The sequence below is a fragment of the Delphinapterus leucas genome, chromosome 20, assembly GCF_059928025.1.
Source record: "Delphinapterus leucas isolate spDelLeu-1000000601 "Yukka" chromosome 20, BTC_Dleu_Yukka2, whole genome shotgun sequence".
NCBI lineage: Eukaryota > Metazoa > Chordata > Mammalia > Artiodactyla > Monodontidae > Delphinapterus > Delphinapterus leucas.
This window is the reverse complement of record NC_143148.1, coordinates 24,164,391-24,283,906: the sequence shown is the minus strand read 5'-3', so window position 1 is coordinate 24,283,906 and position 119,516 is coordinate 24,164,391. Positions and strand designations below refer to the sequence as shown.

At 41.5% G+C, this 119,516-nt stretch overlaps 3 protein-coding genes across 4 annotated transcripts; 2 read left to right on the top strand and 1 right to left on the bottom strand.

Annotated features, from left to right (window-relative positions):
• Positions 1-13,588: 13,588 nt before the first annotated feature.
• MYLK3 (myosin light chain kinase 3) lies at positions 13,589-56,605 on the top strand. The gene is made up of 13 exons (XM_022555172.2): positions 13,589-14,059; positions 19,988-20,078; positions 20,875-21,259; positions 29,447-29,904; positions 31,314-31,419; positions 32,084-32,177; positions 32,598-32,707; positions 33,645-33,786; positions 40,196-40,266; positions 52,891-53,019; positions 54,201-54,353; positions 55,323-55,455; positions 56,491-56,605. Exons 1-13 carry the CDS (start codon positions 13,589-13,591, stop codon positions 56,548-56,550), a joined length of 2,403 nt encoding a protein of 800 aa, XP_022410880.1. The 3' UTR covers positions 56,551-56,605.
• Positions 56,606-63,897: 7,292 nt separating this feature from the next.
• On the bottom strand, positions 63,898-72,288 carry ORC6 (origin recognition complex subunit 6). The gene is made up of 7 exons (XM_022555158.2): positions 70,919-72,288; positions 68,952-69,081; positions 67,544-67,707; positions 67,240-67,329; positions 65,936-66,048; positions 65,470-65,538; positions 63,898-64,441 (listed from the first exon to the last, which is right to left on the bottom strand). The coding sequence occupies exons 1-7, from the start codon at positions 70,981-70,983 to the stop codon at positions 64,251-64,253; spliced, it is 822 nt and encodes a 273-aa protein (XP_022410866.1). The 5' UTR covers positions 70,984-72,288; the 3' UTR covers positions 63,898-64,250.
• Positions 71,438-113,161, top strand: VPS35 (VPS35 retromer complex component). Of its 2 annotated transcripts, XM_022555169.3 has the most exons (17): positions 71,438-71,537; positions 87,629-87,727; positions 89,052-89,148; positions 90,287-90,410; positions 90,899-91,081; positions 92,671-92,884; positions 93,752-93,835; positions 100,650-100,759; positions 103,170-103,266; positions 103,373-103,521; positions 104,966-105,173; positions 105,586-105,741; positions 107,613-107,735; positions 109,769-109,948; positions 110,456-110,695; positions 111,410-111,553; positions 112,193-113,161. In XM_022555169.3, exons 1-17 carry the CDS (start codon positions 71,535-71,537, stop codon positions 112,370-112,372), a joined length of 2,391 nt encoding a protein of 796 aa, XP_022410877.2. In that variant the 5' UTR covers positions 71,438-71,534; the 3' UTR covers positions 112,373-113,161. The 2 variants fall into 2 exon arrangements, with proteins under 2 accessions (XP_022410877.2, XP_022410878.2); XM_022555170.3 differs by lacking the exons at positions 71,438-71,537; positions 89,052-89,148; positions 90,287-90,410.
• The last annotated feature ends 6,355 nt before the right edge of the window (positions 113,162-119,516 follow it).

Here is a 119,516-nt window from a genome sequence, read left to right as displayed (position 1 = left end):
TGTAGAGCTATCATTCTTTCCCCTACCAGTTGACATCTAAGTAGTTTGTAGTTTTTCTTTTTCAGAAAGGCAAAATCTATTACTTTCCTGTTTCATTGTCCCTTAGCATTCTTTCCACTCAAATTGAGAAATCCTTGTCATACCTGTAAAGAATCCCAGTGGATTAAACGGAAAAAACCTGACGAATGAAATATAGCAAGTTGAACAGATCATAATATATGATAATATTTAGAGGTACAGTACTAAAACTTCTTTATTAAAATTCATATTATCCTACCCCAGTTAATGAATGGAACAGAATCAGATCACATTTATTTTGATCAGAGTTAAGGAGGCAAACCAGCTTGCGTGTCATCTCTCAAACGTACTAATAACAAATGCCCAGGTTTAAAACGTTCTTTTTTTATTCCTACTGTTCTTTTCCTACCATTTCCTGCCTTTTTTCTTTGTTTATTCACCATGCTCTAAGCTCTTGATTTATTGCTCATTCTTTTTGTTACAGGTCTTGAAACTGGAATCAGTTTAACCTCAAGAGAATCATCAGAGTGTTAATTTTCAAATGAATCCTCTTTCTAACAATGATAAGAATATCTATGACGAAAATACACATTTTGGGGACCCAGATCCACACCTCCCCTGGAGAAAGTTCACATTCTCCACTTTTGAAGAGCAGAAATCCTTCTGCATGGCCAGTTCTGGCAGGTCCTTATGTTGTTCCACACCAAAAGGTTTTGAGAGTTCTATGCTTGGTTAGCACTGACTTTCTTGGCTCGGTGGCAGAATGACCCCTCCCGCCCCCCCCACCCAGGTTTTCACATTTCTTCATCTATAGAAACCTGGTGCTCCCTGGCCTCCCCTCTGTAAGGCTGGATCAGAACTCCAGCTTACACTCTGCTTTTAACAAATTCACCAAGCACTGAACTATGTTTAGGCACTGTTGTATTAGGCATTTCACATTCATTATCTCATTTAATCCTCAAAACAATCCCACATATTAGCTTTAGATATGGTTAAGGTACTTGCTTAAAGTCACACAGTAAGTGGTAGAGCTGGGCTTCAAACCTGGGCTTGCCTAGCACCAAAGCTTGAGCTCTGACCTCTGTGCTACACATTCACCACTCAGCCAATGAACCCTCATGAGTGCATGAGAAGAGAAACTTGAAGGCCCTTGAGTGGCTGAGAGGCTAGATGATGGCCCCCCAAAAGGTATTCACCTCCTCATCCCTGGAACCTGTGAATGTTACTTTATATGGTGAAAAAGGACTTTGCAAATGTGATTAAGTTAAGAACCTTGAGATAGGAAGATTATCCTGTACTATCCAGGTGGGATCTAAATGCAGTCACATATATCATCATAAAAGGGAGGCAGGGGATCTGACACACACACAGAAGACTTGGTAAGGCAGTGTGATCGTGGAGGAGGAGACTGCAGTGATCGGCCAAAAACCAAGAAATGCCACCTGCTACCAGAAGCTGGAAAAGCAAGGAATGATTTTCCCCTGGAGCCTCCGGAGAAAGCACAGCCCTGCTGACACCTGGTTTGGCCCAGTGATACTGGTTTCAGACTTCTGGCCATCAGAACTGCGAGAGAATATGTTTCTGTTGTTTTAAGCCACTAAGTTTGTGGTAATTTGTTATGGCGATCACAGGTGACTTTGTGATCTCTCTAGGCCAGTTTCCTTATCTGTAAAATGAGGATATTAGTGGTAATACCTAGAATTAAAAAAAAAAGAAAAGCGCTAGCATTTACCTAGCACAAGGTAGATGCTCCACAGGGCTATTATCACTCGCAGGGTCCGAGAGGAAGATGTATGGGGTGCTTTGGGAGCACATGGGAAGGAAGGGCAATTAACCCAGCCTCTAGTTGATAAATGCACATGACCATCCAGTAAGGTTAACAAAGAAGTTGAAATTAATTAAAAATGACAGTATATGGCATTTATTGACCAAATGACAGAGAGTTCACAAAACAATCTCCACCCTTAATTTCTAAGAGTGACTGCAACCATCAGAGAAACTTTTCAGGTGGTAACTCGTTACCTCGTGGATGCCCCAGCAACTTTATTTTTCTGGAGGTGATTCTGAATGGTCATTCCAGGACACGTTAATTAATGAACCATAAAAACAAACACTGCAACTGGAAACTGGAAGTGTAAATTCAGTTGCCTATTAGGAATGTAATCTGTGACCATCACACTTTGTCCATAGAAATGAGCAGAGGGAAGGCTGGATTTATCTAGGGGCCTGGTTCCCAGGTATGTAAGGATTATTTCTCCCTGAGGGCTGGACTGAAGCCGGGCCAGAGAGTTTGCCTTTGAGCTGTTCCCGTTTGTTCATCCAGCTCCTGGAGAGTCGTCATTGCCTTCATTATGGATTGCTCTGGGCTAGTGATGGAAGAGTTAGCAGGGTGGCCTGGAGTGGCTCTTAGCAGGCTGGTGCCAGCTGACACATGCCACTTAGGTTTCCAAGGAGCCAAGCTGTCCCCACTCACGTATGGCTGATGCACTTGTGGCTAAATGTGGTGCCACCAGGGCCCCGGGCCAGATTCAGGGCAGGAAATAGAATGCCATCTCCATCACCAGGGAAACCATGGCCTGCGTGCATGATTTAAACCAGGGCCAACAATAAAGCTCAAAGGCAGGGTCAGAAGAGGAAGGGAGACCACAGGGTGGCTTGCATGGATTTTGTCTTGGGTTATAACTGTTGACAAGCCACTTAGCTGCCCACATGTTTAAGTTTATCTGCATATAAGATGGAGGTAACAATATTTACACATCTCACTGGGGACTTATGAAAACAACATTTCTGACAGACCACTCAGGATCCATGGATGGAAGGTGGTATGTAAGTGCAGATGGTAAACTTACTGTGTGTGTGTGTTTTCAGCAGGTGCATTAGGGGCATGTAGACCCTCAGGAAAACACATTTAGAGTCTGACCAAAAGCAAACAATAATAAAAACTAACAATTTTAAGTGCATGGATTTGTCTTTGGTTTTGTGCAGGTTTGGGGGAATTGCATGTGTAATTCAGACTTCAAGACTGTTTTCAAACATTGCTGTGATTAGTAATACTTATGGCTCAAATCACTTGAGAATGCTGTGGTTGTTGATTGTTTCCAAATGTTTGCCAACTTTGCTCTAAAAAATTCCCAAGTTAATTCTCCCGTATAGTTTATGAGTTGCACGTGGAGTCTGGAACTTTTGTTCCCAAGTTGGAAGGAGGCAAAAATCTATTTAAAAAACAAAGTGCAAAGAGGAATCTGTTGCTCTATCCCCTGGAGGTCTGCTATTTCTGAGGAGTCCTGAGTCTGTTACATATACATTTGTTCTGTTCATTTAAGGTTAAGCAATTGACCTCTGACCTCCCTATAAGGTTACTAAACGCTGCTTTCTGTTAGCTGGGTTCCTGAGGGAGTCTGTCACTCTGTTCTTGGTTAATTAAACCTTTCTCTGGTGCATATTGTCTGTCTAGAATAATTCCTGTGGGTCCAGGTGGATGGTGACTATTATAGAAAAACAAACTTGTTTAATAACACAAATAATACACTTAAAAATTAGAATAATTATATAAGTGAAATATAGAAAAGAAAGATCATCTGCAGTTCTCTCATGCAGAATTAACCGTGCTGGCATATATATATATTTTAAACAAGTATGGGATTCTAATGTATGTACTTGCTGTTTTGTGACCTGCTGTTGGGCTGAAGCCTTCACCTATTGTATCTGGGTGGAACACCACAGATCCTTAGAGTGTCTGGCCTACAGTGGGGAGGGGTCCTGCTTCGGTTGTGGGCATGGGGGTGGTAGAAGGAGGGCCTCAGAGCTTCAGTCAGGACTTGCGAAAGGAGTTTCAAAGACTTGTTCTCTTGGGCTTCCCTGGTGGCACAGTGGTTGAGAGTCCGCCTGCCGATGCAGGGGACACGGGTTCGTGCCCCGGTCCGGGAAGATCCCACATACCGCGGAGCAGCTGGGCCCGTGAGCCATGGTCGCTGAGCCTGCGTGTCAGGAGCCTGTGCTCCGCAACGGGAGAGGCCTCAACAGTGAGAGGCCCGCGTACAGCAAAAAAAAAAAAAAAAGACTTGTTCTATCAGATGTCACTCCACTTCCTTAGCGCCCCCGTGTTTTGGCAACAGCGTACATCCCAGAACTGGTAAACACTTGCTGATTTTAGCGTCTGTGCAGACGATGATCCCGTGCCCTCCTGATCCATTTGCAGTCTGCTGTCAGATCCATCGGTTCCGCCTTCCTCCCTTTTCTTCATACTAACAGAACTTGATTAAGGCATGGTTTATATGCAGCACAATGCACAAATCTTACAGCCTTTTGAATTGAATACTGCAAACCTGTATGCACATAGGCATGACCCAATGTAACCACCACCCGTGATATAAAACATCTCCAACATCCCAGAAGTGGCTTTGTGTCCCCTCTGAGTCAATCCCTCCTACCCCTAGGTAATCATTCTGTCCATTCTTAGACACTAATTTTATCATATTATTTCTCACCTAAAAACATTCCACAGGATTGTTGCCCCTTTATCTTGCTCCTTTGGGTCTAAATGTCCCTGCTTGACTTTCCAGGTCCACTTTCTTAAGGGTCCTGCCTGCTGAATCATTTGGGCCTCCACTGACATCTGGCCTGAGGCCAGTCTCTGCACTGTCACTTCCATCTGCCAGGCTCCACCTGGAGCTTTGTTCACTCTGTGCCCTCACATTTCCCTGGCCTCCCCGAACCTCACCCATCCTTCAAGGCTCAGCCCAAGTCCTGTTTCTGGCAAGAAGTCCTTCCACTTTGCCAAAATTTTTTCCTATTTCTTTACCTGTCTCTTACACCCTGTATCGGTTGACGTCAAGTGACTGAGTTTCTGCAAAGACTTGGGGCCATGGAAGGTAGACCACTCTGCCATTCCTACTTGTGATTCCCCATGACCATCCACATGTTGCAGCACACAGTTTTCCAAACCCTCCGTTCTTTTCTCACCCATTCTCTCGCATCATGGGGCTGCCCCAGGTCTGCAGCTCCCCAACCCCAGGCCCCGCTCCCTGTCTATCTGTCCCCATCTTTTCTTCCCCTTCTTGGTACTTTGCTACCCAGCTCACTAAATTGTGTCCTCCAGACCTCAGATTCCACCCCTTCTTCAGATCTGACACCAAACGTCCTGAGACCAGGCTCTCGTCAGAGGGGGATAAGATGCGGGGAGAGAATTCGAGCAGACGATGTTGGAATTCTTTTTCTCAGACACAAGAGGGCTGGAGACACTGGTGCATCATATAGTTCTGCCCCATCCCACCCACATCCTTTGCACCCAGCAGTTAGTGGCTGTCCCGCCTTCTCTGTTGTTCCAGTGCGTTAACTCTGCTCCCACCCAGACTTCCTGAGTTTGCCATGGCACAAGCAGAGTTCTGAGCTCACAAGAGTCAGCACAATCAAGGGGTTTAAGTGAGATATTGCAGCCAAAGGGCTTAGCACAGGTCTGCTGTGGTCAGGCTCAGAGCTAATATCAAAAGCCTGCAACCCCTTCTCTGATTCCTATCAAGTCAGATGTGTTGGGGATCCCAAAGTGACTGTGATTGTGTGTGAGTGAGTGTGTGTGTGTGGTCAGAAACCCTACCTTCTACAGTGAACACAGGCCCTGGGGCCAAGACCAGCTCTGCACTGCCTCTCCCTGGGACCCTCAGTCTCTTCATGAGTAAAATAAGATTCGTAATCCATGCACCTCCGATGAGTGTAAGTGAAGCACACAACAAAGCACTTTGCAGGTGGGTCCACCCTGCCAGTGTGAGCCGGTAGAAGGACAGGCAATACAATGTGTTGGCAAGAAACTGGTTGGCCTAGTTCCAACTTGCAAATATAATTGTGTTTCTGAACTGGCAGTTGGCAAATGCAGCCCCCCAGAGACAAAATCCGGTTCTAGACAAAATGTTTCAGTTAGACTCCTTCAGTGGAAAGCAGACTCAGGAGTCTGGCTGCCTGCATTGATATACAGGTTCTTACACTGACTTTGGAAAATGGCTTCGTCATTCCAAGCCTCAGTTGACTTGTCTGTGAAATGGGGATAATAGTCTCTTCCTCTTAGAATTGTCGTGAGGGGCAAAAGTAATTTATGTGAAGATATAGCACAGTGCCTGACACATAGAAACGCTCGATGAATATTAGTGCTTTTATTATTTCCTAATAAGTGTTGCTCTGTACATGTTTAATGAATGAATGGCTGCTGGTGTGGATTTGGCTTATGAGGGTGCTTTTTGTTCTTCTCTGGTATTTTCAGGCTGATTCCATCTGACCGTGCTTGGCTGGGAACAATTTTGACTAGGTAGGTGGGAAAGGAAATGATGAAATGAAAAGGCTTCAACCAGGGGTAGGAATGCTGACTACAGAAGACCGTGAGATACTGGGAGCAAACCCACTAGCCACCTGAGAGCTACCAGAGGACTTCCCTGAGGCCCAGGCCAGCCATGCAGCTGTCATTTCCCTCTCTGCTTCTTCAGAGAGGCCAACTTGACTTTGGTTTTATTCCCAAGCACATTTCCTGGATTCATCCTGGCAGGACTGTGGCTATTTTTCTGGATAGCCAGATGAGATAAGCTGTAGACGTTTTTCTACAAAAGAATAAGCAACCAATACAGTATCTGGGGGTCCCTGCCCTGTGGCCCCCTCCTCATCTCCTCAGACAACTGTCAGAGCTGAGCCTGTGGACAGAGGCCTATTTCATGACACACACACCCTTCTGAAACCCAGAGAGCAGGGTGGAGAGTTCCATGGCCACTCTGAGGGCAACAGTTTTGTTATTTGGTCCTGCCTTTGCCTTTGACTTACTATGTGACCTTCAGAAAGTCCCTTCCCCTCTCCAGGTCTCAGACTCTCCATCTACAAAATGAGGGAGTTGACCCTTACCATCTCTGAAGTCCTCACTGTCTCTGAAAGTGGCAGAGTGCTGTGAGTTATCAACCTGGGTTGGAATTCTGGCTCCACTGTTTTCTGACTTCGTGGCCTTGGGTAGGCCACTTAAGTTCTTTAGATTGATCCCCCTCTGTAAAATGGGAATGATAAATAGTAATCTACCCTATAGGGTTGTAGCAAGGTTTAAATAAGACATGTGCGGCTAAAGTGCTTAGCGCAGGATCTGCCCATGGTCAGGCTCAGCAAAGCAAGCCAATATCAAAAGCCTGCAGCCCCTTCTCTGATTCCTGTCAGCCAGGCCAGGTGAGTTGGGGCCCTGGAGTGATATGCGCGTGTTTCTGTCTGTCTGTCTGTGGACATGTGCCAGTGTATGTGGAGGGCTTGGCCTCCCCCAGGGCACTCTGGGAAGATCTGTCCAGGGAGCCTCCCTGAGGGCACCAGCTGAGTTGGAGCAGGTGTCTCATTTAGCAGAAGAGGCAGGTCATAGCCTTCCCCTCACTGCAGCATGCCTCAGTCTTTGGGGCTCTAGATATCTTCATTGTTTCCTGAGCAGTTTTCCTTGAAGAGGCAATAGCTGGTCCCTCCCAGTGTGGAGATAACTAACCAGGTTCCCAGCCAGGGTGCAAGCATCCCCTGAAGCAACCTGTTCTATTGCTACTCAGGACTTTGCTCTGTCTTGGAGGGCTGCCTGAAGGCAAGGAGCCCCAGCTCTTCTCCTGGGCCCCTGGGTTTTGAACTCAGGTCAGCTCTGTCCTAGGACTCCCTACCTTCTTTCTTCTCTCCTTGGACCATGTGGTGTTTGTTTCACACTGGACACTCCGCTAAGTGATGCAGGAAGTAGGCCCCCAGGGAGGCAGATACCGCCCAGCAAAGCAGATAACCAAGTGAAACCTCTGGATGCCTCTGGGGCCTGGGGCAGGCTCAGTGATAAGTGGAAATGCCAGGCTTATCGCTGCAGGCCGAGTTCTAGAGAAGCTATCCTGGCCGGCCCACCTCGCTCCCAGGCCTCCGGGCAGTCGGGCATCTCCAGGCAGAGTAAACGCTGGGTTGGCACAGCCGCAGCAGCAGGACGGGGATACTGTGCCCCACGCTGGCACTTCGCAGTCCCAGCGCCAGAGGCCAGTAGCGGGCGTCGGATTACACCCAGATATTTGCGGTAAGCAGGCCGGTCTGCTTTGAAGTAGGAGCCCGAGGAAGCATTGTTAGGTTCATGGGACTAAGGGAGTCTCGGTGACAATAGTTCCCCCGACCTGGGTCGTCTTGGACCAAGAAGCTCCATCAGCAGGAAGCTTTGGTTGATGGGTACAGCCCGGGGACGGTCAGCGCAGGCCTTTCCCGACTAACATGCCGTGTAGCGGGCAGAGGAGGCTGAGGGGCAGCTAACCCCGAAGTTGTCCACGTTGAAGCCTGCGAGACTTCCTGAGGTTCTGTTTCAGCTCTGGTTTCCTTCCAGGAGTAAGCGCAGCTTCATGGAGGACGCGTTTGCCCTTTCTGAGCGCACATCAGCTAATGGTGCATGCGGGGAGGTGGCTTGGGCCAGGCCAGGTGGCTGGGGGAGCTGACTTAGGACTGGGAAGACACCCCCTCATCCTCCTGTCCCCCCCCCGCCCCCGCACAAGGAGGGGACTGAGTACACTGCCATCCTTGTTGGCTGAGCTTCTGGGGTGGGATGGGTGTGGTGAGGGGTGGTGAGTTCCAATCTCCACATTTTCATGTACTTTACCATGTGCCAGGTGCTGTGCTAAGTGTTTTACTTATCCTAATACTCAAGTAGCCCTGAAGTTACTGCACTGTTATGAGCCCCTTTTACAAATGAGGAAAGCTGTGTTCGGGGAGATTAAGTTCCAGGTACGCAGCTGGTCCCTACGGGCACTTAGGTATGAAAGTAGGTAAGCACCCCTTTCCTCAAGATACGTGGCCTCTGTCTCTCAGAAAACTGTCATGATGTTTGATTTTCTTAGAACAAGACCTTTCACTGCCTTGTGCTGCCACACTTGTTATAAATCCACAAACCTACACAGTCTACCGCATGTCAGTCTCCCCCTCAGATGTTGTGCCCTTGAGCTTTGCAAAGCCTGCTTCCTCTCCTCTGCTCCCCAGCTGCAAACACACTGAAGCCTTTGAGCTGTTTCTCCTGGTGTTCGACTCCAATTCTCTCCTCATCAATTTTGTTCATTATCTATGGACTTCCTCTTAAGAGAAACGAAGATTTAGCTCTCCCCATTTTCCCTTCACAACTCTTGTAATACATATATCACTGTTTTAACTTAGTAAAGTATTTACTTTATTATGGCATAAAGTTATATAATATATATAATGTAATATTATATTATATAAATATAATTCACTGAAAATTCAATCATGTACTTTAATTTCATTCTTTCCTGAACTCTGATTTTCTCGCAGTCTCTGATTCCTTTTGTTCCCTTTTTGTCCTGTTGCCAGCATCATACTGATGGCTAACATTTGAGCACTCACTGGGTGCCAAGCTCTGTTCCAGGTGCCTTGCAAGAATTCTCCGGTGACCCTCCTGAAAACTCTATGAAGTGTGTGCATTGTTATTATGTTACAGCCCAGGAAGTACAGACTCAGAGAGGTTAAATAAACTGGCTCGTGATTTTGCCCGAAAACTGGCAGAGGCAGGAGTTAAATCCAGATGGTCTGACCCTAGGCCCCATGCTCTTAATATTTTACTACATGTCCTTAATTATATTATACTGTATACTGTTTTTTTCCCCCCTGAAGTCCTCCCTTTTGGGGACCCTCCATCTTCCTGCTTCAACTTTGGGCCTAGGTTGAAGCTGTTGTTTCCTGGAGCTCTGTTTTTTTGTTTGCTTGTTTAGTCCCTGGTTTTGCTGGTGTTTATCCTCCAAGCAGCTTCCTTGGAAAGGGGGCATACATTTTTTTACATCTTGGAAAGTCTTAAAAGTCTTTATTCTGTCTTCTGACAATGGTGCAATGTCTTCGAAATTCTAATTCTCTCTCATCTAGGATTTTACATACAACCTAACTGTCTTGCCGCATCTGGTTGTTTTTAGGATGAGAAGTCTGACGTCACTCTGATTCCAGTTCTCTGATATATGATTTTTTTTTTCTTTTAAATTTCAGGGAGCTTTTACAATCTTCTCTTTACTTCTCTGTTCTAAAATTGCATAATGTCTGCAGTATTTCTTTGATAAATTCCTTCCCTCTTTCTTTCATTTCTCCTCCTGAACTCCAGTTAATTAGATGTAGGACCAGCTGGATCCACTGTCTCTCTTTCTTATCTTTTCTCTCTATCTTCATCTTTCAGTTCTGTTTTCTGGAATATTATCTTAACCTTGTTTTCTAATCCCTATATTGGATTTTTAAATGTTAACATTCATATTTGTAAAAGACCTCCCTTTTATTCTACGTTTGTTCTTTTTCCATAACACCCTCTTCTTTTTTAATGGATGGAACAGTCTTTCACACTTTTCTGTGGTTACTAATGAGAGGCTTTTTTTAAAACTTTCCTCTGTTTCTGCCACAATTATATTTCAGTTTATTTGTTCTGAGCTCCCCTTTTCATCTTGGGGGCTTTCTTTGAATACCTGGTGATCCTTTTTTTCTGTGCATATTTCAGAATAAGTCACAAAAACCTGGGTGGGTGGTTGAGGCTTGTTGACTGCTTGACTTTGTTGAGGATCAGATGGGGAGCTCCCAAGGGACCCCAAAGCCAGTGCATAGAACGGTTGTATTGTGGACTGCTCCGTCTCTGCAGAAACAGATCTCTGATCTGCAGGGAGGGTGGGGAAGGAGGAGAGCCACAGCTTTGGATGGACTCCTCAGCCTTGCACTTCTGCTCCCCTCTTCCTCCACCTAGGGTCTCAGGGTCCACAGGCCTCTCTGGGGTTTTTCAGGGAAAGCTGGCTGTCACCAGAAAGACAAGGGAAGAGCCTTGGGATTCAGCACACACTGACTGCAGCCTACGGCAGAGGTCAGCCTGTGTTTTTCCGGGAGTGGATCAGCTGCCAGTCCTCAGCCAGGAAGGATGAGGTGTCATTGCACTTGCTACTCTGTGTCCATCCAGCTAGGCTGCCTTTTCTCTGTCTGCGTTCTCTTGGCTTGCTGGGTGGAATGCCTCCCCCATCCTCTGGGCAGGCGGCATTGCCCAAAAGGAATTGCCCATGGCTCTTGCTGTGCCCTCTAAATCAGGGAGTTGGAGAGAAGCCATGCACCAGCCCTCAGAGAGCCCATGTGCTCATAAACTCATGTCTTCTGGAGGCTGAGAAATGAAAGGGGTTCAAAGCTGGTTTTCCTGGCTGCTCCTTTTCATCAAAGAGACCTAAGGACGTGTCCTGTCGGCATATTCTGAGCTTTCTCCCAGAGGGTCCCAGAGCTTACTTCTGGGAATTGTCAGAGCTTCCTGCCTTCTGCTCATTTGATTGTTCTGGAAAATCTGGGCTGTAGCCTCCTCCTTCCACAATTCTCCCGGTGGTCAGCCCAGCCTCCGGCTCCTGCTGGAGCCTCCTTTATTCATTCCTTCCATACAGTTGCTTTGAATACCTATGTGCCAGGCACGTTGGTGCGCTGGGGAAAAAGGCAAGCCAAAAGGGCACTGTTCTGGCCTCAGGGGCTTCAAGGTGGTTCTGTAACAGTGTATGACGCAGCAGACATGTTTGCAGTAAACCAGCTGCCTTGCAATTACTTGTCGCTTAAGGGAGACCTGGGGCAAGTACTTTTGTAATTTAAATAATTTGCTTTTGATATAAATAGGTGGTCTGGGACATTTATTTGTGTCCTTTGTGTTCATCTAGACTTTCTTTCCAGGCTTTATTAACCCGGGACCTGCCTGGATGCAAGCTACTCTGAAACTCTCTAGAGCAGCGGTCATAGTGAAGCCAAGGATTGGTGGGAACTGTCTCCCAGAGACAGCATCTGTCCCTTTAGACTGTGGGGACTTCCTTTCACAAAGATTATCGGCACCTATTGTAGGACAGACGTTGTGCTGGGTGTTAGACTTCCAGAGATTTCTCTAGGCGGACACTTCCCAAAGTTTGACCCAGGGAACAGTAGTTCCACAGGGAAGTATTAAGCAGGAATTACGGAGGAAGAAGTAAGTCCCTACCCAGGTGCTGGTTTCTTTCTGTGGCAGGTGAGGTCCTGCTGAGGGTGAATCCTCAGGAGGGACTGGAGCCTGGTGTGTCCCAAATTTCTTTTTCAAGGAGAGTTTATCTGTGTGTTTTAAATCACAGTGAATGTAACAGACCAGTGCCCTTTTGAGCATGCTCTGGGCCGTTCCATCAATGACACCCAGTCCGTGCTCCCAGAAATGGGTCTGGATTTCTACATGGGCTGCTAAGGGCAGCTGTCCTGACAGAGGGCGAGTGGCAAGGGGTTTGTGGTCAAGCTGCACACTGTGTTTACTACTCAGCTACAGCTTAAAACAGCAAAACGATCCCAAGGTGTTTTTAGATGTCAGAGTTCCAGGTCAAATTTATTCTCATAACTGCTTTTATTCAGAAGGAGGGAGTTTAGGGGGATGCTAACACTCACCTCCCTGGTGCCAGCCTTCACCAGAGCTGCGCTATCCTCAGGAGGTCCTGTGCCGGGGCCACGTTGGACAGAGTCCCTCTCTGGCCTTGTTTTCTCTCTCTGAGGGCCTGGATGCAAGTGGTGTCAGTGGGCTGTTCTGCGGCAGCCTTGGGCTCCGTGGTGCCCCTCACACCCCACCTTAGTGCCAGCCTGAGCATGCCCTTTTGTCTGGTATATTTATTGTGGCTTCCGTAAAAGTTTCATTTGAACCAAGTGTTTCTGAGGCTAAAATATTTGGAAACCACAGGAAACACAGGCCCCCTTGCTCTCTAGGGCCTTACTGTGCCTGTTTCAGTTTAGAGACTGGGTGCCTGATGCCCGTGTAGACATCCTTGGGGGAGAAGGGTGTCACTGGCAAATGGTCCCCAGAGGGCTCTGCAAGGAACATGACCTGAGGGATGATACTTGGCCACTGTTCCTCACTTCTATTTTTAGGTACAAGTGACTAGTGACTGGGGGCCCCACGTGGGGAAAGACCTGCTGATTCACACCAGAGCAGACTAAACACCTTTGGGGCATCAGCAAAGTAGGGGAACCAAAATTTTGTTTTTAATTTGCAGAAGCATCAAATTTTTTCACAATGGCAAAATCAGAACTTTGTTGAATGGCCTCACATTTCCTTCTGTTTTGGTCTAGCTTCTTATTGTGAATTGGATGTGTATGTGATGGGTGGCACCCATCTGCTTCTCAGTGCTTTGGACCTCTAAAGCCCTTACTCTGCCCTGGTATCCCTGAGGCCCCCTCGTATAGTCCAGTTATCAGGTCGTTACCTAAAAGATCCCTTTTCTTCTAACCTTTAGTTTCAGCTACAAGAACTCTGCCTGCCCTGGGCAGATTCTTAACATATTTGCCCATCAACAGCCTCTCAGAGAGGAATGTTAAATGCTGCAGTGATGTCAAAGGGGCCCCCAAGGGGAAGGGCCTGGGCCAAGCCCAGCCTGTCACTCATGGCCACGGCAGAGTGGGAGATAAGCAAAGGCAACGGCTGGGAGAGAGTCTGGTCTTCTGGGCGCCCTGAACAACCCAGGTGAGCCTGAGCTAGAGAACAATGAACTTCCAGACACCGCTGCCCAAGTGAAAGCAAGAGGTCTGCAGCTCTTCTGATTCCTCACCCTTGGCAATCTTCATCAGGATGTCAGGAGCCCCCAAGGAGAGTTTGCCGGGGTTGCCAGGGCTGGGCAAGGCCTGCTTAACCACCATGGACCAAAAGCTTAACGTGCTGGATGAGAAGGTTGACAAACTCTTAAATTTCCAAGAAGACGTCATGGAGAAACTGCAATGTGTGTACCGAGGCATGGGCCACCTGGAGCAAGGCCTGCACCGGCTGGAGGCCTCCCGTATTCTGGGCCCAGCTGGGGCCGACTGCACTCCCCCCACTGACACGCAGGCTGGGTGGCCGGAGGTCCTGGAACTGGTGAGGGCCGGGCGGCAGGATGTCGCCCAGCAGGGCGCCAGGCTAGAAGCCCTCTTCCGGATGGTGGTGGCTGTGGACAAGGCCATAGCTTTGTTGGGGGCTGTGCTCCAGAACTCGAAGGTGGTGGATTTTATCATGCAAGGGAGTGTCCCCTGGAGGAAGGGAAGTCTGGCCGACGGCCCTGCGGAGGTTGGTTCCTGCTGCCCTGCCCCGGTGCCCTTCTGGCTGGAAGGGAGGCTCAGGTCCCTGGTGGGGAGACCAGACAGGAAGCTAGTCCTAGGAGAGGTGGAGGGCTGTTGTTCCCTCTTGTGCCTCCTGTGTGACCTGTTGATGGGAACATGGAGAGATGGAAACTTAAAGACCATAGGTGGGTTTCCAGACAGGGCAGGACAGGTGGATTTCCCCCAGGGAAAGGGAGAGGCAGTGCCTCTGTGGGGCCCTGGGCTGTGCAGGGAACCTAGAAGTGGGGGACAAATGAGCCATTAGGGAGAGGAGGGCAGTTACACTTCTTTGACATCCCAGGAACTTCTTTTCTCCTTACACCTGGGGTAGGAGAGAAGTGGGGAGTGCTCAGTTTACCCTGACAGAGCCCCCTTCAGAAACCCAAACCTCCCTCCCTTCCTGTCCCCAGCCTTGTGCTCTGTCCCCGAGTGGGCGGAGTGTGCAGCTGCCTGTGGGGAGATGAGTGTTGACAGTGACCCACGGGGGACACAGGCGGGGGACACAGGCGGGAGCCGGAGCCTGGGGGTGGAGTGTGGCATTTCTGGGAGCGGCTGTTCCCAAGGGTTGCATAATCAGACCCGCTGGCTAATGAAAGCTTGGCTGGTGTGTGTGTGTGTGTGTGTGTGTGTGTGTGTGTGTGTGTGTGTGTGGTGTGTGTAGAGGCAACACTGGGAACAGCAGGGTAAGCCACCTAGCAACACTCACATGGCCTGGAGCCACCCTTTCAGATCTCTGCAGCTTCCCCCCAGCATGAAGTCTGTGCTTAAACTCTGTCAGCGACTGAGGCTTTCAGAGGCAAGGCTGCAGGAGTTTGCCTTCCCTTCCCCTCCCCAGCCAGGCCAGAACTCGCTCTGCAGATCCCTTCGCTCCCTGCCCAGCTGCTTCTCCAGAGCTGGCCCCTCCCACCCCAGCTCCCTGCTTTCTGCACCTCCCCTGAAAGTCAGGCCTGCAGGGGAGATGTGACCTTCTGCTCTTGACAATGATAACCAACCTCAGCTTTAAAACAGAAAATAAATCTAATTTATGCTCATGGTAAGAAAACATTCTCCCTCCTACTGCATCCCCCCAGTCCCCGGGACAGCCCTCCTCCCCAGACAATCATAGGAACCAGTCTCCTGTGAAACCTTCCAGATAGAGTCTGTTTATCTACAAGCACATTGGTATACACACCACCCTCTTTGTTTTGCTTTGTTTTAACTCAAATATTACTCACATTGTACTGGCCTGGATTTTTTCTAACTTAACATATTTGGGGCATTGTTTCATATTTATAGCTAGAAAGCTTCCTCGTTCTTGTTAAGTTGCAGAGAGCTCTCTTTTTGAGGATGTGTCTTAATTTGCTAATCAGTCCCATATCATTGTTTGTTTATATTGTTTCTCATTTTTAGCTATTATAGATAATGATGCAGTGACTAACCATGGAAGTGTGAGTTTATCTATATGACACACTCCTAGAAGTGGCAGTGCTAAGCCAAAGGGTAAATTTATACAATAAATGAAGCCAAACCAACCTTCAAAGGAGTTATTCTAATTCAATAACATATGGGAATGCTTGTTGCCCCATTTTTGCTAACAAAGCATATTATCCAGTTTTTGACTCTTTGCCTGTCTGGCGGATGAAAACATCTTATTATGCATGTGTTTTTTAAAAAACATTTTAGTATAAAAAATGTCAAACATTTATAAAAATAGAGATTAGTACAATGAACCCTGTGAGCCCATAACTGGAGGCTGATGTTTCCTACCCACTTCCCTCTTTCCAGATTATTTTGAGGAAAATCTGAGATAATGGATTATTTCTTCCATAAGCATTTCAGCAAATATATCTAAACCATAAGGGCTCTTTTAAAAAACATTATCATGATCTAAAATGTGAATGGTAACTTGATATTACCAGTCAGCGTTCAAATGTCCCTGATCGGCTTATGCCTTATTTATTTATTTTTATCATTTGTTTATTTGAGTTAAAATCCAAATAAGGCAATTGGTTATATGCCTCTTAAAGCTAACTTTTTTTAAAAAATTCTTAAAATTAAAAAAAACTTTTTATTATGAAAAATTTCAAACATAACCAAAAGTAGACAGAATGATATATCTCATTGTAGTTTTAATATGCTCATGCCCTTTTCCCTCTATTTCCTTTTTTTGCCTTTTGCTTGATTTGTAAGAGTTCTTCATATATTAGTGAAACCAGCTGTCATACGTGTTGTAGATATTTAGGCATTTCTGGATAGGGTGAAGTCATGGAACTTTCTGTTTTCTGAGTTCTTGCCATAGTTCTTGCCTGTGATTGATCTGGCACGTGATTGATCTCTCTTCCGGTCTTTGTGTTTAATACACATCCCAGTAACTATGTTACTAGATCTAGTACTAGATCTAGAACTAAGGGCTAGATCTAGTCTCCCAGGCAGGCTGTCAGCTCCTTGCTGACTGTGAGGCCTCTGCTTCCCTCTGTGTGCTGGCAGGGCTGGCCATTAGACAGCTGTGCCCGAGCCCCAGCTGTTTAACACACTGTCCATGCTGAAAGCAGCGCACTGTGGAGACTTTCTGGAGATCCTCTTTGTATTTCCTGGGAGAGTAGGGGCATAGCAATTTGTGGAATTGAATTCAGCCTTAGCAGTGGCTGCCAGGACTTCGGGAAGCTCCTCCTCAGGTCTGGAGTGCCCAGTGGCACTTCGTTTGGTTGTAACAATGAATCAGATTATTACTGGAAGCCGCGTGCTCTCTCATGGACAGGGTCAGGTTCAGCCAGGATGGGCAGAATCACAGTCAGCCTGCTCAGAAGGCATCGGTCCTCCAGATGCCTAGGCATTTGGGGTCTATCCTTTTTCTTCTGGATGCATCGGACAAGGCAGGAACCAAAAGTTTGAGCCTTGAAGTCAAAACCCAGCTCTGCCTGTGTGTGTGTTTGTGTGTGTGTGTGTGTGTGTGTGTGTGTGTGTGTGTTTGTGTGTGTGTGCGCGCGCACACACACGCCTCTCTCTACCAAAGACAAAGGGAGGGAGAAGACAGTCTGAGCCCCACAAGGTCTACCAAAGGACAGTCTGTTCAAGTCTTTCTCTACTGATGGGTGAAACAGGAGGCAGCGTGATAATGCTTTCAGTTCCCCCAACTACGGGGGTGGCAGGGCAGAGTCTGTAGAAAGAGACCAAAGGAGAGGTCTCTGCAGAGCAGGGCATCCGGGTCACATTGATGATGCTGGTGATAATCATGATGACAGCAGCTAGCACTTATTTATTAAGTGTTTCCATGTGTTATGTTGTTACCATTAAGAGGGCAAAGCTTACTGTCCTGGAATCCCAAAGACATGAGCAGAAAACAGGACTGAGAGAAGGGGGCACAGCATAGGAAAAACAGTGGAACCAACCTGGAACCAAGCAGAACCCTATGTGCCACCCCCCACCCCCACTCCAGTACAAAGGCCCCTCCACGTCCCCTGCCTCTTGTTTGTGGAAAAGCTGAAGTCTCCCAGGCCTCCCCAAGCCACAAAAGAGCAGGCCAAAGCAGCTAACGATTAGGACAACAGAGTCACAGACTCAGTGTCTGATGCACGTTCCTGAGTTGTTTTACGGATACTGTAACTGCCACCAGAGGGAAAAAGCTAACTACATGTTGACCAGACTGCAGCCATGACTTAAGCTCCATCTTGAGCAGCACTGAATCTATGGCTAGCAAAATTTCAAGAACTGGCCTCAAGAGAATGGGATGCTATTGCTCATAATAATCTATATCTTTGTGGGCATCAACATAATTGTAGCTTCTTCTGCCCGTATATGTAAATGGGCAACTACACTTGACAGCAAAGAGATGCTACAGACCCATGCCAACATCTTCCACTCTAAGAATACAGCGCCCTACGTCAGCACGAAGTAGTTACAGAAGACGGACTTTTGCCCATAATCCCATAGAAATGGAATGACGTTCTGACAAGTGGGGATTTGTAAGCAGCTTTTGGCAGGAAAGAGCTCTTTGCAGGAGGCCCCTTTTGTCTTGTCACTAACCTTAAACCAGGCACCCCCATGCTCTACTCATCTCTGGCCCAAGCGCAACTTTCAAATATTTTGATCACACAATACCTTGCCTAACATGTCAGTTCTTTCTGTAGATCAAAGAAGTAGAAATGAAGAATAAGTAACTAACAGAAGACCAGATCTCTTCCCTAGCTTCCCCTTCAGTACTCTCACAAACTGTGTGAACAAACTGTGAACAAGATAGCATCAACAAGCCTGCACGACAAGCCTGCATACACTGGGGGATGGCGACAACTCTGATTAACTGAGATTACTTCACTCTTTCCCTTTAAAAACTTTCACGGCTGAGCAGATTCTTTGGAGGCGGTTTTTGGGGGACGCTGAGTCCACCCTCTCCCCAGATTGCCAGCATTCTGATTAAAAGCAACTTTCCTTTCTACCAACATTTGCCTCTCTCAAGTATTGCATTTTGAGGAAAAAGCAGCTGGACCTGATTTGGTAGCAAATGTAACCTCCATCCTTAGTGTCAGGGAGACATGCAAGAGAGGTGAGCACTATGGTGGGAATTGCTCCAGCTGATTTTTGCCACATGGGCCTGGAATTCCCAGATCTTCCAATTTTCTTTTTCAAGAGAAGCTGGGAACCTAGAATTTTTTCTAATCAGTTTTATTAAGGTATAATTGACATACAATAAACTGCACATACACACACTAAGTATGCACAATTTAAGTATACAGTTCAACAAATGTATACACCCTAATAACCATCACCACAATCAAAATGTAGAACAATTCTAAATGGATCTTAGAATTTTGATGTAAAAATCTCCTAGATTTAAAATGGTGGTAACAAATTTAAAATTTTTAAATTCTATGCAAGCCAAAAAAAATGCGAGCTCTTTTTGGACTCTGGCCTCCTAGTTGGGGCCTCTGTGGACAAGGCAGGAGAAAGGGCCTTCAGTCTCTGGCCTGAGACCAGACCCACTTCTGTGACAAGTGCCAGGAGGAACCTTAGGGGCCATATCAGTCAAAGGCTCAGAAATACCAGGGGGGCCCAGCAAGGGTCAGGCCACCTAGAAATATTTGCATTTGGAAATACTGAGTGCTCTGGACGATTTCAGGGGCACGAGCATATGCACTGGACTGGTGTGGACCATTCAGTTCAGGAAGACCTGCTGAGAGCCTCACTGGGTGGGCTCCGAGTGTCCTTACATGATCTGCTCTGTCTCAGACAACACAAAATCATCCGAGCTATTGAGCACTTATCATGTGCTGGGAGCACTTCTCAGGAAATTCCATAAATTAACTCCCCCAATCCTCCCGCTAGCTCTACGAGTAGGTAATATTATTCTTCCCATTTTACAGATGAGGAAAGTGAGACGCAGAGAAGTTAAGGATCTTGGCCAAGTGGTGAAGGTGGGGTTTAAACTCAGCAAGTCTGGTTCAAGGGTCCTGTACTGCAAAGAGGCAACCTTGGGATCCACCCACCTAGCTCCCAAGCAGACATTATTAATTGATAGTGGCACTCTCCCCCTGCAAGCATAGGTTTATCTGACCTTAGTATCCAACTCAAGCCAACACTGTAAAAGACATGACCGATTGATCTAAATTGACACCTTAAATTAATTTTCCATGCCTTGTCTAGTATTTTCAGGTCTGGTCTGTTTAGATCACCCTGTCGGGGGCTAGGTCTGCCCCTTACCTGCACTATGGTGACCCGTTAGAAAGGACTTGGTGATCTTGGGAAAGCCTCAGCATTCTTATCTCTAAAATGACAATAGTAATATGTACCCTCTAGTATTACTCTGAGACTAAGAAATAACCTAAGTTCTTCTATTTCAAGCACAAGGTAGGTGCTCAACAAATGTCTGTGGCCTGAACGATGATGTTGATGCTGCTGCTAGTTTTTATGGTTATTCTTTTAGAACAAAGAGCGAGTGGAAGAGAAAGGAGCAAAACCAAAGCACGCGCTGAGCACCAGAGGCGTGCAAGCCGAGCTCAAGGGGCCTTGGGAAGGTGAGTGGGGCCCTGTTGGCTTTATCCCACCTGCACACCTAATTTCAGAATAAAAATACCACCACCACCACCACCAATATGATTACTGAAAAACTGCTGAAACGTATTCTTCCTCTTTTTTTTTTTTGCAGTTCTTTTTGTCCTTTATGCTTATTCCATTCTGTATTGCTCTTTATTTCACTTTGCTTTAAATTTTTATGAATCGCTTTTTTTAAGCACTTGGTCAACTTTAAATTTTTTGAGCTAATTTTCTTTTATAATCTTGCATAATAGTTACATGGTTCCAAAGTCGAATTGACAAAACAAGGTATATTAAGAGAAGTCTAGCTTCTATGCATGTTCCCTGCATCCTATTTTCTCCCCTGCATATGTAACTATGTAAAAAAGTTTTTGTCTTATCTTTCCTTTGAGGTCCAGTCTCTTTAGACCACATTGTAAGTGGTTATACACACACATATGCATGCTCACATACACACACATGTGCATGCTCACATACACACAACCTTCCTTCTTAGACAAACAGAAGCATACCACACACTTCTCCTCCTTGCTTTTCTCCACCGTATATCCTGAGATCACTCCATAGCCGCATATGGAGATATTCGTTTCTCCTTTTTTATGCCTGGGTGGCCCTGGTTTAGTCAATCAACTCTCTCCTGACGGTCACTTGCATTATTTCCAGTCTGTCTATTATAAACATGGTGCACTGAATGGCCTTCTACATATTTTTCAGGATACCTTTGGGATAGGTTCTTCTAAATAGGAGAGCATTTTTATCCTGCTTATTTTCCTATAGAGAGCCAGAAGGTGGACCTGCCAGAGGGGACAGTGGAGAGGTTGCCCCCCATCAGTGCTTCGGGGATAGGAGCTGACCTCCTTACCCAGGCAGAGGCCTCACCAGGGCAGGGAGACGGAGTTCCTGGCCCAGCCCAGGTACGCCCAGAGGTGGAAGCCAAAGCTCCTGTAACATCCAGCGAGAACCCCAGGACGGGCCTGGAATTGTCTGTGGTGTCTGAAAGGGTCAGTGAGGCTCCCACCGGCCAGGAGGCTGCATCGGGTGCAGGACGAGGAACATCATCCAGTAGACCTGACCCTCGGCTCTCGGAGGAGGGCATGAGGCTGACTCCAGCACTGCCAGCCCAGGCCAAGTCAGCTCACGGTGGTGGAGAAACACCTCCAAGGTAAGGGATGTGCCTCCAAGCTGGGCAAGGGAAGGCATTAACTGCAGCTCCTGGGCTGGAGCCTGCTAAGGGGCCAGCTGCTCCTGTTTGAGTGTCCACTGTGTGTGCAGCTCTGGCTAGCCTCGAGACAAGAAGACAGGAGAAGGCCGAGGCCCTGCTTTCAGAAGCTTAGAGCACTGGTTCTTACCTGGCACCCATTAGAATTACTGGAAGGAATTTTTTAGATACGAATGCCCAGAGGTTCTGATTTATTCAGTCTGGAGTGATGCTCAAGCATTGTTTTTTTGTTTATTTGTTTGTTTTTAAAGCTCCCCAGGTGAGTCCCATGTGGAACAAGACTGAGAGCAATAGTAGTAGCTATAATAATACTTAAAAGTGTTCACCAGGTGCCAGTCGTTGGCTGAGCATTTCACAGACATCATTTCGTTTTATTCTCACAACCTCCCCAGGAGGCAAGTGTGGTTGGTGTCCCCAGTTTACTCATGATGAAACAGGGTCAGGTTGCCCAGGACCACACAGCTAGGGATTCATAGAGCTGGAATCTGAATCCAGGTGTTTGTTTGTTTATTACGGAAGTATAGTTGATCTACAATATCATATTAATTTCAGATATACAGCATAGGGATCAGAAGTTTTATAGTTTATACTCCATTAAAAGTTATTATAAGATAATGACTATAATTCCCTGGGTTATACAATATATCCTTGTTGTTGATCTAGTTTATACATGGTAGGTGTACCCTAATGAGCAACTCCCCGCTTCACTCTCCCCACTGGTAACCAGTAGTTTGTTCTCTGTATCTATGAGTCTGTTTCTGTTTTGCTATATACCTTCATTTGTATTATTTTTTAGATTTCACATATAAGTGATATCATACAGTAATTCTTTCTCTGTCTGACTTATTTCACTAAGCATAATATGCTCTAGTTGTATGTATGTATGTATGTATGTATGTATCTAGCTGCTGCAAATGGCAGAATTTCATTCTTTTTTATGGCTGAATAATATTCCATTATCTGTATATACCATGTCTTCTTTATCCATTCATCTGTTGATGGACACTTGGGTTGCTTCCATATCTTGGCTATTGTAAATAGTGCTGCTATGAACATTGGGGCACATGTATCTTTTTAAATAAATGATTTTGTTTTTTTCCTGGATATATACCCAAGATTGGAATTACTGAGTCATATGGTAGTTCTGTTTTTAGTTTTTTGAGGCACCTCAATACTGTTTTTCATAGTCACTGCACCAATTTACATTCCCACCAACAGTGTACAAAGGTTCATTTTTCTCCACATCCTTGCCAACATTTGTTATTTGTAGTCTTTTTTTTTTTTTTTTTGGCTGTGTTGGGTCTTCGTTGCTGCATGCAGGCTTTCTCTAGTTGTGGCAAGTGAGGGCTACTCTTTGTTGCAGTGTGCGGGCTTCTCATTGTGGTGGCTTCTCTTGTTGTGGAGCATGGGCGCTAGGCTTGCAGGCTTCAGTAGTTGCAGCATGGGGGCTCAATAGTTGTGGCATGCGGGCCCTAGAGCGTGTGGGCGTCAGTAGTTGCGGCTCATGGGCTCAGTAGTTGTGGCTCACGGGCTCTAGAGTGCAGGCTTAGTAGCTGTGGTGCACAGGCTTAGTTGCTCCACAGCATGTGGGATCTTCCTGGACCAGGGATCGAACCCGTGTCCCTGGCATTGGCAGGTGGATTCTTAACCACTGTGCCACTGGGGAAGTCCCTATTTGTAGTCTTTTTGATGATAGCTGTTCTGACAGGTGTGAGGTGATATCTCATTGTTGTTTTGATTTGCATTTCTCTAATAATTAGCAATGTTGAGCATCTTTTCATGTGCTTTTTGGCTGCCTGTATGTCTTCTTTGGAGAAATGTCTATGCAGGTCTTCTGCCCATTTTTTCATTGGCTTTTTTGTTTTTTTCATATGGAACTATATGGGCTGTTTATATATTTTGGATATTAACCCCTTGTTGGTCATGTCATCTGCAAATATTTTCTCCCGTTCAGTAGGTTGTCTTTTTATTTTTTCAATGTCTTTTCATTTTTTCATTTTTCTTTGCTGTGAAAAAGCTTTTAAGTTTAATTAGGCCCTGTTTGTTTGTTTGCTTTTATTTCTTTCGACTTAGGAGACAGATACAAAAAAAACAGTTGATATGATTTACATCATAGGCTGTTCTGACTGAACATTCTTTTCCAGGAGTTTTATGGTTTGGGGTCTTATATTTAGGTCTTTAATCCATTTGGGATTTTTTTTTATTATATGGTGTGAGAAAGTAGTCCAGTTTGATTCTTTTGCATGTAGCTGTTCAGTTTTCCCAACAGTGTTTATCAAAGAGGCTGTCTTTTCCCCGTTGTATATTCTTGCCTCCTTTGTCATAGATTAATTGACCATAGGTGTATGCGTTTAGTTCTGGACTCTCTGTTCTGTTCCATTGATCTATGTGTCTGTTTTCTGTGCCAGTACCATGATGTTTTGATTACTGTAGCTTTGTAATATAACCTGAAGTCTGGGAGGGTGATACCTCCAGCTTTGTTCCTTTTTACCAAGATTGCTTTGGCACTTTGAGGTCTTTTGTGGTTCCATATGAACTTTAGGATTATTTGTTCTCATTCTGAAAAAATGTCATGGGTATTTTTATAAAGATTGCATTAAATCTGTAGATTGCTTTGGGTTGTATGGCCATTGTAACAATATTAATTCTTCCAATCCAAGAGCATGGGATATCTTTCCATTTCTTTGTATCATCTTCAATTTCCTTCATCAATGTTTTATAGTTTTCAGTATATAGGTCTTTCACCTCCTTTGTTAAGTTCCTTCTTAGGCATTTTTAAAATGTGATTTTAAAAGGGATTGTTTTTTACTTTCTCTTTCTGATAGTTTAACATTAGTGTATAGAAAAGCAACAGATTTCTGTATACTAATCTAGTGTCTTGCAATTTCATTTAATTTGTTTATTAGTTTTTATAGTTTATTTGCTTTATAGTTTTATCTGTTTTATTGTTTGTTTATTTGTTTTATAGTTTTCAGGTGGAGACTTTAGGGTTTTCTATTTAAAGTATCATGTCATCTGCAAATAGTGACAGTTTTACATCTTTCCTTCCAATCTGGATGCCTTTTATTTCTTTTTCTTGTCTGATTGCTGTGGCTAGGTCTTCCAATATTATGTTAAATACAAGTGGAAAGAGTGGGATCCTTGTCTTGTTCCTGAATTTAGAGGAAAGGCTTTTAGCTTTTCACCATTGAGTGTGATGTTAGCTGTGAGTTTGTCATAAGTGACCTTTATTATGTTGAGATGTGTTCTCTCTATACCTACTTTGATGATAGCTTTTTATAATGAGTGGATGTTGAAGTTTGTCAAATGTTTTTTAGGCATCTATTGAGATGATCATGTGATTTTTATCCTTCCCTTTGTTAGTATGATGTATCACATTGATTGATTTACAAATATTGAAACATCCTTGGGTCCCTGGAATAAATCCCACTTGATCATGGTGTACGATCCTTTTTATATATTGTTGGATTTAGTTTGCTAATATTTTGTTGAGGATTTTTGCATCTATTTTCATCAAAGATACTGGCCTATAGTTTGCTTTTGTTGTTGTGTCTTTTTCTGATTTTGGTATCAGGGTCATGGTGGCCTCATAGAATGCATTTGGGAGTGTTCCATCCTCTTCAAGTTTTTGGACTAGTTTGAAAAGGATAAGCACTAGTTCTTTTTTATAGAACACAAAAAAGAATTAGCCTGTGAAGCTGTCTAACCCTGGACTTTTGTTTGCTGGGAGTTTTTTTTAAAATTACAAATTCAGTTTCACTACTAGTGATCAGTCTGTTCAAATTGTCTGTTTGTTCTTGATTCAGTCTTGGCAGGTTGTATGTTTCTAGAAATTTGTTCTAGGTTGTCCAATTTGTTCACGTATAGCTGTTCATAGTATTCTTTTATGATTTTTTTGTAGTTCTGTGGTATTGTTTGTTATTTACCCTCTTTCATTTCTTTTCTTGTTTGTTTTTAATTGAAGTATAGTTGATTTACAATGTTGTGTTACTTTCTGCTGTACAGCAAAGTGAGTCAGTTATACATATATATACATTCTTTTTTAAAATATTCTTTTCCACTATGGTTTATCATAGGATAGTGAATATAGTTCTCTGTGCTCTACAGTAGGACCTTGTCCTCTTTCATTTCTTATTTTGTTTATTTGGGTCCTCTCTCCTTTCTTCTTGATTAGTGTGGTTAAATTTTGTTTGTCTTTTCAAAAAACCACCTCTTGGTTTCCTTGATATTTTCTATTGTGTTTTGATCTCTATTGTATTTATTTCCTCTTTAATATTTATTTTTTCTTTCCTTCTGCTGACTTTGGGCCTTCTTTGTTCTTCTTTAGGTGGTAATTCCTTTAGGTAGTAGTTTAGGTTGCTTGATGTTTTTCTTGTTTCTTGAGGAAAGCCGGTACTGCTATCAGCTTCCCTCTTAGAACTGCTTTTACTGCATCCCATAGGTTTTGGAGTGTTGTGTTTCCATTTTCATTTGTCTCAAGGTATTTTCTGATTTCCTCTTTGATTTCATCATTGACACATTGGTTTTTTAGTAGCATGTTGTTTAGTCTCCACGTGTCTGTTATTGTTCCATTTTTCTTTCTATAATTGATTTCTGATTTCATACCACTGTAGTTGGAAAAAATGCTTGATATAAGAATACACATTCAGGATTTCTCTGGTGCAGTGGTTAAGAATCTGCCTGCCAATGCAGGGGACACGGGTTCGAGCCCTGGTCTGGGAAGAACCCACATGCCACTAAGCCCGTGTGCCACAACTACTGAGCTTGTGCTCTAGAGCCCATGAGCCACAAGTATTGAAACCCACGTGCCTAGAACCTGTGCTCCGTAACAAGTGAAGCCACTGCAATAAGAGAAGCCACCGCAATGAGAAGCTTGCGTGCTGCAATGAAGAGTAGCCCCCACTTGCTGCAACTAGAGAAAGCCTGCACACAGCAACGAAGACCCAACACAGCCATAAATAAATAAATAAATAAATACACATTCTTTTCAAGTACACATGGAATGTTCTCCGGGATAGATCACATGCTAGGCCACAAAACAATTCTCAAAAAATTTAAGAGGCTGGATCTAGGTTTTTGGACTCCAGAATCTGTGCCCCTAACCACTGCACCATCCTGTTTTTTCAGGTCAGCATTTAGTTAAGTCTTAAATAGTATGATGGGGAGAGAATGATGGGTGTTCAGAGGTGGGAGGTTGGTATGGGCTGAATCAATCCAGGGGCTTTCAGAAAGATTATGCTTGGAGCTCTGGAAGTGGACTTGGAGCTCTAAGGACTCAGTCTCAGGACCTGCCCTCAGCAGACATGGTGCAGGAAAAGGAAGAGCCAGAACTGCTGACTGTCAGGTCCTACCTAGCCCTGTGTTTTCCAGCAGTGTTCTCCAGGGGCAGGGCATCCTGGCCACAGGCAGCCCACTGAAGGGCACTCTGCTTCCTGGGCCTTTCTCTAAAGGGACTTGTGCCCTTCTGCACCTGCCCTTGGCTGTCCTGATCTATAACTGAGTCCCCCAAGGCCTGGCTCAGGGAGAGGAGCTGGTGTCTGTGTATGCTGTGGTGGCTGGCAGGGAAGCCCAGTCCTTTTTCTGCCTTCATTCTGGAAGGAAATATGAGTCCCCAGGAGACCTAAACAGCTGGAGGGAGGGACTCCTGGCAGGCATCCTTGGATCCTGGCCAAGGCTCTAAATGTGGAATCTAGGGTGGGGATGAACTTTCCATGAACTTGTTAGGGGCCCTAAAAGAATTCTGGGTGAGGGGGAAAGGTCTGTGTGTCAGTTTCAACCCTGAGTTGAATTTCAGACACAGACTGGGCTCAGGAAGTGGGGCGATCACTGCCTACCCTCCCTCCATCACCTAGCACATGGGTATATCTTGAGAAAAATGGATTTGAACTCGGTGGCTGCCTGTGTAGAGGATCCTTGGGCCCTTGCTGGACTTGGTGGAACAGAGTGCTGCAATCAATTAGCAATGCCTGCCCTGGGTGTGCTGCGCAGGAAGTGGGGAAGCCTTAGACACTCAGAGTGGCATGGGAAGGCATGGCAGTACCTTGGGGTCATCCCATGCCCCCAGGTATGAAGACCAAGAGGAACTCAATGGCTGTTGGCCTTCTTAGCTGGCTACCTGGCTACCTGGATATTCTTCCAGAAACTGGCTTCCTGTAGTTTCTCATGTCCCTTGGTTAAGGCAAGGGCTGAGCTGGGCTTGGATGCCACCCTTCCCAACCTACCCTGTCATCACCAGCCCGTACTTGCTCCTGAGGAAGTGTCGGGGGACTTTTGCTGCCTCCCACCCAAGGCTTAGCTGTGAACAGGCTGCCGAACCAGGTGCATTCAGAAGTAGGCACTGCTCTCAGAGGACCTGCAGCAGCTCAGAGGAGGGGCCTGGGCCTCCAGCTGCTAGGGAAAGCCTTAATTTAAAAAAAAATGTGGTTAAAAACTCATAACATAAAATTTACCATCTTAACCATTTTCAAGTGTATAGTGTAGTTGTGTTAAGTATATTCATATTGCTGTGACACAGATCTCCAGAACTTTTTTGTCTTGTAAATCTGAAACTCTGTTACCATCAAACACCTCCCCCCCAGATCATGGTAACCACCTTTCTACTTTCTGTCTCTATGAATTTGACTATTGTAAGTCCTTCATATAATTCATTCTTCATATATGTGGAATCAGTCTTTCTGTCACTGGCTTATTTCACTTAGCATAAAGTTCTCAAGGTTCATCCAGGTCAGAACTTCCTTCCTTTTTAAGGATGAATAATATTCCATTGTATGTATATGCTACATTTTTTTATCCATTCATCTATCACTGGACACTTGGGTTGCTTCCACATTTGGCTGTTGTGAATAATGCTGCTGTGAACATGGCTGTGCAAATCTCTTTGAGATTCTGCTTTCAATTCTTTTGGATATATTTCCAGAAGTGAGATTGCTGGATCATATGGTAGTTCTATTTTTACATTTTTTAGGAACCGCCATACTGATTTCCACAGTAGCTGCACCATTTTAGGCTTCACTGTTTGAACCTCCTGCATTTGTACTTTCATTTCTTAGTCGACTCTCAGTACATCTGTGAGGTGTTACTGTCCCCGTTTGACAGAAGAGGTTGTTGAGGCTAGAACTGCCCAAACCCAGCCCTGTTCAGCAACCTGTGGCAGAACTACGGCCAGGATGGAGGTCGCCTGGCTCCCTCCTGAGACTCAGTCCACCCCAGGCACTCACCCCTTCACCCCTGCCCCAACACTCATAGACCTCGGCAGTGGGGTAGTGAAGGGCAGTCAGAGGGCAACTCTGAGAGGGAGGGTCTGAAGCTCCCAGGATCAGGGTCCTTCCCTCTGAATGTCAGGGCGTAGAAGGCCTTCCTGACCTCCAGCTGGCTTCCAAAACCACAATGCTGCTTGGTCTGGGTAACAAAGGTGGATGCAGTGGGCCCAGTGGCATGGCCCAGTGGCATGGCCCATTGGCATGGCCCAGTGGCGCAGGGGGCCCTGTAGGGAGGCAGAGAGTTTCCTCAGCTGTGTAAGCATGCAGGCCCAGCACAGCCAGGACTGTTTTATTCAGGAGAAACAGAAAGTCCAGACTCTTATGAGCAATTCCCTGATTTTGCTAAAATGTGTCTGACCTGAAGCTTCAGTGTGATGTTTTACTTGATTCACCCTTCTCTTCATTTAATGGAAGGGAAACTGAGGCCCAAAGAAGGGAGGGAAGAGCCCAGGTCTCCTGCCTCCCGGCCACATTCCTCCTGGAGCAGAAGCACATTCCCAAGGGGCCACAGAGACAGCTGGTGCCCACCTCCCCACTCCTCCCAAGCCCCATCCACCACAGGTTGCTTCAAGTCTTTCCTGGATGCTGATCCAGTGGAATCCTGAGAGCTGGTGGCACCGTATGTCACTGAAGCCAGTCTCTCCCCTGGTGTCCTGTCTGGGTAGAGAGGGACAGGGGATAGAATCTGCTGGTTTCAACCTCAAGCTAACCCTTATTATTATAACAACCCAAAGGGCCCGTTTTAACAGATGAGAAAACTGAGGCTAAGAGGCCATGGTCAGTGAATGGCAGCAGCAGGCATTTGAACCCAGGTCTGTTCTGACTCAGGTTCTTGCTTTTAACCTCAGGGCCACATTTCTCTCTGCCCCAGGATCTCCATCCACGTGCAGGAGACAGACATCCCTGGAGAGCTACTTGTGACACGAGGCGGCAGCCTCAGAACCACGCCCCCTGCAGAGGCTCTAGCAGCTGCCCATCCAGGTGAGCAGGACTCACCTGGGCCCAGGTGCTACCCCCAGGCCCCTGGGACTGAGTCAGGAAAACATATCCCAAAAGGAGCTGGGGTGTTTTCCCCACTGTGGAAGCGGAGCAGCGACTGTGGAGCAAAGGCCAAAGAGAAACAGGGATCTGGGCCTGAGCCCGCCATGACACCAAGCAGGGCCTGGAGGGACAAGGGAGCCGATGCCAGGATCCCAGGCCTGCAGCAGGACACAGGCCCAGGAGCAGGGGACCCTGAGCCTGGAAAAGACTGCACAGCCAGGGGCACGAGCAGAGCCGAAGCAGGAAGGAGAACACCCCCAGGAGCTGAGGCGGGCAGCCTGTTTCTGGGTAAGTGAGGGCATTGCTATGTGCCTTGAGGTGAGTGAGTTTGAAAGGCCTACTCTGGGAGGCCTCCCTGAAGCTTCCAGGGAGAGAGAATGTGGGTGTTGGGGAGTCGAAGACTGGGAACAGCCTGCCAGCACATCCCAGGGCTGGAGACCAAGGCACGGAGATGCAGCAGGCTGAGCTCATGTTGGCTCTAGCCATTGGAGAGGAGGGAACCCATGGGGCTCAACTCGGATTTCTCAAAGCCAGCTGCCTGCCCGATACTATTGGTATCATTCTGGATTGAGACAGGGAAGGCTCCTGCTAAAAGGCAAATCCATTAACTGGTATATATAACCCACTATCAGCCATTTGCGCTCAGTGGGCTGACTCTCATCCAGGATCGGGAAGGGGCTGCTGACTGCTTTCTGTCCCAGTGGTGGTGGGAGGCGTCCTTGTGTTCCTGTGACCCAAAGGGCCTCAACTCCTCCAGCCCTTAGGGCCACACCCTCGTTGGTCTGAGCCCTCATCCCATATGGCTGCTGGAAGGCCACCATTTGCTGACTCCCTGTCCCAGAATTTCTGGAGGTCCCTGAGGAAGGGCTGAGCGTTCTGCAGGTCATCCTGGTGCCCCTTGCCAGTTCCGGGCTCCACGGTTGCCCTGTGCTGTGCTCTGACTTCTCTGGCTGCCTCCTCTCCCCTTGTATGACCTGGTCCAGATGTGGACATAAGGCCTACCTTAATTCCTGAAACACGGCTGAGAGCAGGCTGTGACTTTAGAGTCTTTTCCGAGACTTGAGATGGTGATAGAGCCAATGTTAGCTGAGGACTCCCTGTGAGCCGAGCCTCGGGCATTTGTGGTGGCGTTTACCCTCACAGGCCTGTGGAGTGGAGACACGTGAAACACAGGAGGGGCTGAGAAGCACGTTTAAGGTCACAAGGTCAGTGCTGACAGAGCCAGGATCTGACGGTTGGGCTCCAGAACAGAAGGCAGTTACTTTGCAGTGAAGGAGACTTCAGACTGGAATTCTAGATGTGGATTCTCTGCGACACACCCAGGCTTTCCAGGGGCCCAGGAAACAACACAATCATGCAAATGTTACCCCCTTGTAGTCTAGGGCTTGGGCTCCCCTTTGCAGACACAAAAAAGGTATACAATATGCTCTCAAAGCAAATTCAGTCTTCTACTTTGGGGAGCAGAAAGTGGCTTGTGAGACAAACTAAGAGAAAATAGAAGTATTTCCCCTGCTCTGGGTCCAGGGTTGTGGAGGTCATGGAGCTGTTCCTGGAACATTCTGAGTACTCCCTCGATAAGCCCCCAACAAACTGGCAGAAGCCGTTTTTGAACCAAGTGGGTCTGGGACTGGGGGTGGGGGGAGCTGAGAGGTGGGGACGGCATGAAGGAGGCTCACAGGCTGCTGTCTCCCGAACAGACGACAGTCCAGCCCCGCCAGCCCCCTTCGAGCATCGGGTGGTGAGTGTCAGGGAGACCTCGACCTCAGCGGGCTACACAGTGTGCCAGCATGAAGTCCTGGGAGGGTAAGCTGGCCTTCTGCCTTGATGAGGGGCGGGGCAACTGGACAGCTGGGTGCCGCTGGTGGTTCTCAGGAACTGATTGCTGGAGCCACCGCCAGGAGTGGGATGTCCTGCACAGCATGAGAGTGGGCGGAGGGCTCACAAAGAGTGGGTGAGGAGATATCCGCAGAGTGCAGGAGGGCCCGCGTGGTGTGAGTGAGATGAAGTGTAGGGTGCAGGAGGGCCCACAGTGCGGGCCTGGGACCCATGTACTGGAGGTGGCACGGGAGCTGACATGGGGTGGGGCAAGAGGGATGTCCTCTAGGGTGCAGGACTGCCTGGGTGGTGTGGGTGGAGAGAACACCCCCTGGGGTGCAGGGTGGCCTAGGTGGTGTGGGTGACGGGGACACCGCCTGGGGTGCAGGATGGGCTGGGTTCTGTGGGTTGGGGGGACACCCTCTGGGGTGCAGGATGGCCCACACATATGGGGTGAAGAAGCTCTTTTCCAGGTTCAGAGCCCGTGGGTGTGCGGGTGGTGACTGATAACTCTGGGGTGCAGGATAATCCCTGTGGTGTGTGCGGAGCAGAGGTAGGACCAGAAAGCCCAGGGTCCAGGATGAGTCTGGCCCACCACATGCTGGGTGTGCTTCTGGGGCTCTGAGACTGCTCTGTCATCATATCTCTGTAGGGGCCGGTTTGGCCAGGTCCACAGATGCACGGAGAAGGCCACGGGCCTCTCGCTGGCGGCCAAGATCATCAAAGTGAAGAGTGCCAAGGACCGGGTGAGGTTTTTGCCCCAGGCCAGTGGGTGTCCCGGACCAAGCTCAGGATTCCTTCACTTCCCCCTGGGCCACCGTGGGCCCCACACTGCACCAGGCCCCTCCACTCTGAGCAGGAAACCTAGGCACCTTTCCTGCCTCTTTTCCATGACTCCCACACTCCAGTCAGCAGGTCACCTTGCACCCTGGGCAACAGGTCCTCCTAGACCTCCAGGGTTCCTTTTTGGGCTTCAGGTTTCCTATCTGTGAAATGGGTGGGCCCTTGCTGCTGTAAGAAGCTGGTGTGGGTGGTGAGTTGAGGAAAGCTGGTGTGAGAACAGGAAATGAGGATGCAGGGTGGGGGTGTGTGTGTCTTGGGAAGGGCAGCTGACTTCTCTTCCTGACCCATTTCTTGGAAACTCTTCTCCCCTTTGGCTCCACAAGGAGGATGTGAAGAACGAGATCAACATCATGAACCAGCTCAGCCATGTGAACCTGATCCAGCTCTACGATGCCTTTGAGAGCAAGAACAGCTTTACCCTTGTCATGGAGTAGTGAGCATGGGAGGCGGGGCCAGGGCTCGGGGTGGGGCTGGGAGCTGAGATTCCAGCAAAACTCTCCCTTTCCTTCCCCTCTCAGTGACATCCAGGGAAAGGCAGCACCTCCTCTGCCTGACCTCCAACATAGAGCACAGAGGACAAAGCCATTTGTCACAAACCAGAAGCCAGTGAACCTGATTTGACCTACAGATATTGTTTTGGCCTACACAATTTTTAGTAATTTTGATTTAGTTGTTAACTAAATTTAGTTGTTAGTTGGAAATTGGGAAATTTCACATTAAAACCTAGATGTCTAGCTTTCCTTGCAAACATAAAAGATCTAGTAATGCTGGATCTACATTTCCAGTTGGAAGTGGTGTGATGGAGCTCATAGTAACTGACCTTTGTAGACGGGGCAATCAAACTCCCATTTGCTACAGTCCCTATCACTTCCAGCTACCCATGACGTTGAGGCCAGGGGCTCAGGGGACATTTATTATTGTGCTTGTGTTGCTATTTTCCTTCTGGTAGGACTGAGGATAGTGAAATATTTGTCATGTCAGTTCTCTATAAAAAGTGGAAAAAGAAGTTAGACTAAGGGCTATGTGTTCTAAGAAAAGTTTTGTCTTACATCTGGTCTGATTTAGGCTTCTTGCCATGTAGGTACTAATTGGCCCCTGTAGGCCAATGAGTTTAAAACCTTGGCCTAGAGTATCAAGAGTGAATATCCAGAGTGAGCCTGGATGATCAACACTGCAGATAAGCCCCAGTCTCCCATTTGGCCCATCACTTCCTTTTTACCACCCATACTCTGAGCTGGGAATGGACAAGAGCAAAGGTCCCCGTAAAACCCCAGATGGCAGTGGCACCCTTGGGCTCACCTGGTGATGAGTGGACCAGTCTTCTGAGAGCCTTGCTCAGTCAGTGCTTGCCTCTTCCTTTGCCTTGGCAGTGTGGATGGGGGTGAGCTCTTTGACCGGATCACAGAAGAGAAGTACCACCTGACTGAACTGGATGTGGTGTTGTTCACCAAGCAGGTCTGCGAGGGTGTGCAATACCTCCATCAGCAGTACGTCCTGCACTTGGACCTCAAGGTCAGGCTCCGCCCTGGGCATGTGGCGGTTGGGTGCCCCGGTTCCTGAGCCTCTGCTGCTCTCTCATCTTTGAGAGCTCTGTCAGCACCCAATCCTGGCTTCCATTCCTTGCTCTGCCACTGCCTACTTCTGGAGTCTAGGGCAGGCCAAGTCTCTGAGCCTCAGTTCCTCCATCTGTGACATGTGGAAAATAGGTACCTCATTAAGTGTTCTTTGACGATCAAATGATACAGTGACTTTTTTCTATAAAAAAATCTCTAAGATTAGTTTTTAAAAACTAAAATAGAAACATGCATGTGGTAACAAATATAGACAATATAGAAATGTATGAAATGCACAGTGAAAGTTCTTCCCACTCAGTCTCTGTGCTGAGAGGTCTTCTGTATTAGCAATTTGGCATGACAAACACACACACACACAAGGGATCATACTATATATCTCATTTTTAAACTTGCCCTTTTTAGTTAACAGTACACTGTAGACATCTTTTCTCATTCTCTTTAAGGGCCATGGTATAGTCCATTGAATGAATGCATTACAGCTTCTTTTGTCTACTTGACAAAAAGTAAGCACATGGTAGCCATTCTTTTCTTTCTTTTTTGTACATGGGTTTATTTCTGGGGTGTCTGTTCTGTTCCATTGATCTACATGTCTGCCTTTTTATGCCTATATTATACTATTTTGATTAGTGTAGCTTAGTTACAGTTTGAGATCAGGAAGTGTGATGCCTCCAATTTTTTAGATTCTACTTATAACTGAGATCATACAGTAAGTGTCTTTCTCTGTCTGATTTATTTCACTTTGCATAATGCCGTCAAGTTCCATCTTGTCACAAATGGCAGAATTTCCTTTCCTTTTCTTTTTTTTTTTTTGACTGTGCCATGTGGCATCTTCGTTCCCCAACCAGGGATCAAACCTGTGCCCCCTGAAGTGGAAGTGTGGAGTCTTGATCACTGGACTGCCAGGGAAGCCCCACATTTGACTATTAAGCACTTGAAATATAACTAGTGTGAGTGAGGAACTGAATTTTAAATTTTATTAATTTAAATCTAAAAATTGACATGATTAAATATTGAAAAACATTAAGTATATTTGGAACAATTTCAATATGTTAATTTGTTTTTCAAACACTATCAATTTCATGAAATCTAAATACAAATAATTCATGAGATCTAAATACATCTAAAGTATTTCTGATGAAAATTTAGTGTCTGATTTGAGACGTGCTATAAATGTAAAATGCACACTGGACTTCAAAGGCAATATGATAAAATAATTGAAAATGTTTCATCGATATTTTTTATTTTGATAACCTACTGAAATGGTAGTGTTTTTGATATATCAGGCCAGAGAAAATTATTATTAAAATTAAGTTTTAGAAAATACTTTGAGATGAATGAAAATGAGAACACAACATGCCAAGACTTATGGGGGTGCATCTAAACTAGGAATGAAATTTGTAGCTGCAAACACTTATGTATTAAAAAGAACATCTCAAACCAATAATCTAACATTCCATCTTAAGAAACTAGAAAAAGAAGAGCAAGCTAAACTCAAAGCAAGCAGAGGATACAAATAAGAAAGGTTAGAGCAGAAATAATTGAAACAGAGAACAGAGAAACAGTAGAGAAAATCAATGAAACCAAAAGTTGGTTCTTTGAAAAGATCAATAAATTGACAAATCTTTAGCTATATTGAACTAGAGAGAAGACTCAAATTACTAAAATGAATGGAATGAAAGAGGGGGCATCACTACCAGCCTTACAGAAATAAAAAAAGATTATAAAGGAATGTTATGAAAAATTGTATGCCAGTAAATTAGATAATGTAGATAAAATGGAAGAATTCCCCCAAGAGACACAAACTTCTGAAAACTCACTCAAAAGGAATAGAAAATCTGAATAGACTTATAACAAGTAAAACAATCAAATTGGTGTAAAAAACTACCCACAAAGAAAAGCCTAGGCCCATGTGGCTTCACTGGTGAATTCTACCAAATGTTTAAAGAATTAATACCAATCCTTCACAAACTGTTCCAAAAATTAGAAGAGAATAAAGCACTTCCTCACTCATTTTATGAGACCAGACTTATCCTGATTCCAAAACCAGGCAGACATCACTTCTTGTGATGAAACTACAGACGAATATCCCTTGTGAATCTAGACGTAAAAATTCTCAATAAAAAATTAGTAAACTGAATACAGCAACATTTAAAAAGGGTTATACAGGGCTTCCCTGGTGGCGCAGTGGTTGAGAGTCCGCCTGCCGATGCAGGGGACAGGGGTTTGTGCCCCGGTCCAGGAAGAGCCCACATGCTGTGGAGCGGCTGGGAGCCATGGCCACTGGGCCTTCGCGTCCGGAGCCTGTGCTCCGCAACGGGAGAGGCCACAACAGTGAGAGGCCCGTGTACGGCAAAAAAAAAAAAAAAAAAAAAAAAAAGGATTATACACATCACAAAGTGGGATTTGTCCCAAGAGTGCAAGGTTGGTTTAACATATGAAAAATCAATCAATGTAATATGCCATATTAAAAGAATAAAGGACAACATGACATGATCATTTTACTAGCTAGAAAAATCACTTGACAAAATCAAACAACTTTTCATGGTGAAAACACTAAACAAATTAGGCATAGAAGAGAACTCCTTAACCTGATAAAGGTCATCTATGAAAAACACACAGCTAATTTTAAACTTAATGATAAAATGTTGAATGTTTACCTTTTAACATCAGAAACAAGACACGGGTGTATATTCTTGCCATTTCTATTAAACGTTGTACTTGCGGTTCTAACCAGGGCAATTAGGCAAGAGAATAAATAAAAGACATCCAGATTGGAGAGGAAGAAGTAAAATTCTATTCACAGATGACATGATTTTGATATAGAAAATCCTAAGGAGGGTGGAGGGAAACTATTAGAACTAATAAATTAGTTCAGCAATGTTGTAGGATGTAAGATGTAAAAATCAATTGTATTTCCATACATTAGCAGTTGACATTCTGTAAATAAAATTAAGAAAACTATTTCCTTTACAGTAGCATCAGAAAGAATAAAATACTTAGAAATGAATTTGACCAAAGTTGTATAAGCCTTATATTCTGAAAACTATGAAACATTGTTGAAAGAAATTAAAGATGGCATAAGTAAATGGAAAGACATCCCATATTCATAGATCAGAAAACTTAATATTGTTAAGATGGCAATACTCTCCAAAATGATCTGTATGTTCAGTGCAATCCTATCAAAATCACAGCTGGCTTCTTTGCAGAAATTAATGATCTAATCCTAAAATTCAGATGGAAATTTATGGGACCCAGAATAGCAAAAACAATCTTGAAAAAGAAGGACAAATTTGGAGGACTCACATTTCCCAACTTCAAAACTTACTACTAAGCTACAGAAATCAAAACTGTGTTATGATGTAAGGACAGACAGACAGATCAATGGAATACAATTGAGAGTCCAGAATTAAACCCTTATATTTGTGGTCAATAGATTTTTGAAAAAAGTGCCATGACAATTCAATGGGCAAAGAATAGTCTTTTCAACAAATGGTGCTGGGACACCATGCTTGATATCCACATGAAAGTTGAACCCCTACCTCATAATATATACAAATATTAACTCAAAATGGATATAGACCTAAATGTAAGAGCTAAAACTATAAAGTTCTTAGAAGAAAGCATAGGAGTATATTATATATGAATCAAAAGCTCAAGCTAGAAGAGCAAAGTTGATAAATTACACTTCATCAAAATTAGAAACCGTTATGTTTCGAAGGACACCATAATGAAAATGAAATAACAGCCCACAGAGTGGGAGAAAATATTTTCAAATCATATATCTGATAAAGGACTTGTATCTAGGATATATAAAGAACTCTTACAACTCATTGAGAAAGACAAATTTGAAAATGGGCAAAGGATTTGAATAGACATTTATCCAATGAGGATATAAAAATGGCCAATAAGCACATGAAAAGATTTTTAACATCATTAGTCAAAAGACAAATGTAAATCAAAAGTACAATGAGATACTATTTCACACCCATTGGATTAGCTAAGATAAAAATGGCAGACAAGAAGTGTTACTAGGATTTGGAGAAATTGGAACTCTCGTACATTGCTGGCGGGACTGTAAAGTTGTGCATCCACTTTAGAAAACAATTTGGCAGTTCCTATAATGTTAAACAAAGAGTTATCATATGACCCAGCAATTTCACTTCTAGGCATATACTCAAGAATTGAAAACACAAGTCAACACAAAAACTTGTACACAAATGTCCTTAGCAGCATTATGCATAATAGCCAAAAAGTAGAAACAACCCCAATGTTTACTAACTGATGAATAGATAAACAAAATGTGGTAGGTACTGTCCTTACAATGAATATTATTCAGCCATGAAAAGGAACCAAGTATTGGTACATGGATGAACCTTGAAAATATTATGCTGACTGAAAGAAATCAGATGCAAAAGGTCACATATTTATGATTCATATGATTCCATTTATATGAAATGACCAGAACAGGCAAATCTACAGAGACAGAAAATACATTAGTGATTGCCAGGAGTTGTGGGTGAGGAGGATGGAGAGTGACTGCTTTTGAATATGGGTTTTTTTTTTTTGAAGTGCTGAAAATGTTCTAAAATTAGATAGTGGTGAACTATCTACTGAAAACCACTGAATTGTACACTTTAAAATGGTAATTTTTTTATGTTTTATTATTTATTTATTATTTATGTTTATTATTTATATTTCAAAATTTTAGGAAAATTAAGTTCACCTATTTCTTTTTACTTATTTAATGTGGCTATTAGAAAATTTTGAATTATATATGTAGCTTACATTATATTTCTATTGGACAGTGTTGTTCTAGACCTTACAAAGAAGACATGAAGATTTTTTTTTATTAGTTTTATTTATTTATTAGAATTTTTAAATTAATTAATTTATTTTTGGCTGCGTTGGGTCTTCGTTGCTGCAAGCGGGCTTTCTCTGGTTGTGGCAAGTGGGGGCTACACTTCCTTGTGGTGCGCGGGATTCTCATTGCAGTGGCTTCTCTTGCTGCGGAGCATGGGCTCTAGGTGCATGGTCTTCAGTAGTTGTGGCAGGTGGTCTCAGTAGTTGTGGCTCACGGGCTCTAGAGCACAGGCTCAGTAGTTGTGGCGCACAGGCCCAGTTGCTCTGCGGCACGTGGGATCGTCCCTGACCAGGGCCCGAACCCGTGTCCCCTGCATTGGCAGGCGGATTCTTAACCACTGCACCACCAGCGAAGTCCCAAGACATGAAGATTTTTAATCATCAATTTCCTGAACCTATCTGAGGAATTTCACAACCGCTTTGTAACGTAAATAGCAATAAAAACTTCTGTTAGGAGAAATAGTACCTGACATTTGCTTCATAAGCTGGAAAGTTTTTAATGCATACTATGTCATTTGATCTTCCCACCCTCCCAGGAGGAAGGCAGGAGGAGGTTATTATTCCCATTTTAAAGATGGAGACACTGAGTTTCCGGAATGGGAAAGTACTCATCTAGGGCTAGGGACCCTGGTAACGGACCCCTGGACCTCCGGCACTGGTCTTAGGTCTCTAGATCCTTTATACCATAAGCCCTCCATCTGCCCTCCACCCCTACCCCTATCCAAATCTGTCTGGCACAAGCAACGAGAATCGTTCCAGTCTCCCTCAGGGCCTCCAAGCTGATCTGAAACAGTTAAGAGAAGCATGTCAAGTCCAGCACCTCCATCCCTTGGGTCACAGCTGTCACCACAAAATGGCAGGTTGACATTTTGCAGCTCTGATCTCCTTGACCAAGCTACTGCAGATTTGGTCCCACCCCTGAGATTCTGATGTAATCAGGTCAGGGTTGGGGCCTGGGTGTTGGGACTTTTGAGGACTTCCCTGATGATTCTAGCGTGCAGCCAGGGTTTGGAGCCGCCACCCCAAGCCAATGGTCACAAACAATCAGCTTGTGGGCCAAATCCGCATCCCAGACATGTCGTGTTTGATTCCTATACGTGATGAATGCATGCTTAAATTGGATTAAGTTGTCAACATTTAAAAGCACGGAATTTTTACTTAAACCTGGATTTCTGGCTTCCCTTGAGGACTGAGGAACTCTGGAGACTGGGCCTGCATTCCTGTGTGGTGGCCAGTGGCTGGAGCTGAGCGGTGACTGCCCCTTTACACAGGGCAGGAGTTCTCCAGTTCCCCACCGTCCATACCACTCCTTATTGTCTCACACTAGCCCACATCATTTATTTTCAATATCTATCCATCCCTATAGGGCTGCCCTGTAGGGCTTTCCCTTGCAGGCTGGGAAACTGAGGCCTATTGACAAATAAGTGTGGGAACTCAGACCTTCTTAGCTGTTGATTAAGCTATGCTAATTTCTCTTTCTTTCCCAGCCTGAGAACATACTGTGTGTCAATCAGACGGGACACCAAATTAAGATCATTGACTTCGGGCTGGCCAGAAGGTAAGGGAGTTTTATTTCGGTGGTTTGACAGAGCTCCTTGGAAACTCTTGGTGGCTCTCTTGGACATGGTTACCTACAACTCAGCCAATTTTTGAGTTTTGGGACTGATATGAGAAAGCTCTCTCACTGAGGCTGGCAGCCTTCACAAAGACTGCGTAGAGAGGCCTCGTTACTACTGCAGGGGGCGGCTTTGTGCGGCGGGCTCTGCTTCTTCTTAAAAGGCTGTGGGATTAACAGTATTTCAAACCACCTGTGTGAACAGAGAGGAGAGTGATAAAGGGGGTCACTGAATGGGGGTGCTGGGAAGCTCCTTCTATTCATCCCGCAGGCCTCCTGGGGCCAAGATGTACTGGGCTGTGTGATGCATTCATCACCAACCCTGCCCTCCAGAAAATGACTAGGTTAAATAGGATGGTGCCATGGGTAAGTGGTTCTGGGCACTCAGGACTGGGTTAGATCTTGGTAAAAGGGTGGTACAATGCAGTGCCCGCTGATATGGGCAATAATGAAGTTTAAATGAGATAATACATCAACAGTGGAGACCCATTCTATGAGGGTGATTAGGTTCTCAAGTTTCAGTGCATAAAGTGAATATCATATATAATTTTAAAAACATCTTAAAGTCCCTTAAAACGCCTAAAGCCTAGTGACGTATAGTTTTACTGTTGGATCCTCATGCTTGATGAACACCGTGTCTCTGCAGGGCTCTTGCCCATGGCGTGCACAACCAGTGGTGTGGCTGTAGCAGACCCTTGGCGTTGGGGAGGGCATCCACAGTCTGTGAAGATGGCAATAAATGTATGTTCATCCTCCAGGCTTCCTCCAGAATTCTATTTCCGCCAAGAATGACATTTCCCTGAGAATCACATACTTTCTAGATATGTCTTCACACCACGGCTTCAAATCTTGAAATGTTCTTACTCTAATGGTCATTTTCCACACAGAAGTTGTTTTTGTCGCTTTCGGAGCCTTGCAGCATCTACCACTCCATCCACAAGGGGGGAAAGGAGCACTTCATCCCCATGGTGGCAGAGCCGTGCCTGAGCTCAGCCTCTGGCGTCCAGCACTGGCCTCCCAGAGGGGGCGTTCAAACCCACAATGGTGGTCTTCCTAGGTCACTTCCCCACTGGTTGGAGAGGTAAATGTCACCTCTTTGCAGGTGTGAAAGGTACATTTTCAGGGCCCCACATGATGGATGGGAGGCTAAGTGTGGTACTGGAGCAACGGCAGAGGGAAGTTCTTACCACCGCGCTGTACCTTCAGGGTCCACACTACACAGCGTACTGCATTTCATGAACAGTCCCAAATCCCCCAACCCAGATGCCTAAAAATCACACCCAATCCATAATGTAAAAAAATTGCTTAATATTTTCCCAAATAATGTTGTATAAAATTGGGATGCATCCTGTACACTTGCACACCTTATGCACCAGGGCGTGTTTCTCAACCTATTTTTCATGTCTCCACCTGCCCCACAAAGCGCCTTTTTAACCATTTCTTTCCTAATCCCTCGGTCCCTTCCTCATGAAATGTAATGCCACAGGTGTATTGTGTATCTGTTTATGTACTGTGGCCCTTTGGAGAGCCGCAGACCGTTGTAATAGCTAAGATTTTTTTGCCCTTCCCCCAAGAACCACTGTTCCCTCACTGTGGGGCAATATATTCTTCATCCAGACCTCACACACTAGTGTATGCAGGACCCTACCAAATGCTGGGTGACCAACTGCCAAATGAGGATTTACAGTGACACACTGTGAATTCAGAGCAAGAAGTAACCACCTGAGGTTCCTGGAGTCTGGGACGTCTCTGAGCAGCCAGAAGAGACGAATGGACAGGGTTTTGTTACCTGCAGGCAGTAGTGTGCTGGTAAATGTTTAACAACCCGCTGCGGCTGGGGCATGAGAGGAGGTGGGGTTGATTTGTAACCCTTGCTAACTTTGGCTGATTTCAAGCTACCAACATGACGTCACTGAGTGCAGAGTTGGGAGGAGACGTGCACCATTGGCTCTCATGCACCAGTGAGAACCGGCTCCAGCACGACTCTGCGTGGAGGGGGACAGGAGGGATAGTGTCAGTTAGGGACCAAGAATAGGATGCACACTGCGCATGAGCAGGCTGGCCTGGGGAAGGCAGGAGCTGTGGATGGGACTGGGGAAGGAAGACACAGTAGAAGGTGAGGGCACTAATGGGGCATCCTGAGTAGGGAGGCTCAGATGTTGGAATGGTATCCAATAGGCCATTGAGTCTCAGATGGTGGGAGGTGAAAAGGGTTGTAGGCCAATTTACCGAAAATCGATTAGTCAAAATCTATTCCCAATACACACTACTATATACAAAATAGATAACCAACAAGGGCCAACTGTATAGCACAGGGAACTATAGTCAATATTTTGTAATAACCTATAATGGAAAAGAATCTAAAAAGGAATATATATATATATATATATATATAAAACTGAACCACTTTGCTTTACACCTGAAACAAGCACAACATTGTAAATCTATATTTCAATAAAAATTTTAAAAAATCGATTCCAAACTGTCAGTCAAATTTGTTAATCTGGTTAAGGGCATTAATGGCAGTAATTTTGCCCGTGGGAACAGAGGTAGAGGGCGAGTTCAAGAAAATATACACAGGGAGCCATATTTTTAATTTTAAATTTTTAATGTTTTGGCCGCACGGCATGTGGGATCTTAGTTCCCTGACCAGGTATCGAACCTGCACCCTCTGCATTGGGAGCACGGAGTCTTACCTACAGGACCACCAGGGAACTCCCAGGGAGCCGTATTTAAGAGAAAGCCACCCATGAAAAACTGCTGGGCACTGGAGAAGTGCAGGTGTCAGAAAACGTGGTACTCAGGAAATTGCACTTAGTGGAACTGGGCTGACAGGTTCACAGGTTCTGGCTGTGAGATGAAAGGAAAACATCAAAAGCATCCTCAATAGGCTGGCAAACTGGTCATTCAGCAAAAAGATTCTTTGGCAAATTGGTTTTTGACAAATTGGCCTGCTTCCTGGGAAGTGTGTCCTTCTAAAAGGAGGGATCTGTGGGGGGAATGTGCAGTTTGAGAGAGCATGCTTTATGCTCCGGAATAGTTAAATGTTTGTAAAGAGGGGGGAAATGACAAATTTTCCACATAACACGAACTATAGAAAGTACAGTTGTATTTCTGGGTGGGACTATGAGAAGGCGCTGAGATTCTGAGTGCAGGTATGACCCCCAGTAGAGTAGGGCCATACAAATCTTCAGAGACTCTGACATCTAGCAAGAGGGACCAGTTTTGTTTTTTGTTTTTTTTTTTTGCGGTACACGGGCCTCTCACTGCTGCGGCGTCTCCCATCGTGGAGCACAGGCTCCAGACGCGCAGGCTCAGCGGCCATGGCTCACGGGCCGAGCCGCTCCGCGGCACGTGGGATCTTCCCAGACCGGGGCACGAACCCGCGACCCCTGCATCAGCAGGCGGACTCCCAACCACTGCACCACCAGGGTAGCCCAAGAGGGGCCAGTTTTACACCAGGCTGGGTGGTGAGAGTCATCAGTGGGTCTAAGTAGGGACATGTCAAGGGGTCGAGAATGGAGACAGAATGGGAAGTATCTTGTTTAAATATCTTGGTCTCCAGAATGTTGGGTGCAGGGATGAGCCTCCTGACTCCCAGTCCAGTGCTCAGATTGGAATCTAAGCCCATTTCATCAGATCCTTTGGCAGGGCAAGGAGTTGCCGATCTCAAACCTTATGAGGCCGCAACCTCATATGTGACCTTATGATCACAGAGGGCCTCGCGCTGGGAATCTGGAGAGGGGCGTCTTAGTGGATATTTTGACACAGCTTTGGGGTGGATGGGTCAGTTAACTATTGGTACAGCGCTGTTGAATAACAAATCACCCCCAAATGCAGTGACTTAAAACACCAGTTGTTTATCTTCCTCCACACATTTTCGAGTCAGCTGGGGAATTAGTATGCTGGACCCAACTTATACTAGCTCATGATAAGGAATCTTGCAAGCCAGTTGTCAAACATGGCCATTATTAAAAATTAAATTGTATAAGCTTACAATTAAAGAAATTATTTTAAAACAAAGATGTTACATTTTAAAAAGTTAACACTTCCTAATTATTTCACTACATTTCACAGTTATTTATGTTCATGAGTTTATTTACGCCGATTGTTATCTATATGGTGGAAAGACTATAGAATAGTGTGCTATTGCCGATCTCTTCCCAACTCTTCATTCAGTGACATGGTGATGGTACTTTTAAATCAGACACGGTGAAATCAGTATTTACACGATTGGCAAATGCTACAAATCAAAACTTAAAAGAAAATCAGATAGCTGGTTATTAAACTTTTACCTACAGACCACTGGTTGGGAGTCACTGATCTAGGCTGAATTGAACTGGGCTTGGATGCAGGTCAGTGAGGACAGGTCTGTTCCAGGCGTGTCTCATTCTCTTCTCATGGTGATGGCCGAGGAGCAAGAGGGCACGCTCCTACAGCCTAGCTTGGAATTGGCCCACCGTCATGTCCACCCACATTCCACTGGCCAAAGCGGCTCATGTGACCAAGCTCACCATCAATGGGATGGGGCAATATATGCCATCTCTAGTGGAAGGAACTACAAAGTCACATGATACAGGATGTGGCTGTGGGGCAGATGAAGCAGTGGAAACAGGAGTGCATCCTGGGAAAGGGACATCCAGGGGCTGAGAGCCTGGACCTTCCCTCCTCAAGGGGAAGCCTGTTCCTCTCAGTTTGGCTCCTTGGCCCTGAGGCTCCAGTCAGGTGCCAGTGCAGGGGAGGAACAGACTGCCAGAGGAAGGCTCTAACTCTCCTCCCCTCCCTGGCTTCCAGCCACAACTCAGCCACCAAGGTGATCTTTGTTGCTCTTTCACTGGATTAGTATGGTCTGTGTTGGCTCAGGGTCTGCATTTGCCTGACTCTCAGCAAATGTGGAAAAGAAGAGACTGTATTTTGAAAACGCACATCCCTGATTTAAGGGAATCAGGCACATTGGCAGGATATTTATTTTATTCTTCTCTATTTCTCAATTGCCTCATCTGTAAAATGGGGACAATAAACTTACCTACTTCATAGGGTTGTTGTGAGGATGAAAAGTTTATATAAGTAAAACTTTTAGCATGGTATCTGGCGAATAGGAAGTGCCCATTAATTTTTTTAAATTAACACTTCATTTTTTAGAGGAGTTTTAGGTGCCCATCAAAATTGGGGGGAAGGAACAGGGATTTCCTATTTATCCCCTGTCCCCACAATGCAAAGCCTCCCCTCATCACCATTGATAAGCCTACATTGACACATCATAATCACCCAAAGTCCACAGTTTAAATTTAGGTTCACTCTTGGTGTTGTACATTCTATGGGTTTGGATAAATGTATGATGACATGTATTCATCATTATAGTATCATACGAAGTATTTTCACTGCCCTAAAAAGCCTCTGTGCTTCACCTGTTTATCTCTCCCTCCTCCCTAATCCCTGGCAACCACGGATCTTTTTACTCTCTCCACAGTTTTGCCTTCTCCAGAATGTCATATATTTGGAATCATACAGTATGTAGCCTTTTCAGACTGGCTTCTTTCACTTAGCAATATGCTTTTCTTTTAACTTTTTATTTTATATTGGAGTATAGTTGATTAACAATGTTGTGTTAGCTTTAGGTGTTTTAGGTGTACAGTTTTGCTGTACACCTAAAGATATCTATACACCTATATAGGTGTATAGATACACCTATATGATTCAGTTATACATATAGGTGTATCTATTCTTTTTCAAATTCTTTTCCCATTTAGGTTGTTACATAATATTGAGCAGAGTTCCCTGTGCTGTACAGCAGGCCCCTGTTGGTTATCCATTTTATTTACTTATTTTTATTGGAGTATAATTTCTTTACAATGCTGTGTTAGTTTCTGCTGTACAGTGCTGTGAATCAGTTAATGTATACATATATCCCCTCCCTCTTGGACCTCCCTCCCCCCAGCCACCCCACCCATCTAGAACATCACAGAGCACCAAGTTGATCTCCCTGTGCTATACAGCAGGTTCCCACCAGCTATCTATTTTACACGTGGTAGTGTATTTATGTCAAACCTAATCTCCCAATTCATCCCACCCTCCCCTTCCCCACCGTGGCCACACATCCGTTCTCTACGTCTGCCTTTCTATTCCTGCCCTGCATATAGGCTCATCTGTACCATTTTTCTACATTCCACATATATGCATTAATATGCGATATTTGTTTTTCTCCTTCTGACTTACTTCACTCTGTATGACAGTCTCTAGGTCCATTCACATCTCTACAAATGACCCAATTTCATTTCTTTTTGTGGCTGAGTAATATTCCATTATATATATGTTCCACATCTTCTTTATCCACTCCTCTGTTGATGGACATTTAGGTTGTTTCCAGGTCCTGGCTACTGTAAATAGTGCTGCAGTGAACATTGGGATACATGTGTCTTTTTGGATTGTGGTTTTCTCAGGGTATATGCCCAGTAGTGGGATTGCTGCATCGAATGGTAGTTCTAGTTTTAGTTTTTTAAGGAACCTCCATACTGTTCTCCACAGTGGCTGTATCAATTCACATTCCCACCAACAGTGCAAGAGGGTTCCCTTTTCTCCACACCCTCTCCAGCATTTGTTGTTTGTAGATTTTCTGATGATGCCCATTCTAACTGGTGTGAGGTGATACCTCATTGTAGTTTTGACTTGCATTTCTCTAATGATTAGTGATGTTGAGCAGCTTTTCACGTGCTTCTTGGCCATCTGTATGTCTTCTTTGGAGAAATGTCTATTTTGGTCTTCTCATTTTTTGATTGGGTTATTTTTGTTTGTTTGTTTGTTTGTTTTTGTGGTACGCGGGCCTCTCACTGTCGTGGCCTCTCCCGTTGCGGAGCACAGGCTCCGGACGCGCCGGCTCAGCGGCCATGGCTCACAGGCCTAGCCGCTCCGCGGCATGTGGGATCTTCCCGGACCGGGGCACGAACCCATGTCCCCTGCATCCACAGGTGGACTCTCAACCACTATGCCACCAGGGAAGCCCTGTTTGTTTTTTTAATATTGAGCTGCATGAGCTGTTTATATATTTTGGGGATTAATCCTTTGTCCGATGATTCATTTGCAAATATTTTCTCCCATTCTGAGGGCTGTCTTTTTGTCTTATTTATGGTTTCCTTTGCTGTGCGAATGCTTTTAAGTTTCATTAGGTCCCATTTGTTTATTTTTGTTTTTATTTCTGTTATTGTAGGAGGTGGATCAAAAAAGATCTTGCTGTGATTTACGTCAGAGTGTTTTTCCTATGTTTTCCTCTAAGAGTTTTATAGTGCCCGGTCTTACATTTAGGTCTCTAATCCATTTTGAGTTTATTTTTGTGTATGGTGTTAGGGAGTGTTCTAATTTCATTCTTCTACATGCAGCTGTCCAGTTTTCCCAGCACCACTTATTGAAGAGACTGTCTTTTCTCCATTGTATATCCTTGCCTCCTTTGTCATAGACCATAGGTGCATGGGTTTATCTCTGGGCTTTCTATCTTGTTCTATTGATCTATATTTCTGTTTTTCTGCCAGTACCATATTGTCTTGATTACTGTAGCTTTGTAGTATAGTCTGAAGTCAGGGAGTCTGATTCCTCCAGCTCCGTTTTTTTCCCTCAAGACTGCTTTGGCTATTTGGGGTCTTTTCTGTCTCCATACAAATTTTAAGAATTTTTGCTCTAGTTCTGTATAAAAATGCCATTGGTAAGTTGATAGGGATTGCATTGAATCTGTTGATTGATTTGGGTAGTATAGTCATTTTATAATATTGATTCGTCTAATCCAAGAACATGGTATATCTCTTCATCTGTCGGTATCATCTTTAATTTCTTTCAACAGTGTCTTATAGTTTTCTGCATACAGGTCTTTTGTCTCCCTCGGTAGGTTTATTCCTAGGTATTCTATTCTTTTTGTTGCAGTGGTAAAAGGGAGTGTTTCCTTAATTTCTCTTTCAGATTTTTCATCATTAGTGTATAGGAATACAAGAGATTTCTGTGCATTAATTTTCTATCCTGCAACTTTATGAAATTCATTGATTAGCTCTAGTAGTTTCCTGGTAGTATCTTTAGGATTCTCTATGTATACTATCATGTCATCTGCAAACAGTGACAGTTTTCCTTCTTTTTTTCCAATCTGTAGTCCTTTTATTTCTTTTTCTTCTCTGTTGCTGTGCCCAGGACTTCCAAAACTATGTGGAATAATAGTGGTGAGAGTGGACATCCTTGTCTTGCTCCTGATCTTAGAGGAAATGCTTTCAGTTTTTCACCATTGAGAATGATGTTTGCTGTGGGTTTGTCATATATGGCCTTTATTATGTTGAAGTAAGTTCCCGCTATGCCCACTTTCTGGAGAGTTTTTATCATAAATAGGTGTTGAATATTGTCAAAAGCTATTTCTGCATCTACTGAGATGATCATATGGTTTTTATTCTTCAATTTGTTAATATGGTGTATCACATTGATTGATTTGCGTATATTGAAGAATCCTTGCATCTCTGGCATAAATCCCACTTGATCATGGTGTATGATCCTTTTAATGTGTTGTTGGATTCTGTTTGCTGGTATTTTGTTGAGGATTTTTGCATCTATATTCATCAGTGATATTGGTCTGTAATTTTCTTTTTTTGCAGTATCTTTGTCTGGTTTTGGTATCAGGGTGATGGTGGCCTCATAGAATGAGTTTGGGAGTGTTCCTTCCACCTCAATTTTTTGGAAGAGTTTGAGAAGGATGGGTGTTAGCTCTTCTCTAAATGTTTCATAGAATTCACCTGTGAAGCCATCTGGTCCTGGACTTTTGTTCGTTGGAAGATTTTTAATCACAGTTTCAATTTCATTACTTGTGATTGGTCTGTTCATATTTTCAGTTGCTTCCTGGTTCTGTCTCAGAAGGTTATACCTTTCTAAGAATTTGTCCATTTCTTCCAGATTGTCCATTTTACTGGCATAGAGTTGCTTGTAGTAGTCTCTTAGGATGCTTTGTATTTTGGCTGTGTCTGTTGTAACTTCTCCTTTTTCATTTCTAATTTTATTGATTTGAGTCCCCTCCCTCTTTTTCTTGTTGAGTCTGGCTAATGGTTTATCAATTTTGTTTATCTTCTCAAAGAACCAGCTTTTCGTTTTATTGATCTTTGCTATTGTTTTCTTTGTTTCTATTTCATTTATTTCTGCTTTAATCTTTATGATTTCCTCCCTTCTGCTAACTTTGAGTTTTGTTTGTTCTTCCTCTAGTTTAGGTGTAACATTTAGGTGTAACATTAGATTGTTTATTTGAGATTTTTCTTGTTTCTTGAGGTAGGCTTGTATAGCTATAAACTTCCCTCTTAGAACTGCTTTTGCTGCATCCCATAGGTTTGGATCATGTTTTCATTGTCATTTGTCTCTAGGTATTTTTTATTTCCTCTTTGATTTCTTCAGTGATCTCTTGGTTATTTAGTAACGTATTGTTTAGCCTCCATGTGTTTGTGTTTTTCACGTTCTTTTCCCTGTAATTGATTTCTAATCTCATAGCGTTATGATCAGAAAACATTCTTGATATGATTTCAATTTTCTTAAATTTACTGAGGCTTGATTTGTGACCCAGGATGTGATATATCCTGGTTAATGTTCCATGTACACTTGAGAAGGAAGGGTAATCTGCTGTTTTTGGATGGAACGTCCTATAAATATCAATTAAATCTATCTGGTCTATTATGGCATTTAAAGCTTGTGTTTCCTATTAATTTTCTGTTTGGATGATCTGTCCATTGGTGTAAATAAGGTGTTAAAGTCACCTACTATTATTGTGTTACTGTTGATTTCCTCTTTTATAGCTGTTAGCAATTGCCTTACGTATTGAGGTGCTCCTATGTTGGGTGCATAAATATTTATAATTGTTATATCTTCTTCTTAGATTGATCCCTTGATCATTTTTATGTAGTGTCCTTCCTTGTCTCTTGTAACATTCTTTATTTTAAAGTCTATTTTATCTGATGAGTATTGCTACTCCAGATTTCTTTTGATTTCCACTTGCATGGAATATCTTTTTCCATCCCCTCACTTTCAGTCTGTATGTGTCCCTAGGTCTGAAGTGGGTCTCTTGTAGACAACATATATATGGGTCTTGTTTTTGTATCCATTCAGCCAGTCTGTGTCTTTTGGTTGGAACATTTAATCCATTCACGTGTAAGGTAATTATCGATATGTATGTTCCTATTACCATTTTCTTAATTGTTTTGGGTTTGTTTTTGTAGGTCCTTTTCTTCTCTTGTGTTTCCCACGTAGAGAAGTTCCTTTAGCATTTTTTGTAGAGCTGATTTTGTGGTGCTGAATTCTCTTATCTTTTGCTTGTCTGTAAAGCTTTTGATTTCTCCGTCAAATCTGAATGAGATCCTTGCTGGGTAGAGTAGGTTCTTCCCTTTCATCACTTTAAGTATATCATGCCACTCCCTTCTGGCTTGTAGAGTTTCTGCTGAGAAATCGGCTGTTAACCTTATGGGAGTTCCCTTGTATGTTGTTGTTTTTCCCTTGCTGCTTTCAGTAATTTTTGTTTGTCTTTAATTTTTGCCAATTTGATTGCTATGTGTCTCAGCATGTTTCTCCTTGGGTTTATCCTGTATGGAACTCTCTGAGCTTCCTGGTCTTGGGTGGCTATTTCCTTTCCCATGTTAGGGAAGTTTTTGACTATAATCTCTTCAAATATTTTCTCGGGTCCTTTCTCTCTCTCTTCTCCTTCTGGGACCCCTATAATGCGATTGTTGTTGCATTTAATGTTGTTCCAGAGGTCTCTTAGGCTGTCTTCATTTATTTTCATTCTTTTTTCTTTATTCTGTTCCACAGCAGTGAATTCCACCATTCTGTCTTCCAGGTCACTTATCCGTTCTTCTGCCTCAGTTATTCTGCTATTGATTCCTTCTAGTGCAGTTTTCATTTCAGTTATTGTATTGCTCATCTCTGTTTGTTTGTTCTTTAATTCTTCTAGATCTTTATTAAACATATCTTGCATCTTCTCGATCTCTGCCTCCATTCTTTTTCTGAGGTCCTGGATCATCTTCACTATCATTATTCTGAATTCTTTTTCTGGAAGATTGCCTATGTCCACTTCATTGAGTCGTTTTTCTGGGGTTTTATCTTGTTCCTTCATCTGGTAGATAGCCCTCTGCCTCTTCATCTTGTCTCTCTTTCTGTGAATTTCTTTTTTATTTTTTAAGTGTTGAATACTATTCCATTTTCTAGATGTACCATACTTTATATCTTTTTTGCTGCCCATTAAATTTCAGCTAGAGGTTTTCTTCTTTTTCAAGATTGATTCTAAAAACCAACTTTCTCCACCCCCTTCCCCATACAGCCATCAATTCTCTTCCTAGCCTTCCTTAAACTTCATGTCCAGAATACTTTTTCTAGATCTTTTTCTTTTTGTAATTGTATAAAATACACATAACATAAAATTTACCGTGTTAGCAATTTTCAAGATTAGTTACAGTAGTCTTTAGATATGTTCATATTGTTGTGCAACCAATCTCCAGAGCTTTTTTTACCTTGCAAAACTGAAACTCTGTACCCAGTAAATAACTACCCCTCATTTTCCTCCTGCCTTCAGCCCCTGGAAACCAGCATCCTACCTTCTGTCTCTGAATTGACTACACTGGGAGCCTCATATAAGTGGAATCATACAGTATTTGCCTTTTTGTGACTGGCTTATTTCACTTATTGTAATGTCTTCGAAGTTCATCCATATTACAACATGTGTCAGAATTTCCTTTCTTTTTAAGGCTGAATAATATCATATTGTATGTATATACCACATTTTGTTTATCCATTCATCTGCTGATGGACACTTGGGTTGCTTCCACCTTTTGGCTATTCTGAATAATGCTGCTATGAACATGGGTGTATAAATATCTCTTCAAGACTCTGCTTTTAATTCTTTTGGATATATACCCAGAAGTAGGATTCCTGGATCATATGGTAGTTCTTTAAAAAATTTTTTTGAAGAACTGCCATACTGTTTTCCATAGCAGCTGCTCCATTTTACATTCCTACTGACAAGGTTCTAATTTCTTCACATCCTAGCCAACACTTGCAATTTTCTATTTTTTTCTGATGGTGTGAGGTAATGTCTCATTGTGGTTTTGATTTGCATTTCACTGATGATCAGTGATGTTGAGCATTTTGCCTCTTTCTATAACTCCTATTGTCTTCCCTTTAACTATGATGCACAATACAGCAGTCCTCCCCACACAGCTTCTACACAGGTTGTTTGTGCTCATCCGTGTGACCGCAGGCCAGTCACATAAGATATATTGATCTTCCCTCTTTTTGATTAAGATATATTGATCTTCCCTCTTTTTCAGATTGTAAATACCTGGAGAAGGAGGAGGACGGTGGTTTTCTTATTCTCCACAGTGACTTAGGAAAGTCTGCATTTAGGGCCTGGGTGTGTGATGATTTCCCAGTAAACCACGTGTGGTGGGATGTGATGTCCAGAAAACATGGCTGACAGCAAGGGTTGGGGAGTGTTTAGCACCCCCCAAGGAATTAGCCGGGCATCCACAACTTCTCTCGGGGCTCACTCCCATTGTCCTCTGCACCCCTCCTCCCCAGGTACAAGCCTCGGGAGAAGCTGAAGGTGAACTTTGGTACTCCCGAGTTCCTGGCCCCAGAAGTCGTCAATTACGAGTTTGTCTCGTTCCCAACGGACATGTGGAGTGTGGGAGTCATAACCTACATGCTGTGAGTGCCCAGGGGCCTCACGCCCCACTGGGAATGGGGGCCATTTGTCTTAGTTTGGGTATCCTTAGAAGCAGCAAGAATTTGAGGGCAAGGAGTTTATTGGGGAGGCATCCCTAAGAAAAGCCAACAGAGAAGTGGGGAAGTGAAATGGGGAAGGAAGACAGCCAGTAAAGTGTGCGTGGTGGAGTCAGTAACCACTGTGGGCACCTGGAGTTTAATCCTGCAGGGAACTGGGGGCCACTGTGGGACACCCACTCAGAGCTAGGCCAGCTAGTCGGGGAGGGAGTTGGGGTATTAATACACCAACTCTAATCAGTTGTTGCTAGTGGGCTGGTCCCAGAGTTATTAATTCCCTGAAACTTCTGGGTGGATAAATCAGCTTCCACTGGAGAGAAAGCCCTCTGGCAAAGAAATGCAGGTGCTGTGGTGCAAGTGGGACTGGAGTGCATTGAAGAGGTAGGGAGAGGGGAGGGCAGGGCAGGGCACAGCTCCTGCATCTTCTAACTTTGTCCTTCTGCTCTGCACTCCCTGTTTTCTGTGGGCTGAGGAAGCAGAGTTAGGATGGGCTGAGAGGAGATCTGTGCACAGATTAAATGTCCTCCTCTCTCTCCAACTGTGGACATCCCTCAGCTATTTCCTCAGAGGCCCAACAAAATCAAGCTTTGCTCCCAGTCTTATTATTACAGTTTAACTGTTTCCCCACACTTTGTGTGTGTGCTACACCAGGTTGGGGAATATTGTGGCTCAAGGCCAGCCAGTGAAGTTGTCTCATCTCTCTGCCCTCCTCTAGAGGAGCCTAATAAAGCCAGTTTTCCTTTGGCCCCTGAGGCCTGGGTAGTCTCAGAGACATGCCAAGCTATCTTAATATTCAGTCAAATGTACCTGATAAATGGGCATATTGGGTTGGATCCCAATTTACTCTTTAATTCAGCGTAAGGGGGAATGTGGTGAGCATGATAGGGGACTTATTCCACCACTCTTCCTGTCATCAATTTTTCAGTGCTTCCACTTTACTGAGCACACTGGACTTCTCCTGTGGAGAGGCAATGGGGGTGCTTTTCTTTTGAACCCTCTTGGTTCTGGTTAGTTCTGCTTGACCTTGTAAGAGTCTTCTCTGTATTGTCGATGTGTGTTGGCAGGTATAGCTTCCACATACTGACAGTCCTTTCTCTCCTCTGTAGGCTCAGTGGTTTGTCGCCATTTCTAGGGGAAACAGATGCAGAGACCATGAATTTCATTGTGAACTGTAGTTGGGATTTTGATGCTGACACCTTTGAAGGGCTGTCAGAGGAGGCCAAGGACTTTGTCTCCCGGTTGCTGGTCAAAGAGAAGAGGTACCCTTTATTGCTTGTCACCCATGATCCATCCTGATGGTGACCATCCATTTGGGTGCTGTGGAAATCAGGCTGGTGCTGGGCAGGGCTGCTGAAGCGAATGGTCCTTTCTCCCTGTAGACAGATTCTGTTCAGGATTTCTTAGTCTGCTACTTCTTTGAGGAAAAAAAAGAAAAGGTAGCAGGGAAAGGGACAAAGGAAGTCAGTTAAGAAACAAGCAACTAGGAGCATAAAATCTAGACAAGAGTTTTAGAAAGGACCATATTTACAAATAAGGCCTATTTCCAAGTTATTGCTTTTCATAGGCTAATGTTGCAAAAAAGTTGAGATATGCAGTTGTTATTCCCCAGAATAAAAGACAGAAAACCTTATTTCTTGGTGATGAAGACCTACTTCGTTTTCAGTAGCTATATCAAGGTTATGGGTTGGGCCACTGAGTTTTCCAATACTCAGACATATGGGAATAACTACAAGTGGTGGGGCCCAAGATCTGGGCTCTGAGACAGCTCTTGTTCCCTGGCCTCTACTGTTTTGTTTCTTCCTTATTGTGAAAAGTTATGTGAGAGGAAATATATTTCTAATTCAGATGAACAAGTTGACATTATTCTCTGTGAAGAAAGATGAGCTTCTTTCAAGGCTCATGCTCTTTTACTTCTTAAGAGCAATTCCAGGCACAGCTGGCCCTCCTACTGTCCTGCCTTGATTCCCCAGCTCTCTCTGGGAGGTGGTGATTAATCACTAGGACACATACCCTCAATAGAGGGCAGGGAACATTTTGCTGACGACATTCTTGCACTTTTAAGGATGGGAATTTTAGGTAGTAGGAGGTCTTTTTTTAGCACGTGGCATGAATCTGCCTATATGATTAATCTGTTCCACTGACTCAGCTTCCTACCAATTAAACAGATTTTGGATAGCCAGAAAAATGCAACCCCAACTAAAAGTCTCACCTGCTGTTTGATTTCACAGCTGCAGAATGAGTGCCACACAGTGCCTGAAACATGAGTGGTTGAATAACTTGCCTGCCAAAGCTTCTAAATCGAAAGTTCGTCTCAAATCCCAACTATTGCTGCAGAAATACATGGCTCAGAGGAAATGGAAGGTATCTGTTTTTCTTTTAGTAAAAGCAGCATTTGTTTTCTTAAAATGTCCTTTGAAAGAAGGGTACTAAGTTTTTACTTACGTTTTGATTCTAAATAGATTATTTAGGGGGAAAAATGTCTCACGTCAAAAACCTGTTACCTTCGCAACGGAAGAGGCCACAACAGTGAGAGGCCCGCATACCGCAAAAAACAAACACAAACAAAAAAACCTGTTACCTTGATTAAAAAATGCCACAGACCGAAAGTGACTGGCATAAAAATAGCTTTCAATTCATACTTATGTGAACACTTGAAGTGACAGAATGAAGTCTGAGTGTGTGTTCTCAATGAACATCGCAGTGCAGCGCTCAGAACTAACTGCCCGTAGCTTGAGGATGATTCCTCCACATTTTAGAAAAAGGGCCTAGGAAAGCCCTATTAGGCTTTAAAAGCTTTATAATTTTGTTTACAACAGAACGCTTTGGAACCATGGACATAGAATGTCTCTCAAAAACAATTGTCCTCCAGGGAAGTGAGGACACTTTTGATATTGGCTTAGATCTTCAATAAAAAACAAAACCAAAATGCTTTACCCAGAGAGCCAGTATACAAGTACACGTATACTCGCACACATGTGAAACAAAAATACTGTGACATTTGCTCCACAGAGTGTGATGCACTCTGATATTTTCTATTCTATGATATTTAGTTTCATTTAAAAAAAGTTGTTAGTCATGCCCCACCAATTTGATTTCATGACCCACTGGTGGGTTGTGAGTTACAATTTGAAAAATACCATTCTAGGGTGCTCCATTTTTCACGTGAAAAGGGTGGGATAACATATTTTCTCACTTCAAACTTGCTTTAAACATGCCCCTGAAAGTCATGTGACTGTTCTACTATAATTGTGCTAGAATCTTCTTTTCCCCTTTAGTTATCAATTTTAAACAAACCCAAGTGGCTAAACTTAAGCAAGTCCTTTTATTGTTTCTTCTTAAAGTAATTGATCTATAAATATGCCTTTTTCCCTTCCTTTTTTCTCTCCTTACCTTAAGAAACACTTCTACGTGGTGACTGCTGCCAACAGGTTAAGGAAATTTCCACCTTGTCCCTAATCCTCAACTCTGCTGCTCCCATGGGCCCAGAAATTACTGAGACTTGTGGTGAAGTCATGACTGAAGATTTTTAATAATCTGGCCTTCTACTTATTTTGTAAAAAAAGGTTATGGCTGTTGCCTTCCTTGTGGATGAAAAGTGGCTGTAAAGAGACTGACCTAAGAACTTTTTTCTGCCTTATAAGATCAGTTGAAATGCTGGGATTACTTTTCAAGTGTACCTACTTTTGGTGATAAGTGTAGGCATGCTTTAGGTAGGTAGGAAAGCTTCTACTTTGCATATGTCAAATTTAATGTCTAAGCTTACTCTGATTAAAGAACCCAGTGGACTATCACCCAGGGCATGTTAGTATTACCTCCTCCAGTGCAAAGAATTCCTAGCATTTTGACTTGCTCAGGTGTGAGCTGACATTTTGTACTACATTTGTTGCTCTAGTGTGAAGCAATGTGGATTTAGGGCAGAGATCCTCAAACTTGTTTTAACGTGTGCTCCCTTTTGAGAATCAAAACATGCATCCTTTAATATTCTTTGAAATTTCAAAATGTACTGACTGTCATGGCGATATCAGAGCAATGATAGTTTTGAATATGCTTTTAAAATCTGTACATACCTCTACCCTCTCCTAATTCTGCCCTGTCCTGGCATTGGCAGTCTCCCTCCTGATCTCTCTTCCACAGTTATGAATCTATGGTCTAGTAAGTCTGGGAACTGATATGTAATATGTGAAAGAGAGATAAGAATGTAATGATGTTCAGCTTTCTGAGAGAAACACAGAAATGATGCATCAAGAGAAAACAAATGAAAACTGCTCTCCTACTGTTTTATCAGGTATATACCCATCACTTAACTAACTTCAAGAAATTATTAACAGGAGTACTTTATTATTCAAAAGGAAACAATCCTTTTAATTTCCTTAGTTGTAAGGAAGTTTTTGTGCTATTCTCATGACCTTCTTGGGCCAGAAGTTTTTAGTTACTTTTAATTTTTAATTAGCCATGCAACAGTTTCACAGCCTTTCAGGACTTTTGTCCCATAATAAAGACTTTTTTTATTGTGGGGAGAGAGGCAGAAGATGGAGATATTAATCCTCCTGCTGCATTTCTTCGGTTATAACTTTCCTCTGGAACACTAACCCCTGTTGGGAAGCTAAGATTTTCAGTATCAGCACATCTAGGCCTGCTCCAAGCTTGTCGGCTTGTGGATGAATATCAGAAGAGATGGCTGCTGGAAACCTCCCTTTCATGGGCCAGTAACAGTGATTTGGTAAAATGCTTTATTTTTAAGGTGTTCTGAAGGCAGCCTCCAGAAGGAGCTATAGAGGATATCTATAGTTCTATCTATAGTATGGTGATTCTTCCCTTCCATGGGACTTCACATTCTTGGGGGAATGCTATAAATCTTCTCCCCAGAAAAATGTAGTTAGTTATCCTGACCTAGAGCACCACTCCCTCATAGAAATATAATATGAGCCATATACATAATTTAAAATTTTCTGATAGCTTCTCTAAAAATACCCCGGTAAAATTAATTTTAATAATTTATTTAACATATCAAAACCTATTTTAATATGTAATCAATATAAAAATTATTGATTTTTTTTCATACTAAGTCTCCAAAATCTGGTGTGTATTTTACACTTAAAATACATGCCAGTTCAGATTCTAGATTTTTATCAGACATACAATTTGTATTTAGATTTCATAAAATTTACTGTGGAAAAATATAGTCACATATTCAAGTTGTTCAAGCATCTTAAATATTTTCTAGTATTTTTACGATTAATTAAAATGAAATAAAATTAGAAATACAGTTGCATTAGCCACACTTTAAGTGCTTAATAGCCACATATGGTTAGTGGCTTCTATATAAGACAGGGCAGATCCAGAGAAAATCCGATAGCTATCAAATTTTAATTTTTCCCCCTATATGCTGTTATTCTCTACCTAGAGAAACTTTTCAACAAAGTTCCTTTGAGGGATTTGTTTAGGCCAGGCCCACACAAGTGAGAGGTACTGCAGAAGTTAGCTTCCCTTATTTGAAAGGTGAGGGAGCTTTTATGAAACTTTAATTTTCTGGATATTTTTAGTTCTCTGCTGGTGTGTACTTGAAAATTTTTTAGATTGCAACTTTGCTAGCATTAACTATTTCAAACGGGACTTTTTAATTTGAATGAACAGTCATTGAAAACTTCTGGGAAATCAATGATACTCCAATATAAAATAAAAATTAAATTTAAAAAAATGAAAGAAAACTGCTGGGCAGAGGAACTCTGAAAGGTAGTCAGGACCCACTTTTTTCACCTAGCAGATTTGGTGAGGGTGTGGGGAAAATGGAATTTTTCACTTTTGATGAATATGTATCCAAATAAAAGTCATGCCCATACTTTCACCCGGCAATTCCATTTCTAGAAGTTTATCCCTCAGCAATACTTGAACAAGCGGGCAGAGATGTATGCAAAGTGACCTTTACTGTAGCAAAATGGCCCATATAGGTTGAAAACAACCTATATGTGCCTATCAGCAAGGGTTTAAATTTTGCCACATACATATGGGAGGTTACCTTGTAGCCAGTAAAGATAGATCTTGATGTACTGAGATTTATTATGAAAAAAATTATAGAACATATATATGGTATTATGCCATTTATGGAGAGACATGCTTATATGTGCATTAAACTTTTCTAGGTTATGCAAGAAAGTTAACAGTGTGGTGTAGAAAGTGGGTGATGGGGAGAGAGGGAATTCTACTTTTCACTTTATTACTTTCTAAATCATTTGAAGTTTTTTTTAACAATGAGCATGTATTGCTTTTAAAATTAAAAATTAGCAACCCACTGTCAAGTGTGGACCTTGTCTTGACCCTGATTTGAGCAAATAAACGATAAAAAGATATTTCAGAGACATCCAGGGAAATTTAATTCTAAATTGCATATTTGGGCTTCCTTGGTGGTGCAGTGGTTAAGAATCTGCCTGCCAATGCAGGGGACACGGGTTTGAGCCCTGGTCTGGGAAGATCCCACATGCCGCGGAGCAACTAAGCCCGTGCGCCACAACTACTGAAGCCCATATGCCTAGAGCCTGTGCTCCGCAACAAGAGAAGCCACCTCGATGAGAAGCCCGTGCACTGCAATGACAAGTAGCCCCCACTCACCTCAACTAAAGAAAGCCCGCGCGCAGCAACGAAGACCCGATGCAGCCAAAACTAAATAAATAAATTTTTTTAAAATTGCATATCTGATGATAGAATTTCTATTAATATTGTGACGTATGATAATGGTAATGTGGCTATAATGTGGGTTAAATGACTTCAGGAAAAAGGGAGATACAGTTAAGCAAGTGTGGCAAAATCTTAACTGTTGGGTTTGGGTAGTCAGTATGGGGTAGCATAATATTGTCTTCTAGTAAAGAGGTATATATTTGTTGTATACATTTGAAAACTTTCATGATAAAACATTTTTTAATCAGTTAAATAAGCCAAGAGGAGCTGTTAAAGAAATGAGCTTCCAGAAAGTCTTTACAACAGTACTGAAATATGGACCCACTAAGTAGTAAGCTTCCATAGCTGGAGTATGAATGTGTTGGAAAATTGTGAAGGATTCCTGCCCTAGGAGGGCATTTGGACAAGATTGCTTTAAGGCAATTCCCCTACCCCATAACTAGTTTAAAAAATAACGAAGTACCTACTACATTCCAGATAATCAAGGTATATTACCATCACCTGCTTTCAGGGCATAGACGAAAAAGTCACAAACAGTACTTATTTATTCTCATGAAATCAACAGTGAAAAGGCAATCTTAAGAATGGGAGAAAATATTTGCAATAATTTTTTAATAGGGGGTTAATATTTACACTATATAAAGAACAACTCAACAACAAAAAACCTATTAAAAAAATGGGTGGACTTGAACTGACATTTTCCCAAATGGCAAACAAGCACATGAAAAAGTGCTCACTAATCATTAGAGGAATGCAAATCAAAACCACAATGAGATACCACCTCACACCCATTTAGGATGGCTACTAACAAAAAAAACAGAAAATACGTGTTGGCCAGGATGTGGAGAAATTGGAACCCTTGTGCACTGTTGGTGGGAATGTAATATGATGCAGTTATTATGGAAAACAGTATGGTGGTTCCTCAAAATTTAAAAACAGAATTATCAAATGTCACTTCCAGGTAAATGCCCAAAATAATAGAAGGCAGGATCTCCAAGAGACACATAACTATACACATCTATAGCAGCACTATTCACAATAGCCAAGAGGTAAAAGCAACTTAAATGTTCACTGACAGATGAATGGATAAAGTGTGGTATATCCACACAATGGAAAATTATTCGACTTAAAAAGGAAAGAAATTCTGACACATGCCACAGTATAGATGAACCTCAAGGACATTATGCCAAGTGAAAAAAAGTAAAAAAAAAAAAAACCATATGATTCCACTTAGATGAAGTATCTAGCTAGAATAGTTAAAATTCAGACGGAGGTAGAATGGTGGCTGCCAGAGGCTGGGGGAGGGAGGAATGGGAGTTGTTTAATGGGTTTCATGGGTAGAGTCAGCTTTGCAAGATGAAGAGTTCTGGAGATCACATAACAATGTGAATGTACTTAACACTAGTGAACTGTACTCTTAAAAATTGTTAAGATAGTGAATTTTATATTTACCACAATTTTTAAAAAAAGTGAATGTGCTTTAATTTTACCTGGTGATGAACAGATTGCTTTGACCCAAAAGTAGAATCTAAATCTTGGTACCCAAATCAAATTATATACCTTCTTAAAATAAATGAGGAAAAGGCTCACATCCATTTTAGATCAAAGTAATAATAGAAGCACTATTTAGTGAATGTCTTCTAAGTGTCACACACTTTACAAATATTACCTTTAATTCTCACAAGGTAGATAATATTTCCATTTTATAAACAAAGAAACTGAAGCTCATTAAGGTTGTAATATTTCCTCAGGGTATAAGTGGCAGAGTCAGAATTTAAATGCAAGTGCATGTGGTTCCAAAGCTCACGTTCATTCCCCTCTACCACATGGCTGTGGGACATTATGCATGTGTGGGATCATTTGATTACAGCATTTCTCTAACCTTAGCTTGCTAAATGTCTAGAATTAAAAGGGGCAGGGAAAGAAAATCACTCCCTTAGTTACTCCTGTTCTATGCAGCAGGTATTATACCTTATTTACAGCAGATAGAAGGCAACCACTATTATTGATTCCATTCTGATTAGGCTTTAAAAATTTGGATGCAATCACTTTATTGCATTCTTCATGGAAATATTTAATTAGATCATGTATTCTTTATTTTTGAAAGTTAATAAACTTTATTTTTTAGAGTTTTTAGGTTCATAGCAAAATTGAGCAGGAAGGACAGAGATTTCCGCTATGCCCTCTGTACCTGCCCATACCGCCTCATCCACAACCTCCTCCACTATTGACATCACCCGCTACAGTGGGTGTATTTACTACAGCTGATGAAACTACAATGACACATTGTTATCACCCAAAGTCCATTGCTAACATTAGGGTTCACTCTTGGTATTGCACATTCTGTGGGTTTTGATGAATGTATAATGATATATATCCACCATTGTAATATCATACAGAATAGTTTCACAGCCCTAAAAATCCTTTATGCTCTGCCTATTCATCTCTGCCCCCACCCCAACCCCTGGAGACCACTGATCTTTTTACTGTCTCCATAGTTTTTTCCTTTTTCATAGTGTCATATACTTGGAGCCATAAGGCCTTTTCATATTGGCTTCTTTCACTTAGAAGTACGCATTTAAATGTCCTCCATGTCTTTTCATGATGTGATAGCTCATTTCCTTTTAGTGCTGAATAATATTCCATGGTCTGGATGTACTACAGTTTATCCATTCACCTACTGAAAGACATCTTGGTTGCTTCTAAATTTTGGCAATTATGAATAAAGGTGCAATAAATATCAATGTGTAGGTTTTTGCAGACATAAGTTTTCAACTCATTTAAGCAAGTACCAAGGTGATTACTGGATTACATGGTAAGAGTATGTTTAGTTTCGTAAGAAGCTCCCAAACTGTCTTCCAAGTCGCTGTAACATTATGCCTTCCCACAAGCAACGAATGAGAGTTCCTGTTGTTCCACATCCTCGCCAGCATTGTTCTTCTCCTTCAATATCGACTTGTTGTTCTGGGTCTTTTAATCTTCATATAAACTTTAGTCTGTTGATGTCCACAAAATGCTGGGACTTTGATTGGAATTGTGTTGAATCTATACATCAAGTTGGGAAGAACTAACATCTCAACAATATTGAGCCTTTCTATCCATGAACATGCAATCTCTCCATGCATTTTATTCTCCTTAGATATGTTGATATTTTATTGGAGTTTTGAAGTTAGCTTTGTAGTAGATCATGTATTCTTAATTTTGGTTAAAATCATGTCTGGCATGATGCCTCAGAGCCCCTAGCAACTTATCTTTCCAGGCCCTTTTCCATAGTTTTAAAGTAAGTATTTAGTAAGGTTACATTTTTCAGTATGTGGATATCAAAGAAAATAAACCTTGGGCTCTTTTTTAAAGTATAATTGACTTACAATATTATATAAATTTCAGGTGTACAATATAGTGATTTGATATTTCTACACATTATGATCACCAGTCTAGTTATCATGTCATCACAGTGACTACATATTATTGACCATATTCCCTATGCTGTACATTACATCCCCATGACATTTATTTTATAACTGGTAGTTTGTACTCCTTAATCTCCCTCACCTATTTCACTCATCCCCCCTACCCACCTCCCCTCTGGCAACCACCAATTTGTTGTTTGTTTTGTCCATTCGTGTTTTGTTTTTAGATTCCACATGAGATCATACGGTATTTGTATTTCTGTCTGACTTATTTCACTTAGCATAATACCCTCTAGGTCTATCCATGTTGTCACACTTTAGTCTGTTTCTTAATTTTTTAATATGATGCTAATATATAATTATGTGAGACCTCTATGTGTTTCTTTCTGTATTTTAATACTTACTAAATACTTATACCAGGAGCTGTACTAAATGCTTTACATGTATTAGCTCAGATACTCCTCCAAATTATTCTATGAGGTAGACATTATTTTTATTCCTACTAATTGATTTGGCATAAAGAAGCTAATTAATTTGCTCAAGGTTTCACAGGTGGTAAATGGCTGAGCAGTGTTTTAAACCCAGAAAGTCTGATTCAAGAGTTTGTGCTCTGGGGAGCAGTATGGTTCAGTGTTCAGCAACCTGGGCTTTTTTCCCGCTAGAGTAGACGGCTTTTGGCATACCACAGATTCTCCCAAACTGATAACAACTGCTCCTTGAATGCATATAAAAATAATATTTATTAACTTAGGTTGTACTATATATTTAGTCAACCCAAGAGATTAACACAAAAACTTAAAATCTTTAGACTCCATTCAGCTTGAATTTCATATTCTGGATAGGACAGGAGACTGTCTTTGCTTAAAACAAAACAAGAAAGCAAAATGGTTTCAATGACATTTTGTAGGAGATAGCAGACCTGTGGAGAGCCAAGGCTGAGCCAACCAGGCACTGTGGCTTATCTAACGAATTTGCTGCCCATGTGAGAGCCACCCTGCTCATCCCCAATGCTGGTTTCTTTGCTATTAAGGATAGGATCGTTGTTATAAAAGTTCAAACAAATTTCCAAAGTCCTCACATCTTCCTTGAGGTGGCAGATGCACTGCTGGTTTGCAGTACAGGTGGTCCGGAAGCTGAAATCACTGTTGTAGCCTTTTGTGCTTTGGCAGCATTTTCCAAAATTTTCCTTTTCCACTGTTCATAATCCTGTGTCAGATCTTCATCTTTTTGCGGTTTATGTGGGATCTCTACTACATTCTCTATTTCTATGAGAGAAAAAAAATTTTGTTTCAAAATCCTTATGTTTACAAATGAGTAAGAAAGAAGTAAGCTTGTTTACTTTAAAACGTCTATCTTAATTAAGGTAATAGGGAATAAGATACCAAAATGAGAAGTGGAAACAGAAGTTAACACATCAGTTTTTCGCTCTCCCTTACACTCCAAGCATTCCAAGACATCTTGATGATAGCTAACATTTATCAAGCCCTGAATCCAGCACTTTTTAATTGTATTATCTCATTCAACCCTCACCACAATTATGTGAAATGGGTGCTAATATTAATCACATTTTATAGATTAGGAAGTTGAGGCTCACAGAAATTGTCACTTTCCTAAAATCACAAAACCACTCGGTGGTAAAGCAGGATTTGAACCTCAGCAGTTTGCCTTCAGGTGTATTCTTAATTACATGATACTTCTGTAAACTACTGCTTGGAAAACTGGTCTTATCAAATGATTAACTTCCAGGATTTAGTTAAAATCTGACTTTTTTTTTAATTGAAGTATAGTTGATTTACAATGTTGTGTTAGTTTCTGGTGTACAGCAAAGTGATTCAGTTATACATATATGTATATTCTTTTTCATATTCTTTTCCATTATGGTTTATCACAGGATACTGAATATAGTTCCCTGTGCTACAGTAGGACCTTGTTGTTTATCCTTCGTATATATAATAGTTTGTATCTGATAGTCCCAAACTCCCAATCGAACCCTCCTCCTTGGCAACAAGTCTGTTCTCTATGTCTGTGAGTCTGTTTCATAGATAAGTTCATTTGTGTCATATTTTAGATTCCACATACAAGTGATATCATATGGTATTTGTCTTTCTCTTTCTGACTTATTTCACTTAGTATGATAATCTCTAGATCCATCCATGTTGCTGCAAATATAAAATCTGACTCTTGTCAAGGCAAGCTGCTAAAGCAGCAAAGGGCTGTTCACTGCATTAAACCCACTGTACACTAATCCCATTGTACTAATTTCAACGTTCATCCGGTGTTAATAATGCTTCACCCGTTGCTGAAGGTTCAACCACTGTCTTCTTTTTCTTCCATGGTGGAGTAGCTGAATCTCCAGGCTCTCCTTTAGGGGAAAAAAAAAGTATTATCAGAGTTAATTTTTCTCCTATTTTCAATTTTAGTTTTGGGGCTTATTTTGGATCACAAATAAAAACCAGATACCTTGATTGACCAAATACTAGGGTAAGGAGAAGGCAAATGATCTTGCCCTTCTCTTTTCTTTGGCTTTTCATGTCAGACTTCAGAACAGAGAACCTATTTTCTAGGTATGAATTTACAGAATCACAGGGTTGGTTTTTTTTGTTTTTGTTTTTGAGTTATTAAGCTATTTTATTTGAAAAATAGAAAAGAACAGTAATTTTCTCAGTAAAAACCGATCTTGTCTACAGATAGACAAGAATATATATTTCAGAGACGTTCTTTCAAATGACACGTTCTTGCAACATGGAATGAATACTCACTGTCGATCTGCTGCCCAATCTTCTCTAACTGTTTACAGAGTCGATCAAACATGGCTTTTTTTACACCGGATGTGGCTGCCATTTTATTTCTGTCCACCTTTAGCTTTAGAATCCTACAAAAGAATTTGATAACTTACTGTTCTTAAGATCAGTATTGTTATCTTCTTTGGCCAACCAGTTATCAACTTATTTCCTTTCCACTAAGGCTTTATGAAGAGCCCCCAACTGTTTAATTTTCCCTTTATTTCAAACATATATCATTAGCTAAAACCATGCAAACTTACCTTTTAAAGCTATTTATTTAGTTATTTATTGTACTGCGAGAGTTAAAATGCACACGGGGTCTGTTACATAACAAATAGGGCACATAAAAACATTTGCTATAGTACTTCATGCTTTATAGAACTCTTTCTTATACATCTCAGATGTTAACTTGTTAAATGACAATTACAGCATTTTAAAGTGTTTAACTCACTTTAAACACTTATGATGCTTATATTTATATGACTACAAGAATATAAACCACCCTCCCCTCCAAAAACTCCCTCCCTAATAACACTTCACAACAACCACTAATGAAAAATACAAAACAAACTTATTTAAAATAACAGACCCATTCAAACCTTTCTTTGTTCAGTGAAATGTGCTTTCAAAAGTGAGGTTGTCAATACTGCTTTCTACCATAACAGCCATACTCCCTCCACACATACATATACCTTTGTTGAAATAAAGGGACTATTTCTATTCACTAATAGTAGCTAAGGGAGCCAAACACACCAAAATTAGTGGTTCAATAGTAAGAAACCTATTCTTTAAGCACCAGCTACAATTTGTTTTCTAATGAGTTTTCCAGCAAGATAAAACAAGACAACCTTAGACACAGATAACAATTACTAATATTTCCAGGGTAAAATTTCAGTATACACACAGATAACCCCAAAGATTCAAATTAAGAATTTATCATTGAAAAGTTTTATAAATTACTTGAAAAAGAGTTGCAATCAGTACTTAAAAAAATGTGACTGGAAAATCACAACTAAGCACTGTTTTAATGATAGGTTTCATGACTTAGCGTACATATACATATATGTGGCTGTCACTTGGCAAGTGGGCTTTGGGCAACACTAGTTCCTAGTTGTCAGGTCCATCGTGGGATAAACTGAGAACCGGGTCACTTGGCCACTATTAAGGTTATTTAGGAAAATATGCTCTGAGTTGAAATCAACTAAATTAGAAGTATTCTTCGGCAACGAGAAATTTATTTATAAATTATAGACTTTTCTGAATGTTCAAAGGACACTTACTTGCATGCTGAAAGTAGTGCAGCACTGGTGAAAAGTGGCCTGGATAAGTCAAGATCCACTTGCTGTGTTTGTGGAAGACTGGACTCATAGCTAAGTGAAAGCAGTGTTTGCAGAGTTATTTGTTAGAAAATATTATTTCAAAGAAACTGAAAATGCAAATCAGAACTTACAAACTATTTAAATGTATAAGATACGCATTCTGTCACTTCAGCATATTAGTTATTTTTTAAGACGGAAAATTACCATGACATTGGATATTTCTGCTTTATGTATCAGTATCGATTTTCAGTTATATGCCTCATACCTTTGCAGTATCTTTGAAGCCATGTTCACTGCTTCTGTACAGCTAAACTGTACAGCTAGGTCTCTTATTCCAATATTCGAGTTCAGGCCCAGTAAACACTCAAAAGATTTAAGACAACTCTGATACATCTTCTTGTTGAAACCAGAAAGTTTAATTAAAAAATCCTTTGAAAGGAAAAACAGATGAATCATAAAAATCGTAAGTGCTGTATATTAGTGCCTTTAACACTTGTTCAATAAGTCAACTTTTCAAGATTAATTAATTCTGTGGCAAGTCACTCTACCTAAAGGTTTAGCTTCACTTAGTCAAAAATCAGTAATCATATCAGGCAAGTTAAGTACCGCTGGCAAGAAGCTCATACTATAGAAAGGCAGTCATGCATGTGTGCAGATAATTTAAAATACAACATAGTGTTACCACAGCCAAGCTGTGAATTAAAAAACACAGGAGATGCATATATGGTTATTTGCTTTAACAAAGGTGCCAATGTGCAATTCACTGGAAAAACAAAGGAGGGAAGTAGTGGGAGTGAGGTGGGGAGGGAGAGTGTGTGTGAAAGGGAGATAAGAGGGAAACTGGGAGAGAAACAGGAGGATCAACCACTGAGGTACACCAACTCTGCTTGGGAAAGGAAAGCTTAATAAAGGATGTAACAGCAAGGCAGGGTCATTTTAAGACAAACAGGAGCTTGCTAGAAAAGCATTCCAGGTTTAAAAAAAAAAGGCATTGCATTTACAAAGTCAGTCATTAAGATGCATGGTCTGTTAAGTGAATAGTGTAGCTTGAGGTTAGTAGGGTTCAAGAAGGGCTGGAGAGTTTGATGGTAATGGGGAGCCAACCCATGGGGAGCCAATGGTGTTTTTAATGCCACCATTTTTATCAGTGTACCATTATGTGACAGGCACTGTGTTAACAGTGTTACATATAGTACATTGTTTCCTCCTTACAATTATCCAGTGAAATGGATACCTTTATCCCCATTTGATGGATGAGGAAACTAGAGACTCACAGAGTTAGTAACCGGTGGTGTTGAGATTTGGTCTCAACATGTGAGTCTTGCCATAGCTTGGCTCTCAACCACTGTGACACTGGAAGAAAAATAATACATGGGTTTTAAAGTATGTGATTTAGGAGAATGATGCTAGTGGCAGTGTGGAAGACAGCCTTGTGTAAAGAAAGAGGTGCTCAGGAAAACTAGGTAGTAAAGAATAGAGAGAATGTTGCAAAAAATTTTTTTTCTCAAACTCTACAAAATGATTCTAAAGTTCATCTAGAATAACATACGAGAATAGCCAGGAAAATTCTAAAACACGGAGTTTTGATGGGGGCTAGTCCAACCAGAGATGAAAACATGATTAAACTTCAGTGTTGCACCAGATTATTCAGACATTCAGTGGGACCTACTTACCCTGTCCAAGGGGCACTTCATGCAGGAAGCTGCAAGGTCCAGGCACATGACTGCATTGCTGGTTTCTGTGGTTCGTGCCGCCAGGCCAATACACTTCACATGGGACAGTCGCAAGTACTCCTCTGCTTTCCTGAGCAACACATTCACTAAAACTCTTTCCCAGAAGTTTGCCCAATACTTTGGTAAACAATGAATTCAGCCTGGCGGACTTCACTCCGACCCTAATTCCTATGCAAGTTTATTTGGGGCTGGGAATGAAACTCACATCTTTTGGGGGAGGACAGGGTTCTACAAAACAGAACAAACCCTCTGATTCCAGACATCACTGTGCTCAAGTACTTTCAAGCAAAAGTAAGTTCCTGAAATCCTCCCAAAAAGGCCAACCCTTCTTTCAGCCTTCCATTACTGGAACAAGCATGAACTGTGACACAGGCAGGCAAGTGAGACCAGGGTTCCTCCTTCCTCTAAATCTGTGTTCTTGGGACTTCCCTGGTGGTGCAGTGATTAAGAATCCGCCTGCCAATGCAGGGTACACGGGTCCGATATCTGGTCCAGGAATATCCCACATGCCGCGGAGCAACTAAGGCCCTGCGTCACAGCTACTGAGCCTGCTCTCTAGAGCCCACGCGCCGAGAGGCCATGCTCTTCAACAAGAGAAGCCACTGCAATGAGAAGCCCGCGCACCGCAACTATGAGTAGCCCCCACTCGCCGAAACTAGAGAAAGCCGGCGCACAGCAACGAAGACCCAACGCAGCCATACGTACATACATACATACATAAATAAATAAAAATAAATCTGTGGTTCTCAAACTTTAGTGTACATGACAGTCACCTTGGGGCTTGTGAAAAGATTGCTGGTCCCAGCCCGAGTTTCTGATCAGTAGGCCTATAGTGGGGCCTAAAAATGCATTTCTACCAAGTTCCAAGGAGATACTGATACTGCTGGTCCAGGAACCACACTTTGAGAACCACTGTTCTAAATGATCACGAGTCCAGGAGGTGTTCCTTTCCTTCCCTTCCATCACCTAATTGACAGTCCAAGCACCCAGGCTAGCCCTGCCCTCCCAGTTTAACTACAATACTTTCTTTCTTTCTTTCTTTTTTTAACATTTATTTACTTATCGGCTGTATTGGGTCTTCGTTGCTAAACGCGGGCTTTCTCTTGCGGCGAGCGGGGGCTACTCTTCGTTGCAGTGCGCAGGCTTCTCATTGCGGTGGCTTCTCTTGTTGCGGAGCACAGGCTCTAGGCACACGGGCTTCAGTAGTTGTGGCACGCGGGCTCTGTAGTTGTGGCTCACGGGCTCTAGAGTGCAGGCTCAGTAATTGCGGTGTACAGGCTTAGCTGCTCCGTGGCATGTGGGATCTTCCCGGACCAGGGCTCGACCTGTGTCCCCTGCATTGGCAGACGGATTCTTCACCACTGCACCACCAGGGAAGCCCCAATACTTTATTTCTAACCCTGGATCATGCAAAAGTCCTTCCCATCTCCGGGGTTTTGCACAGGCTGCTGTCCCTGCTTGGGCCCTCTTCGCACATCTTCCCGTGGCTGGCACCTTCTATAAATCGGGTCTCAGCGCCAGTGGCACCCCCCCATCCGAGGCTTTCTCGCAAGTTTCTTTTAAATTAAAGGCTGCAGAGAAGCTGCGCTCCGCTCCATCCCCAGCGGCTCCGCACACCACCCCATTCCACTTCCTGCATAGACACTGCCCTCCATGAGGTCTCTACCTCGTCTGTCTGCCTCCGCCGTAAACGCACTCTCAATAAGTTTCAGGGAAACGACCCAAGCTCTCCGCTTCTCTCCCTTTCCCACCACCGTGCATCCCACAGTACTAGCTGTTCCCTGGGGCGTCTACACTCGCCCCTCCGGCCTGCTCACGAAGCCCACTGTCGGGAGGTTTTTCTTAAGGTAGGGCCTAAATCCCTTCTGAGAGCGCAGGGCCGCTGGGGTGCGCCCGACCGGACTCACCTCAGCACCTCCGGCTCGGCGATGCCCAGGCGCGGGGCTAAACGCCGGATCAGACCAGGTTCCATGGCGCGGACAAAGACTACACCCGCAAACAGCTGCAACGCGACGAAACACGCGCGCGGACGTCTCGCCAGCCAGTGAGGGCCGGGACCCACCCCCCCGCTGCATCTGGATTGGTTGGGACAAGAAGTTGCGACTACCCCGTAAACCAATCCTGGTCTTCCTCCTGAGCGTGCGCGCTGCGAGTACACGCGCCAAGGCAGAAAGTGAATGTGCCCCGGCAGCTCCCACTCCTTTTATTCCTCCCTTTTAGGCAGACTCAAACGCTGCCTTAGGCTCTTGCTGTCTCCTTCCTGCAGCCAAGGGATTTCCCCCTACTCCGCACTGTCCCGCCACACACTGTGGCGAGATTGGCTGGCGCCTAAGTTCCTCGGTCCAGCGTGAAGTGACAAGGACCAATAAATACGCGAGACTTGGAGGGCCAATCTAGGAGCTGCCTGCAGCGTCCGAAGGCGGAGCTAGAGGGGGCGGGGCTTGGAGGGGCTGCAGAGTCACCTGACCGCGGGAGGCTCCGCGCGGGGTGGGTGCTGTTAGCTGGAGGCTTAGGGGAATCGCCATGGTGAGTGCTGAGGGGCCGCGGGCCCCGGGCCGACCCTTCTCCCAGCACCTGCTCACTCCCACGGCCTTGGAGCCTTGCAGGAGGAGTCGGGGCCCCGCAGCCGGGTCGGGGCTAACACCAGCCCGGCTTGGCCTGCGGGGTGGGCGACAGGCCGGGGAAGGCCGCAGGCGGGGCGATCCGGGCTCGGGTGGGCGGGGGTGTTTGGCCGCGGCCGTTACTCTTTGAGGAGGTGTCTCCGCCCATTAGCTCTGGGGGTCCGTGAGGGCCTGCGGCCCTTCTGAGTGGAGTCGGCCACCGCCCGCCTTGATGGGATCCAGAGTGCCGGGTCTGGGCGTCTGGCTGGAACGGGAGCGTGCGGAGGGCCTGAGGCTCAGAGGTGGCGTTGGGATCCGCCCAGAGGCTGCTCCCTTGCTGGCGGTTCCACCTTTGTGCCTGGTAGTGCTTTCTTATCCCTTCCTTGTGCAAGAAATACCTTCCGGAGGGGCCTTAATGGTGCCCGGGCCTTCTTCGGCCTCATAGCCCCCTTCGACTGCAGTGTGTGTCAGAATTCTAGGGACTCGCTTACGTGAATTTCCTGGAAGGACTCATGCTCTCTGGTATCTACTAATTCTGAGAGACGGAAAGGAGACTGCTTGTTTCGTTTAACACTTGTTCGTTGGGCGTCCTGGCTCTCTTACTGACCTCCCCATTGATGAAATCCAAGTGTTTTACTTCCTGGAAGTAGGCATACTCCTTAGCGCCTCTCCGTGCTGGCAGCAAATCGTGGTGTGGCTGTTGGCTGGTGAACTTGAACTTCCTCAAAATGTGAATCCTTGTGTCTAGTTTCCACAAAGGCAAGTTGTTACTTGCATTTTATTAGCGTTTGACATAGTCTGCACAGTATGAATAATGTTTTTGGATGTTGGTGTACAGTATGTCAGTTTTATCTCACTATTTACTTTACGTAGACAGGCTTCTGAAAACCTGTAACCCTGGAAACGGGTCGCTTTAAATGTGTTAATGCCAGAAAGCAGAATGTTTGACATATATTACTTTCATATAATATGATGCCATACAAGGTGATTTTGCTTATTTCTCAGAATTTTTAGTTGGGAATTGATATGAGAACGGTGCAAAAATTAAACTAGGATATCTCTGTTTCTCAACATTTATGGATTGACATTTATAGTGTTTTGTAATCAAAGCAGTTACTTGAGGATCTACTATACATCCAGATTCTGTGCTTGATGAACCAGTTTGGAGCAGTGAGCCAGACACACAGTCCTGTTCTCATGAATTTTATTGGGAAAGAAAACTTGAGTAGCAGCCTTGTCACAGCCACTGTCTCTGTGACTTGGGCAAGTCACTCAATCTTCTTTCAGTCTCCTTTTTGCATCTGAAAACAAATGTTGCCTCTTTGGCCCTTCCCAATCCTAAAATTCTAGGATCCAGTTCAATTCATCATGCATCTTGTGTGCCTTCTATGTCATGGACTGTGCTGGGCACTGGGAACATAGTCCTTGCTTTCAAAGAACTTAAGGGTCTAGCAGGGAAGACTTGCTTGTGGCACTTAATGGAATACAGTCTGAGGATCGCTTTGCTAGCACTGTCAACTCAGTGTTGTGGGGCCCTGGAGGGAGAGACAGTTCTGCCTGAGGAGCTTGGGAAAGACTACAGGAAGTAAATGTGAATTTTGATTCTGAGGAAGGTGAGCAGAAATTCCCCAGGTGGAGAAGAAGGTGTATTGCTAGTAGATAAAGCTGGGAGAAGTGAATGCTCATGGTGTGTGCCATCATAGGATTCCTGGGGAAATTTATTGGTAAATTAAGGTGGAGACACTTTGGTATTAAAATACATGTTTGGACGTTCCCATCCCTTCATCATCCTTAGTTCTGCCTACTTCAATTGCTATTTTGTGTCTTATCATCATTTTTAAAATAGTACTTTCATTAACATAGTGAAATTCTGTATCTTTGTGAGACTGGTTATTTTCACTTTACAGTTGCTTTGCATCGCGTTGTTAGATTACATCTGTAGCATGAGTGGAGAGATTGACAAATAAGTTTCTAGGATCGTTGGAGATAATTGCTGATATCTAAGGGGGATATAATAATAATGGTAACACTTATGTGAAGTGCTTATTACTAAGTGCTAAGCACTTTTCAAGCTTTATCTGTGTCACTTCACTTATTACTCATAACGGTGATGTAAGTACCCTTATTAACCTTGTTTGCTACAAGACGAAGTGAAAGCACATTGTTTGAATGGAGAATAGTTTTATAAGTGATATGTTCATAGTGACCTTGTTTTCTCTGCACCTTTTTTAAAAAATAAATTTATTTATTTAATTTTGGCTGCGTTGGGTCTTCATTGCTGCCCACGGGCTTTTTCTAGTTGCGGCGAGCGGGGGCTACTCTTTGTTGTGGTGCATGGGCTTCTCATTACGTGGCTTCTCTTGTTGCAGAGCATGGGCTCTAGGCGCGTGGGCTTCAGTAGTTTGTGGCGCATGGGCTTAGTTGCTCCGCGGCATGTGGGATCTTCCTGGACCAGGGCTCGAACCGTCCCCTGCATTGGCAGGCAGCTTCTTAACCACTGCACCACCTCTCTGCACCTTTTAACTGTGTAGACTTGGGAGGGCTGTTCGGCTTGAGTCTCAAGCTAAAATGGGCCTGATCACAAATGTTAATTTGATCTTGACTCTGTAGTGTTTCCATTTTTCTCTGATGCATGTAGCTGCTATGTACAGAGTCATCTGTAAACGGAGAACCACTTTCATGAGTGAGGAGTCATTGGTTACCTGGCTTGTGTTTAATGAGAGCGTGTTCACGTTATACCTGACAGTACTCGCAATGTGACACTTCCCAGGAAGGGCATCTAGATGCTCCTTTAGAATAGCCATTTGGGGACTTCCCTGGTGGTGCAGTGGTGAAGAATCCGCCTGCCAATGCAGGGGACACGGGTTCAAGCCCTGGTACGGGAAGATCCCACATGCCGCAGAGCAGCTAAGCCCGTGTGGCACAACTACTGAGCCCATGTGCCACAACTACTGAAACCCGCGCACGTAGAGCCCGTGCTCCGCAACAAGAGAAGCCACTGCAATGAGAAGCCCGTGCACTGCAACGAAGAGTAGCCCCTGCTCGTCACAACTAGAGAAAGCCCACACACAGCAATGAAGGCCCAATGAAGCCAAATAAATAAATAAGTACAATAGCCGTTTGTATAATAACTACATTGTCTTACAAGTAATATGTAAAAATACATTAATATAGCTTTATCTCTTCATTTGTAGCCTACTAATAAGTCTGTAATTTTCTACATTGTGTATATATATGTTTCTATTAATTTTAAACCCCATTGATACAAAATAGAAAAATTTTGCCAATTTGTTTACAGATTACTGAACCTGGTCATTTCTATACAAGTATTTTTGAATTGCTTGTAACCTCTTTTTTTTTTTTAAGTCAAATAACCCTTTATTCTTATATTCTGCACTTGATGCACTTGGTGCTCAGTAGGTTGAATCAAAAATGATTTTCTTTTTTTTTTTTAACATCTTTATTGGGGTATAATTGCTTTACAATGGTGTGTTAGTTTCTGTTTTATAACAAAGTGAATCAGTTATACATATACATATGTTCCCATATCTCTTCCCTCTTGCGTCTCCCTCCCTCCCACCCTCCCTATCCCAACCCTCCAGGTGGTCAGAAAGCACCGAGCTGATATCCCTGTGCCATGCAGCTACTTCCCACTAGCTATCTACCTTACGTTTGTTAGTGTATATATGTCCACGCCTCTCAATCGCCCTGTCACAGCTCACCCTTCCCCCTCTGCATATCCTCAAGTCCGTTCTCCAGTAGGTCTGTGTCTTTATTCCTGTCTTACCCCTAGGTTCTTCGTGACATTTTTTTTCCCTTAAATTCCATATATATGTGTTAGCATATGGTATTTGTCTTTGTCTTTCTGACTTACTTCACTCTGTATGACAGACTCTAGGTCTATCCACCTCATTACAAGTAGCTCAATTTCGTTTCTTTTTATGGCTGAGTAATATTCCATTGTATATATCTGCTACATCTTCTTTATCCATTCATCCGATGACGGGCACTTAGGTTGTTTCCATCTCTGGACTATTGTAAATAGAGCTGCAATGAACATTTTGGTACATGACTCTTTTTGAATTTTAGTTTTCTCAGGGTATATGCCCAGTAGTGGGATTGCTGGGTCATATGGCAGTTCTATTTGTAGTTTTTTAAGGAACCTCCATACTGTTCTCCATAGTGGCTGAACCAATTAACATTCCCACCAGCAGTGCAAGAGTGTTCCCTTTTCTCCACACCCTCTCCAGCATTTATTGTTTCTAGACTTTTTGATGATGGCCATTCTGACTGGTGTGAGATGATATCTCATTGTAGTTTTGCTTTGCATTTCTCTAATGATTAATGATGTTGAGCATTCTTTCATGTGTTTGTTGGCAGTCTGTATATCTTCTTTGGAGAAATGTCTATTTAGGTCTTCTGCCCATTTTTGGATTGGGTTGTTTGTTTTTTTGTTATTGACCTGCATGAGCTGCTTGTAAATTTTGGAAATTAATCCTTTGTCAGTTGCTTCATTTGCAAATATTTTCTCCCATTCTGAGGGTTGTCTTTTGGTCTTGTTTATGGTTTCCTTTGCTGTGCAAAAGCTTTGAAGTTTCATTAGGACCCATTTGTTTATTTTTGTTTTTATTTCCATTTCTCTAGGAGGTGGGTCAAAAAGGATCTTGCTGTGATTTATGTCATAGAGTGTTCTGCCTATGTTTTTCTCTAAGCGTTTGATAGTTTCTGGCCTTACATTTAGGTCTTTAATCCATTTTCAGCTTATTTTTGTGTATGGTGTTAGGGAGTGATCTAATCTCATACTTTTACATGTACCTATCCAGTTCTCCCAGCACCACTTATTGAAGAGGCTGTCCTTTCTCCACTGTACATTCCTGCCATCTTTATCAAAGATAAGGTGTCCATATGTGCATGGGTTTATCTCTGGGCTTTCTATCCTGTTCCATTGATCTATCTTTCTGTTTTTGTGCCAGTACCATACTGTCTTGATTACTGTAGCTTTGTAGTATAGTCTGAAGTCAGGGAGCCTGATTCCTCCAGCTCCGTATTTCGTTCTCAAGATTGCTTTGGCTATTCGGGGTCTTTTGTGTTTCCATACAAATTGTGAAAGTTTTTGTTCTAGTTCTGTGAAAAATGCCAGTGGTAGTTTGATAGGGATTGCATTGAATCTATAGATTGCTTTGGGTAGTAGAGTCATTTTCACAATGTTCATTCTTCCAATCCAAGAACATGGTATATCTCTCCATCTAGTTGTATCATCTTTAATTTCTTTCATCAGTGTCTTATAATTTTCTGCATACAGGTCTTTTGTCTCCTTAGGTAGGTTTATTCCTAGATATTTTATTCTTTTTGTTGCAGTGGTAAATGGGAGTGTTTTCTGGATTTCACTTTCAGATTTTTCATCATTAGTATATAGGAATGCCAGAGATTTCTGTGCATTAATTTTGTATCCTGCTACTTTACCAAATTCATTGATTAGCTCTAGGAGTTTTCTGGTAGCATCTTTAGGATTCTCTATGTATAGTATCATGTCATCTGCAAACAGTGACAGTTTTACTTCTTCTTTTCTGATTTGGATTCCTTTTATTTCCTTTTCTTCTCTGATTGCTGTGTCTAAAACTTCCAAAACTATGTTGAATAAGAGTGGTGAGAGTGGGCAACCTTCCTGATCTTAGTGGAAATGCTTTCAGTTTTTCACCATTGAGGATGATGTTGGCTGTGGGCTTGTCATATATGGCCTTTATTATGTTGAGGAAAGTTCCCTCTATGCCTACTTTCTGCAGGGTTTTTATCATAAATGGGTGTTGAATTTTGTCAAAAGCTTTCTCTGCATCTATTGAGATGATCATATGGTTTTTCTCCTTTAATTTGTTAATATGGGTTATCACATTGATAGATTTGCATATATTGAAGAATCCTTGCATTCCTGGAATAAACCCCACTTGATCATGGTGTATGATCCTTTTAATGTGCTGTTGGATTCTGTTTGCTACTGTTTTGTTGAGGATTTTTGCATCTATGTTCATCAGTGATATTGGCCTGTAGTTTTCTTTCTTTGTGACATCCTTGTCTGGTTTTGGTATGAAGGTGATGGTGGCCTCGTAGACGGAATTTGGGAGTGTTCCTCCCTCTGCTATATTTTGGAAGAGTTTGAGAAGGATAGGTGTTAGCTTTTCTCTAAATGTTTGATAGAATTCGCCTGTGAAGCCATCTGGTCCTGGGCTTTTGTTTGTTGGAAGATTTTTAATCACAGTTTCAATTTCAGTGCTTGTGATTGGTCTGTTCATATTTTCTATTTCTTCCTGATTCAGTCTTGGCAGGTTGTGCATTTCTAAGAATTTGTTTATTTCTTCCAGGTTTTCCATTTTATTGGCATAGAGTTGCTTGTAGTAATCTCTCATGATCTTTTGTATTTCTGCAGTGTCAGTTATTACTTCTCTTTTTCATTTCTAATTCTATTGATTTGAGTCTTCTCCTTTGTTTTCTTGATGAGTCTGGCTAATGGTTTATCTATTTTGTTAATCTTCTCAAAGAACCAGCTTTTAGTTTTATTGATCTTTGCTATTGTTTCCTTCATTTCTTTTTCATTTATTTCTGATCTGATTTTTATGATTTCTTTCCTTCTGCTAACTTTGGGGTTTTTTTGTTTTTCTGTCTCTAATTGCTTTAGGTGCAAGGTTAGGTTGTTTATTCGAGATGTTTCCTGCTTCTTAAGGTGGGTTGTATTGCTATAAACTTCCCTCTTAGAACTGCTTTTGCTGCATCCCATAGGTTTTGGGTCGTTGTGTCTCCATTGTCATTTGTTTCTAGGTATTCTTTTATTTCCTCTTTGATTTCTTCAGTGATCACTTTGTTATTAAGTAGTGTATTGTTTAGCCTCCATGTTTTTGTATTTTTTACAGATCTTTTCCTGTAATTGATATCTAGTCTCATAGCGTTGTGGTCGGAAAAGATACTTGATACAATTTCAATTTTCTTAAATTTACCAAGGCTTGATTTGTGACCCAAGATATGATCTATCCTGGAGAATGTTCCATGAGCACTTGAGAAAAATGTGTATTCTGTTGTTTTTGGATGGAGTGTCCTATAAATATCAATTAAGTCCATCTTGTTTAATGTATCATTTAAAGCTTGTGTTTCCTTACTTATTTTCATTTTGGATGATCTGTCCATTGGTGAAAGTGGGATGTTGAAGTCCCCTACTATGAATGTGTTACTGTCGATTTCCCCTTTTATGGCTGTTAGTTTTTGCCTTATGTATTGAGGTGCTCCTATGTTGGGTGCATAAATATTTACAATTGTTATATCTTCTTCTTGGATCGATCCCTTGATCATTATGTAGTGTCCTTCTTTGTCTCTTCTAATAGTCTTTATTTTAAAGTCTATTTTGTCTGATATGAGAATTGCTACTCCAGCTTTCTTTTGGTTTCCATTTGCATGAAATATCTTTTTCCATCCTCTTACTTTCAGTCTGTATGTGTCTCTAGGTTTGAAGTGGGTCTCTTGTAGACAGCATATATATGGGTCTTGTTTTTGTATCCATTCAGCCAATCTGTGTCTTTTGGTGGGAGCATTTAGTCCATTTACATTTAAGGTAATTATCGATATGTATGTTCCTATTCCCATTTTCTAAATTGTTTTGGGTGCGTTATTATAGGTCTTTTCCTTCTCTTGTGTTTCTTGTCTAGAGAAGTTCCTTTAGCATTTGTTGTAAAGCTGGTTTGGTGGTGCTGAACTCTCTGAGCTTTTGCTTGTCTGTAAAGGTTTTAATTTCTCCATCGAATCTGAATGAGATCCTTGCTGGGTAGAGTAATCTTGGTTGCAGGTTTTTCTCCTTCATCACTTTAAGTATGTCCTGCCACTCCCTTCTGGCTTGCAGAATTTCTGCTGAAAGATCAGCTGTTAACCTTATGGGGATTCCCTTGTGTGTTATTTGTTGTTTTTCCCTTGCTGCTTTTAATATGCTTTCTTTGTATTTAATTTTCGACAGTTTGATTAATATGTGTCTTGGCATATTTCTCCTTGGATTTATCCTGTATGGGACTCTCTGTGCTTCCTGGACTGAACTATTTCCTTTCCCATATTAGGGAAGTTTTCAACTATAATCTCTTCAGATATTTTCTCAGTCCCTTTCTTTTTCTCTTCTTCTTCTGGAACCCCTATAATTCAAATGTTGGTGCGTTTAATGTTGTCCCAGAGGTCTCTGAGACTGTCCTCAGTTCTTTTCTTTCTTTTTTCTTTATTCTGCTCTGCAGTAGTTATTTCCACTATTTTATCTTCCAGGTCACTTATCCGTTCTTCTGCCTCAGTTATTCTGCTATTGATCCCATCTAGAGTATTTTTCATTTCACCTATTGTGTTGTTCATCGTTGCTTGTTTCATCTTTATTTCTTCTAGGTCCTTGTTAAATGTTTCTTGCATTTTGTCCATCCTATTTCCAAGATTTTGGATCATCTTTACTATCATTATTCTGAATTCTTTTTCAGGTAGACTGCCTGTTTCCTCTTCATTTGTTAGGTCTGGTGCATTTTTATCTTGCTCCTTCATCTGCTGTGTGTTTTTCTGTCTTCTCTTTTTGCCTATCTTACTGTGTTTGGGGTCTCCTTTTTTCAGGCTGCAGGTTCGTAGTTCCTGTTGTTTTTGATGTCTGTCTCCAGTGGCTAAGGTTGGTTCAGTGGGTTGTGTAGGCTTCCTGGTGGAGGGGACTAGTGCCTGTGTTGTGGTGGATAAGGTTGGATCTTGTCTCTCTAGTGGGCAGGTCCACGTCTGGTGGTGTGTTTTGGGGTGTCTGTGGACTTATTATGATTTTAGGCAGCCTTTCTGCTAATGGGTGGGGTTGTGTTCCTGTTTTGCTAGTTGTTTGGCATAGGTTGTCCAGCACTGTGACTTGCTGGTCGTTGAGTGAAGCTGGGTGCTGGTGTTAAGATGGAGGTCTCTTGGAGATTTTCGCTGTTTGATATTATGTGGAGCTGGGAGGTCTCTTGTTGACCAGTGTCCTGAAGTTGGCTCTCCCACCTCAGAGGCAGAGCTCTGACTCCTGGCAGGAGCAGCAAGAGCCTTTCATCCACACGGCTCAGAATAAAAGGGAGAAAAAGTAGAGGGAATTAGTAGAAGTAGGAAGAAAGAAAGAAAGAAAGGAGGGAAGGAAGGAAGGAAGAAAGAAGAAAAGGAAAGAAAGGGAGGGAGGGAGGGAGGAAGGAGGGAAGGAAGGAGGGAAGGAAGGAAAAAAGACAGAAAGAAAGAAGATACAGTAAAATAAAATAAAGTATAATAAAGTTATTGAATTAAAAAATAATTATTTAGACAAAAAAAGGGGGACGGATAGAATCTTAGGACAAATGGTGGAACCAAAGCTATACAGACAAAATCTTACACAGAAGCATACACATACACCCTCACAAAAAGAGGTAAAGGCGAAAAAAATCATAAATCTTGCTCTCAAAGTCCACCTCCTCAATTTGGGATGATTCGTTGTCTAAAGGAGGGAAGGAAGGAAGGAAGGAAGGAAGGAAGGAAGGAAGGAAAGAAGGTAAAGTATAATAGAGTTATTAAAATTAATTATTAAGAAAAAAAATTAAAAAAAACCCAAAACAATGGATGGATAGAACCCTAGGACAAATGGTGGAAGCAAAGCTATACAGACAAGATCTCACACAGAAGCATACACATACACACTCACAAAAAGAGGAAAAGGGGAAAAAATCATAGATCTTGCTTCGAAGTCCACCTCCTCAATTTGGGATGATTTGTTGTCTATTCATGTATTCCACAGATGCAGGGTACATCACGTATATTGTGGAGCTTTAATCCACTGTTTCTGAGGCTGCTGGGAGAGATTTCCCTTTCTCTTTTTTCTCACAGGTCACAGGGGCTCAGCTTTGGATTTGGCCCCGCCTCTGCGTGTAGGTCGCTGGAGGGCGTCTGTTTTTTGCTGAGACAGCACGGGGTTAAAGGAGCTGCTGATTCGTGGGCTCTGGCGCACTCAGGCTGGGGGGAGGGAGGGGCACAGCGTGCGGGGCGGGCCTGCGGTGGCAGAGGCCGGCATGACGTTGCACCAGCCTGATGCCCGCTGTGCGTTCTCCCTGGGAAGTTGTCCCTGGATCCCGGGAACCTGGCAGTGGTGGGCTGCACAGGCTCCCCGGAAGGGGGGTGTGGATAGTGACCTGTGCTCGCACACAGGCCCCTTGGTGGCGGCAGCAGCAGCCTTAGCGTCTCCCGCCCGTTTCTGGGGTCCGTGCTTTTAGCTGCAGCTTGCGCCCGTCTCTGGGGTCCGCGCTTTTATCCGCGGCTTGCGCCCGTTTCTGGGGTCCGCGCTTTTAGTCGCGGCTCGCGCCCGTCTCTGGGGTCCGCGCTTTTAGCCGCGGCTCACGCCCGTCTCTGGGGTCCGCGCTTTTAGCTGCGGCTCGCCGTCTCTGGCGTTCGTGCTTTTAGCCGCGGCTCACGCCTGTCTCTGGAGTTCCTTTAAGTAGCGCTCTTAAACCCTTCTCCTCGCGCACCAGGAAACAAAGAGGGAAGAAAAAGTCTCTTGCCTCTTCGGCAGGTGCAGACTTTTTCCCGGACTCCCTCCCGGCTAGCCGTGGTGCACTAACCCCTTCAGGCTGTGTTCAAGCCGCCAACCCCAGTCCTCTCCCTGCGCTCCGAACGAAGACCGAGCCTCAGCTTGCAGGCCCGCCCTCCCCGGCGGGTGAGCAGACAAGCCTCTCGGGCTGGTGAGTGCCGGTCGGCACCGATCCTCTGTGCGGGAATCTCGCCGCTTTGCCCTCCGCACCCCTGTTGCTGTGCTCTCCTCCGCGGCTCCGAAGCTTCCCCTTCCGCCTCCCGCAGTCTCCGCCCGCGAAGGGGCTTCCTAGTGTGTGGAAACCTTTCATCCTTCACAGCTCCCTCCCACCGGTGCAGGTGCCATCCCTATTCTTTTGTCTCTGCTTTTTCTTTTTTTTCTTTTGCCCTACCCAGGTATGTGGGGAGTTTCTTGCCTTTTGGGAGGTCTGAGGTCTTCTGCCAGCATTCAGTAGGTGTTCTGTAGGAGTTGTTCCACTTGTAGATGTATTTCTGGTGTATCTGTGGGGAGGAAGGTGATCTCCGCGTCTTACTCTTCCGCCATCTTCCCAGCACCCCACCGCTTGTAATCTGTTTATAACCACAGTTTTATTTGCTATATAATTATACACAATAGCCAAAAGGTAGAAGCAACCCAAATATCTATCAACAGACGAACAGATAAACAGAATGGTATATACACATGATGAAGTATTTAGCCTTAAAAAGAAGGAAATTTTGACATATGCTACAGCATGGATGAGCCTTGAAGATATTATGCCAAGTGAAATAAGCTGGACACAAAAGGGCAATATTGTATTATTCCACTTATATGAGGTTAAACTCCTAGAGAGAAGTCAAACTCCTAGAGAAAAAAAGTAAAGTGGTGGTTGCTTGGAGTGCAAGTCGGGGGATGGGGAGTTACTATTTAATGGGCACAGAATTTCCTTTTGGAAAGGTGAAAAAGTTCTGGAAATAGATGGTGGCAGTGGCTGTAAAACGATGTAAATGTGCTTAATGCTACCGAACCAAACACTTAAAAATGGTTAAAATGGCAAATTTTGTTATATATGTTTTACCACACTAAAAATTTCCTGATGTATCACTACTTATCTCTAAGTTGGCCATCTGAATGTAGTGAAATCCATTGATTCTAATAATTGTTAAATCTATTGCATCCAGAGTTTAGAGCCAGAAAACCCAAACCATAGCTTGGTCTTCCTGAAGTTTTCAGATGGCTAGACCGTGATGAACAGTGAATTTCATGAAGTCAGAATCCTTAAATGCTGATGTTCTCCTTGCCAGCATTTTACACTAATAGTTCTGTTGTATAAATTAGTGTTCAGTTTAAAAGATACATAACTTTTTCTCTGAAATTTATGTATGCTTATGAAGAAGTATGGTCACAGGGAAACTCAGTTTACTAGAGTTTGCCACAGGAAAAGATAGAGAGATGCTTGGCATTGCTTATTATTTAATTAATTTTTTTCCTCTTTCCAAAATTGACCAAGAAAGTATTCCATTTTTATGAATGATTCTAGTTCAGAAGTGGGTTTTATGTGCTTTTTGTTAATCTCGAAATTAAGTGTTGTTTTGATTGTTTTTGATAATGGAGCAGGCCAGATTTAACTTTCATGTTTATAAGTAAGTGCTTGCCTTCCATCTTCCTAGTTCATTGTGTAAGAGGCATTCTATCTCTAGTCATTTTTCTTTTTTATTAAGGTAGAATTTACATAAAATTGACCATTTTAAAGCAAACAATTCAGTGACATTTCGTACATTAACAGTGTTGTATGACTACCATCTCTGTCTAGTTTCAAAACATTTTTATCACCCGAAAAGGAAACCCTGTACTCATTAAGCAGTTACTCATCCACTCTCCCTCCTGGTAACCACCAGTCTGCTTTTTGTTTCTGTGGATGATTTACCTATTCTGGATGCAAGCTTACTTCGTTTTATTGTGCTTTTGCTTTACTGCATTTTTTTTTTTTTTAACAAATTGAAGGTTTGTGGCAACCCTGCAGCTAGAAAGTCTTTTGGCGCCATTTTTCCAACAGCATTTGCTTACTTTGTGTCACATTTTGGTAATTCTTGGAATATTTCAAACTTTTTCATTATTATATTTGTTCTGGTGATTAGTGATCTTTGATATTACAATTGTAATTGTTGTGGGGTGACACAAACTGTGCCTATATGAATGGGCAAACTTAATTGATAAATGTGTGTATTCTCACTGCCCCCCGACTGGCTGTTCCCCGTTACTCTCCCTCTCCTTGGGCCTCCCTATTCCCTGAGATATAACAATATTGAAATTAGGCCAATTAATAGCCCTACAATGGCCTCTAAGTGTTCAAGTGAAAGGAAGGGTTGCACGTTCTCACTGTAAATCAAAAGCTAGAAATGATTAAGCTCGGTGAGGAAGGCATGTCAAAAGCTCAGCCTCTTGCACCAGTTAGCCAAGCTGGGAATGGAAAGGAAAAGTTCTTGAAGGAAATTAAAAGTCCTACTCCAGTGAACACATGAATGATAAGAAGGCACAACAGCCTTATGGTTGATACGCAGAAAGTTTTAGTGGTCTGAATAGATGATCAGACCAGCCACCACATTTCCTTAAGCCAAAGCCTAATCCATAGCAAGGCCCTCTCTTCAGTTCTTTGAAAGCTTAGAGAGGTTAAGGAAGCTGCAGAAGAAAAGTTTGAAGCTCGCAGAGGTTGGTTTATGAGGTTTATGGAAAGAAGCCATTTCTGTACCATAAAAATGCAAGGTGAAGCTGCAAATGGTGATGTAGAAGCTGTGGTAAGTTATCCAGAAGGTTAAGACAATGAATGATGGTGGCTACACTAAACAACAGATTTTCAATGTAGACAAAACTCTCACAGCTAGAGAGGAGAAGTCAACGTCTGGCTTCAAGAACAGGCTGACCCTCTTGTTAGGGGCTAATGCAGCTGATGGCTTTAAGTTGAAGCTGATGCTCATTTACCGTTCCTAAAATCCTAGGGTCCTTGTGAATTATGGGCCTGTGCCCATAAATGGAAAAACAAAGCTTGGATGACAGCACATCAGTTTACAACATAATTTACTTAATGTTTTAAGCTCATTGTTGAGACCTAGTGCTCAGGAAAAAAGGATTCCTTCCAAAATATTAATGCTCATTGACAATGCACCTGGTCACCCAAGAGCTCTGATGGAGATGTACAGTGAGATTAATACTGTTTTCACGCCAGCTAACACAACATCCATTCTGTAGCCGACAGATCAAGGAGTTATTTTGAATTTCAAGTCTTGTTATTTAAGAAATATATTTCATAAGGCTATAGCTGCCATAGTTAGTGATTCCTTTGATGGATCTGGATAAAGTAAAGCCATTAAGAATATTTGTGATTCATGGGAAGAGGTCAAAATATCAACATACACAGGAGTTTGGAGGAAGTTGATTCTAATCCTCATGGATGACCTTGATTGGTTTAAGACTTCAGTGGAGGAAGTAACTGAAGATGTGGTGGAAATAGCAAGAAAACTAGAATTAGAAGTAGAGCCTGAAGATGTGCCTGAATTGCTGTAATATCATGATCAAACTAACAGATGAGGAGTTGCTTCTTATGGATGAATAAAGAAAGTGGTTTCTGGAGATGGAATCTACTCCTGGCGAAGATACTGTGAAGATTGTTGAAATGACAATAAAGGAATTAGAATATTACATAAACTTAGTTGATAAAGCAGGGCAGGGTTTGAAAGAACTAACTCCAATTTTGAAAGAAGTTCTACTATGGGTAAAATGGTATCAAACAGCATTACATGCTACCGAGAAATCATTCATGAAAGGAAGAGCCAGTCGCTGAAGCAGACTTCATTGTTGTCTTATTTTAAGAAGTTGCCACGGCCACCCCAGCCTTCACCCTGATCAGTCAGTAGCATCAACATCAATGTAAGACCCTCCACCAGCATAAAGAAAATGACTGAAGGCTTAGATGATGGGTAGCAGTTTTTAGCAATAAGTTTTTGTTTTTCGGTATGTGGGCCTCTCACTGTTGTGGCCTCTCCTGTTGCGGAGCACAGGCTCCGGACGTGCAGGCTCAGCGGCCATGGCTCACGGGCCTAGCCGCTCCGTGGCATGTGGGATCTTCCCGGACCGGGGCATGAACCCGTGTCCCCTGCATCGGCAGGCGGACTCTCAACCACTGCGCCACCAGGGAAGCCCCAATAAATTATTTTTAAATTAAGGTATATACATTGTTTACTTAGACATAATGCTATTGCACACTTAATAGACTACAGTACAGTGTAAACATAACTTTTGTACATGCTATGAAACCAAAAAGTTTGTGTGACTCACTTTATTGCAATATTTGCTTTATTGCTGTGGTCTGGAACTGAACATGCAATATCTCTGAGGTATGCCTGTATTTCATATCAGTGGAGTCATACAATATGTGATCTTCCGTGTCTGGTTTCTTTCACTTAGCATAATGTTTTCTAGGTTAGTTCACGTAGCATGTATCAGTACTTCACTCCTTATGATTGAGTAATAGTCCTTATATGTATATAACACAATTTGTTTATCCACTCATCTGTTGATCCTTTAGTCATTTTTTATTAAAAACATAATCTAAAACCAGCTTATTCATTCATACAGTGAACATTTATGAAGCATCCATTATGTGTCAGGCAATGTGTTGGGTCCCAAGGATGTAAAAATGGCCATCATTTATAATTATAATGTGATACCTGCTGTAGTAGAGGTGTAACACAGTGTTTATACAACATAAGGGGTGGAGTGGTTAACACTGCTTGACAGGTGGATCTACTTCATCTTGCAAGCAGATTTTTCTGATGGCAAAGAGAAGACTATATAGATGTATTTTGTTCATTATAACTGTAGATCTCTATATTTGAAATGATAAGGTAGGTTCTTGAGGAGAGTACTCTTTATGGTGTTCTACTGCAGCTCACTGACAATAATTGTAGCTATTTTATTTCTAAGCTGTTTAGTCCCTCGTTATATATTACCTAAGGGGATAAGTGTTCTCATAAACTAGTTCCTTGGTCTGCCTAAGAATAGACTAAGATGCAGATGAGAGGCTTTTAGAGATTTGGGTTAGACTATACTTACCACCACAGATTGGTTATGTTCCAGTTGAATTCAGAGTGTATTAGCAGAACATAGGCAGCCATAAACTACCACCTTATATTTCTTTGAAGCCAACCTGCTACAGGAATGTTGAGTCAGTTTCTGAGAAGAAGAAATTCTCTGTACATATTACTTTTCTCCTTCAGCAATCTTACGCTGTTAACTTCAGTGATGGCACAGCTCTCTGTTCAGTTGTCAAAAATTGATAAATTAGTTTGACATGTAGAACTGGAATGAGTCTTATATGAAAGCCTTGGAAATATAAAGTATGGTGGGAAATATAGAAAGAACAGATTTACTAGAAGAGAGTGCTAATGAGACATTAATGGGAGGTTTCTAAAAAAATTTTTCAGCCTACAACACAGCAGTCACCTCAGGATGAGCAGGAAAAGCTCTTGGATGAAGCCATACAGGCTGTGAAGGTCCAGTCATTCCAGATGAAGAGATGCCTGGTAAGAAGGACAATTGCAGTCTGTGTATTCCTAAGAACACATATGCAGTGTTCTCTAAAGTTGTATAGCACTACTGCTTCTGGTAAATCTAATCTTCAGTCCCACTTCCCTCAAGCACTGCTTGGAGCAGTTTCAACAGATAGCCCTATTGAAATATTTACTTACCATTATATTTATGTTTTGAGATTGTCTGTCTTCCCTACCAGAATGTAAGCTCCATGAGGACAAGAGATCCTGACTCCTATTTACACGTCACTATATTATCACCATACCCTATCTCACCTGAATTACTAGCCTCATTAGTTCTGTACCTCAGAACTGAGGAGTACCTGACAGTACTTGACAGTACTTGCTTGATAAATATTGGTTGAACAAATGGATTTAAATGCTTTCAACTTGAATTATTCAGCTTTCCCCCCCTATCTTGAAGGATTTTATTTCTGTCCTGAATAGATACATTTTTTTCAGGAACTACCTTAAAAATTAGACCTATTTATATATTTTCATATTCTGAAAGGGTAGGAGATTATCTGTGTAGAAACTATAAATTCTCTGGATTAAAATTTAAGAAATGGAACCAGATAGGCTGGTACTTCAAGTTGTAAGTTGCTGTGTTGATGATGATAATAATATCTTGCCTTTGTAAAGTGTCTTAGAGTTTCTAAAGCTTAGTAATATGCTCTTTTAACCAATTGTATCTACTGTATTGCTTTTCTCGCAAACCAATTTGTAAAAACAAAACTCTTCGAATGGAGAAAATGGGTGAGCATGGAGCTTGCTATTGCTTGCTTCTGTCTCTTTCTGTGTATGAATAGTGTTTCCTGTATCTAAAGGAATTGTCTGCATTTATGTGTTAAGTGGGACACATGGACATTGTGAGGAGGAAAGCATAATTAAAGGAGTAGTCATTCCAGACATCTCTGAAGAGTATTTAACCTATGACCAAACCATTGTCAGAATAGTATCTTGCTTCAAAAGGATCAGTATGCCAGTTTTCTTTATTGCAGGTAAAATATGAATTGGTGGAGTTACAGTTTCAGTGTTGCTAGGGGTTGTAAAGACGAGTTATTGCCAGGAAGCTTGCAGCCCTAGATAAATTAGATTTGCTAAGCTTTGCAGCCCTGGTGAGGAACTATGTTTCTTATTCTTTTCAGTAAACAGAAGGCAGGGTGAAACTAAACTTGATTTTTATGCGATTAAAATACTTTAGGTGCTGTATACTTATAAAACCGTGTAACAGATCCTTGGTGAAAGAGTTTATATAACCAAGTTAAATGTTTATTTAAATTAAGCATTCTCACCAATTCTCTTGGTATTTCTGTAGGACAAAAACAAGCTTATGGATGCTCTGAAACATGCTTCTAATATGCTTGGTGAACTTCGGACTTCTATGTTATCACCAAAGAGCTACTATGAACTTTGTATCTTTTGAATGTTGAAGAATGAACATTTTGATCATACTTTTTTCTCGATAAGGCCATATTTTGTTTGTTCCTTAAGTTTTTCTGAAGTTGTGTTTTTGTCTTAACCAAATAGTACTCCTTCTCCATGCAAATGTGCTCAGTGAGAAAAAGAAAAACTTAGTATCAGAAACCCTTTTTCTATGCTTAAATTTCAAGTGGGTTGTTGTTACATCTCAATTTTCAGACTCTCATGAAGGTTATTGAAAGTATTAGACAATTAGTTCTTTTTGCTTGTTTGTATTTTAATTTGTTTTGGGCTGTGCTGGGTCTTCGTTGCTGTGCGTGGACTTTATTTGCGGTGAGCAGGGGCTACTCTTCGTTGCGGTGCACAGGCTTCTCATTGCAGTGGCTTCTCTTGTTGCGTAGCACAGGCTCTAGGCTTGCGGGCTTCAGTAGTTGTAGCACACTGGCTCAGTAGTTGTAGCACACTGGCTCAGTAGTTGTGGCTCGCAGGCTCTAGAGCACAGGCTCAGTAGTTGTGGCGCACAGGCTTTGTTCCTCCGTGGCATGTGGGATCTTCCCGGACCAGGGCTCAAACCCGTGTCCCCTGTTTTGGCAGGCGGATTCTTAACTACTGCGCCACCAGAGAAGTCCCTAGGCAGTTGGTTCTTTAATGCTAAGATTTTGTCATGCAGGACTCTGAAATGGAAAGGAAATCAATGCTTTGCCATTTCAAAACCCTTTAGTAGTCTGACAGGCAATCTTGTTTTTGTTGCCTTGCTTTACCAGACATCTTTTAAAACCCTCATTTTAAAGTAGGGAAAGCCCAGAAGAAATTCTCTCTTTACTTAATTTAAAAATGCTCTCATACATGACTAACATTTAAGAAATTTGCCCAATACGGTAGTTCCCTGGTGGCCTAGTGATTACGATTCTAGGTTTTCACTGCCATGGCCCAGTTTCAGTCCCTCGTTGGGGAACTAAGATCCCACAAGCTGCGTGGTGTGGCCAAAAAATAAAAAATACAATAAAATAAATAAATGGCAATATCAAAAAAAAGAAAAACAGAAATTTGCCCAATAATTTAATGACTCCAACAAGTTGCAGAGTATTGCTTAGGTTGACTTAGCTTTGAATCCTTAATGATAATTAAAAGATATGGCTATTTCTGATGAACTGCACTACTTGGAAGTTTACCTGACAGATGAGTTTGCTAAAGGAAGAAAAGTGGCAGATCTCTATGAACTTGTACAGTACGCTGGAAACATTATCCCAAGGCTGTAAGTTATTAAGACTGTAAGGGCTTTTATATCTGCATTTCCCACTTTATGTTATATCCTTTAAAATCAGCAGCTTTTTTAAACCAAGTTTAAGGTTATTTAATTTCTTAACGAATAGAGGTTAACATTCCGATAGTGATTAAGGTTTTAGAGTATAATTAGTTTTACTTTTTATAGATTATTGAGGAACTTTGGAAATAGGAAAAATGGACATATTTTGTTTAATTTCTTGACTACTAGAAAAATTAATATAATGACAATTATAAGAGACCTAATGTGTTTAAAGGTGATGATATATATATAAAAATGGAGGGGTGTCAGTAAACAGTTATATTTTAAATCAAACAATATTTTCTTCATTGTACAGGAGAAAACCTGCTCCCTGTCTTGTTTTTTTAATGTTTGTATATGCTATGTTTGAATATAATCAAATTCTTGACTTGAGTATTTTATATTTCTAATCTAATGTTGCCTCATAATTCTTCTAGTTATCTGTTGATCACAGTTGGAGTTGTATATGTCAAGTCATTTCCTCAATCCAGGAAAGATATTTTGAAAGATTTGGTAGAAATGTGCCGAGGCGTGCAGCACCCCTTGAGAGGTCTATTTCTTCGAAATTATCTACTTCAGTGTACCAGAAACATCTTACCTGATGAAGGAGAGCCAACAGAGTAAGTGCTTTTCTTTCTTGATTTAATTGTAGTATTTTTTTGTTGTAAAACATACAAAAAGTATAGAAAAGTATATAGAAGAAAATAAATATCAATAATTCTCCTGCCCAGAGTCAGCCACTGGTAGCATTTTTTTTCTTTTTCTTTTTTTTTTGTGGTACGCGGGCTTCTCACTGTTGTGGCCTCTCCCGTTACGGAGCACAGGCTCTGGACGCACAGGCTCAGCGGCCATGGCTCACGGGCCCAGCCGCTCCGCGGCATGTGGGACCGGGCCACGAACCCATGTCCCCTGCATCGGCAGGCGGACTCTCAACCACTGTGCCACCAGGGAATCCCCACTGGTAGCATTTTGTGTATAGATTTCCTTTGAGACACAGAACTCCTCAGTATATGTGATGTGATACAAAATGTACTGTTATGAAAACTATGTGTGGATTATTAGTACCTGCTTTTTTCATGCAACATAATTGAGAGCATTTTTTTCATTCCATCGGATATTCTTTGAAAATGTGACTTTTTAAATGAGTTACATTTTGAAAATGGTATTTGTGATAAAATAATGAAATATGCTTAACTTTTTCTATGAGCTAGCCAGTTTTCATATTGTTTCTTGAATGTCTGTCAGTTTTTATAATTTGTCAACTTCTAGTTACCCCAGAGTATTAGTGATTTCAATTATCTGTGCACACAAATTAGATATTAACTCCAAAACAGAAAGCAAAAAGCCATTCAGAGAGAGCCCTATCTCTTATGTGAGCAGTATTCCAGCATCCGAGTCCATTGCTTTTATCCCACAAAAAGGGTAGATGGTCAGCCTGCTGTGGTCTCATCCAACTGGGTGAACTATTCATGAGACACGTTCCCTTGATTGAGAAACTTAATTCCCTTTTTCTAAAGTTTATTCATTTATTTCTAATGTGTATATTTTAGTGGTTTTTAGTATATCTGCATCATTTCCTTTTCAAAAGAAAAACTTTAATAAAAATTTAACCAATGCACAAAACAAAAAGTTTAAATGGTATAGAAAAGATAAAAATTTAATGGTGTAGAGAAGATGGTGAGGTTATTTGCTTTATTATGATTTGACTCAGTTTTGAGCATTTAATTAGGCAATAAGCAAAAAATTTTGAAAACTTCTAAGTTCACCTTCTTAGGAGATGTAAAAATAAGGAGGAAATACTTGGTATCTTCCCTTGCAGAGCTTACAAAGCTTATACTCCAATTGAAAACATAAAATATTCAACAATAAAATGATGAGATAACAGTGACACTTGTAAGTGTCAACTTTTTTAGGCCTTTTGAATTAATGGAATACAATTCCAAGAACAAGTTTAGTTGGCCCAGGAAAGGGAGTGGTGGGGGAAGCGTTTTGTCCCTTTACACTTGAACTGTGTCCTCTCCCTGATGTTTTTTTCTCTTGAGTCTGTTCCCTTTGAAATTGAGCACTGAGCCAGTGAGGTTTAAAGTGTCTTTCATAAAGCATTTGGTGTATTAAAGAGGTAAGAAGGAAATGCACAAAGAAGAGGAATAGTAGTAATTTTTCCTATAATTTAAACACTGTATATAAAGATTTTTCCATTTCTTTGCAGTGAAGAAACAACTGGTGATATCAGTGATTCCATGGATTTTGTACTACTCAACTTTGCAGAAATGAACAAGCTCTGGGTTCGAATGCAGCATCAGGGACATAGCCGAGATAGAGAAAAAAGAGAACGAGAAAGACAAGAACTAAGGATTTTAGTGGGAACAAATTTGGTGCGCCTCAGTCAGTTGGAAGGTGTAAATGTGGAACGTTATAAACAGGTTTATATCTTTTTACTTCTCATCTTTTCTTATGTCGTGAGATGTAAATTGAAGTCTGATTTTTAAAATTGAAATATTTTTAAAAATAATATTACACTGAAAACCATTGACAATCAAAGAAGACTTAAATAAACTAAAAGATATATATTTTGAGTCTGTGCTTGTGGATTGGAAGACTCAATGTTATCAAGATACCAATTTTCTTTAAATTGAGATTTAGTATATTTTAACTATTGGTTTTGTAAGCCATATAGTTTGCAGCTACTAAATTCTGCCAATGTAGTGCAAAAGCAGGGAAATACAATGTGGAAACAATTTACAAAAATGGGCATTAAACTAGGTTTGCTGACCCCTAGAAGAGATGATCCAGAGCAGACCCACATGTATATAATCAACTATTGTTGATAAGCGTGCAAAGGCAACCTTTTCAACAAGTGATTCTGCAACAATTGGACATCTGTATGCAAACAAAGCCTCTGAACTGCAACCCATTTTCATGTAGAGAAACTAAAAAAAAATGATCAAAGTCATAAGTGTGAAATTTGCAACTATGAAACTTTTAGAAGAAAACACGAAGGAAATCTTTGTAACCTTGAATTACATAAAGCTTTCCTAGGACACAAAAAGGACAAACCATAAAAGAAAAAAAACTGATGACATGGACTTTGGCTTTTATGAAATAGAAACTCAGAATTTTTTATTTAAAAATTCTGTAAAATTTCAAAGTTTAGTCTAGAAATGATATATATGTCAGAAAAATCTAAAATATGACTTTTAAACTAATAGCTCAAATGTGTTATTAGAGGAGTTACTTAGGATTTTGAAAATAATTTTTTAACTCCTAAAAATTTTTTTTTCTCTTTTCAGATTGTTTTGACTGGCATATTGGAGCAAGTTGTGAATTGCAGGGATGCTTTGGCTCAAGAATATCTCATGGAGTGTATTATTCAGGTAAGTGAGAACATTTCAGGGTATTAAAGAACTCATTTTATATTTTATTAATTTTCATTGTTTTGGAAAAAAATCTTGATTGAAGAGAAATTAAGGTTTCCTGAATAAATCCCTTTCTCCTATTAATGTAACAACTTGGTCTTTGTATTGATGTCTTTTTCTCCCAAAAATGTAGAAAAGATTAACATCCAAGTTTTCTAGGTATCGTTAGTTTTAGTTTAATTGTAGCTGTACTTTGGAATTTGTTCAAGATGGCAGAGTAGAAGGGCTTGCGCTCACTCCCTTTTGCGAGAGCACCAGAATCACAACTCACTGCTGAATGATCATTGACAGGAAGCCACTGGAACTCACCAAAAAATATACCCCACATCCAAAGACTCCTGCTGCAATGAGACAGTAGGAGGGGCACAATCATGATAAAATCAATCCCGTAACCACTGGGTGGGCGACTCACAAACTGGAGAACAATTATACCTCAAAAGTCCACCCACTGGAGTGAAGGTTCTGAGCCCCACCTCAGGCTTCCCAACCTGGGGGTTGCCAAAGTGAGGAGAAATCCCCAGAGAATCAGACTTTGAAGGCCAGTGGGGTTTGATTGCAGGACTTTGACAGGAATGGGGGGAACAGAGACTGTACTCTTGGAGGGCACACACAAAGTAGTGTGTGCACCAGGACCAAGGGGGAAGGAGCAGACACCACAGGAGACTGAACCAGACCTACCTGATAGTGTTGGAGGGTCTCCTACAGAGGCAGGGGGCGGCTGTGGCTCACTGCGGGGACAAGGACACTGGCAGCAGAAGTTCTGGGAGTTACTTCTTGGCGTGAGTCCTCCCAGAGTCCGCCATTAGCCCCACCAAAGAGCCTTGTAGGCTCCAGTGTTGGATTGCCTCAGGCAAAACAACCAACAGGGAGGGAACTCAGCCTCACCCATCAGCAGGCAAGCATATTAAACTTTTCCTGAGTTCTGCCTACCAGAGCAACACCCAGCTTTACCCACCATTAGTCCCTCCCAACAGGAAGCTTGCACAAGCCTCTTAGCCTCATCCACCAGAGGGCAGACAGCAGAAGCAAGAATAACTACAGGCTTGCAGCCTGCTGAATGAAAACCACAATCACAGAAAGATAGACAAAATGAAAAGGCAGAGGACTATGTCCCAGATGAAGGAACAGGATAAAACCCTGGAAAAACAAACTAAATGAAGTGGAGATAGGCAACCTTCCAGAAAAAGAATTCCGAATAATGATACTGAAGATGATCCAGGACCTCGGAAAAAGAGTGGAGGAAAAGATTGAGAAGATGCAAGAAATGTTTAACAAATACATAGAAGAATTAATGAACAAACAAACAGATGAACAATACAATAACTGAAATGAAAAATACACTAGAAGAAATCAATAGCAGAATAACTGAGGCAGAGAAGAATGGGTAAGTGACCCGGAAGAAGGAATGGTAGAAATCATTGCGGTGACAGAGAATAAAGAAAAAAGAATGAAAAGAAATGAAGACAGCCTAAGAGACCTCTGGGACAACATTCAACGCACCAACATTGGCATTATAGGAGTCCCAGAAGGAGAAGAGAGAAAGAAAGGACCCAAGAAAATATTTGAAGAGATTGTAGTCAAAAGCTTCCCTAACATGGGAAAGAAAATAGCCACCCAAGTCCAGGAAGCCCAGAGAGTCCCAGGCAAGATAAACCCAAGGAGAAACACACTGAGACGCATAGTAATCAAATTGACAAAGATAAGGACAAAGAAAAATTATTAAAAGGTACAAGGGAAAAATGACAAATAACATACAAGGGAACTCCCATAAAGTTAACAGCTGATTTCTCAGCAGAAACTCTGCAAGCCAGAAGGGAATGGCATGATATATTTAAAGTGATGAAAGGGAAGAACCTACAACACAGAATACTCTACCCAGCAAGGATGTCATTCAGATTTGATGGAGAAATGAAAAGCTTTACAAACAAGCAAAAGCTAAGAGAACTCAGCACCACCAAACCAGCTCTACAACAAATGCTAAAGAAACTTCTCTAAGTGGGAAACACAAGAGTAGAAAAGGACCTACAAAAACAAACCCAAAACAATTAAGAAAATGGTAATAGGAACATATATATTGATAGTTACCTTAAATGTAAATGGGTTAAATGCTGCAACCAAAAGACACAGACTGGCTGAATGGATACAAAAACAAGACCCTTATATATGCTGTCTACAAGAGACCCACTTCAGACCTAGGGACATGTACAGACTGAAAGGAGGGAATCGAAAAAGATATTCCATGCAAATGGAAATCAAAAGAAACTGGAGTAGCAATACTCATATCAGATAAGATAGATTTTAAAATAAAGACTTACAAGAGATAAGGAAGGACACTACGTTAATGATCAAAGGATCAATCCAAGAAGAAAACATAACAATTATAAATATTTATGCACCCAACACAGGAGTACCTTAATACATAAGGCAAATGCTAACAGTGATAAAAGCGGAAATCAACAGTAACACAGTAATACTAGTGGACTTTAACACCTCACTTACACCAATAGATCATCCAGACAGAAAATAAATAATAAACACAAGCTTTAAATGACACAATAGACCAGATAGACTAAATTGATTTTTATAGGACATTCTACCCAAAAGTGGAAGAATAGACTTTTGTCTCAACTACACACGGAACGTTCTCCAGAATAGATCACATCTTGGGTCAAAAACCAAGCCTTGGGAAATTTAAGAAAACTGAAATTGTATCAAGTATCTTTACTGACCACAACGCTATGAGATTAGAAATCAATTACAGGAAAAAAAAAACCTATAAAACACACAAACACTTGGAGGCTAAATAGTGCACTGCTAAATAACCAAGAGATCACTGAAGAAATCAAAGAAGAAATTTAAAAATACCTAGAAACAACTGACAATGAAAACACAATGATCCAAAACCTATGGAACACAGCAAAAGGAGTTCTAAGAGGGAAGTTTACAGCAATTCAAGCCCACCTCAAGAAACAAGAAAATTCTCAAATAATCTAACCTTACACCTAAAGCAACTAGAAAAAGAAGAACAAACAAAACCCAAAGTTAGTAGAAGGAAAGAAATCATAAAGATCAGAGCAGAAATAAATGAAATAGAAACAAAGAAAACAATAACAAAGATCTATAAAACTAAAAGCTGGTTCTTTGAGAAGATAAACAAAATTGATAAACCTTTAGCCAGGCTCATCATGAAAAAGAGGGAGAGGACTCAAATCAATAGAATTAGAAGTGAAAAGGAGAAGTTACAACAGACACGGCAGAAATACAAAGCATCCTAAGAGACTACTACAAGCAACTCTATGCCAGTAAAATAGACAACCTGGAAGAAATGGACAAATTCTTAGAAAAAGATAACCTTCCAAGACTGAACCAGGAAGAAATAGAAATTATAAACAGACCAATCGCAAGTAATGAAATTGAAACTGTGATTAAAATCTTCCAACAAACAGAAGTTCAGGACCATATGGCTTCACAGGTGAATTCTGTCAAACATTTAGAGAACTAACACCCAGTCTTCTCAAACTCTTAATATTGCAGAGGAAGGAACACTCCCAAACTCATTCTACGAGGCCACCCTCACCCTGATATCAAAACCAGACAAAGATACTACAAAAAAAGAAAATTACAGACCAATATCACTGATGAATATAGATGCAAAAATCCTCAACAAAATACTAGCAAACAGAATCCAGTAACACATTAAAAGGCTCATACACCATGATCAACTAGGATTTATCCCAGGTATGCAAGGATTCTACAATATATGCAAATCAATCAGTGTGACACACCATATTCACAAATTGAAGGATAAAAACGATACAATTATCTCAATAGATGCCACAAAAGCTTTTGACACAAGTCAACACCCATTTATGATAAAAACTCTTCAGAAAGTGGGCATAGAGGGAACCTACCTCAACATAATAAAGGCCATATATGACAAACCCACAACAAACATCATTCTCAATGGTGAAAAACTGAAAGCATTTCCTCTAAGATCAGGAACAATATAAGGATGTCCACTCTCGCCACTGTTATTCAACATAGTTTTGGAAGTCCTAGACACGGCAATCCAAGAAGAAAAAGAAAAGGAATACAAATTGGAAAGGAAAAGGTTAAACTGTCTCTGCAGGTGACATGATACTGTACGTAGAAAATCCTAAAGATGCCACCAGGAAACTACTAGAGGTAATCAATGAATTTGGTAAAGTTTCAGGATACAAAATTAATACACAGAAATCTCTTGCATTCCTATACACTAACAACAAAAGATCAGAAAAAGAAATTAAGGAAATAATCCCATTCACCATTGCAACAAAAAGAATAAAATACCTAGGAATAAACTTACCTAAGGAGGTAAAAGACTATAAGACACTGATGAAAGAAACCAAAGGTGACACAAACAGATGGAGAGATATACCATGTTCTTGAATTGGAAGAATCAATATTGTGAAAATGACTACTACGTAAAGCAATCTACAGATTCAATGTAACCCCTGTCAAATTACCAATGGCAATTTTTACAGAACTAGAACAAAAAGACTTAAAATTTGTATGGATATACAAAAGACCCCAAATAGCCAAAACAATCTTGAGAAAAAAAAAATGGAATTGAAGGAATGAGACTCCCTGACTTCCAACTATACTACAAAGCTACAGTAGTCAAGACAATTTGGTACTGGCACAAAAACAAAAATATCAGTGGAACAGGATAGAAAGCCCAGAGATAAACCCATGCACATATGGTCACCTTATATTTGATAAAGGAGGCAAAAATATACATGGAGAAAAGACAGTCTCTTCAATAATTGGTGCTGGGAAAACTGGACAGCTACATGTAAAAGAATAAAATTAGAACACTTCCTAACACCATACACAAAAATAAACTCAAAATGGATTAAAGATCTAAATGTAGGACTGGACACTATAAAACTCTTAGAGGAAAACACAAGAAGAACACTCTTTGACATAAATCACAGCAAGATCCTTTTTGACCCACCTCCTAGAGTAATGGAAATGAAAACAAATAAACAAATGGGACCTAATGAAACTTAGCAGCTTTTGCACAGCAAAGGAAACTATACACAAGACAAAAAGACAACCCTTGGGGCTTCCCTGGTGGCGCAGTGGTTGAGAGTCCGCCTGCCAATGCAGGGGACGCGGGTTCGTGCCCCGGTCTGGGAGGATCCCGCGTGCCGCGGAGCGGCTGGGCCCGTGAGCCATGGCCGCTGAGCCTGCGCGTCCGGAGCCTGTGCTCCGCAACGGGAGAGGCCACAGCAGTGAGAGGCCCGCGTACCGCAAAAAAAAAAAAAAAAAAAAAAAAAGACAACCCTTGGAATGGGAGAAAATATTTGCAAAGAAATCAGCAAACAAGGATTAATCTCCCAAATACATAAACAGCTCGTGCAGCTCAATATCAAAAACACAACCCAATCAAAAAATGGGCGGAAGACCTAAATAGACATTTCTCCAAAGAAGACATACAGATGGCCAAGAGGCACATGAAAAGCTGCTCAACATTACTAATTATTAGAGAAATGCAAATCAAAACCACAATGAGGTATCACCTCACACTGGTTAGAATGACCATCATCAGAAAATCTACAAACAGTAAGTGCTGGAGAAGGTGTGGAGAAAAGGGAACCCTCTTGCACTGTTGGTGGGAATGTAAATTGATACAGCCACTATGGAGAACAGTATGGAAGTTCCTTAAAAAGCTAAAAATAGAATTACCATATGACCCAGCAATACCACTACTGGCATATACCCAGAGAAAACCATAATTCAAAAAGACACATGCACCCAAATGTTCATTGCACACTATTTACAATAGCCAGGTCATGGAAGCAACCTAAATTCCCATTGACAGACGAATGAATAAAGATGTGGTACATATATACAGTGGAATATTACTCAGCCGTAAAAAGGAATGAAATTGGGTCATTTGTAGAGACGTGGATGGACCTAGAGACTGTCATACAGAATGAAATAAGTCAGAAAGAGAAAAACAAATATTGTCTATTAATGCATATATGTGTAATCTAGAAAAATGGTACAGATGAACTGGTTTGCAAGGCAGAAACGGAGACACAGATGTAGAGAACAAACGTATGGACACTAAGTGGGGGAAGCGGGGGTGTGGGGTTGTGGTGGTGGGATGAATTGGGAGATTGGGACTGACATACATACACTAATGTGTATAAAATAGATAACTAATAAGAACCTGCTGTATAGCACAGGGAGCTTTAGTTCACTGTACAGTAGAAACTAACACAACAGTGTAAAACAACTATACCCCAATTAAAAAAAGAAAAAAGGGAAATAAAATAAAGACAGAGTTGTTAACACTGCCAGATGGGCCATATTGGAAGCTGATGCAAAGGAAAAATACTGATCTTCCTTAACTTAAAATTTTGATAGTTTGGTTTGTCATTTTTTGGCATTTTTGGCATTTTTGGCATTACTGAGTCTCATTTTTCTTACCTTGAAATGGGACTAACAGAGATCCTTATAAAATTGTCAGGAGCATTAAATAAAATAAACCTGGAAAAAAAATTGTAGATGTACTTTGGTTAATAGAATATTTCTTTCTGGGGTTATGTTTAGAGAGGCTTAAAAGTGATGTATTTGAATTTGGTTTTATAAGATTAAAATGATTTTTTTTCCCACAAATATGAACTTTAAATACTAAGTCCAGAATATTGTGTGAAATGCTTTTTCTAATTGATCTTTACTATTTGGTTTTAATAATAATTGAGTATTATTTGATTTTCAGGTTTTCCCTGACGAATTCCACCTTCAAACTTTGAATCCTTTTCTTCGGGCCTGTGCTGAGTTACACCAAAATGTAAATGTGAAAAACATAATCATTGCTTTAATTGATAGGTAAGAATTTCCAACACTGGAGGGCAGATGTTCCGACTTGGGAATAATGAATTTAAAACATTTTTGTGAATTCTTTTTTTCTGTTCCATCTTTATTAATATTTTTGATGTAGTTACACTAGTTCTGTAAGTCTGAGTACTTACTAAGTGCTTGTCTAGCTTACGCATGAAATAAGTTTAGCTCTTAATTGTACAGGGGTCATGAAGGTAATATATTTTAATCTATGCATTTAATTGGCATTTAAAGACATTATACAGACCTAAGATGTTAGTCATAAATCCAAATTTTATAAATCCAAAGATCACTGAAGAGCAAAACTTGTTTTTTACCATGATGAAAGTATCTTGGGCTTCCCTGGTGGCACAGTGGTTAAGAATCCGCCTGCCAATGCAGGGGACACAGGTTTGATCACTAGTCCAGGAAGATCCCACGTGCCATGGAGCAACTAAGCCTGTGCACCACAACTACTGAGCCTGTGCTCTAGAGCCTGTGAGACACAACTACTGGGCCCACGTGCCACAACTACTGAATCCCACGTGCCTAGAGCCCGTGCTCCACAACAAGAGAAGCCACCACAATGAGAAGCCCGCACACCACAACGAAGAATAGCCCCCGCTCGCTGCAACTAAAGAAAGCCCGCGTGCAGCAATGAAGACCCAACACAGCCAAAAATTAATTAATTATAAAAAAAAGAAAGTTATCTTTCAGTGGGAACCAGTTTGATCTGGAGTCTTCTTTATCAAGTAGCCATAAATATAGATGATTAAGAATGTTCAGGTAGGGCTTCCCTGGTGGTGCACTGGTTGAGAGTCTACCTGCCAATGCAGGGGACACGGGTTCGTGCCCCGGTCCGGGAGGATCCCACATGCCGCGCAGCAGCTGGGCCCGTGAGCCATGGCCGCTGAGCCTGTGCGTCCGGAGCCTGTGCTCCGCAACGGGAGAGGCCACAACAGTGGGAGGCCCGCGTACCGCAAAAAACCAAAAAAAAAGGACGTTCAGGTAATCACTGCATCATCACATGTTTTTAAAGAAGAATTTTCAAGTATTAAAAATGTTATTAAATCCTCTTTAAGTTTGACTTCTTTAGCCTTTGGTCTTTGTTAAAAGTATAAAACTTGGCCTTCAATAATAGCTTTAATGAGTGCATGCTGGGTGCTAGTACATAGTATGTGTCCTGCTTGTGAGCATACACTCATTGACATTATGAAACCAGAAACCCAAGGGTAGATTTATTTCTGCAAATACTTTTTATTATATTTTAAATATCTAAGTTATTAGTTTTAAAGTCTGAGAATTTATATAGCAGAATTCTTCAAATTATCTTGTCAGTCCTGGACATTAAGAATTATAAGTTACTTGGCCATGCTCTTTTTTTTTTTTTCTTTTTTAAAGCATTTCTCTTTTTTTATTAATTTATTTTATTTTTTGCCTGTACTATGTGTTAGTTGCAGCATGTGGGATTTTCATTGAGGCATGCGGGATCTTTTGTTGTGGCACGCAGGCTTCTTTCTAGTTGTGGTATGCGGGTTTTCTCTCTGTAGTTGTGGCACGCAGGCTTCTTTCTAGTTGTGGTACACGGGTTTTCTCTCGTTGTGGCATGTGGGCTCCAAGGCGCATGTGCTCTGTAGTTTGCGGCACACAGGCTCTCTAGTTGAGGTGTGTGAGTTCAGTAGTTGTGTCCTGGAGGCTTAATTCCCCCGCGGCATTTGGGATCTTAGTTCCCCAACCAGGGATCCCACCCACATCCCCTGCACTGTTAAGTGGATTCTTTACCACTGGACCACCAGTAAAGTTCTCTATTTGGGCATACTCTTAATGGAAGCTAGTAACTGGATTTTCCTATGTTGGGTGTATTGTCACTTAACCGTTTCTGTCAGTAGTGGTTCTTCTGTGCATAACAAAATGTGCGTCTAGTTGTAACCATGATAAACACTTAGTGATAATGGAACAGACGTTATTTTGTATAGTTTAAGATGTGGTAATAGAAGTTAACTTTACTACTTTTAGAATTAGTTGTGTTTTAAACTTTTCAGTAGTAAAAATGCAGTGTCTTAAAAGAGTCTAGGTGCTTTTTATATTTAAAAGATTATTTTTTATAATCATGGCTGTTGAATACGTTTATCACCTTTAATACATTTCTATCCATATCTACTTAATTAATTTGGCGGAATTGGCCTGTCGAAAATTTGTTGTGTATGGTATAAAGTAAGAATACAGTGAAATAAGGCATCATTGGTAAAACTGTTTCATTAAAAATGAATTGTCCTTCTTAAAAATCTTTTTAGGAGAAAGGTTCTAGGAGAAGTACACTTGGAGAAAATACAGAACAGCATAAAGAATAAAATGTCATCCATGATCCCACTACCCAGATCCCTATATCCTTTTAAATAAAGATTATTTTCTTTTTTAGATTAGCTTTATTTGCTCACCGTGAAGATGGACCTGGAATTCCAACAGATATTAAACTTTTTGACATATTTTCACAGCAGGTGGCTACAGTAATACAGGTTTGTATGGCTTTGTTCCTAAGTTCTCAAAACTTTCAAACTTCTCAGGTGGTAGTTCCTCTTCTAATTGTTTAAAATAAATTCCATGGTTTTCTGAACATTCCAGTCGAGACAAGACATGCCTTCGGAGGACGTTGTATCTTTACAAGTCTCTCTCATTAATCTCGCTATGAAGTGTTATCCTGATCGTGTGGACTATGTTGATAAAGTTCTAGAAACAACAGTGGAGATATTTAATAAGCTCAACCTTGAACAGTAAGTCAAAGTTAAACATTTTTGTAAAAACCTTTGTAAAGCACTTTTTTGTCCCAGATTTATTTTTCTTTTGCAATTCCTTTTTGAAATGTTAGCGTTCATCTTGTTTTAAGTATTTGTTAGATCGACATGCTCGGTACTAATCAGGGCAGAAAGTGGCAACCAACTGCTTGGCTGTGTACATTGATCAAGTAGTGGCACTCATAGACCATAGCAGTCTTCAGGGACCAGTGTCTCCAATTCAGACCCCTTTGTATATATGGGTGAGTTAGTTTTTAAACTGGTAAGGAAACTATTTATATCAAGCAGTATTTCCATGAGAAGTGGTTTCCTACAGATGAGCAAGATGTGAAAAAATTAGGGAGGCATGTATGTATTTAAGGTGTGGAAATTAATTGGTTTAAATTTTTCTCTATTTTGAGCTTTGATTTTGATACCATCAAGGATAATATAATATTCTGTTGTCTACTTGCATCTTCTTCAACTATGCTGTCCTGGACCTGTTGCATCCTCTAGTGGCCACTGTGGGCAGTTCTGATCCCTTTATGTTTTCCCAGCAGTCCTCTTACTGTCCCATCCTTCACTGCTTCTGAACATGTGGTCAATTTAGGACCCTCCTTGCCCTATACCCCTCCTTGCCCAATCTAGGCCCCTCCTTGCCCCTCCTTGCCCTATATATATAGGCCCCTATATATACACTCACGTAATCTTTCCGCTTTCCATCTCTCCTCCAGTGGTTTAGTTAACATCTGGAAGATTTCTTTTTCTTTTACCTCTTTTTATTCCTCCTTTTTCTTTTTGTCACTCCCATTTTTTGTGAACTCAAAAACATTCCAGATCTTGAATAAGTGATGTATCTATATCTTCCCCCACTAAGTGAGTTTTAAAGTAAAATTAGACAAAATAAAAAATTAGAAATCCCAACCTCTAAAGGTCTTATAAATGCCTGGATATTCTTCAGCCCCCACGGAATGTTCCTAATTTCATCCTGCTTTTCCTTAGTCATCAACATCTGATGCAGAAGAAATAATTTATGTATTTTTCTATTTTGTTGAATTGCTATTTTTGCATGGCTTTGTCACCCTGAATGTACCGTACTTATTGGCTGCCCTAGAAACCTAACTACCACTTAAAATACTTCCCTTAGAAATACCACATTCTAGACAGGCATTTTAACTCCAGGTATACAACCTGTTTATGAATTGGAGACTAGCATAACTTATTGTATCAATAGGACATTAATAGATGAATAAATGTGTTTAGAAAGACACCTGATAAACCTCTCTTGGAAGTCATTGGGGTGTTTTGGGGTGGTGTGATTCACTTGACCCATTTCCTTTAATATTATAAATGAAAAATTTCACATTTTTGTGAATCAAGTGCTGTTTGTGTATATAAGAAGTTAATTTCATTCACTAAAGGGCTGCTGTTTCTGTTTTTGCAGTATTGCTACCAGTAGTGCAGTTTCAAAGGAGCTCACCAGACTTTTGAAGATACCTGTTGACACTTACAACAATATTTTAACAGTCTTGAAATTAAAACATTTTCACCCACTCTTTGAGTACTTTGACTATGAGTCCAGAAAAAGCATGAGTTGTTATGTGCTTAGTAATGTTCTGGATTATAACACAGAAATTGTCTCTCAAGACCAGGTAAGAGAATACCCACATGCTTTATTAGAAAAACAGAGACAATGTAGTTATGGTTTTAGACCTTGAGACAAACACATGAGAGGGGCGGGGAGGGTAATTTACTACTAAAAAAAGTTACAAGTAGCTTATTCATTATATAAATGAGATAATTGGGGATGTATAAAGAAGAAATTATAAAATAACTATAATCCCACCAGGAAGAGAGGTCCATTGATTAACTATTGATTAACATTTGGTGCGTCTCTTTCTAAATGTTTATATGTGTACCAACATGCATATACTTTCATACAGAAGAAGGAATTATGTTGTTGATACTATTTCGTGACTACTTTACACAACTAGAAATGCTTTTGTCAGTGGCATTATATGCTGATTGTTTCACCCCAGTGGGTTTCTGTCTCCCATGATACAGGTGGATTCCATAATGAATTTGGTATCCACGTTGATTCAGGATCAGCCAGATCAACCTGTAGAAGACCCTGACCCAGAGGACTTTGCTGATGAGCAGAGCCTTGTGGGCAGATTCATTCATCTTCTACGGTCTGAGGACCCTGATCAGCAGTACTTGGTATGAGTTAACGCTTACTATACCCCTTCAACAACTTCTAATGAAGTCATGTGTAGATGTGTCTCAAATGGTCTAATCCAGCTTGTGGTATTAAAAGGTTTTGAAAGAATTGAAACTGAATAAGAGATTAACTGAACTTTATGATTAAATGCATAATTGTTTGTAAACTTCTGGAGCTTATGAAGAACAAGTTGGTTGCTGTCATTTCTTTTGAAGACTTAAGAATTGTAGAAAAACCTATCTTCCTTTAGTTGGGTGTCCTATAATCAGTCTCTGTTCATTTTCTTTTTGAACTGTGTGTTACTTGTAGAATTGTTCATTTGTTTTTCATAATAAACTTTTAAAGTATGAGTAAAATCCTTATATTCAACTGTGTATATGTTTCCAAGGTTTGCAAATAGAAGTTGTGTTTGCCACATGGAAAATGTGTGAAGACTTTAAAATTAAAATTGCCTTTTTCTTAACCCCCTTTTCCTGGAAAAAAACAATCAGATGAGATTCTCCCTTTCTTTGTCCTTAGTCCTCAATAAACCTTTGTGAAATGAATAAAACATGTTGCCTGAATAGGAGTATTGGTGACTGATACTGGACAACTTATGTTTATGAAAGGTAGCACATATGGCTGCCTAATTATCGTTTGGGCAAAGTAGTTTAACCATTGTTGGATGCATGAGGCTAAGTGTTAGTAATGAAGAACACCTTTATTTGAGGATGAGTCCTGACTTTCTTCCTGTGTTGACTTTGTCATAGTTGACACTCTCGTACTTCTTCATAGCCATTGTGAAAAAGAAGCTGATTTCTTTTGGTAGTGCGATAGTCTTCAACTTGGCTTAGTGTCAGATAATCTGTGCACTGTGTGTGATCTATACCTAGTGGCTGGCTCCATTGTTCAGATGTTTTAACTGATTCCCTTATGTTTCTGTGTCACATGGCCTATGTGTGTTTTCATTTTTTGTTGTATACCAAATGTAGTAGTTAGGAAGTATGCTTTCCACCTGTGGCCAGTTGGTTATGCCATGTACAGGAACACCTTTAAGGTGAGGATCATTAGCTGTGACTTCCCCAAGGGGGAATGCATTCTCTTCCTATCCATCTATGACTGTCAGAGAAATTTACAAAACCTGAGTATGTCACACACTGTGACACACATATTAAGTTATTTCATGAATTCTTGTGTTTTTTTTTCTGAAACAACCAGACACTTGTTTACTAATGGCTCTTTTTTAAAGTGTGTTACCATTTCCCTTGACTTAAATGGTCTTAATGTTTTTCTGAAGTAGGAGGTGTGATATACCAGCAATATGCATATTTTTTGTATCATAATAATAGCCAATATTTTGAGTACATGCCTTGTGTTAGTACTGGTAACACTTTACTTCTGTTACTTGATCTTCCCAGCAACCCTAAGAGAAATATACTGCCCCATTTTTCAAATGAAACTTACAGCTAAGAGAAGGTAAATATTAATGTGCCCAGGGTCACACAGATAGTAAGTGTTAGAATCTACTTTTAACTGTATCTGTCTTCAGAGCCTGTGCTCTTTATCAACACAGTATACTTCTCACATGTGTATATGAACATGTATTTATATCTGCCCCTGACTAGCTATGTAACTTTGGGCAAGTTATACAACCTCTCTGAACCTCAGTCTTCCCCATTTGTGAAATGGGTTTAGTATTTGTCTCTAGGGTGATTGTGATGACTCGGCAAGATAAGAAATGTAAAAGTATACCATGAAGTCTGGTATATCATATATATTCAAAAAATGGTAGCAATCATGATGATTAGAGCTCCCGTTTAATTTTATAAGTGATTAATTATAGTTTCTATAATTACAGAAAAGATTAATGGGTTTTGTTTGTTTTGGTCAGATTTTAAACACAGCACGAAAACATTTTGGAGCTGGTGGAAATCAGCGGATTCGCTTCACACTGCCACCTTTGGTATTTGCAGCTTACCAGCTGGCTTTTCGCTACAAAGAGAATTCTAAAGTGGTGGGTTTACTTTTAAGTATGTCACTAATTTTTTCCCTTTTTCCTCTGTGTATGTGTTTTAGTTTATCATTATAGAAAATTTCAAACATATACAAATAGGTAATGGTGTAATAAAATCCCAGTTTCAATAACTCTCAATTCATTACTCATCCTGTGTTATACTTAAGTATCACTATTGACAATAGTGATGTTGGTAGATAAGATTACATACTAGTTAAGGAATCACATAAAAAACACTTAGAAATGAAAGATTAAAACAGTTTAAATTTATGTTAGAAGTTTTTCCTGTGTCTAAAGATCACTTGTGAGACATCTATAAGTTTATTACAAAATGGCTCAGAATGCTTTAGTTTCTCAAGAACGATTTTATTTTCTTGGGAGTCTTTATGATGTACTAATTCTGAAGTGATATAATAATCTTATTCAGCGGTTGCAGTACATAACAAGTAAGATCTAATTCATGTTAGCTTTGCCTAATGAAAGGGCCCAGCATTGCATAATTGCTGCTCTCTAAAAGCCTGTAATTGAATAATTTTATGAGTTGTGTACATTTTTTAATGAGCTTAGTCCTTTTACAAACAGGATTATGGCTAAGTCTTCAGTGGTGTACTTTTGTAGAAAATATCCTAATCTGGGAGTTCCCTGGCCATCCAGTGGTTAGGACTCTGCTTTCACTGCCGAGGGCCCAGGTTGCATCCCTGATTGGGGAACTAAAATCCCACAAGCCTCACGGCGCAGCGAAAAAAAAAGACCCTAACCTAATGTACCTGAAAGTTGGACAGTCAGGTTTATATTAAGGAACAAACACCATAAACTTTATTTTCTAATAATGGAGAAACAAGGTATATTCAGTAGACTTACCAGTATGACATAGCATGCCTTTGGCCAGTTTTTATGAGGCCAGCCTCTCATAGTTCCTTTTTCCCAGTATTTTATGGATAGGTGTTTGTGAATGTAACAATAAAAAAAGCAACGAGCATTTACTTACTATGTGCCGTACACGGTGCCAAGGAGTATAAACTTGGATTATTGCATTTAGTCCTTGTAAAAGTCTGTGACTATTATCCTCTCTTAAAAGTGAAAAGAATCAATTGCATTAATAAGAAATTTGGATGGTCAAACATGGATAAAATATTTAACCTCACTACTAATTGTAACAGTGAACCTTTTTAGAAATCAAACTGGTAAGGAAAAAAGAAAAATAAGGTTCAGCAATGGCTGTGGTGTGATGAGAATTCATTCTCATCTAGTAATGGTGGGAATGTGAATTACTACAGTCTTTCTAGAAAACTCTGGCAGTGTGTAACTAGAGCCTTAAAAAACCCAGTATTTCCACTTCTAAATTTATACTAAAGAAAAAATTAGGGATTCAATAAAGCTTTGTGTTTACAGACCATTTGTTATATTACATTTATTTCCAAAAGGAAGTAGCTAAGTAAATTATGCTATATCCAGTTTGTGGAATATTTTCTAGTGATTAAAATGATTTTAAATAACTTTAGTATCATGAGGAAAATTATGACAAAATAAGTGAAAGAAAAGAAGTTGAATACATGCAGCATGAGCCCAATTTAATTCTTCAGTAAGTACTTTAAAGTAGAAAACCATACACAGAGGATCCCAGTTACATTATATTTGCATAGAAAAAAGAAAGGAAGACATTAACATTAGAATGTTATCAGTGATTATTGCTGGGTGGTAGATTTAGGGATGGTTTCAATTTTTAAAAAATTCTTTTGTGTATTTTCCTAATTTTGTCCAATTTGGGAGTATGTTGCTTTTTCTGATGGAAAAAAACAAATACCAAGTATATAAAAATTGCAAAGCCAGTGACTTCAAATGGATGTTTTGAGAAGACATCCTGCTTGATTTCCTTGTGTACTCCACAGATGAGACAGAAGATAGCAGGAAAACTGTGAACTCAATTTTAACACTTTTCCTGTTTGTTCTATAGACATTTTATATAAAATTAATATTCTTAAGCAAGTTAATCTTGAACTTAAAGTAATTTAAACTATTTTTTTTTGTTTTAGGATGACAAATGGGAAAAGAAATGCCAGAAGATTTTTTCATTTGCTCACCAGACTATCAGTGCTTTGATCAAAGCAGAGCTGGCAGAATTACCCTTAAGACTTTTTCTTCAGGGCGCTCTAGCTGCTGGAGAAATTGGTTTTGAAAATCATGAAACAGTAGCATATGAATTTATGTCCCAGGTGTGATCTGCTCTCTTTCTGGGATGTTTAATCCGTTTGCTCTGTTCAGTCACCTGTCTGTAGTTAATGGTGGTGGTGCACATGGATTTACTCTTCACTGAATTTATAACTACCGCTTTCTCACCATCTTGATGGGAAATACTATGCTTCTTAACACTATAGTTTTATTGACTGGTTTGGAGCAGGAAAATTGATCAGTTATTGGGTGCTAATGAGATTGAAGATTTTCCAGTGGGTCATGGTAAAAACTGTTTCATGGGGGAAAAAAATTCCTTTGTTATTCATTTTGGGAACCCTGGATTAAACAAAAGTTAAAACAAGTTTCTTTGTTGCAACTTGTCAGCATCTTTGTCTTGTGCCTCTCCAAGCGAGGGCGCTGCGTATTCTGATCTGAACCATATTCTGATCTGAATGACTCACAGGATGGGGCTTTGATGGGAAATACTTTGGAAAATGCTGTAGTAGATGGTTGGTCCCTAAAGGTCACTTCTGCTTTGTGTGTACCAGGCATTTTCTCTGTATGAAGATGAAATCAGTGATTCCAAAGCACAGCTGGCTGCCATCACCTTGATCATTGGTACTTTTGAGAGGATGAAGTGCTTCAGTGAAGAAAATCATGAACCCTTGAGGACTCAGTGTGCTCTTGCTGCATCCAAACTTCTGAAGAAGCCTGATCAGGGCCGAGCTGTGAGCACCTGTGCACATCTCTTCTGGTCTGGCAGAAACACAGACAAAAATGGGGAGGAGGTAAGGTGGGAGGTCATTCCTAACCAACAGTGTTAGAGGAGAGGGGATCATTGATAGGGAACGGCTGCTGGGGCCTTTTGCCTTGGAGGTGAAACATGTGCAGTGCTTGGAAACCTGACAAAGAATATTGCTTTTTTTTGTTAAAAGAAACGAAATGGACAGTAACATATAGAGTTACATCCTGTGGTGAAGCCTCCACTTTGAGGATTTTGTAACATAGCAAGTTTGTACCACTATCTTTAAAATATATACAAAATACATAAATATAAAACATTTAACATATAAATATATAAAACAAATAATATATTTGTTTTAAAATATAGCTTTGTGGGCTTCCCTGGTGGTGCAGTGGTTGAGAGTCCGCCTGCTGATGCAGGGGACATGCGTTCGTGCCCCGGTCCGGGAAGATCCCATATGCTGTGGAGCAGCTGGGCCCGTGAGCCATGGCCGCTGAGCCTGTGCATCCGGAGCCTGTGCTCCGCAACGGGAGAGGCCACAACAGTGGGAGGCCTGCGTACTGCAAAAAAAAAATAAAATAAAATAAAAAAAATAATAAAATATAGCTGTGTACTTTAAAAAATGAAGAGAATTTAAATTGGTTTTGTCCTTTTAAAATATGAAAGAGCCACTGTAGCGTGTTTATTTCTTTGTGTGAAATGGGACATTTGTGATTCATTAATCTCTTTAATACTCCCCTCACTCCCTTTATTCTAGCTTCACGGAGGCAAGAGGGTAATGGAATGCCTAAAGAAAGCTCTAAAAATAGCAAATCAGTGCATGGACCCCTCTTTACAAGTGCAACTTTTTATAGAAATTCTGAACAGATATATCTATTTTTATGAAAAGGAAAATGATGCGGTAAGTGAATAATAAATTGCTGTTAGTGAACTATTTTCCTTTCCTACTCTTAGATTTGATACATACAAAAGTTTATCATCCTGATACTTTTCTTTTTTGTTTACAAGGGTCAGAGTTTGGAGAATCTACCTAGTGGTCTCTTTCATTCTCCAAAATTCTTCTCTGCCTATATAGATGCATCTTACAGAAGAGCTTATTATGTGCAAGAAAATTCTTATCTCTTTTGTTTATGAATATTTTATAAAATAGTCACTCTCCGTTTAAAAAATAAAAAATAATTTACAAATGCTGAATAGTAGGCTGATTTGTCATCCCACAAAAGTGTAGAATAATTCCCAAATAAAGGATGGATCAATATTTGTAGGTTAAGTAAAATTTTACTTTTGTTCTTTTACTGGTTTATGATTTTCTGTATTTCCATTAAGTTTTTTTTTTTCGGTTGTTGTTTTGGATGAATGTCCAATAGTTGTTGCTCAAACCAGGAATCATGTTCTCATCTCTTTTTTTTTTTTTTTTCTTTGTTTTCATAATCTGGTAACTGCTGAGAGTAACACAAGCTCCTCAAAACATTTTTATTAAATTACGTTATTTTTTGTGTGTGTGTGGTACATGCTTGATGGTAACATTGTTCTTTTGTAGGTCACGATTCAGGTTTTGAATCAGCTTATCCAAAAGATTCGAGAAGACCTCCCAAATCTTGAGTCCAGTGAAGAAACAGAGCAGATTAACAAACATTTTCATAACACACTGGAGCATTTGCGCTTGAGGCGGGAATCACCGGAATCTGAGGGGCCAATTTACGAGGGTCTCATCCTTTAGAAAGGAGCCAGGCTCACCATCCTCCTTTCCATGTACATCGAGTAAGGGTTTTATTATACTAGGCTTCCCTTCCATAGATTGTGCCTTTCAGAAATGCTGAGGTAGGTTTCCCATTTCTTACCTGTGGTGTGTTTTACCCAGTACCTCCAGACACTCACCTTCAAGACCTTAATAAAATTATTCACTTCATAAGTGTTCAGGTCTGTCTGATCACCCTAAGTAGCATGATTGATCTGCTATTTTAAATTCCTGTGATCTGTTTAAAAAAAAACGAACAAAAAAAGCCAAAAAAACCCCACTTATCTCTGTGACTAATGAAGCTCTCCTTCCTTTTTTTCTGTTTTGTTTCATTGTTGAGTGTGTAATTTCCTTCATTACTTGGGAGTACTAACCAGAAAGTGTCTGTCTCTCTGTTCTGAGATTAATTTAGAGGAAAGGAATACTGTTTGTGAAATTCAGCTTGGGCTTCTCCTGAAATGCAAGATAAGGCCATGTGTAATATTTTCCCTAAAATTAGAGTATATTAATGCATGTTTGAGAATTTTAAAGCACCATGGTCTAAACCAGAAGCTATATTTTGCATATTTGGACTCAGCCATCCATTAAGAACTTAGGTTGTCCACTGGACATATTTATCAAAATAATTTTGTTCTAAATAGTATAAAATAGAAAATTTGTGATCTATATAATTTATGTATAACCTTCATTGTTGTAAATTTAGGGGGAAATGCATCATACAATTATGATTTTTTTTTTCACCAGTGAAACAATAAAAGTTGCTATTAACAATTTTGGACCTTCTTCCTTTCATACTACCTTAATTCATAAAAGGAACTAGTAGAATGTATATGGAGTTTATTGTGTATTCTCAACGTTCACAACACTCACTTGTTCAACTGTTCACTTGTTTTAAACACTTGTTGAGCAGGACACCATCTACTCTTTTAGTCATATTTACTCATTTGCTTTCTTCAGCCTTACTCTTCTTTCCTAGGAATGATACCTCCACATAAACTCCCAAAAGCCTCCCACCTATATTAGTTATCTATTGTGTGACAAATTATCCCAAAACTCAGTGTCTTAAAACAGACATTTATCTCACAGTTCTCTGGATCAGCAATTTGGGAGTTTAGCTGGGAATAAAGTGGATTGATAGGATAGTGTGTGCAAATTTGGTAAAATTACATAAGCTTGAGCCACAATGATTTTAAGCCTTAAATAGGATACATCCACAGGAGATGGGTGTTACAAAACGCTTTCTGTCAACTATTTTTACCTTCCTACACATCCCCCGGACCAATGATTTTCAAGCTTTATCAAACATACAAATCACATGAGGGTCTTGGTAAAGTGCAGATTCTGGAATTCACCAGGTCTGGGGTGGGGCCCAAGAGTGTATATTTTGAATAAACCCCCAGGTACCCGCCCCCCCCCACACAACATATTGCCAGTCCAGGGACCACACTTTGAATAACAATGCCCTAGATGGAAATTCCATAGACGTTTTTTTCTTAAATAAATTTTATTTATGGCTGTGTTGGATCTTCGCTGCTGCTCACGGGCCCTCCCTAGTTGCTGCGAGCGGGGGCCATTCCTCGCTGCGGTGTGCGGGCTTATTGCGGTGGCCTCTCTTGGTTGCAGAGCACAGGCTCCAGGCGCACAGGCCTAGTATTTGCGGCACTTGGGCTCAGTTGTGGCACACGAGCTTAGTTACTCCGCAGCATGTGGGAATCTTCCCGGACCAGGGATTGAACCTATGTGCCCTGCATTGGCAGACGGATTCCCAACCACTATGCTACCAGGGAAGTCCCCATAGACAACATTTTAACAGTACTTGGAATAACTTATTTCACTTGTTTCTTAGATGGTTCTCACGTTTCCTTGTGGCAAACACTAAGAAGGGGGTGACAGTGGCCTAGAGAAGTGTTTGTGACTGTCTATCCTTTGTGGAGTATAGGGGCTTAGGCAATCCAGTACAGGAGGCATTTCTGTCATGTGTACTATATGACAGTGGATCTTGGCTTTCCCAGGGCACAGCAATTTAATGAATGCTTTTTGGAAACTCAAGTGTTTGAGCAAGTCGGTACAGAATAGTTAGCTGAAATCAGCTACAGGAGCCAGAAGGACATCTCATAGAGTAGTGGACATCAATCCCATGACAGGCAGCTCAGAGGATCATGAGCAAAACGTAGGGGGCCCACGTGGGATCTTCCCGGACCAGGGATCAAACCCGTTTCCCCTGCATTGGCAGGCAGATTCTTAACCACTGTGCCACCAGGCAAGTCCTGGAATGTTATCTTTTAAGGAGTTATCTTGTTGATTCTAGGAGAATGTTGCTCTTTATGGTTGAGCAGGTATTTCTGCCAAGGGGGGAGGTTTGGTCAATGCATAATGCAGATACACAATGCGCAGTAGGAGGGAGTGAGGAGGCCAAAGGGCAGGAAAATATATGTAAATTTTTTCTCGTCTCGCTATAAGATATGAATTTTATTTCACAATACTCATGTCCTGATTTGCTTATTAATGAATGCTACAAACGTTTATTGTGCACTGATTATGTGTCAGATACTGAGCAATGCACTAGGAGTTAGTGATAAGAAAGCAAACATGTTTCTTGCCCTCATGGAGCTACTGTTTAAAAGGGAGAAAGGAATAACAGAGAAGTGTAAATTGTGATAAATCTTATATAGGAAAAATGCAGGAGACTATAAAGTCAGTATTACTTTGATATCAAAACCAGACAAAGGCATCACAAGAAAAGAAACCTACAGAAAATGTCTTATAAATATGGATGCAAAGATCCTCAACAAAATACTAGCAAATTGAATCCAGCAGTACATAACATGGATAACACCATGGCCAAGTGAGGTTTATCCCAGGGATGCAAGATTGGTTTAATATTTAAAAATGATTAATGTAATACACCACTTCAATAGAATAAAGGACAAAAGCCACATGATTATCTCAAGAGACATAGGAAAAGCATTTGATAAAGTTCAACACCCCTTCTTGATAAACACTCAGTAAAATAGGAATAGAAGGCAACTTCCTCAGCCTGATAAAGTCAGGAAAAATCCACAGGTAAGATTATACTTAATGGTAGAAGAATGGATGCTTTCTCCCTAAGATCAGGAACAAGACATAGATGTTAGCTCTTGCAATTTCTTCTCCTTTTTCATTTCTAATTCTATTGATTTGAGTCTTCTCCCTTTTTTTCTTGATGAGTCTGGCTAATGGTTTATCAATTTTGTTTATCTTCTCAAAGAACCAGTTTTTAGTTTTATTGATCTTTGCTATTGTTTCCTTCATTTCTTTTTCATTTATTTCTGATCTGATTTTTATGAGTTTTTTCCTTCTGCTAACTTTGGGGTTTTTTTGTTCTTCTTCCTCTAATTGCTTTAGGTGCAAGGTTAGGTTGTTTATTCGAGATGTTTCCTGTTTCTTAAGGTAGGATTGTATTGCTATAAACTTCCCTCTTAGAACTGCTTTTGCTGCATCCCATAGATTTTGGGTCATCGTGTCTCCATTGTCATTTGTTTCTAGGTATTTTTTAATTTCCTCTTTGATTTCTTCAGTGATCACTTCGTTTTTAAAGTAGTGTATTGTTTAGCCTCCATGTTTTTGTATTTTTTACAGATCTTTTCCTGTAATTGATATCTAGTCTCATAGCGTTGTGGTCGGAAAAGATACTTGATACAATTTCAATTTTCTTAAATTTACCAAGGCTTGATTTGTGACCCAAGATATGATCTATCCTGGAGAATGTTCCATGAGCACTAGAGAAAAATGTGTATTCTGTTGTTTTTGGATGGAATGTCCTATAAATATCAATTAAGTCCATCTTGTTTAATGTATCACTTAAAGCTTGTGTTTCCTTATTTATTTTCATTTTGGATGATCTGTCCATTGGTGAAAGTGGGGTGTTAAAGTTCCCTACTATGAATGTGTCACTGTCGATTTCCCCTTTTATGGATGTTAGTATTTGCCTTATGTATTGAGATGCTCCTATGTTGGGTGCATAAATATTTACAATTGTTATATCATCTTCTTGGATCGATCCCTTGATCATTATGTAGTGTCCTTCTTTGTCTCTTCTAGTAGTCTTTATTTTAAAGTCTATTTTGTCTGATATGAGAATTGCTACTCCAGCTTTCTTTTGGTTTCCATTTGCATGAAATATCTTTTTCCATCCCCTTACTTTCAGTATGTATGTGTCTCTAGGTTTGAAGTGGGTCTCTTGTAGACAGCAAATATATGGGTCTTGTTTTTGTATCCATTCAGCCAATCTGTGTCTTTTGGTGGGAGCATTTAGTCCATTTACATTTAAGGTAATTATCGATATGTATGTTCCTATTCCCATTTTCTTAATTGTTTTGGGTTCGTTATTGTAGGTCTTTTCCTTCTCTTGTGTTTCTTGCCTAGAGAAGTTCCTTTAGCAGTTGTTGTAGAGCTGGTTTGGTGGTGCTGAACTCTCTCAGCGTTTGCTTGTCTGTAAAGGTTTTAATTTCTCCATCGAATCTGAATGAGATCCTTGCTGGGTAGAGTAATCTTGGTTGTAGGTTTTTCTCCTTCATCACTTTAAATATGTCCTGCCAGTCCCTTCTGGCTTGCAGAGTTTCTGCTGAAAGATCAGCTGTTAACCTTATGGGGATTCCCTTGTGTGTTATTTGTCGTTTTTCCCTTGCTGCTTTTAATATGTTTCCTTTGTATTTAATTTTTGACAGTTTGATTAATATGTGTCTTGGCATATTTCTCCTCGGATTTATCCTGTATGGGACTCTCTGTGCTTCCTGGACTTGATTACCTATTTCCTTTCCCATATTAGGGAAGTTTTCAACTATAATCTCTTCAAATATTTTCTCAGTCCCTTTCTTTTTCTCTTCTTCTTCTGGAACCCCTATAATTCAAATGTTGGTGCGTTTAATGTTGTCCCAGAGGTCTCTGAGACTGTCCTCAGTTCTTTTCTTTCTTTTTTCTTTATTCTGCTCTGCAGTAGTTATTTCCACTATTTTATCTTCCAGGTCACTTATCCGTTCTTCTGCCTCAGTTATTCTGCTATTGATCCCATCTAGAGTATTTTTCATTTCACCTATTGTGTTGTTCATCGTTGCTTGTTTCATCTTTATTTCTTCTAGGTCCTTGTTAAATGTTTCTTGCATTTTGTCCATCCTATTTCCAAGATTTTGGATCATCTTCACTATCATTATTCTGAATTCTTTTTCAGGTAGACTGCCTATTTCCTCTTCATTTGTTAGGTCTGGTGGGTTTTTATCTTGCTCCTTCATCTGCTGTGTGTTTTTCTGTCTTCTCATTTTGCTTATCTTACTGTGTTTGGGGTCTCCTTTTTTCAGGCTGCACGTTCGTAGTTCCTGTTGTTTCTGGTGTCTGTCCCCAGTGGCTAAGGTTGGTTCAGTGGGTTGTGTAGGCTTCCTGGTGGAGGGGACTAGTGCCTGTGTTGTGGTGGATGAGGCTGGATCTTGTCTTTCTTTGGGCAGGTCCACGTCTGGTGGTGTGTTTTGGGGTGTCTGTGGACTTATTATGATTTTAGGCAGCCTCTCTGCTAATGGGTGGGGTTGTGTTCCTGTCTTGCTAGTTGTTTGGCATAGGATGTTCAGCACTGTAACTTGCTGGTCGTTGAGTGAAGCTGGGTGCTGGTGTTGAGATGGAGATCTCTGGGAGATTTTCGCTGTTTGATATTATGTGGAGCTGGGAGGTCTCTTGTTGACCAGTGTCCTGAAGTTGGCTCTCCCACCTCAGAAGCACAGCACTGACTCCTGGCTGCAGCACCAAGAGCCTTTCATCCACACGGCTCAGAATAAAAGGGAGAAAAAGTAGAAAGAAAGAATTAGTAGAAGTAGAAAGAAAGAAAGAACGAAAGAAAGGAGGGAGGGGGGAGGGAGGGAGGAAGGAAGGAAGGAGGGAAGGAAGGAAAAAAAAGAAAAGATAAAGTAAAATAAAGTAAGATAAAATATAATAAAGTTATTAAAATTAAAAAATATTTATTAAGAGAAAAACAAAAACAGACGGATAGAACCCTAGGACAAATGGTGGAAGCAAAGCTATACAGACAAAATCTCACACAGAAGCATACACATAGACACTCACAAAAAGAGGAAAAGGGGAAAAAATCATAAATCTTGCTCTCAAAGTCCATCTCCTCAATTTGTGATGATTCGTTGTCTAGAGGAGGGAAGGAAGGAAAGAAAGAATGAAGATAAAGTAAAATAAAATAAAGTTATTAAAGTAAAAAGTAATTATTAAGAAAAAAAGTAAAAAGCAAAAATGGAGGGATAGAACCCTTGGACAAATGATGGAAGCAAAGCTATACAGACAAAATCTCACACAGAAGCATACACATACACACAAAAAAAGGAAAAGGGGAAAAAATCATAAATCTTGCTCTCGAAGTCCACCTCCTTAATTAGGGATGATTTGTTGTCTATTCACGTATTCCACAGATGCAGGGTACCTCAAATTGATTGTGGAGCTTTAATCCGCTGCTTCTGAGGCTGCTGGGAGAGATTTCCCTTTCTCTTCTTTGTTCTCACAGCTCCCAGAGGCTCAGCTTTGGATTTGGCCCCGCCTCTGCCTGTAGGTCGCAGGAGGGCGTCTGTTCTTCGCTCAGACAGGACGTGGTTAAAGGAGCTGCTGATTCGGGGGCTCTGGCTCACTCAGACCGGGGGGAGGGAGGGGTACGGAATGCGGGGCGAGCCTGCGGCGGCATAGGCCAGCTTGACGTTGCACCAGCCTGAGGCCCGCCATGCGTTCTCCCGGAGTTGTCCCTGGATCCCGGGACCCTGGCAGTGGCGGGCTGCACAGGCTCCCCGGAAGGGGGGTGTGGATAGTGACCTGTGCTCACACACAGTCTTCTTGGTGGCAGCAGCAGCAGCCTTAGCGTCTCATGCCTGTCTCTGGGGTCCGCGCTGTTAGCCGCGGCTCGTGCCCGTCTCTGGAGCTCCTTTAAGCAGCGCTCTTAATCCCCTCTCCTCGCGCACCAGGAAACAAAGAGGGAAGAAAAAGTCTCTTGCCTCTTTGGCAGGTCCAGACTTTTCCCCAGACTCCCTCCCGGCCAGCCGTGGCGCACTAACCCGCTGGAGGCTGTGTTCACGCCGCCAACCCCAGTCCACTTCCGGCGCTCCGACCG

What these genes read in the sequence shown, in the direction of transcription:
- ORC6 (XM_022555158.2), bottom strand. Translation starts at nt 70,983, where the DNA reads ATGGAACCTGGTCTGATCCGGCGTTTAGCCCCGCGCCTGGGCATCGCC. An exon ending in TGAAGTGCCCCTTGGACAGG is followed by an intron (nt 67,708 to 68,951) that starts GTAAGTAGGTCC and finishes TTCCTTTCAAAG; the next exon opens with GATTTTTTAATTAAACTTTC. An exon ending in GGTTGAACCTTCAGCAACGG is followed by an intron (nt 64,442 to 65,469) that starts GTGAAGCATTAT and finishes TTTCTCTCATAG; the next exon opens with AAATAGAGAATGTAGTAGAG.
- MYLK3 (XM_022555172.2), top strand. Translation starts at nt 13,589, where the DNA reads ATGTCAGGAGCCCCCAAGGAGAGTTTGCCGGGGTTGCCAGGGCTGGGC. An exon ending in GGCGGGCAGCCTGTTTCTGG is followed by an intron (nt 29,905 to 31,313) that starts GTAAGTGAGGGC and finishes TCTCCCGAACAG; the next exon opens with ACGACAGTCCAGCCCCGCCA. An exon ending in TGGCTCAGAGGAAATGGAAG is followed by an intron (nt 55,456 to 56,490) that starts GTATCTGTTTTT and finishes CCTTACCTTAAG; the next exon opens with AAACACTTCTACGTGGTGAC.
- VPS35 (XM_022555169.3), top strand. An exon ending in ACCCTGATCAGCAGTACTTG is followed by an intron (nt 105,742 to 107,612) that starts GTATGAGTTAAC and finishes TGTTTTGGTCAG; the next exon opens with ATTTTAAACACAGCACGAAA. An exon ending in ATGAAAAGGAAAATGATGCG is followed by an intron (nt 111,554 to 112,192) that starts GTAAGTGAATAA and finishes GTTCTTTTGTAG; the next exon opens with GTCACGATTCAGGTTTTGAA.